Here is a 144,179-nt window from a genome sequence, read left to right as displayed (position 1 = left end):
AAGAGTCACTTAGAGCAGGTCCTTGCCTTACTGTCCCACAAAGTTCCTGCCCAGGGACACCCTGCAGACTCCAGCCACCTCTGTCAAGTCCTTGGCCAGTGCTCAGGATGAAGCAGTAACAAAAGAAGGGATGAAGAGTCATTATTTTGTGGGGGCTCGCACCTTGGGTGGGGGCAGATAATGCCACATGGTGGTGAGACCTAGGACTAAAGCAAGAGGCCCCTGGCTCTTGTCACCTCTGTCCTGTGAGTCCTTTCTGCCTCCCCAGGAAAGGCCTCTCCCACCCTGAGCAGGACTCTGCTCACACCTGCTGTGCTCTGAATGAGGGTGGCTCCATGCATGGACCAGGGAAATCTTGGAAGGAAGGCTTCCTCAGTTCTCCTGAACCCCTGAGCCTAGCAGCCCCTCTCTCCTGTTCTCCAGCCACCTGCTCACCCCTCACAAGCCCTGCCTTCTGCAGCCTGTCTCCTTCCCTCTCAGGCTGCCGGGCCCTTTCCTCTCTGAGGCAGGGCCTAACATCCTGTCTCTTTCTTGATTTCTCTACCTGGCCCCACTTCTTTTTTCTGCTTTCTCCCCGTTTCCTTGGAAAGTTTTCAAATTAGAGCAAAGTCACACTACTAAGGCAATGAGTACTTTGATGTCTTTCATCTGAACTCCCCAGCTGCCAGTGCTTTGCCATTTTCCGTATCCCAGTGTGTCTGCCCTTTGATGGACTTTATTTGTGGAGTCATTGGAGATTAGGTTTAAAGCCTTGTGAGTCATCACCTCTCATTCCAGCTGTGTTTTCTAAGAACAGGACATCTCTTACAAAGCTACAATTTAGATGTCAATGACAGAAATTCATTAACACGCTATTCTTATATAAAATACAGTCCTATTTAAATACCACAGTTGCCCCTATAATGTCCCCTTTTGCATTCTTCTTTTCTGACCCAGGATTCAGCCTAGGAATACACATAGCTATGAATCAGCATGCCCAGCTTCCTCCAGAGCCACTGCCCCCAGGCTGTCACTTAGTGAGATCCTGTCCCTGTTTTAATCACCAATCCGCTAGAGACAACTCCTGGCCCTTCCAGCCTTCTTTTGGCTCCTTCTCTCCTTTTTCTCCTTCCTGTGTTGGTATCAGTCCAGGACAGAGCCTCTGGTTTATGTCCTTCCCCAGATCCATGCCTGCCAGAGTCTGGGGGAAGCACCCTTGCCTGAAATCAGCCAGACCTGGATCTCAACTGTGACTCCTCCCAATCCCTGCCCAGTTTCTGCTTTAGAGACCATTGTGTTACAAGATGCCCTCAAGGCTTCACTGTCATCCAGGAGGATGCTGGGTGCTGTCAGAATGCCTGGCTCAGTGTATACCTGGTAGAAGGAAGCGAGTGTGTATGGTACCCAGCAGAGTTCATAGAGCAGGGTGATATGGGACACTCAGCTCCTGGATGTCCCTTCCCCCAGTCTGACCCTTCCAGGGCTGACAGAGACGAGGCCTCAGATTAAGAACACAAGGTGCCAGGCTGGCTGGGACTGCTGGACATACCTATGATGCCCGCAATTTGCCTGATATCCTACCCACCTTGTCCAGTCATTCCGCGAACCTGATCGTCACCCCTAAGTTTGGCCAGCTAATAACACTTCTCCCCAACTTGCTGCACTAGAAGTGTCCCCCAAAGCTCTGCTGGGTTTGGGTGTCTGAGGCTTCTGTCAACCCACAGCAGGAAGGACCAACTGCCTGTAGAGCACTGTTGACATCAGATTCCTAAGTAACTTCTGGGTCCCATTTAGCAGCAGAATATTGAAAAGCAGGGCTGGCTATCAGCCAGCACCCAGCAGGAGGGGCAGGGCCTGCACTCCCTTTCCAGGGTGATAGAATTGCCTAGGCCTCTGGAGGCCCACCCAGTTTCCACAAGAAATCCCAAGGAAGTGGGGGAGGGGGAGTCGCTTCAGCTGGCAGGACAATACTGAGATCCCTGAAGACCCATCCCTGCCTGCCTTTCAGTTTTCCCAAAACAATAGAATGAGTGCGTCCCAGACAGGATGGCAGACGGCTAGGGGGCGCTCTTCCTGCATGGACTTAGAGATGAGCTTAGAGCCTCCACCTAGCACAAAAGGCCAGGCAAACACAGCTGTCTGTCACTCACCAGCACACTGTGCACAGGTGCACCTACCATTTGCCTACCAGAAGGATGTATGGAAAGACAAGAAAAAACAGTCTTTGTCTGGGAAGCAGAGCCTGGCAACTGAAGGTAAACAAAGCAAGCTCTACCTGGGCATTGGCTGTCTGCCTGCTACTGATGCAGTGACTGCCAGGCCAACCCAGCAGTGATGCTGCTGGGACTACAGGTTCATGCACAAGGAATCAAAAGAGCAGGGATCAAGTAGCTCTCAAGGACCAGACAGGCCACTTTTTCCTCTACTATTGGGCAAACTGAGGTCCCAACGCACTGGGACACATGACAAGATGATTTCCTGAGCCATGTATGTTGGGAATTCCACCACACATTGTTCATCTCCAGGCTGCAGAGATCAGACCTGTGAGCTCCTTTAAGGCCAGGGGAAGTTGAGTGACTTCTTCAGACAGAAGTCCTCAGAGAGGTGCTGTCTCTTAGCTTGGCACCCATTGGTAGGACTGCACTGAGCAGAGAGCTAGGAGAAGGTAGACCCAGCACAAGGAGCCAGCTCCAGAAAGATGTGAAGATCTGGAACACCCTAGCCTAGCATGTGAAGGCAGCTAACCTGTATATGGCATGGGGCGAGGTGTTCTGTCTTTGATAGCCTGTACAGTACCGCTGTGACCCACAGATACTGTCTTCTTGTGACCTCCCTAGTCTAATCAGGAATCCTACCAGGATACCTTTGCTGGAAGGTAGGGCCATATAAAGGGGGTGTGGGTGGCAAGGCCATGGTATCCTTGAATACCCCTGGCTGTCCTGGAATAGCTTCCTCTGCCTCCCCAGGGCTGGGATTAAAGGCATGCACCACTAACACCTGGCACAAAAACATTCTTAACAAAATATGACAGAAATACTCATGCTAATAATAATCCTCATTTCTGCAACTGGTCACATGGCCTTAGCTGATATAAGTAGCTTACTATCCTACCCATTCTGTATTTCCTCCACCATAAATAAGAATTTAGGTAGGTCTTGGTTCTTCTCCTGGAGGAGTGACCCATACCTTCATTCCTGAAGGGTCTGTGCCCTTTGTCATCCTGCTTGGATTAGGTTGTGGTCGTTTCCCATTGACTTTAATCACAGGACATGGTAGCACCGAGAGATGTCCTAGGGATCTCCTGCACTCCAGACATAATCTTCCTTTTCTCCATTGTGAAGAAGCAATCCAGTTTCTCCTTCATAATCTGTCATCCCTCCCAATGCTGTCTTCCCTTTCTTAGCACTTTGGCTAAGAATGTCAAAGGCACCAGAAACCCAAAATAATGAGGGGGAAGTCTGAGCTCCCAAAACTTCTAAGCTAGCAGAACTTAAGACCTCAGGAACAGGAAGCAAATAATTTCCTAGTGGGTAGTTAGGAGTGGTCATGAGTGGAACAATTCCCATTTCCACCCCTGGGTTCCTGGACTCATGGATCCTGGCTATGGGAGAAACCATAGGGTAGGAGTACTACCTCATTGGGGCTGCAAGCTCCCAAATAATGACACAGAGACTTATTATCGATATAATAATACTATATTATATCAGCCATAGCTTAGCCTTGTTCCTAAATAGTTCTTATAATTTAAATTAACCTGACAAGGGAGCAATTACTGAGGAAGTATGCCTGAGCCAGAGACATCTGCAGGACCGGGTCCAAACGAGGGACCTCTGCAGGAGGGGGCCCAGGCCAGGGACATATATGGAAACAGGCCTGAGCCAGCTACCTCAGCCTGAGCAGGCCCCAGGCAGCAACTTCCACAGGAACAGGCTTGAGTCAGTGACCCCTGCCAGAGCAGGCCCGAGGCAACAACCTCCACAGGAGCAGGTACAAGGGAGCCACTGTTGCGGGAGCAGCCCCAGGCCAGAGTCCTATGTCAGACTGGGCATGAATGAGCAACCTCTGAGGTAGCAGGCCTGAGCTAGCAATATCTACTGGAGCAGGCCAGAACCAGCCACTTCTTCCAGAGTAGGCTCAAGGCAGGAACCTCTGCAGAAACAGCCCCAAGCAAGCAATCTCCGTGGGAGCAGGCCCAAACAACCCCTGGTACTGCAGAGCCACCACTGAGTGACCTCCAGGAACAGAGTGACCAACGGTTTGACTGGAACCATGGCCCTGACTGTACCATGAGGAGCAACCATCGGAGCCTTGGATTCACTGGCACCTGGAAGATTGATCACCAGAAACACAGACAGCCCCAACTACATGAATCAGAGGAAAAGATGGCTAGACAAGGTAAGAGCACACACCAGACCACACACCCAGCACTCAGCCAGGCTAAACTCCATGTCTTTTTCACTAGCATTACACTGAAACACTTCTATATCATTAAATATTCTTCCACACTGTAATTTTAAATACCCTTCTAGCACTCGGTTATGTGAATATATAATAAATTACTTCACAAATCCACTATGCTCAAGTTCAAACTTTAAATCTTTGACTCTTAAAAATCATACTAGGATTCAGGTGTGAAGACACATACCTGGAATCTCACACTTATGAGGCCTGCCTGAGCAGGATGATTTCAGGTTGTACGGCAGCCTTGATTTGAGAGTGATATTTGTATTCAAAACCATGAACAGCCACAGAGTGTGGAAGTCGTGCTGGAATTATGATCATTTTCACAAAAAATTTTATTAGAAAATTTCCTAGAAGCAGAATAAATCAAAGAGTACAATGTTGCACATCTTTAGATAAATACCACCCAATTATTTTCAGAAAGAAGTGGCTTCTGTATGTCTTTGCACCTTATGACTGTGTTCTCAAACTCTGATTGCTACTAGATTTCATCAGAAAGCTTAAAAAATTATTGTGATAAAGTAGGTGAAATACAACATTTATCAGTTTAAATACATTTCAGCTCATAGCTCTTAGGGGCATTCAATAGAATCTCAATGCTGTGCAACCATTACCAATTCCATTTCTAGAACTGATTCATTGTCCCATGCAGGAAATCCATGTCTGCAAAACAAAGAGAAGGATTAAAATTTTCTTCTAGTTTTCCAAGCTCAACTCACCAGCTCTGTCTCTTTGGATTATTCTTGTTTCAATGTTTTGTTTTAGAATGCTTTTAAAGATTTGTTTTTTTTAATGTTATGTATGAGTGTATTCACGTGTGTGTGTGTGTGTGTGTGTGTGAATGTGTCAACAGGGGCCAGAGGAAGTCTTGCAGGTGGTTAGGAAACCATCTGTGTAAGAGAAGCAAGGGTTCTTAATTGCTGATCCATCTCTCTAGACCCTTGTTTTGGAACTTTTGAGTCAGGGTTTCCTGTAGCTCAGGCTGACCTGATCTTGTTATGTAGCTGAGGCTGGCCTTGAAATCCTTATCCTCCATCCACTCCTGGAGTGCTGTGATTGTAGACACGTGACACTTCGTGTGGTCTTTGTGTTGTTCTTGGGAGTATGTGGTGTTCTCATTGGTTCTCGGAAGGGTGGCCATGCAGAGATGAGTCATGTTTCTGGTCTCTATGTCAAAGTCTATGTTCACTGTGCTGGTGTCCTATCCCACCAGACAAAGGTGTTCTGCCCACTTACACGTCTGCTATGCCACACATGCATGTAGTACTCATGGAGGCCAGAAGAGGGTGTTCGATGCCCTGTGTCTGGAGTTCCAGTTGGTTGTGAGCCATCAAGTGGGTTCTGAGAATCAAACTTTGTTTCTTCTGGAAGAGCAGCCAGGGTTGTTAACAGCTGAGTCATCTCTCCAGTCTGCAAGTTCTTTCAAAATGACCATTATGGTAACATTGATTTAAAATGAGAGTCCCATGGGAAAATGACAAAGAATACTGGTCTAAAGCAGGTCAGGCAGCTCCCGGCAAAGGAGGAATTAAGATCTGGTTGCTGAAAGTAAAGAGATCATGGTGAATGTTAGCTGGAGCCTTGTTTCTACACTATACGCTACAGGTAACGAGGTTCCCCTTCTGCGATGTAGACAGAATGCTGCTGTATTTTACTCTATTTATGGCAAATGGCCAATTGTATATACCCTAGGTTTCTCCCTGTAGGTACTGGCTGTCTGCTAATATACTTTGGTTGCAAGGAAACACACAGATTCTGGCCACTAAAGCAAAAAGACATTTTATTTAGTGAGGTATTAGAGAAGCTGGCAGAATGTGCCTGGAACAAGGCAGGTGGCCTACAAAGAAGCAGGTCTTTCTATTTCCACACGCTTGGCCAGACTACGTGAACTTTGCCTCCCCCATCTGTGTTTTATTAGGTTCAGAAGTCTAAGTCTCAGGGACACAAGGCTGGTTCTTGAAGTTATGTCGTCGTGTGCTTGGACCTTGCCTGTGGCAGGACCCACGGGAAGGCTTACAGCAAAAGTCTCCAGAGAGCTGTTAGATCCTCTAGCTGGAGGACACTCAGGAGTTTTACCGAGAAGGCAGGGACATGGTATCTGAGGAAGTTGATACCAGGTAGAAATCAGGCTGCTGTTGGGAAGTGGAAACAAATTGGAGCCCAGCAAATGCCGGCATCCAGCACCTAAGAGCAAAGAACGGGAATTCAGTGGCATTCAGGCTCCTGAACCTTGTGTGTGTTGGTTAGTTGCTATATGGTGGTTTAATATTTTTCAAATGTTAAAATTGTAGCAGCCCCTTCCTCCTGTCTTCCCCCTCCCTCTTCTGCCCTCTTTATTTCTCCCACCAAATATACACACCAAAATAATATTGCTTTGCAGAGATTGCATGTCTGAAGCGAATGATCCTTTGTATAGACAAAGGATCAGAGTACACGAGCTCCTAACTTTTCACATTCTATTGACTGAGGTGCCAACACACTCTGTGAGCATGCCTCAGCTGCTGTTGGTTGACTTTCCAGTGGCCGGATCTTGGCCCAGCTGAAGGTCACACTGTAGAAACTTCTCTAGGCCATACTGTGGGTGATCCAGGTGCGGGGGAAAAAGCATTCTTTGCAGGTGCTTTCTTTGTGTTGACATGGGTATGTATATATTGTTACATATACATATGACTATCTGGACGAAACAAATTCCAAGGTCACTTATTAAGCTAGTTCATTCACATGTCACAGGAAAGAGGGCAGCATTTGCCCGGGGGTGGTCTGTGGGCATTGGGGAATACGGATTTATTTGGACAGACATTTTCATGACCTGCCTAGTGAGTGCCCTCTCCTACCTGCCAACTCTTTCTGGCTGGGGATGGGTGGAGCAGCAATAACTATACTAATGATAGAGTGCTCCGCCTGGGGAAGGGACTCGTGGGTGCCACGACCTACCTCTCCTTAGCCAGGTTCTAATCTGATAGGACAGAGTACCAGACTGTTTCAGAGGCTGTGGATTTAAATGTGGGTGGGGTGAAAATCTGGCTCCCTTCACACTCGTTTCTCCACGTGTTCCCTGGCTTCATTAGAAGCGCTCACTTTGTAGCCAGGCTGCTGGGCTGGTAGAGCAAGCATCAGTGTGCTGCGTACCACTTGTCAGCTTGCTCCTTCTGGCTCAAAGGGACCAGATGGCATCTCCACACTGGGGACTTTGCAGTGCTAATATAAAGCCTTGCCTATGTCCTTAGCATCTGCTGGCCTAGTGTCACCAGATATGTGCTATAGAAGTTTCTCAGGGTCTCCAGCTCTTGTAAGCTGTGATGTAGGAGTCCTGGAAAAGGCACTCTCTCGCTAGAGGCCCATGCTCCACATTCCCAGGGAAAGCGACAAGCTTGATGCAAAGCCATGGGATGGACCATTCCCTCTTTGTCCCCCCTGAGTCCTCCGTGCTCCAGCCACACGGCCCTTTCCAAAGCTGATCCCCCTCAGTGAGTGTTTCTCTCCACATAACATCTGCATCTCTGTCCGCTAACCCTAACACTTACGTCTCCTGAGACTCGTCTGCCACATCCTGACAGCTCAGTAGAGTCTAAGTCCCCTTGGCAGCCACGTGCTGAGTCCCAGCCATGCTCAGAGGTTTCTCTTCACATTTGTGGTCATGCGCACTCTTTGTGTCATGGAGGTGACAGGCATGCTTGTTTGGCTCACTGCTGTCACAGAGAACCCCCTCAGGATCTGCCAGGGACTGGGTTCTCAGTAACTTCTAGCAGCAAGAGTGGCAGAGCTGCCATCCCGGAAGGCACAGAGTTGTAGGAGGGACTGGCAATAGCACTGACCCAGCACAGTGCTCCCAGCACAATCTTTCTCAAACTGAGGCCTCACGTTCTAAGACTTCTAGAGGAAAGAACGATGCAACGGGGGTATCAGACGTGTGGAGAGTTACTCAGTGAGAAATTGTTTCTAAGGAAAGGCACATGACGGATTGCTATTGGTCGTTATGAGTGGGGAAGAGGGAGGGGTCTCTCAGCCCCTTCACTGTGCTCTTCTCTATGGTGATGAGATACACATAATAAAGCGGACCACTCCGATGGTTTTAGGTCTGCACTTGAGCATACTGACATCCCTGTGGGAGCATCACCATTGTACTTCTCATTGGATACTCTTAACAATTCACTGACCCACCGGGAAGCTGCTTTCCATGTGTCTGGGTTAAGCTGTCCTTTGGTCATGAAATGGCCTCTGAGTGATCTGGGATGCTTGACATTACCCACCTGTTTCCATAGTAATTGAATGAAGGGTAACCGTGTTCAGTGTAAGGGTGCGCTGTCCCCCAAACTGGTTTGATTAGAAATTGAATGAGTTGTAGCAGGATCATCCTTCTGGCTTAGGAATTGTATGGCTCATGGCTGTCTGGAAGTGATGAAGCCATTTTGGTTCTGTGGAGGCAGCTGTCTGGAGGCTGAAGTCAGCACAGCTGCTGGGTGGTGGTGAGAGCCACAGGAGGAGGAAGCTGGGTAGCAACACTGGCTTAGAGGCTGCGTGCTCAGCAGTGTGGTCCACTCGCTCGCTCATGAAGCCATTTGGGCATTTTCTTCATTGTCATCGTTTGCTTTGTGAGAAGCAAACCTCAGCTAGTTTGAAAGATGCCCGATGACCACTCCTTCTTTTCTTCTCATTCTGTCACTTACTTTTGGCAGATTTGTAATGAATACATGCCACTCCTTTGATCTTCCTGCAGATGTCACAGTCTTGTCTGCATGCAGGGACAGATGCAGGTCAGGTTCTAGGCTTTAGAGCAGAGATCAGGAGACATAATCAGTTAGACCAAATGTAAGACAACAACAGAAGAATCTATACAAACCCTGGATTTAGGAGGAGGGAATAGTTTCCTCTCCATGGAACTGAGTCGCCCCCTCCCTGTCTTCTTCCTTCTGGAGCTTGCCTTGCACTGGAACTTTCAGTCTCTGCAGCTGTAACTTGTGATTCTCCCCTTCCTTAAAATTCCTACATTTCTAGGGTTTTATACGCACCCATATATATATATATATATATATATATATATATATATATAATATATATATGTTATATATATATACATGTACACACATATATGTTTGTATATATGTGTATAATAAATGGGGATTTATTATGTGGGTTTCTGTGTGTGTGTTTGCTTATGTGTGTGTATATATATACAGAGAGATATTCATTCTATAAGTTCTGTAACTGTGGAGAACCCTGACTAAAGCAGATTTTAGCACCAGAAGTGGTTCCAGAGCAGCAGAAAGATAAGGGTGACTCTTTCAAGTATCAGGCATAGGCTTTCCCACTTGCCAACAGCTACAGCTAATGAAGCCTCTCCTGGGAGCTCAGAGAGAACACTTGACAAACTAAGGAGAAGAATGCCATCCATTATCCCGATTCACCAATTGTGAGCAGGACTGCGTCTGGTGACTCTGTACAGGAAACTCTGGACGGTTTGTGGAAGACAAGGAAAGTGGCGGTGCTGGTCAGTTGCTCTCAGCATCTTGGGTAAATTAACAAAGGATAGGAAGAGCTTTGTGTTAACCAGGTTCGAGCTTCTCAGCACGTGCTGAGAACAACAATGAGTTTAGTGATAAGATTGACAGGCTCCAGTATAAGAGGAAACCGTATAAAAGTTTCTAAGTGTGCCCCGGAAGAGAATCTTTCCAGCAGCCATAGACCTCGAGCTACAGAAAATCAAAGAGAAGCCCACACGATAAGGTCGGCTGAACTACAGCAAATACTCCAGTCCCAGCCTCAGAGAATGTCTGCAGTTAAGGCAAGGGTGTTAATTGGTAAAGTATGGGATCCTGGGACTTGAGATGGGGATGTGTGGGAGGACTCTATTAGGGCTGAGAACTGTGAGCTCTCAGGCTCTCAAGGGTTAATCTCACCTGGGGGGTAATCACTCCACCCTCATTCCCCTTGAAATGTTATCATTGTCACCTGTGATTGAGGAAGTTCATTCTTCATTGTCTTCTAAACCAGCTGTGAAGGAAATGTCAGGCAACACAATACTGATGTCCCTCAGGGCCACAGATAGTTGCCTCTAGACCTATAACCAGACTTAAGGCACAGTAGGCTGGTAAGGAGAGGTAGAAAGTGTAGTTCATGACAGTGGGCCCATGATCATGGAATCCACTGGTCTCACCCTGTTCTCCACTATCCCGAGGGAGCTGACCTGATGAAAGATGGGAAGGTCTTTTGAAGACACAGATCCAGGCTCAATTAGATAGCAGCAGCATGGAGGGCTGGGGCAGGGTTCTCTAGAAGGTGCTATATGCTTTGAATCAGCATCCAGTATATGGTACAGTTTCTCCCATAGCCAAGATCCATGAGTCCAGGAGTCAAGGCAGGATGGAAAAGGCAATATGTACTCATTACACCCTAGTGACACCCTAGTGACTAGCCACAAGCTGTCACCACCAGGAACAGAGCATCCAAAGGAAATTCCTAACATCCCAACCATTGCAGATAGGATCACCTGCTAGCACACACCTATCACTTTTCACCAGGACACCCCTAGACAAATGTCAGCCAATCAGGGGTTCTGCACCTTAGAAGTCCCTCACCCCTATCTTTGCTACTCTAAAACCCAACTGAGCTTGGGGCTCTCAGATCACTCAGATACTTTGGACACATGGGGAGTCCGAGTCTGCAAGCTTATGTAAGAATAAAGGCTCTTTGCTTTTACACACAGTACTCAGTCTCCTGGCTGGTTTTGGGGGGACTCCATCATCTGAGCATAACAGAAACTTCCTTCTGTTATCTCCCACATTTATTTCATTAGATCCCAGGCATGTAGTATTTCCTTTTTCTGTCTCAGACTTAATTTTATTATGTGTGTCTGTATGTCTGTGTGTGTGTGTGTGCACATGTGTGTTTGGTGCCATCAAAGGTCAGAAGATGATGTCAGATCCCCTAGGAATGGAGTTATTTACAACCATGTGGGTTCTGGGAGTCAAACTCCTGCCCTCTAGGAAGAGCAGGGAGAGCTCTTGGCTGCTGAGTCATCTCTCCAGCCTCCCCAGCTTGTTTACTGAGAGTCTCTCATTGGCCGAGAACTTACCAAGTTGGCTAAACTGCCTGTTCAGAAAGCCCCAGGCACCCACCTGCCACAGCCCCCCACTCCATCCCACTCCAGCGCTTTGGGGCTGGCTTTTTGTGCAAGTTCTGGGGGACTGAGCTCAGGCCTCGTGTTTGCACAACAAGCGCTCTAAAGCCTGACCCCTCTCCTCTGCCCATCAGCACCGTCTTTGACAGCCCACTGGCCAAAGTGAGTCACATGGACCTTGAAAACGTAGAGGAGGATAAAGGTTTATTCTCACTCTGAACATGCCAGATGTCTTCTGATTTTGTAAATGTGGAGAATTCGGGAAAATGTGAAATGAACACCAAGGCACTCATTGTCTGAACCGGAGAACAGGAAGAGAGAGACACTGGGCCTGTCTTCAGCATTTGAAATCTCAAAGCCCTCCCCCAGTGACACACTTCTCCCAACAAGGCCACACCCCTAAATCTTCTAAGTAGTGTCACTCACTGATGACAAAACACTCAAATATATGAGCCTCTGGGAGCCAGTCCTGTTCAAACTACCACATCCTGCAAATAAGAAACTACAATCATTGCCTTATTTACAATGTGCAGGAGGATTTCATCATACAAACAGGAGATCCTACAGAGACTGGCTATAGTGGAGAGTCTATATTTGGACAAACGCCTGGTGATCAAGCAACCTGTTGTAAGGCCAACATAAAAAGTATCAAGGATTAAAAAACAGAAGGGTACCATGTTCACATCTACATGGATCTCAATTTCTTATTACAACAGATGGATATGTAGATTATCCTGATGGTGTACATGCTGTGTTTGAAAGGTGACAGAGGCTTGGACACAGTTTTAAAAAAACTGAGAGTTTTGATGACAGGGATTTTGTACCATATCAGAATAACTCATACAATTATTTTAGATCATCAATTTCATGGAACTCCTCATTTACTAATTCATGATCAGTTGTCATAGACCTCAAGTTACAGAAAATCAAAGAGAAGCCCACATGATAAGGCCAGTTGAACTACCGCAAATACTCAAGTCCCAGCCTCAGAGAGTGTCTGCAGTTAAGGCAAGGGTGTTAACTGGTAAAGTATGGGATCCTGGGACTTGAGATGGGGATGTGTGGGAGGACTCTATTAGGGCTGAGAACTGTGAGCTCTCAGACTCTCAAGGGTTAATCTCACCTGGGGGGGGGGGTAATCACTCCACCCTCATTCCCCCTTGAAATGTTATCATTGTCACCTGTGACTGAAGAAGTTCGTTCTTCATTGTTTTCTAAACCAGCTGTGACTTTCTCTGAAGGAAATGTCAGGCAACACAATACTGATGTCCCTCAGGGCCACCGATAGTTGCCTCTAGACCTATAACCAGACTTAAGGCACAGTAGGCTAGTAAGGGGAGGTAGAAAGTGTAGTTCATGACAGTGGGCTCATGATCATGGAATCCACTGGTCTCACCCTGTTCTCCGCTATCCCGAGGGAGCTGGCCTGATGAAAGATAGAATGGTCTTTTGAAGACAAGTTGCAGTGTCAATTAGATGGCATCAGCATGGAGGTCTGGGGCAGGGTTCTCTAGAAGGTGCTATATGCTTTGAATCAGCATCCAGTATATGGTACAGTTCCTCCCATAGCCAGGATTCATGGGTCCAGGAGTCAAGATGGAATTTCCAGGATGGAATAAGAAATATGTACTCATTACACCCTAGTGACTCCCTAGGAAAACTTTTCCTTCCTGTTCCCACAACCTTAAGTTTTGCTGGCCTGGAAGTGTTGGCATCATATTGGGGAGCACTCCTGCCAGGAGCCACAGCAAAATTACAATTGAGCTGGAAGATCAGGATTCTCCCGGCCAATATGGACTTCTACTGACCTTAAAACAACAAGCTGTAACTGGTTTTCTGCCCAGAAAGGTGAGAATGGATGTCATTAATAGCCTGGTGACCTTTGGGCTACCTATGTGGCAGAGAATACACCAGCTCCTCACCCAGACCCTCATCTCACTTGTTTTCTCAGTTAATCTGTAGAACCCATCTTTATAGAAGACTGCATTTGTACCTAACACAGAGTTTTGATGTGCTCATGTCTTTAGCTTTGCTGTGCACATGAGACTGAGTGAATTATCACCAGGAAACGTCACCAAATTGTGCCGTGCTTTAAAATGCCTCAAATAAACTACTTGGCATCAGACTAGAAGTTTGAACCACCATCGGGCTGTCACCCTGCTGCCCGTGGTGTTTGCAGAGACCCACACAACATGGCTGCATTTAAATCATATCAGGTAGATCAGGCCCAAGGACATACCAGACACTCCAGGTTGAGGAAAGGGCACAACTCCCTCACATGGGCTTCATAAAATGCTGTCCCCTCACACTGTAGTGGCAGGAGGGGGGCACAGCTTAGTGGTAGAGCCCTAGCCTGGCATGTGTGAGAACTTGGGTTCGAATCCTCATGATCCAAAACAGTAAAACCCTTTGACAACAAACAAAAACACTGCAATGCATGACTGCACACCACCCTACCATCTGATGCTGTGTGTGCAAGAACTGAGGACCCCCTGTTCTGCTCTTTCCCTCACTCCTGATAGAGCTTACTTGATGGACCTGGACCTGACCCACTACTGTTCCATGCTCCTGACCCATTTCTTGCTGTGGACTTGGTTCAGACTTTTCATCTCACAAATGAATTCTGCATCTTCATTCTCAAACCTGATTCTCGGAGCAGTTCCGCCATAGCTCCTTCCTGACATAGGCCTCTTTCCTTATCTCTGTGGATCCACGTTCCCAGCACACTCTTGAAACCCTTGCACTCTGCAGTGGCTTTCTTTCCTTAACCTGCCTGTATGTGGAGAGATATGCAGTCACATTTACAGTGTGATGTCTGATGAGAATTAATATTAGCAATTCAAATGGAAATGAAGCCAGGTAGTGGGGTGCTAAACTTTAATCCCAGGATTTGGGTGCCAGTGGCAGGCAGAACTCTGTGAGTTTGAGTCCAGCCTGGTCCACATAGCTAGTTCCACAATAGCCAGGGCTGCATAGAGAGACTCTGTCTCAAAGTAAATCAATAAAAAGAAAAAAGAAGGATTGGAATCAAGAACTGAAATTTGCCTTGTTCAAACTGCTAAGGTAGGCAGACTTATACAAACCGCCATCATTAAAACTGCTCAGCCTTACAGCTTTAGTGTTATTCAGTACATTCTGACATGGAGGAAAGATGTGAGCACATTCTTCTGTGAGAGGTTACAGGCCAGCGACTGACGGATCTCAGTGGATTCTCCTCTTGGCCAGCACAAAGCCAAAATGAAGACGCCCAGAGGGAAGCAAGGGAAGAAGGACCTATCAGCTGCAGCAGGAAAAAGAAGCAGGGCATCGTCTCTACAGCCGGCCTCTCTACAGCCGGCCTCTCCCAAACCAAAGAACAGGTGTGAATTTATAGGGAGGCCACACTTGTTCCTATGGGGAGGATGCATTCCTGCACATGCCCAGTGTGTGCTGCACAGCTTTATCTAGAAATAAAAGGTCACCTGTCATTGACACAGCGAATACCCTTGAAGGTGCAGGCTCTGTGTGGCTACTAACAGTGTGAAGCCAGTGAAGTCACATGAGACCTTGTTTCCAAACCAAAATATAGGAGTTGGGGCTAAAGCTCCATCTGGAGAGGCTCTCTGCTTCCTGACTGTGGATGCCATGTGAGAGGCCGCCTTCAGCTCCCACTGCCACGGCAGACTCTACCCTCCAACCTCCTCAAGTCACTGCTGTCTCAGCAACAGGAAAAAGCAATGCATCACATCACTGTGTTGAACACGGGTTTCCGATGTTTCTGAACATCTGGTGGCTGAGGACAACGCCTCGTGTTATCCATCTCTCAGGTGTAAAGAAACACCAACGTTAACACCTCAGCTCTCATCCTAAAGGAAATAAGAGATGGTTTATTCTGGAGTCATTTAGAGTGAGCACGGCCCAGGAACACAAATTTAGGTTACCCAAAATTCCATGTTCCAATGTGGAAGCCTTTTCACAGGATTTGCACAATTTTACACATCAAAGACAAACGTAAGTCAAGTCAGCTTTACAATACATTTGTGGGCACACCAGAGAGGCAGGTACATCGAGAAGTGGGGAGTGGTATTCTACAGGCGAACAGGCAATCTGATGACATTCTTAGAGCTCTCGGTTTGGAGAAGCTAATGTTCTGCTAAGTTAATAGCTTCAAGGAGGTTTTTATTTATTATCATGTGGTGCTAGTTTCGGTAGAGCGATAGCTGGGTGGTGGTGGCATACACCTTTAATCCAAGCATTCAGGAAGCAGAGGAAGGTGGATCTACAGAGTTCCAGGCCAGCCTGCTCTATAGACTGAATTCCAGGACAGCCCAGGATAGACAACCAAACCCTGTGTGTTTTGAAAAGTCAAAAAAAAAAAAAAAAAAAGACGGAAGGAAGACAGGAAGAAACTCAGATACTGAGTGCTACAAGGTGCTAGAACCAGCACAAAGTAAAGTAATTAGTCTCTGGACCTATCAAATTCAAACCTCTGCACAGGTTTGCAGAAATTCTGCCTAGTCTGCCTGTCTCTTCAGCCACAACACAGACTCCTGCCAGGAGCTTTGTTGTTGTTGTTGTTGTTGCTGTTCACAGCCAGACAGCATCTTTTCAGACATTTTTGTTCACATAAACCAAGTGAACTATTTTTTTCATAATGCAAAGTAAATTAAACCAGGTATAGGGAAGTACACCTGGAATTCCAGCAGCACACAGGAGGTAGAGGCAGGAGGATTCCTATAAATTCAGTGCCAGCTTTGGATATATAGCAAGTACTTCTGATAGCCACATGCTGAGAACACATACACACATAGGAACTCACACACGCATACACATAAGGACACACACACATACTCATAGGAACAAACACACATGCACATGGGAACACACATACACATCGAAACACACACAAAGTGTACTAAAAATAATAATTAAGAGAATTTAGAAGGCAATGCCAAGCATGGAATCGTGCCTGCTGTCAAGGAGTTGGGAGACAAAGGCAGGAGGATCAAAGGTTCCAGGCTATTTTTGTCTACATAGTAAATCTGACGCCAGCCTGGGCTACATTTTGTGGGGAGGAGAGTCGATGTTGATCTTTTTCCATGACTCAGAGTTGCAACAAGGGGTCTATCTTCCACCTTCTGAGTTTTTGGACATAAGCTGCTCTTCCTCCCCTGTGAGCACCCAGGTCTGTCTGTTCCGGGTTCTCCCTTAACAGCCTTCTCTCACCTGGTGTGTGCCTATGCTGCTGGGATAAGAAAAGATTGCTGAATCCAAAGTTGTGAAAATGTATTAAGATGTTTTCATTTCCTTTTGTAGGAAGGGTCTCATGGAGCTCAGGTTGTTCTTAACATATGCCTAGGGATGACCTTGAACTTCTGATCCTCCTGCCTTCACCCCCATATGCTAAGATTACGTGTGCCAACATGCCTGGCGTCCCCTCCAAGTGCTAAGCGGGACCAACCCTGCTTAGCTGATGGGATGAGGCTGTATGGTCATAGTCCAGGATACCTGGAGTGTGACACAGGTAGAGAGTAAAGCTCCCAGCTTGTAGAAAAGATAAGTACCATGAAGTCACGTGATCTGCTTATTATATATTTCTCATTCTATATAGAAATAGGGCAGAAGGTAAACCTAGGCCACCAGGCAACACAGCCAGCTCTCTGCCCTGCTTATTTGGCATAAGCCCCCAGAATTGTCAGTCACTGACGTGACAGAGACCTAACTTTGAACTGTCACCCTCAGCAGTTTGAGCTTTTAGGGATCTTGACTCAGGAGACACCGGGATTTGTGGTTTTGACACTGAAAAGAATTTCAGGAGTGCCCTAGAAGGATATTTCAGTAGGTTCAAGGGTGAGATGTCTATGTAGTGAAAACAGTCGCCCAAGGCCCTGCTGCCAGTGACACCAGCTGAGCCCACCACCATGCTGGGTTGATCCTCTGCAAGCCTGAGCCAAATAACCTCTACCTCCCTTACACTGAGTCTTGGCACCTACGTGGGAGGAGCCATGAGCAAAGAACTCCAAAGCTATGCTGGCTTCTGGTCAACTGTGATTGGTGCATGGCTCCATGACCTCACAAGAAACCATTGTGATGAATGAGAGAGGCCCACCCATATAAGGCACCAACTGGGCCTAGATCTTGTTCTTTGGCGACAGTGAAACTGTTGGTTGGTTGCAGAGGACTTGACTCAAGACTTAGATTTTTATTGATTTTTATTTTTAGTGTGCGTCTGAACATCTGTGATCACCACTGACTTGAACATCGTGAGTGTGCTTCCCAGTGGGGTCGGGTTTGTGCCTGAATTTTGACTGACTTGGCTTAGATTTAGTTCATGCCTGCTTCAGTTTATTTCATCATCAACCATTTTCTCTTATTCTCTACACATTCATCTTTGACATTTCATACATTGGTTTATTTCTTTACCGTAACTTTTGTTAAGTTAGCTGTAAAACATAAGGGATTTGATTTGGTCGTGCACTTGAAGCATACCCACGTGCCTTGTTACTTCCCCCGGCATTTCCCTGTGGTTATAAATCCCCTTACCACGTTAAGACTCTTCTCCTGCCCACCATGCCACTCACTAAACAGAACACTCTCTGGAAAGTCTTGAGGGACGACAGTTTCCTCGTGGCCTCGCAGTGTCACAGACAGGCCATCATCTACGAGTTTAAGGGAAAGGAACTGAGTGTTATGAGGGTGGAGAGGAAGAGGGCTGCAGTAGTTGGAGTCATCAGAGAATTTGAGGGTCTGAGTGAAAAGGATCTTGAAGAAGCCTATGTGTTCACTATCTAGTCCATAGCCTGTCTCTAACCCAGGCTAGCCCAAAGCCGGCTGAGTCCACTCTTGTTGTTACTGTTGCTGTTATTTAAGTCCAAATGTCCTCAAGGTTTGTGTGGGAGAGCTTTCACACCACCTCAATTCTCTGGATTTCCGGTCTCTAACAGAGGGTGCTGTTCAGGACATTGTAATCATTGTAATGCCCCATGGCGGTGGAACCCAGCAGGGGGAATTGAGTCATTGGAGGCAACAGGACATGACAAAGCCATGTAAGCAGCTGCCTCAGACCCATCTTCCCAAGTCCCCAGACATGGATTCCCTGTCCTCTGAGAGTCTGAGCCATAGCACAACCCATGAAACAAATGTTGCTGCTTCTCAGGGAATTGGTCATGGCTATGAGAAAACCAATGCAGTCCTGGGAGACAGAAGGTGAAGTGGGTTTTTAAATTTTTTTAAAATTTTTTTTGGCTGTGAATAGCTGTGATTTGTTCATTTCCTCCTCACTAGAGCCATTGTGAGGAGTTGCAGGCTCCACCCACATGAGGCCCTGGCTGGGGCTGGGGCTTCTCACTCTGCAGAGAAGCTGTAGCTTGGTTGGCTGCAGAGTTGTTGAGCTCAGACTTTGATTTACTTAAACCTTGATATTATTGATCTACGAAAACAGACGCTGTTCACTGGCTTTGACGTCCAAACAGTGAGTTTGCTTCCCAGGTTGTTGGTTTTGATTTCTGTCTCTTAGGTGGTTCTTGACTTAATTTGTGCTTTTCATTCAGTTTCTTCTGACTAGTCCCACATTTCTATTCTTAAGCATGATTCCTTGACATTCTTTAAATTTAATTTTTCTGGTTCTCAAAGTTTTATTAGTATGGACAAGCTGTAAGCCAGCTATTTCATCACCATGTGAATGTTTATCATATCTACCTGTGCCATCTATTATCTCATAGATACTCTGAAGCACTTAAATGCTCATCTACCCTGGTAACTATCTTCCACACTTGCTATGTTGCACCCCAACGCCCTGCAAAAAAGACCAAAAACATGTCATGTGTACCATGAGGTACAGTCCATTTCATTACAGCATCCCAGTGTCGGGGAGGACTAGCATCCTTTAGATGACCATCTATATGAGTTTTAGATAAAGGAATTGAATATGTGAAGTATGGAGACAATGTCTGTAGTTGTCAGAATACTTAGAGAACTTTAGCATCCTAGTGCAGAGGGCATTGGGGCAGACTATGGGTTCATTCTCTAACTAGTCCATACCCGTGTCCCTAGCAAAGGTCAGCACAGAGTTGCTGAGTCTGTCCACCCTGTTACTATGGCGCTTGTTACCTTGTTACCATGTTACCTGCTTACTATGTTCTTAAAGTCAAAGTGTCCTACTCAGGTTTGATAGAGAGGGACTCACACTTTCTCGTATGTCTGAATGCCTGGGTTCTCGCAGGAGGTGCAGTTTGATGCAGTTTGGGGAAGTCATAAAAGCCCAGAGCCTCAGGAGGAATTGGGTGACTGGGTGCACCAGGGACCTGCCAAGTCATGTACCCAACTGTTTCAGACTTATCTTCCCAAGTCCCCAGCTCCTCCTCTGCCATCTCTCCCTGTCCCCCCGAGAGCCTGAGAAGAGAGTTACCCGTTGTCATTTAAGCTGTATTTTGTTGGGGATTTGCTCACAGCCTTGACAAAAGTTATGCAGTCCCTGGAGGTGGGTAGAGAATCATCTTTTAGTCTCTTTGCTGTTACTGGTCCATTCCTTACTGTGACATCACAAAAAGCCTTTGTGAGAAGTTAGTGAAATCTCTTCCTATAAGTCCCTGCAGCAGACTGCGGTTTGTCTTGATGCTGCAGAGAAACTCTTGTTGGATAGAGAGCACCAGGACTTCTACACTTGACCTGATAAACTGGAATCTCCTAATCTCTTGGACCTTGACATTAGATTTCCTCATTGTTGGCTGAATTTTGTGTCCGGTTGTTCTTTTTGATACATACACTCAATGCTTTTTGTTGAGGCACAGATTTCTGCTTATGTGTTCATTTTGCTTAATTGTTGCATTTAAATATTTTTGCCATGTTTTACGTTGGTTTCATTTTTCTTATTTTAAACCTTATCTGTGTGAAACAAGGAATCGTCTGTAACACTTCTATAGATGTAAACAGAACCTGGGATCATTTTCCTCTGCTCTGTGACATTCCAGCTGCCCCTGGTGTGTGCCGCAAAGACCCCCATTTCAGTTAAGGTTGGAGCTACTGATCCACAGCTCCAGTCACCATTTCTCTGGAACTGGGAGGGGGGGTGCAGTACGAACCTCATGTCTATTTCTTCTTCAGAGAATGACAAAAGTTGATGTTTTTGTGACCAAGTGTGGACCTCTTCACTTGATTTCCTTACATGCTTGTTAGTTTCCCCATAGAATTGTCCTAGGATTCCCTGTTGAACTCTCTGTGAACAGGAAACATCCTAGCTGTCATGTATTGTTTGAACTTGTGTAAAGAAGCAAGGAATCTGATAACAGATGTACAAGTGGATGTTTGTCAAGGACATTGGAGTACACTTAATCCTGTATGTGTGTGTGTGTGTGTGTATGTGTGTGTGTTGTGGTTGTTGTTATTATGGGTTCAGCCCCAGGGTTATACTGGCTTTCAAGACTTTGTTTGCAATGATCTTTTTTCATGTCTTCTGGATGCTTCCAGAGGATCTTTCCTCGTATCTTTTAGAAGCTTCCTGAGGAACACTGGTCTCCGTTATACAGAAAGACCCATCATGCACTCTGTTGGTCCTGGGATGTCCTTGCTAGCAGAAGTTGTGTTTCTCTTTCCATCTCATTCCTAAATTGATCACTTTGAATGTTCTGTAACATCTGGAATTGATCCTCACGCCCAGGGTGGAGTAGCTGGAAGGCAGCAAGTGCTATTTAGGTTTAATAACATCTTATCAATGTTAGTGTCTCTTTTATGACTCAAGAAATCTCTTGCTTACAGGGGTATCAACCCTCTAGAGTCAGTTCACATCACACACACGCAGGGTTCCCTAGGTCCTACTTGTCCTTCTTTCATACTCATGTCTTGTCTCACATTTCAAGAATTTGAATCTTCTCTCTGGGTGACGCAGGTCAAGGGTTTGTCAGACTTCATCCTTTCAAATCACCAGATCTTTGTTTCTTTGGTTTTTGATTCAAACTCCAAGAATCCACTTATTTAATCTCTAATATTTCTTATGCTTTCTCATAATTGCTTTGGGGTTTGGGTTGGCATTTATTTTCTTTTCAACCTCTGACCCCAAGATGTATCATTAGGAGGTTTGAGATAGCTAAATTTTTTTGATGATTTTCATGATGTAGACATTGAGAGCCATAAACTTCTCTTCTAGATCTGCTTTTGTCTTTTTCCTTCTAGAATCTTGTGGTGGTCCCACCCCCCCCACCTGCCAGGGTGGGGGCCATGGAGGAGGAATGGGAAAAACTTTGGGACAAGAACTGGCCAGATTTTTCGGCCCCACAGATTTATTACGATGAGATGGAGACAGCTTCATCATATGAAACTGTCCTTGACAGTGAGACAGAGGAGGAGTACTTCTCCTGTCTGGAGGATTTAGATATGGATGATGACAGCGGAGAGGATGAGATCCAGGAGAAGGGCAGCATCACCATCCAGTCAGGCCTCCATCTGCTGTGTGCCCTGAGAGAGAGGGAAGATGATGAAGAAACTATGGACCTTTGCCCAAGCCAAAGCACAGGTGTTGAAGACACCATTTGTGTTCCCCTGATTCGGAGTAGATTCCCAAATGTCACCACGGGCACTGGTCCCAGCAGGGATACTGAGGACAACCTAGACCATGGCCCAAGCCAGGACATAGACACTGATGTAACTTATCATGCTCCCCTTAGCCAGGGAGCACTCCCTGAGGTTACCACCGGCCCCAGCAGGGATACCGAGTACAACATAGACCATGGCTCAACCCAGGACATAGACACTGATGTAACTTATGCTCCCCTTAGCCAGGGAGCACTCCCTGAGGTTACCACCGGCCCCAGCAGGGATACCGAGTACAACATAGACCATGGCTCAACCCAGGACATAGAAATTGATGTAACTTATCATGCTCCCCTTAGCCAGGGAGCACTCCCTGAGGTTACCACCGGCCCCAGCAGGGATACCGAGTACAACATAGACCATGGCTCAACCCAGGACATAGAAATTGATGTAACTTATCATGCTCCCCTTAGCCAGGGAGCACTCCCTGAGGTTACCACCGGCCCCAGCAGGGATACCGAGTACAACATAGACCATGGCTCAACCCAGGACATAGAAATTGATGTAACTTATCATGCTCCCCTTAGCCAGGGAGCACTCCCTGAGGTTACCACCGGCCCCAGCAGGGATACCGAGTACAACATAGACCATGGCTCAACCCAGGACATAGACACTGATGTAACTTATCATGCTCCCCTTAGCCAGGGAGCACTCCCTGAGGTTACCACCGGCCCCAGCAGGGATACCGAGTACAACATAGACCATGGCTCAACCCAGGACATAGAAATTGATGTAACTTATCATGCTCCCCTTAGCCAGGGAGCACTCCCTGAGGTTACCACCGGCCCCAGCAGGGATACCGAGTACAACATAGACCATGGCTCAACCCAGGACATAGAAATTGATGTAACTTATCATGCTCCCCTTAGCCAGGGAGCACTCCCTGAGGTTACCACCGGCCCCAGCAGGGATACCGAGTACAACATAGACCATGGCTCAACCCAGGACATAGACACTGATGTAACTTATCATGCTCCCCTTAGCCAGGGAGCACTCCCTGAGGTTACCACCGGCCCCAGCAGGGATACCGAGTACAACATAGACCATGGCTCAACCCAGGACATAGACACTGATGTAACTTATCATGCTCCCCTTAGCCAGGGAGCACTCCCTGAGGTTACCACCGGCCCCAGCAGGGATACCGAGTACAACATAGACCATGGCTCAACCCAGGACATAGAAATTGATGTAACTTATCATGCTCCCCTTAGCCAGGGAGCACTCCCTGAGGTTACCACCGGCCCCAGCAGGGATACCGAGTACAACATAGACCATGGCTCAACCCAGGACATAGAAATTGATGTAACTTATCATGCTCCCCTTAGCCAGGGAGCACTCCCTGAGGTTACCACCGGCCCCAGCAGGGATACCGAGTACAACATAGACCATGGCTCAACCCAGGACATAGAAATTGATGTAACTTATCATGCTCCCCTTAGCCAGGGAGCACTCCCTGAGGTTACCACCGGCCCCAGCAGGGATACCAAGTACAACGTAGACCATGGCTCAACCCAGGACATAGAAATTGATGTAACTTATCATGCTCCCCTTAGCCAGAGAGCACTCCCTGAGGTCACCACCAGCCCCAGCAGGGATATTGATGACAATATAGGCCATGGCCCAAGCCAAGGCACAAAAGTTGATGTGACCTTTGATGGTCCCCTGAGCCACAATACAGTCCCTGAGATGATCACGGACACTGGCCACAGCAGGGAGAGTGACGGAACCATAGGTGATGGCCCAACCCAGGACACAGAAGATTATACAAGCTTTGGTGGTCCTGCGCCTCCCTGTCTCTACCCGAAAGTTATCGTTATCCCTGGCCCCCCCTGGGATAGTGAGGAGTCCCTGAATGCTCTCCCGATCCAAAGGGAAGAATATGAAAATACCGAGGGCATTCTGCCCAGTCCAAGTGTGGACCGTGAAGACAGCTTGCATGGCGACCAAAACCAGAGCCCTCACAACAACAGGAAGAGATGGAGCCTTAAAGGGGTGAGGAGGCAAATCCATCGTCTCTGCTGCTGTTTCTGCTGTTGCCTCCTCACCCCAAATGAAGAAGACCCAACCCCCAGGTGAGGGACAGGGAGAGGTGGGAAATGGAGTCCCAGTGAGACCGTGTAGACCAGCCCAGTGACTTCTTGTGTATTTCATCTTTGCTTTTGCCATGGATATGCAGCACCATTTAGAGGACACGAACCCTAATGTCTGTGACCCTAGAAGGAGCTTTCCCATTCTGCCCCTTTATATGGATTCTGGGGAAGTTGAGCCTGAAGCAGACAAGCAGAGGAAGCAACAAGGGGCAGTGGAGGGAAGGAGAGGGGTTTGGGCTTGGGGAAGGAAGATCAGGGAGGGCTGTGGGACAACAGTCTAGCCCAGTGGTGAGTCCTGCCTATGTCAGAGTCATTAACAGAGTCCTTTGCTTATGTCTCCTTTCAAGGTCTGAAGAACAGGCCTGGGGCCATGGTTATTAAACCATGGGTCTCGTTCGGCCTGGTGTGGCCTACGAGCCACAAGAGGGGGCCAGGCCAGAACGTTTTAGAGCTATGTACCCGAAATCATCACGCCCTGTGACACACCCCGTGACACATGAGGACAAGCTCTGTACCCCTCCTCTCCCTGCAGTGGGAGCTGTTAGCTCCAGCAAGGTAAGCTCATACTTGTTCCAGCACTATGGCTGGGCAGAGAAGTCGGACACACGGCCACCCCATTTTAAAGAGCCAGCCGTCCAACGTCTGCAATCCACGTTCTGCAACTTTGTGTTCCACATGACACGGGGTCTTCACCAAGTCGTCTCCTAATTTTTGAAGATCCTTATCGATGACCAGCTGTAAAGAAGTCCATGTAAAGGGTAGAGAGGAGGAGAGGGGTGTGTGGGACAAGGCAAGAGAGAAGAAAATCAGTAAGACAGTGAGGGGACAGGGCATGACACTGGGGAAGGGGAGGAGTCTGCCCATGGGAAATTCCAGTTCCAGCCAGGCAGCTGAGAAGAAAGAGATGAGCATGTAGGGCAGGGACAGGGACCTTGGGTGGGCTGATCTGATCGGGAGAAACTCCCTGAAGAGATATATGGAGTGCCCAGGAGCAGAAGACCATGCCTCCGTAGGGGGTTCAAGCCAACCCCTTCCCAGGAGCCTCCTCCTCTTTCTGCTCTATCCAACCTCAGGCTGATCTGGTAACATCTGCGTCCTTTTCTTCACAGCCTCCTGCCACCAGGGTCCATGCTGCCCTTCCCATGTTCCACAAGTTTAGAAACTTTCACTTTGACTAAAATTACAGGACTTTTCTGCCCACTGTGAAAAGGTAACTAGGACTTGAGGGGGCTGTGGAACATCACCGCTGGACAAGGCCAGCATCCTTGGATGGCTTTGTGTCCAGTGATGATGTCGGGGTCTAGATTGGGGGAACAGTCACTGTCATGGAGCTACAAGGAATCAGCCAGTGCTATTGTGTACATTCCTGTTGAGTGAGGTGTCTGCAGAATCCTCATGGGAACCATGCAGGTTGTGAACAGCTCTGTGTCAGCGAGAGCTTCCCAGCTGACAGGGAATCCAGGGTTCTTGTCTGAGGGGATTATTTGGACCAGTAGTTCTCAATATTCCTAATGCTGCAACCTTTTAATACAGTTCCTCATGTTGTAAAGACCCCCCAAAACCAGTTACTTTTGCTCCTGTTTCTGATCTTAGGTGAGCCTGTGAAAGGCTCATTAGATCCCCAAAGAGGTTGAGACCCACAGGTTGAGAAGCGCTGAAGGGATGAATTAGTTTGAGTTCTCTTAGTGTCTCTTTGTGGAAGATGAGTTTCTGAAGCCTGGTCTTGATGGTATCCACCAATGAATCAGGCTTTCTTATGTCTGCTGAGAATGCTGGCATTGGTCTTTCTGTATCTGGGTGTTGTGTCAGCTTAGCAAATAGCAATCTACTTCCTCGGCCACCGCTGAGCACAGCTTGCACACACAAGTCTCTGTGGCAGCCTATAGTGCCGAACTCTACTGGTATTGATGGTGCAGTGGATCAGCAGGTCATCCTGAGCAGGGCTTGACACTTGTCTCCTTGTGTCATGAATCATTTGCCAGGTGCCCTAGGGCCTTTGAGATAGGAACTTGTTGCAGACAGAAACCTATTCTAGCATTCACTTACTGAATTTGCCCATTCCTGCGGTTTCTACTCTATCGCCTTGACAAAGCACTGTGGCCAAGGCCATTTATGGGAGAAAGCATGTGACTTAGGGGTCCACAGTTGCAGAGGGGGACAGCACATGACCATCCTGATGGGAATCTAGCAATAGGCAGACAGTCATGGCATTGGAGCTGGAGGTGATAGCTGACACTGATTCTCAAGCAACACACACACACACACACACACACACACACACACACACACACACACACACACGGGGGGTGGGGGGAGACTTGGAATGGGTTTGGCTCTAGAATCCTTAAAGCTCTGTGACCCCTACTGACACTTCCTTCTTCCAGGCCATAACTCCTGATGTTCCATATCTAAACATGTTCATCCATGGGAGCCATTCTCATTCAAACAAAGCCAAATACTAACCAGGATGGGGAGAGGAAACTCTTGAGTAGCATCGCCCTGAGCTCTGACTGTCGCTGTCCCCACCCTTCCGCTCTCCTTGCACTCTCAGAGAGCAGATGACACCACTGTCTCTCTTGAAACTTGCAAACCTGCACTTCCATAAAGATGTCTGGAAGACAGAAGAGACCCTTGCACTCAGTTTTATCCACAACGAAGTTTCTTTTGTGGAACCCCTCACCTAGAGGAGCCCTGTTTGCCTCTCTGCACCCAATTGGATGTTTGTGACCACCTCACACGGTCAGAATGGGCTAGATAGTCTCAGAAAAAGAACAAATACCAGGCACACCCCTCAATCCTCATTGGAAGACACAACATACAAAACCATCAGTGGTCTGCCTTATGTGACAATGGAAGTCTGACCACAGTGGCAGCCCGTCAACCAACCCATGCCACAGCCTCTCTGCCAACTTGCTGGGGCATTCAGTGTTAGTGTCTTCCTGCTGCTGACTATCAGACACAGTAGTCAATGTGAGCATAAGTCCTGGACCAGCGCAGGGCACCATGGAGTTTAGGGAGAGGCCTGCCAATCAGCTCCTTGTGTTGGGAAAGCCATCTAAGAGAGCAAAGAGTGATTTTCTCAGCTTTCTCATGAGCCTTTGGAAAGCAGGGGGATTAGCAAAATCTGTGTGACTCTGACATTATGATCTGTCTCCTGTCATGGTAAAGTTGAATGGGAGGCAGGTGGACAGGTGGCCAGAGAATTCAGGCTGAGCACCATGGAAGGTTAGAATGGGACACACATGTCTGGTCAGCTCTCCCCAAGCAAAGGCTGTCTAGCTAGGGACAATGTGAAAGAAATCTTTCCCTGACAGACAAGGTTACAGAATCCATTAGGGACACCATCCAGTAAAGCCAGGCCACTTCCTTTCCAGGTCTCAAAGGCACCAGCCTCATCTGCCCTTTGGTCTTACCTCAGGAAAGCATGTGGTCGCTTCTCTGCCCCTTTCAGACAGCAAATCCACACTGCTCATCTTCACACAAGTCAAGAAACCATGTGGTTTGTTTTGTTTTGTTTTTTGGCCAAACTTCCTAATTCCCCAGGCTGCTCACCATGGCAGGAAATGGTTAATATCCTTTGGTCTTCCTTAGCTTGCAGGTACTTGTGAACACATTCAACCACAAGCTTTTCTTGTTTCCCATCCAGAGCTCCAACAGGGGATTGACTACCACACAGGGTCAATTATTCATTTGTTCTGTTGACAACACTTGGCTCCTGAGAGAAATCATAAGATGAGAATGTAGCCATGAAACTGCCCTCCTAGTGACAGGAATAACTCACTCCACCAAGTGCTTGGTCTTCAAACGTGAGGGCGTGGGCTCAGAACCAGATGCCACATAAAAGCTTTGAAGGCCAGTGTGAGCGTATCATCCTACCTCTATGGAGGTGGAAGGGAGAAGTCCCTTTTTCATCCTTGTACAGGGGTCTAGAGTTACTGACAAGTCACAGGTTCCTTTGCTTGTGTCTCCTTTCAAGGTCTGAAGAACAGGCCTGGGGCCATGGTTATTAAACCATGGATCTCGTTCGGCCTGGTGTGGCCTACGAGCCACAGAGGGGGCCAGGCCAGAACGTTTTAGAGCTATGTACCCGAAATCATCACGCCCTGTGACACACCCCGTGACACATGAGGACAAGCTCTGTACCCCTCCTCTCCCTGCAGTGGGAGCTGTTAGCTCCGGCAAGGTAAGCTCATACTTGTTCCAGCACTATGGCTGGGCAGAGAAGTCGGACACATGGCCACCCCATTTTAAAGAGCCAGCCATCCAACTTCTGCAATCCACGTTATGCAACTTTGTGTTCCACATGACACGGGGTCTTCACCAAGTCGTCCCCTAATTTTTGAAGATCCTTATCGATGACCAGCTGTAAAGAAGTCCATGTAAAGGGTAGAGAGGAGGAGAGGGGTGTGTGGGACAAGGCAAGAGAGAAGAAAATCAGTAAGACAGTGAGGGGGACAGGGCATGACACTGGGGAAGGGGAGGAGTCTGCCCATAGGAAATTCCAGTTCCAGCCAGGCAGCTGAGAAGAAAGAGATGAGCATGTAGGGCAGGGACAGGGACCTTGGGCGGGCTGATCTGGTCGGGAGAAACTCCCTGAAGAGATATATGGAGTGCCCAGGAGCAGAAGACCATGCCTCCCTAGGGGGTTCAAGCCAACCCCTTCCCAGCAGCCTCCTCCTCTTTCTGCTCTATCCAACCTCAGGCTGATCTGGTAACGTCTGCGTCCTTTTCTTCACAGCCTCCTGCCACCAGGGTCCATGCTGCCCTTCCCATGTTCCACAAGTTTAGAAACTTTCACTTTGACTAAAATTACAGGACTTTTCTGCCCACTGTGAAAAGGTAACTAGGACTTGAGGGGGCTGTGGAACATCACCGCTGGACAAGGCTAGCATCCTTGGATGGCTTTGTGTCCAGTGATGATGTCCGGGGTCTAGATTGGGGGAACAGTCACTGTCATGGAGCTACAAGGAATCAGCCAGTGCTATTGTGTACATTCTTGCTGAGTGAGGTGTCTGCAGAATCCTCATGGGAACCATGCAGGTTGTGAACAGCTCTGTGTCAGCGAGAGCTTCCCAGCTGACAGGGAATCCAGGGTTCTTGTCTGAGGGGATTATTTGGACCAGTAGTTCTCAATATTCCTAATGCTGCAACCTTTTAATACAGTTCCTCATGTTGTAAAGACCTCCCAAAAACAGTTACTTTTGCTCCTGTTTCTGATCTTAGGTGAGCCTGTGAAAGGCTCATTAGATCCCCAAAGAGGTTGAGACCCACAGGTTGAGAAGCGCTGAAGGGATGAATTAGTTTGAGTTCTCTTAGTGTCTCTTTGTGGAAGATGAGTTTCTGAAGCCTGGTCTTGATGGTATCCACCAATGAATCAGGCTTTCTTATGTCTGCTGAGAATGCTGGCATTGGTCTTTCTGAATCTGGGTGTTGTGTCAGCTTAGCAAATAGCAATCTACTTCCTCGGCCACCGCTGAGCACAGCTTGCACACATAAGTCTCTGTGGCAGCCTATAGTGCCGAACTCTACTGGTATTGATGGTGCAGTGGATCAGCAGGTCATCCTGAGCAGGGCTTGACACTTGTCTCCTTGTGTCATGAATCATTTGCCAGGTGCCCTAGGGCCTTTGAGATAGGAACTTGTTGCAGACAGAAACCTATTCTAGCATTCACTTACTGAATTTGCCCATTCCTGCGGTTTCTACTCTATCGCCTTGACAAAGCACTGTGGCCAAGGCCATTTATGGGAGAAAGCATGTGACTTAGGGGTCCACAGTTGCAGAGGGGGACAGCACATGACCATCCTGATGGGAATCTAGCAATAGGCAGACAGTCATGGCATTGGAGCTGGAGGTGATAGCTGACACTGATTCTCAAGCAACACACACACACACACACACACACAGACACACACACACACACATACACACACAGAGACACACACACGGGGGGTGGGGGGAGACTTGGAATGGGTTTGGCTCTAGAATCCTTAAAGCTCTGTGACCCCTACTGACACTTCCTTCTTCCAGGCCATAACTCCTGATGTTCCATATCTAAACATGTTCATCCATGGGAGCCATTCTCATTCAAACAAAGCCAAATACTAACCAGGATGGGGAGAGGAAACTCTTGAGTAGCATTGCCCTGAGCTCTGACTGTCGCTGTCCCCACCCTTCCGCTCTCCTTGCACTCTCAGAGAGCAGATGACACCACTGTCTCTCTTGAAACTTGCAAACCTGCACTTCCATAAAGATGTCTGGAAGACAGAAGAGACCCTTGCACTCAGTTTTATCCACAACGAAGTTTCTTTTGTGGAACCCCTCACCTAGAGGAGCCCTGTTTGCCTCTCTGCACCCAATTGGATGTTTGTGACCACCTCACACGGTCAGAATGGGCTAGATAGTCTCAGAAAAAGAACAAATACCAGGCACACCCCTCAATCCTCATTGGAAGACACAACATACAAAACCATCAGTGGTCTGCCTTATGTGACAATGGAAGTCTGACCACAGTGGCAGCCCGTCAACCAACCCATGCCACAGCCTCTCTGCCAACTTGCTGGGGCATTCAGTGTTAGTGTCTTCCTGCTGCTGACTATCAGACACAGTAGTCAATGTGAGCATAAGTCCTGGACCAGCGCAGGGCACCATGGAGTTTAGGGAGAGGCCTGCCAATCAGCTCCTTGTGTTGGGAAAGCCATCTAAGAGAGCAAAGAGTGATTTTCTCAGCTTTCTCATGAGCCTTTGGAAAGCAGGGGGATTAGCAAAATCTGTGTGACTCTGACATTATGATCTGTCTCCTGTCATGGTAAAGTTGAATGGGAGGCAGGTGGACAGGTGGCCAGAGAATTCAGGCTGAGCACCATGGAAGGTTAGAATGGGACACACATGTCTGGTCAGCTCTCCCCAAGCAAAGGCTGTCTAGCTAGGGACAATGTGAAAGAAATCTTTCCCTGACAGACAAGGTTACAGAATCCATTAGGGACACCATCCAGTAAAGCCAGGCCACTTCCTTTCCAGGTCTCAAAGGCACCAGCCTCATCTGCCCTTTGGTCTTACCTCAGGAAAGCATGTGGTCGCTTCTCTGCCCCTTTCAGACAGCAAATCCACACTGCTCATCTTCACACAAGTCAAGAAACCATGTGGTTTGTTTTGTTTTGTTTTTTGGCCAAACTTCCTAATTCCCCAGGCTGCTCACCATGGCAGGAAATGGTTAATATCCTTTGGTCTTCCTTAGCTTGCAGGTACTTGTGAACACATTCAACCACAAGCTTTTCTTGTTTCCCATCCAGAGCTCCAACAGGGGATTGACTACCACACAGGGTCAATTATTCATTTGTTCTGTTGACAACACTTGGCTCCTGAGAGAAATCATAAGATGAGAATGTAGCCATGAAACTGCCCTCCTAGTGACAGGAATAACTCACTCCACCAAGTGCTTGGTCTTCAAACGTGAGGGCGTGGGCTCAGAATCAGATGCCACATAAAAGCTTTGAAGGCCAGTGTGAGCGTATCATCCTACCTCTATGGAGGTGGAAGGGAGAAGTCCCTTTTTCATCCTTGTACAGGGGTCTAGAGTTACTGACAAGTCACAGGTTCCTTTGCTTGTGTCTCCTTTCAAGGTCTGAAGAACAGGCCTGGGGCCATGGTTATTAAACCATGGATCTCGTTCGGCCTGGTGTGGCCTACGAGCCACAGAGGGGGCCAGGCCAGAACGTTTTAGAGCTATGTACCCGAAATCATCACGCCCTGTGACACACCCCGTGACACATGAGGACAAGCTCTGTACCCCTCCTCTCCCTGCAGTGGGAGCTGTTAGCTCCGGCAAGGTAAGCTCATACTTGTTCCAGCACTATGGCTGGGCAGAGAAGTCGGACACATGGCCACCCCATTTTAAAGAGCCAGCCATCCAACTTCTGCAATCCACGTTATGCAACTTTGTGTTCCACATGACACGGGGTCTTCACCAAGTCGTCCCCTAATTTTTGAAGATCCTTATCGATGACCAGCTGTAAAGAAGTCCATGTAAAGGGTAGAGAGGAGGAGAGGGGTGTGTGGGACAAGGCAAGAGAGAAGAAAATCAGTAAGACAGTGAGGGGGACAGGGCATGACACTGGGGAAGGGGAGGAGTCTGCCCATAGGAAATTCCAGTTCCAGCCAGGCAGCTGAGAAGAAAGAGATGAGCATGTAGGGCAGGGACAGGGACCTTGGGCGGGCTGATCTGGTCGGGAGAAACTCCCTGAAGAGATATATGGAGTGCCCAGGAGCAGAAGACCATGCCTCCCTAGGGGGTTCAAGCCAACCCCTTCCCAGCAGCCTCCTCCTCTTTCTGCTCTATCCAACCTCAGGCTGATCTGGTAACATCTGCGTCCTTTTCTTCACAGCCTCCTGCCACCAGGGTCCATGCTGCCCTTCCCATGTTCCACAAGTTTAGAAACTTTCACTTTGACTAAAATTACAGGACTTTTCTGCCCACTGTGAAAAGGTAACTAGGACTTGAGGGGGCTGTGGAACATCACCGCTGGACAAGGCTAGCATCCTTGGATGGCTTTGTGTCCAGTGATGATGTCCGGGGTCTAGATTGGGGGAACAGTCACTGTCATGGAGCTACAAGGAATCAGCCAGTGCTATTGTGTACATTCTTGCTGAGTGAGGTGTCTGCAGAATCCTCATGGGAACCATGCAGGTTGTGAACAGCTCTGTGTCAGCGAGAGCTTCCCAGCTGACAGGGAATCCAGGGTTCTTGTCTGAGGGGATTATTTGGACCAGTAGTTCTCAATATTCCTAATGCTGCAACCTTTTAATACAGTTCCTCATGTTGTAAAGACCTCCCAAAAACAGTTACTTTTGCTCCTGTTTCTGATCTTAGGTGAGCCTGTGAAAGGCTCATTAGATCCCCAAAGAGGTTGAGACCCACAGGTTGAGAAGCGCTGAAGGGATGAATTAGTTTGAGTTCTCTTAGTGTCTCTTTGTGGAAGATGAGTTTCTGAAGCCTGGTCTTGATGGTATCCACCAATGAATCAGGCTTTCTTATGTCTGCTGAGAATGCTGGCATTGGTCTTTCTGTATCTGGGTGTTGTGTCAGCTTAGCAAATAGCAATCTACTTCCTCGGCCACCGCTGAGCACAGCTTGCACACATAAGTCTCTGTGGCAGCCTATAGTGCCGAACTCTACTGGTATTGATGGTGCAGTGGATCAGCAGGTCATCCTGAGCAGGGCTTGACACTTGTCTCCTTGTGTCATGAATCATTTGCCAGGTGCCCTAGGGCCTTTGAGATAGGAACTTGTTGCAGACAGAAACCTATTCTAGCATTCACTTACTGAATTTGCCCATTCCTGCGGTTTCTACTCTATCGCCTTGACAAAGCACTGTGGCCAAGGCCATTTATGGGAGAAAGCATGTGACTTAGGGGTCCACAGTTGCAGAGGGGGACAGCACATGACCATCCTGATGGGAATCTAGCAATAGGCAGACAGTCATGGCATTGGAGCTGGAGGTGATAGCTGACACTGATTCTCAAGCAACACACACACACACACACACACACACAGACACACACACACACATACACACACAGAGACACACACACGGGGGGTGGGGGGAGACTTGGAATGGGTTTGGCTCTAGAATCCTTAAAGCTCTGTGACCCCTACTGACACTTCCTTCTTCCAGGCCATAACTCCTGATGTTCCATATCTAAACATGTTCATCCATGGGAGCCATTCTCATTCAAACAAAGCCAAATACTAACCAGGATGGGGAGAGGAAACTCTTGAGTAGCATTGCCCTGAGCTCTGACTGTCGCTGTCCCCACCCTTCCGCTCTCCTTGCACTCTCAGAGAGCAGATGACACCACTGTCTCTCTTGAAACTTGCAAACCTGCACTTCCATAAAGATGTCTGGAAGACAGAAGAGACCCTTGCACTCAGTTTTATCCACAACGAAGTTTCTTTTGTGGAACCCCTCACCTAGAGGAGCCCTGTTTGCCTCTCTGCACCCAATTGGATGTTTGTGACCACCTCACACGGTCAGAATGGGCTAGATAGTCTCAGAAAAAGAACAAATACCAGGCACACCCCTCAATCCTCATTGGAAGACACAACATACAAAACCATCAGTGGTCTGCCTTATGTGACAATGGAAGTCTGACCACAGTGGCAGCCCGTCAACCAACCCATGCCACAGCCTCTCTGCCAACTTGCTGGGGCATTCAGTGTTAGTGTCTTCCTGCTGCTGACTATCAGACACAGTAGTCAATGTGAGCATAAGTCCTGGACCAGCGCAGGGCACCATGGAGTTTAGGGAGAGGCCTGCCAATCAGCTCCTTGTGTTGGGAAAGCCATCTAAGAGAGCAAAGAGTGATTTTCTCAGCTTTCTCATGAGCCTTTGGAAAGCAGGGGGATTAGCAAAATCTGTGTGACTCTGACATTATGATCTGTCTCCTGTCATGGTAAAGTTGAATGGGAGGCAGGTGGACAGGTGGCCAGAGAATTCAGGCTGAGCACCATGGAAGGTTAGAATGGGACACACATGTCTGGTCAGCTCTCCCCAAGCAAAGGCTGTCTAGCTAGGGACAATGTGAAAGAAATCTTTCCCTGACAGACAAGGTTACAGAATCCATTAGGGACACCATCCAGTAAAGCCAGGCCACTTCCTTTCCAGGTCTCAAAGGCACCAGCCTCATCTGCCCTTTGGTCTTACCTCAGGAAAGCATGTGGTCGCTTCTCTGCCCCTTTCAGACAGCAAATCCACACTGCTCATCTTCACACAAGTCAAGAAACCATGTGGTTTGTTTTGTTTTGTTTTTTGGCCAAACTTCCTAATTCCCCAGGCTGCTCACCATGGCAGGAAATGGTTAATATCCTTTGGTCTTCCTTAGCTTGCAGGTACTTGTGAACACATTCAACCACAAGCTTTTCTTGTTTCCCATCCAGAGCTCCAACAGGGGATTGACTACCACACAGGGTCAATTATTCATTTGTTCTGTTGACAACACTTGGCTCCTGAGAGAAATCATAAGATGAGAATGTAGCCATGAAACTGCCCTCCTAGTGACAGGAATAACTCACTCCACCAAGTGCTTGGTCTTCAAACGTGAGGGCGTGGGCTCAGAACCAGATGCCACATAAAAGCTTTGAAGGCCAGTGTGAGCGTATCATCCTACCTCTATGGAGGTGGAAGGGAGAAGTCCCTTTTTCATCCTTGTACAGGGGTCTAGAGTTACTGACAAGTCACAGGTTCAAGGAGAGTGTCTCAGGAAGCAAGGTAAGTGTGACACTTGACCTCTCCTACTCACACAGGAGTGGACAGGCGGTGCTCCAGAAGACACATATGAACCAGACACACACCCAAGTTGGGAGGCATGAAGAAAAGGGAATAGAAAGAAACATGGGTGAAGGCTTCATCTTCCATTAATCATTGTTCTTAAGTGCGGGATCTATTTCTCAACCTGCGATAACTGTGATTTTGTTCACAGCATTCTAGGCTCCTGCATAACTGTGGATTCAACTTCATTTTTCTCTCCTCAGATGACTTTGCTGAAAATCACGGGTCGCTTGAACCTATGAAGAACAGCTTTGCAACCTGTTGTAAGCTGCCTCTGTGGGACAACAGAATGGCAGCTCATAGCTTTGTGTAGAAGCCTTTCCCACAATGTCACGGTCGTAGGGAGCCCACTGCTGCTTTCCACCGTATGGAACCACTGCTACTTTCCACCGTATTGTGCCCACTTCTAATTTTCACTTGATGTTGGTGCAACAGAACTATGTTCCACCCTCAGAACATTTCCCAGGCCTGACACAGAAATTTGTTTATTTTAGTATTCAATAAATAAATTCCTCTGTTTATTATTTACTTTATTAAATGTTGCCTTGATTTTTATCCTGACCCATGGGGCAATATTATACAGGCCCTACATTGTATGGCAGCCAAACTTACAGGCCAGCTCATACCTGGCCACACGGAAGGTGGTCACATGACTTCCAGACAGGATGTCGCCATCCTACAAAGTTTAGGATATGCTAATATTGTTCCGATTCTTTCTTTGCCATTATGGAGATCACCTGGGAAGTGTTAATCCAGGATACCTGACAGAGCAACCATACTTGTGGAAGTGACTTTAGTCCTGATACCTTGAAACAGAATGCTAATGAACTTCCCCCTCAGTTTACCTTTTGACATAAAAGCTGTTAGGAAAATAAACACGGGTGATCTTTAGGATTTGAATGAATCCTGGGACTCCCTCCTGATATTGCCCTGTGAACTGTGTCTCAACTATTCCTACCCCTCTACACTGGCCCAGGGAGATAATTTATGTTGGGGCTGGACCCCGACACTGACCTATCTCTTCACATTGATATAGACCTATGATATCTAATCCTAAGTTAATTGAAATATTGCAGCACAATTTCTCAGTCAGGATTTGCTAATCCTGTTTGATTTCACTGTGGCTGGTATTTTTCAGAACTATTTCCCACAAAAGCTTTGGCATTGACTCTTGTAGCAGCCCATGCTTCAGGGCACCTATGTCTTATTGGGAGCTGTGTCTGAAGCACACAAACATATCACGTCTGCAGCATGGCCACACCCGATGCTTCTTGACTGCATTGACAGGAGCAGTCCAGGAAGTAGCTAGGAAGGTCTTCTGTGCTCAGGGTCACATGGTCCCAGAGCTCTCACTGGAGGGAAGAAACCAGTTCCTGGGATGGCCAAATGAAAAGAAGGCCTTAAGGGATGTAAAGCTACAACCATATTGAAAAACCTTTATAGCTCAAGAAAACCAAAAACAAACAACAGCAGCAACAAACAAAGAGGCCTGGGAAGGAGCCTTCAGCTTAGATGTGCCTGCCTCAGCTGTCCAGCCATCAGCACAGACCTGCCTCGGGAAATTCAGAGACACAAAAAGACATCAGAGCAACTAGGGAAAACATAAAAACCAAAGCAAAGGAAGCACACTCAGGAGACAGAGGCAGGAGGATCTTTGTGAGTTCAAGATCAGCCGTGTTCAAAGGGAGTTCCAGGATAGCAAGGGCTGTTTACAGAGAAACCCTCTCCTGAAAAAGCAAAGGAAGCTTGAGAGAGAGGTGTCCGTTCACTGCTTGCTAGGCAAGCATGAATTCTGACTTCCTGTCTTCCTTCTCTCCGTTGGCAAACAGGAATGGTGACATATGCTTGGAATCCCACCACTGGCATGGCAGCCATCTGCTGATTACCGGGTCTCACTGTCAATGCCACCAGCCTAGCAGAATCACCGAGACCTGGTATAGATGAGTGACCTGTGTCAATAAACAAGGTGAATGTGTTTTAGGAGCAAACACTGAGGTTTTCCTGTGGCTTCCGCATGCATATACACTAAAGGAATGTATGTGTACACACAGACACAAGTGTATGCATGTGCATGTAAGAAGAATCACAGATACACACAGGCACACATACGGGGTGGGGGTGGGAAGAGAGAGGAAGACAGGAGAGAGAATGGAGAAAGAATCATAAAGAATGAATTGAACTTTTGTGCACTGGTGTGTGTGTCTCGAAGTATTTTGATTTTTGATTCTGAGACAGGGCTAGTGACCCATTCCGAAGCTCAATGAGGGCCCCATGTCTCTAATGGTGACCTCAAACATCTCGTTCTGCTCTACTGCCAAGTGCTGACATCATAGGCATTGGCCTTCCTCTTCACCTGTCCAGTGCTACAAATCTGGACCAGATACTGAAGCATGCTGGGGCAACACTCCCTGACTAAGGTGATCCTGAAACCATTTTACAAATTTCACAGAGGGGTTGGAAACAGAGGTTTCTCTGGACTGCACCATGCAGTAGCAGCTTTGAAATAATCCCTAGGCTGGGAGCTGGTGGTGCAAGACTTTAATCCCAGCACTCAGGAGGCAGAGGGAGGATGATCTCTGTGAGTTAGAGGCCAGCCTGTTCTACAAGAGTTACTTCCAGGACAGTCAGGACTGACGGTTACACAGAGAATCCCTGTCTTGAAATACATTCGATAATAATAACAATCACTCAGGTTATATTGATTACAAATTTTGGCCTGTTGTTGAGGCTTATTACTAAATATCTCTTACAGTTAAATTAACCCATTTCGTTTAATCTATGTGTTGCCCTGTGGCCGTGGCTTTACGTCTTGTGTCTTGTGTCTTGGTTTCTGACTCCTGTCTCACATGATTCTGCCCTTCTTTCTCCCTGTTTGGCTTTCCCACCTAGATTTATTCTGCCTTGTTAAAGGCCAACAGCATACAGAAGGGTTATCGCACAGCACAGCAAGACCTGGTGTCAGGAAGTGAAAGAAGGATCTCCTCTGGACTGAAAATTACTGTGGATGCTTGCCACTTATGTTGTGTAGCTTGGGTCCCTCTTAGCAGATATTCGCACTGAGAGAGGTGTCAGAAACTGGAGAAACGGTGTCACAGGAGGAGAAGTGTCAATACACACCATGGTCATCTTCAATTCCCAAAGCTCAGAAAGACTAGCGACAGAGGCCCCGAGGGCCTCAGAAGAAACAATCCCTGGCAGAAATGAGAAGGCTAGGAGACGGGCTGACTCCATGCAGCCAAACCTCTAGCATTTTGGTGACAGTTCTGACCAACAGGCAGAAAACTACTTTGTTCTTCATGTTGGGTCATCATCGTTTTCAGAGCACAGACCAAAGTCACATCAACATGGATAGACAGACACCACAGGGAATGGGATATGGACTTCCATATTCTGCGCAACACCCAGGTCATGAGAGCCAGAGAGTGACAATCATGGTGAACATGGGGACTAAGAAACCGGAACTAGGGATTGTGTTGGGGGGAGTCCTCAGTTGGCAGAGTACTTCTCAGACAACAGTGGGACCTATGTTTGTGTCCCAGCACCCGCATATAATGTCAGCAGCACTAGCACACAGTGGTGATCCCTACTCTCGAGAGTCTCAGGATGGAGTCAGGAGAACCGGTGAGCTCCAGAACTGGTGGGTGACTGTTTCTCTAAATTCACACTGGAAGGCCAACGAGAAGAGAATCATGAAGTTGAATTCTGGATCCAAGAAGTACACCCAGAAAGGAAGACACGGGCAACTAGGGAAAGGTATCCTAACTTGTTGGGAAGTCAGGCTCTACCTGAAGCTGGGGTATGGGGAGGGGTGGTCTCTCCGCCAGATGCACCAATCCTGGGGCTCTCTCAGCACCGGTACAGCTGAGCTCTGCTCTACCCTCCCAAGGGAGCTTCCCAGCAGAGGTATATAGCACAAATTCCAATTATTCTTTTTTTTTTAAAGATTTATTTATTTATTATGTATACAACATTCCTTCCATGTATGCTTGCATGCCAGAAGAGGGCACCAGATCTCATTATAGATGGCTGTGAGCCACCAAGTGGTTGCTGGGAATTGAACTCAGGACCTCTGGAAGAGCAGTCAGTGCTCTTAACCACTGAGCCATCTCTCCAGCCCCTCTAATTATTCTTAAAACAAACGAACAAACAAACAAACAAACACCCAAAGTCAGATACTAGGGGGTGAAGGCTGAAGGATCAGAGCAGTGTGCCAGCCACTAAAGAGACCTTTTACCTTGATCAATGTTCAAACCTAAGGGGCGAGCCTGTCCTCAGACTGTCTCTTCCCATCTTATATTCCTCTCTCCTCCCAGCCACACCCCTCCTGTCTCCACCTCCCTGTGCTGGGATTAAAGGCGTGGGATCACAAAGTACTAGGATCACATTTGTGTGAGCTGTTTCTCTTTTAGACAGATTCACTCTCCTGTAGCCCAGGGTGGCCTTGAACTAACAGAGCTCCCTCTACCTTTGTCCCTCCCAGTTCTGGGATTAAAGGTGTGTGCCACCACTGCCTGACCTCTAGTAGCTTAGCTCTGCACTTTGATTTTCAGGCGAGCTTTATTAGTTCAAACACAAACTAAGTATCACTACAGAGGTATCCATTTCTTCTGTTCTGCTCCCCTAAGGGAATATCTCAGCAGAGGTATCCATTTCTTCTCAGCCCTGTCCCAGGATGTTACTTCTGCTTCTCTGTGAAATGGGAAAGGCCTGCAGGAAGGCGGCAGTCTCCTCTCCTCGGACTCCAGTGAAAAGTTGGCACTCACCTGCCCTGAGAACTATTTCTGCTCAGCGTACTCTTCTGCTTACTGCAGAACAGGGTCACCATGAGATGGTAGATGGGCAGATGGGCAGTGCTGGCTGAGCCTGGGGAGGGCAGCGAGCCTTCCACACACGGCAGCATCATGCTATCCCCTACAGATGTTAGCACCAAGCCTTCCAGAGGCTGGGTTTCCTTTCTCCGGGCCACACAGCACTGGGTGTGTCACAGCAGGGCCCACACACACACCTGAGGGTCATTCTGACCGCCTCCTTCCTTCCTCCAGGACCGCCCCCGTGTTTTCTTTTGGGTATAAGGGTCTCGGGACAGATAAAGCATAGGTATCCATGGTTGGGGGGGGGGGTAGTGAGGTTGTTTTCTGTGGGTGTCCAACCCTTTTCAGAGGGTCCAAGTGACTTGCTGGTATAGCCCCTATAGATGGGGAAGCAGTGAACACAACCTTTTCAGCTCCTGCGGGCCACTCAGAAAGACCCTTCTTCCTGCTGCCTGTTTGGGAGGTTGCAACTTGGGCCTGATCCAGGGGCCAGACATGCGGCAGAGCAGTACAGGTCTGGTTCCTCTGCTGGGAGCAGTGACAGAGGAGGGGTCTCACCCAGGTCTGGGTTCCAGATTGTGCAGATGAGCGGGGCTAGCTGGGGATCTGGAGAGAGATGGCAAGCAAAACCCTAGAAGCTACAGTCTGCAGCAGAGAGCCCTGTGATTTGCAGCAAAAGCCACCAAACAGGAGGAGGCAGGAGGGGCAAGTCCAGCCCTTGGGATACATCTCCGCACTGGCAGAAGGACTCTGGCTCAGCTGCTTCCCCAGAAGTCACCCCTGGTCTTGACAGCACCATGTGTCTGGAGAATGGAAAGCTGAGTTGCTTTTGGTTCTCAAAACCAGTGGAGCAAAGCATGACGGGTCTCACCTGCAACTCTACCACTTGGAAGGCTGAGGCAGGAGGACTGCTGTGAATTCAAGGACAGCCTGGACTACAGGATAGAGTGTACAAAAACAAACCACCAAATGTGCTTCCTCTCTCCTCCCACAGCAACAGTACTGGGCGCATCCCTCAGCACAGAACAGTGGAGGCCGCCTCCTTCCCTGGGGTGGAAGAGGGGTAGGGTAGCAGGAAACTGGGAGGGGTGGCTCTTGAGCAGGACAGAGTGACACCCAGACTAGGTGCTCATCCTGGTGGGCTATTGGCACACGTCTTTGGGACCTTCCTAAACATCAAGCTGGACGCCTGCTCTCCAATCTGCCAGGCTCTGCTAAGGACAGTGAGGCACTTCACTCTGCGTAGACACCCGATCTCACGGGATGAACTAACATGAAACTGCTTCAGCATCTGGGCGCACTTGGACAATACTGGGCCTCCTGACACCTGAGGAAGGTTTCCTTGACAAAAAGTGAGCTCAGGACTCAGGGTCGGTCTCTTGCTCATGTTTCTTCCCCATGGCAGAAAATGGTGCTAATGGTTGTGGGTGCATCCCACATGGCTCCCAGCACAACGGGCAAAATCTCTGAGAGGACTGGCGGGTGAGGTCTAAGCAACTGTCTGCTTTGGACGGTCTGTCTGGTCAGGATTCCAGGTCTGGGCAAGTTGACCAGGATGGCATGTGCTGAAGGCCCTGGGGAAGGGGGACAGAGTGAAGCAGGCAAGCTAAGCCTCCCCTACACCTGACAGAGGTCTGTCCCATCTCTGAAACACGATCACCAAAGTTCCTCCAGTCAAGAAGGCACCATCCTCCAGTTCACTTGAACAGACATTTATTGAGCACCTACCAAGTGCAAGGCACTGTTAGGTGCCACAAGAGATACAGAGTGACCATATGGTCCCTGCCCGCGAGGAGCTCACAGTCTAGAGGGAGGCAACACAGTACACAGTTGGCTGCAGCTATACCTTCCGGAGAGGCAAGAGCCAGAAGCGAGACACCAAGTGCTGTGGGGGTGGGGGTCACAGAATACCACAGGGCTGCTTCTGTTCAGGGCACAAAGAAGACTCAGGGCTGGGCCTTTGAGGAGGGCTGTAGGGCAGAGGGCCATTTCTAGAAGAGAAATAAGCACGGATAGGACCCCTGGAAACCCACATCTGGGTGGCAGGTGAGCATCGTGGCAGGGATAGACAATCCAATATGGCCATGGGGCAACAGCCACGGGCGCTCGGCTCAGAGGACAGGAACTCGATGATGTGGTGGCAGCTGTAGATCACTGAAGAGGAGGAGGAGACACAAAACGGTCTTCTAGATGAACTTGAATGAGCTCCCTGGAGTCTGGGAGAGGGGAGATGTAAAGTGGCCTAGTGTTGAGGGACCCGTGAGAGAACAGTGTCACGGCGGATTGTGGGAAGTGGGGGGCAGTAGCAAGCCAAGGGTCAAGAAAGATACGAGGGACCTTTCCGGGAACAGGTGAGAGAAGATGACAGAACGGAGGCCGAGCTTCTGAGGTTCTGGGAGTCACGATTCTATAGGCTTAGTGACAGGATTAGTGTCACCACCATTGAAGGTGACATTAGGAAAGAGTGGTGACCTGCTACAATAAGTGTAGCTTCTCAAAGTGCAGTTCCAGGCCACCAACTGGGAGCCACTCGGGGTGTGCCCGATAACCTGCATTTTAGCAAGGGCTGCCCTTTTCACTGGCGGCCTAAGGGTGGCCCAGTTTTAGAACCACCTGTGGAGAAACTGCATTAAGGATTGGCCTTCAAGGAGAAGAAAGGAAAGCAGAGCATCTAGAAGGAAAATAGAAGAAATAAGGCCAATGGCCTGTCTGTAGCTATTACATTAACAATGAAACGGCAACCAGTGATTTCCCAGGCTCCTCCCATGTGGTGGGCAGAAGCTAAGTTTGCAAACTGGGGAGTGAAAGCGTGGGAAGGTGGAGTAAAGCATCAGCAACAAAATGCAGGGTGTTTTAACCTCAGGGATCAAAGGTAACAGGAAGGTGGTAATGCCAGTGAACAGTGCAACTAATGGACCCAGCTGACATGGCTCAGAAAGCTGAGGATGGGCGGCATTGGAAGAGATGCGAGAGGCAGGCTAGGACCTGGGTGAGCATGGTGCAGAGGGCACAGGGTCTGCAGCCATTGCCCCTACCAGGGGGACAGACTCGATACTTGACAGTGGCAACAAAGGGTGGAGTCTTCTTTCTTGCTTTACACATTTGCAAGCCTGCGTAAACACAACTCCATCCTGTCTCACAGCTGAGCCTGCCAACCATGGTGCCACCACACTGAACCAGGACAGCTACTGCTACACATGCACGCACACATGCACGCACGCGCACAGCGGCTGGAAATCCATCAGCTACACTAGTCACTTATCCTTTCAATCTCTGTAAGCATCAGATACCTTGACCAATGACCAAAATGATCAGCCTCAGCCACGCTGACCACCTCACCCAAATGTCAGGATACGTAGGAGGCAGAGGCACTCGACATAGGGAGGAATGCCACGACACTCCAAAGTTCACTGTGGAGGCACTGAGGGATGGAGGTTGAGCATCTACAAGCACCTAACAGCAACAGAGCTTGGGATGAGGCAGAGAAGCAGGTCGTGAGCTTCCTTCGGTGGCTGTTTAAGTGGGATTTGGATGCTACCCCTAAAGGTGATGAATTTCACAGAGAGTCTAGAATTATATTTCACATTATAATATACACAGTAATTAATGCCTCTCGATTTCCTCCAACTTTTCTTCCCTCCTATATGGGGAAGGGGACACGGGCAGGTATCTCAGAAACAATACTAAGAACACAGAGGCTACACAACAAAAGTCAATCTGCCTGTAGAGTCTGGGAAAGCTTGTGCTCCTTCCTGCAAGCATCAGGATGGCACCCTGACTCTCCTGGCTCCCGGGAATGCTGGACTGGGACTGAGTAGACCAGGAGGTCCTAGGGACGGCTCCACCTTGGCACCTTTACTGTGCTCAGAAGCTGGGGCACAAGGCTGTAGTGAGTCTACTGTACCTTGCAAAGTCTGTTTTCTGCTTTCACTGCCTGCAGGTCTCAAAAGCACAAGTGACAGATGACAAACGACTCCCCAGCAGGTTACATCATCAATGAATTCAGGAGAACATGACTGAAGTACAACCATGGCTACCCAGAAAGCTCTGTATTCATCTCCTGAGGGATGCAGGGATCAAATGAAACCAAGGTATACGCATGGTGACAGCATCCTGGGATCTACAGTCCCTGCACCACAGAGAACCAACCAGCGCCACATCCTCAGTTACTAACTGTGGGACCAGGAGAAAGACACAATCCACAGAGCAGTGGAATTGACCGTGAGAGCTGGGACACGGCACGGATGGAAAACACAGAGCCCTTAAAAAGTCTAGGTGAGAGTCAAGATGCTAAGAATGACCAGGAAATGTTTCACAGACACAGAACTCAAGCTACACTGAGAAGAGACGATACCAAGATAACTGGTTCTGAAAGGCTCAGGAATCAGGAAGATCAGCTAAGAGACCTCTAAAAGACAGAAGAGGGAGACAGCAGGGCTGAGACCCCTCTGAAACTACTAATGCTATTTATTGGCTTGGGTCATCCTTGAGAATAGAAAACTTTTTGGCAAAGCTGTACAAACTCCACATGGGGTTCTTCCCCATACTTGTGGGCTGTGGACTCATGCTGGCCACAGAAGGGAGTTCCTTAGCAGACTCTCCAATCCTACCTCACCTTCTGAGGTGACAGTAGCTGTGGAATCAGATAGGGAACATGGTGGCCTCAGCTGGGGAGGGCATTTGGGAGCTGGGCCAATCTGGGAGTATTCTGGGACTCAGTTCCCTTCTCTGTCCAGCGGAGAGGAAGAAGGATGGGGCTGAATGGATTGAAACTTGTCATCCTGCTCTTCTGAGTCTGACTTTGTCTTGTCACTGACTACAGCCAGGCACCAAGTGCCATCTAGTGGCTCCACTTCTCCGCTCTCATAGATGGCCTGCTGAGAAGACCCAGAAGAGTGGAACAGGCCAGCTCCAAGAGGAAGGCAGGGGAGCACACACCAAGTGAGTGGATACAACAGATCACCTCAAGAAAATATACTTTAAGAGAGCTTGCTTTCCTTAAGGAAGCAATTCCTTTTTTTTTATTTTTTAATTTTATTTAGAAAGGCTAACCATATTCATTTGTCAATTTTTCTTCAGCTTTAAGGAAAATAGTTTAAAAAACATAAAGTTGTAAATACACTCAAGAGTAACTGCTATTAAACAGTTCTGAACAGGCAGAAAATGTACTTTTCTTTTACAGAAAATGTTCAATCTGTAATAGCAGCATAATTTATACATAGAAAAAAGCTGGCTTTGAAAATCCAGACTTTTGTATACATAAAACACATCCCTTCCTTTTCCTACCGAGAGCAGCACTGTGCACTCTGGAAAGCTGCTCCCCACTACGGGACTCCACAGTTGGCAGCTCCCTCTGGTCCCCATCAGCAGTGGGCTCTCAGCCCAGCCTTCAGTCCAATACCAGGGCAGAAAGGGCATTCAGGTCTTTCATGTATGGATGAGCTACCAGGATCTGGTCAATCTTCAGTTTTTGCTCAGAGTCAGGGAAGATCTTCAGCAGGGCCGCCCTCAGCTCACTGGTCTCTGCGGAAGATCTCTGTGCTGGTACGAGAAGGTTCTGCTGTATACTGGGAATGGTGGCCAGGGGTGTGAAGTGGGGCTGCTGAGGAAGCCAAGGGCTTGAAGAGGCTCCCTGGTTCCGGGATGGAGGCTGGTGGCTGGTGTTGGCTACTTGGGTGTTGGGGCTCCTCAAGCCAGGATCAAACATGTCCACATTTGGCAAGGCATTGAGTAGCGGCTGCATGTCTCTGTGGATAAAGTGACCATGGTGAGAGCGGCAGTGAGAAACCCTGTAAAGCACATATGGCTACCACAGAGGATCTAGATGCTAGCTAGTTCCATGTTTTCTGAAGGCCAGAGAGCCAAGGGGTTGTGAAATCAGCCCCCAGAGTGGCTCACAGGGCACGAGCACCATTTCCAGACCAATGAGGGAACAAGCACCTCTGAGACGGATAGCCCCTCCCAGTCTGCTGTCTGAGGGTGGGCCATGGTTGTTGCTTCTGCAAGGTTCCTGCTCATCTGGAGGGTTTTACTCTAGACAACGTCAGCTGACTGGGGAGAGGAATCCCTCTGGGTAGAGGCAACTCCAAGAGGCTCCTGGAATCCCTGTCTCCAGTGAGGTCTGGGTGGAGCAAGTGTGCTCTGAATGTGTGTGCACATGGTGTTGTCTAGGCACCCAGGGACACCTGTCCTGCTTAAAAACTCCCACCAATTTCAGCTGTAGCTGAGAACTGGGGCTACCGGTGCCATCAACATCAGAAGCTTGATAGCCTGCAAAAGCTCCATTAACATTAGCGGCATCCCCTCATGAAGGAGTGACAGCTAGTGGTCACCAAGCACTTTGAAGATGACACTAGGTGAGGGAAAAGGACCAGCAGGGCTGATCCTGCCACCAGGCTACTGAAGGAGTGGAACAGGTAGCAAAGAATTTACCTCTAGTTTGACCTGGGCCTCAGCTCAGCATGGGGCCCACACACAGCCTCAAACACAGGCCTTGAGGCCTAAAACCCTATGAGGATTTCCCATAGAAGATGTGCGGTTGAGGGGTTGGACTGGAAAAACCTACAGCAGGCTGCCATTCCTTGGCCAGAGTCAACGCCTTAACAGTGTGATAAAACCCAATGGCTCCCAGAGAAATGATAACAAGGCCACGACTTTCCAAGTTTGTCAGTCTCCACTGAAGAAGATCCCCGGGTGAAAATCAACCCATTGCAGTGCACCACCAAGTTCAAACTGATGATCCCCAAAGGCTCAGGCTATAAATGACCAACTAGCAGCCTTGAAAGATGGGACAGAGTCTATGTTCTCCTTTTAGGTACCTAGACCAACCCCATGCAAAAACCTGCCAGGAGATCCACAGAAATATAGCTCACTTTTGTTTTAAAACAAAGAAGGTCTGCCACTAGGTTAGCATGAAGGAGGCTGTGGTTAACAAGGTCACCTGAGAATTCTTAGTGTAGAAATAACCTCTACTTCTCAGTGACAGACAATAAAGCAAGCAGGCTTTCACATGCAGAGATGGTAAGCAGTAGCTGCCAGCCTTCACCCCACCCCCACAGTGGTTCCTGAGCAGGACACAAGTTCACAGCAGCACTGGACACTCAAAAGAAATGGCTGCACAAAGTGCATGGGAAAGCATCCCACACAGAGATTCCAGGGAGCAGTGACCTACAAGTTAGCACCAGCTTGAAAACCTGCTTCTTCTGAGACCCTCATGAATGTCTGTGTGCTCTTAGATTAAAATGAAAAGGAGCCCCACACAGGGCAGGCCTAGACCCTGGCACATGAGGCAGAGGATCAGAGTTTGAGCTGAGCCTGCTGACTCAGAGGAAACAGTCTAAGGCAAGCAGCAGGCAGGACAACACTGAAAAAGAACACACTGAAGAGTAGCCCTGGGCTGCTTCCGTGCCTGGCTTCTATACCGGTCACATATCGCTAAGTCTAATTAAGGCCTAGAAGACATTCAAGTGCCATTTCTAGTTTTCAAGGACAGCATTTGTTGCAAAGCACAATATTTGGTTAAAATAAAAAAACTTTCACATACAAGGGAATACACAGAAATACCTAAGAAAGCCCTCCTTTCGAAGAAATTCTTCTAGCCGAGGTCCGTTTCTTCCCAGAGGGTCATCGGGAACCATAAATATGTCCCCCACGAACGTGTACTGAAGCAGCCTACAACAGAGAAAGTCACAGTGCTGACCATCAGTCCCCTTCACTGCTGAGGAAATGGAACATTCCTCACAGGAGACACTCCGTTTTGGGACAATGGTCAGTCTGAACATTCCCAGTGCTAACTGCCTGGAGGGAAGCAACCCCCACGCAAGTGAAAGCGTTCTAACTTCTGCTGTGGACACAGTCTTGCGAGAAGCTCCTCTCAGCTGCCCCCAAAGTCTCATCCAGTCGCCAGCCAGGTATTCTATTTTCTACCAGATGAGAAAACACGATTAGAGACATTCAGCTTGGGACTCAGCAGGTGTGCCACAAAGTAAAACTAAGAAAACAAAAACATGTTCATAGGCACACCTCTGATTTAAAAGAAAAAACATCGTCCTCGGCAGAGAAAGCCAAGGCTGACCTAGTATTACTCATCCAGGACAGGGGCCTGGGCCTGCTCAGCAGGAAAGTCTTGCCGGGAACACGGAACACCGTGGGGTCTAGAAATAAAGAACTGACTGGGCATGGTGATACATGCTTTTAATCCCGGCACTCCAGGGGCAGGAGAGATGGAGCCTGTGACAGCTATATAGTAAGCTCCTCTCTCGAATAAATGAATAAATAAAATTAAACTTAAAAAATCCTAGCATCTATGTTTATGATGTACATTTTGGTATCCAAGTTGCTTCTGTGAGGTCTAAAAGCAGTGGGCTGGTGTGCGCCTCCTTGTGTGCAGACTGGTGTCTAGCGCGCATCAGCGCCTGAGAAGTTCAGCAACTCATCAACTGTGCCCACCAGGTCAAACTTTCCTCCACCCATTACCAAGACCTTCTTAGCAACACAGAGCTCAAAATGTCTCAAGTAATTTACTTTCATCCAAGAGTCTGCAGCCAAGGTTTGTCTTTCTTCTAAAATTTTAAAGTTACATTGTTTCCTTATTTGTGTGCCCACAACTTTGGTTCTCTCTTTCCTGTGTGGTTCTGGAGACTTCCAGGTCCTCAGGCTTGCACATCTCATCAGCCCAAGCTTTCAGAAACCCTGTTAGGATGTAGCTAGCTGTAAGTCTGACACAAGGGCCTACTGAAATCCGAGAGACACACGTGTCTAGATGTGTTGCTTACCCGCAATGCCCTACATGTTCCCTATACGCTTCAGATCCACCGCTGGTCAGCAGTCCACGACTGACACGTTGACAGCAGCAGCAGCATGGAAAGCTGCACACTAAACTCATGGAAAACACCAGCCATGGAAACTAGACTTGCCCGAGCCCGCAGTTAGGTGCCCCCTACCTGGGCATATTGCTTTTGTGCTACGCTCCTGCTGGAGTCACAGCACCCAGAGCTGACACTTGAGATAGCTGAGGTCCCGTCTTACAGGTGCTCCTAGGAGCCCCCTTCACCCTCACCTGGAAAGCAGCACATCAGACAAAACGCAAACAAGAAGCAAACACCAAAATGCCGATCAAAGCAAAGTAAAAAAGATTACCTTTTTGTAATAATTTCTCTCCAGGACACCGACTCAGTCACGAACTCTCTGAAGTTATCATTTGTTACAATTATGCCCCCAGTTTTGTCCGCTAAGTGTAGCAGGAACCTATGGTTACAAGAGAGTTCAACATGAGCAAACAGCACGCCTCGCTGAGAGAAGCTGGGCTATAGTGAAGTAAGACAACAAGGTTGGATACACACAAGTTAGGTCCCGTCAACTGAAGATGGATAAAACAATAAGCATCTCTGGAATTATCAGTGGGATTATAAAACAACTCTTTTCATGCAGTCTAGTTCTACAAAAAATAGTTTCAACTGATTCCTACATTTTCTAGCACAAATCCACCAATAAACCATGGGAACAATGCATGAAGACGTGAGCCGGGGACAAGCTAAAGGTAAGAGGCCTGTGAAATACTTCAGCTTTCAGTTGCTCAGCCAGCTGCGTTCACCTCAGTGTTAGCTGACAGTCAGCTCTGCAAATTTTAAAAGAACAATCAATTTTCTGCTTTGCTTTAAGACATCATCATTTTGGCCTAAAGATAGATAGATTCGCTCAATTACAAAAGAACACGTGGTGATGAAGTGCCTTTTGTGATTTTAAAAAAGTTGTAGTGCTGCTGGGATCAAACTAGGGGCCTGACACGTGAGGCAAGCACAAGTGGGGGCACAGTAAAGAAACCAAGATGGCTGCTCCATGGCTGGATGGCTGGGGGAAGTTTTTACAATGTGGATAGGAGAGAGAGAACAGCCAGAGGCATCTGGAAGAGTCCAGAGCAGAGAAAGAAAGCAGACTGGCTGTGGATACTTCTCAGGTGTGTTGAGGGGCTGGGGTCAGTGGAGACATGACCATAAAGAGAAGCTGCAAAGAATGAATATCGAGAAGGGCTTGTTTGCCATTCCAAAGAGAGTGGTCCCCAGTCTGGAAGCATACTGCTGGGGAGGGGGATAGTGAGATTAGCAGGGCCTCGGATATTCATAGCATATACAAGTTACTAGGGGCTGGAGGAGCCTGGAGGTTAGTTTTGGGCTTGCTATGTAACCACAGGCATAGCCGAAGGAAGCGGCCCTTTCTGCTAGGCAGGAATGCGGCACATGGGAGCCTTCATCCCTGACAGCACTCCTTCTACTGTCCAGCTTAAGCAGACTATATGACCATGACTGTCATTTTGGGGTCACCCACAACCTTCTGGAGAACTGGGGATCCCTTTGGACTCTATCACTAAACTCCTAGCCCTATATGTGAGAGGGTATTAACTCTCCTAGGTCGGCCTTGAACTAAAGATGACCCTGACCTTTCAGTGCTGGGATTCCAGGTGTGTTCCAGCACACAGGGTCTCATGTACACACAGTGATGAAAGAGAGTAAGAATAAAGGATTTGTTTTGTTGCTGAAGACAACCCCTGTCTAAACCCTCTTAAAATATCTGAGTAGCCAGTCACAGCGGTGCACATCTTTAATCCCGGCACTTGGGAGGCAGAGGCTGGCAGCTATCTGTGAGCTTGAGCACAGCCTGGTCTACACAGTGAGTTCCAAGAACAGTCAGGGCTACCTAGTGAGAAACTATCTAAAATACAAGACAAAACACAACAAAAACCTGAAAGGAATGGACATATTATTTCTTGAGCATGAACAAAGACAGTTAAACAAAAGCCCCAATCACTGGACTCTAAGGTGCAGGTGGCCGCTCGTCTTCACGGTGGCAGCGACTCCCAGGCGGGACTGAAAACAACTTAACAGTTTGCTACCTAACTCTTAGGAACTTGGGGAAGTTGGATTTATTTTTATTTTCACCACCATCCTCACTCCCCAACAGGTACTCACAAATTCCAGACTAGCTTAGAATTCACTATGTTACTGAGCATGATTTCGAATCCCTGATCCTCCTGCTTCTACCTCTAAAATGCTGGGATTACAGGTTGGAGCCACCATACTTGGCTAAGGTCTGTTGCGGGAGCTCCTTCTGCTCCTTCAGCCAATAGCTGCTGAGATACCAGCCCACTGGGGCGTGGTCTCTCTTTTTAAAAATGTGGTCACTTCCCTCCGCTAGCTCTCTCCGGATCCACTTCTGGCGACTAGGCTCCCTTCCTGATTGCACAGAGGGCTATTGTCTGGGATGGTGATCTGTAAGTTTTTCCCCTTTAAATAAATAACCATTTTATTAATCATAATTCCAAACTGGTGTGGGATTGTTTGTGATTTACACCTTCATCTGGCGCCCAACGTTTGGTTTTAGGACCCTCCTTTCCCGTTAGGCTGCCTGCCCTCAGCCAGCGCATTGGCGCGAGCCCTCCCTCCCTCAGCCGCAGCCTGTGCCTTGTGCATGGAGACAGCGTTTAATATAAATTATCACACAGTGGCTTTTCTTGCTGAAATTCTTTATATTTTCCCTTTACACGCCTCAGATTGACTCCAAGTCCCCACGCACGCTATCATTTGCCTCCCCACGTGGATTTAAACTCCACAGGCCCGCACAGTCTCTGCCCGCCTGGCCTACTCTTTTCTGAGATGCTTTTAAATCTCCCTTCCAAGCGCAGCGCTTGGGTGGCGCAAACCAGTGTGCAGGCGGTTGCCGGAAAAAACTGCAACCCTCAGGGCGACTCTGTCACGTGGAGGCCATACGCGGGCTGCAGCTTCTGGGTTGCTCTTCTTTACCCTTCATTCTGGGTTTCTAGTTCTGTGTATGGAATTATTTAATTACATTTTCTTTGTTGAGCAACTCACATTTCCCAGTTTTTAACAAATACTAAGGCGGACACTGAAACAGGACCCCGTTTTAGTCAACTTTGCAGAGGTTCTAGTCGCGACTCTGCAACAGCGCCACCGGCTGGATAATAGGTAATATGGCAGTTTTCGTTTCCAACGCAAATTTTACTGCTTTGTTTATTAATATAATGGATTATATCATGCAAGGTTTATATGATTATGGGGATGCCTTAATTTGCTTGTTACTAGGTTTCAGTTTTATTTTCCATATTCTATCATTAAGGAAGAATATGGCACTCGTAGGAATGATACAATCTCTATGGACTAATAATGAACAATTAGTTGAAAGGATTAAAAGTATTGAAAATCAGAGGTTATCTGAACAAGTGGATACTATGATAGAAAAAATTGACTCCATATCCAAGGGTACTAGGAAGTTACCTGAAAGGGCTCAGGCTGTTGAATTTGATGTTCAGACGTTATCACAAAGTTTTGATAAGGTAACAGACAGAATGTACCTCCAAGATGGGAATCTACGTGATATACAAGAAAAATTTAAGGAGGACATGTTATCTTTGAAGGAAAAAATTAAAACTTTGGAAACACAGGTACAGAACAGGGACCACAAAATTGATACCTTAGTGAAATCACTAGAAACACATACAGGTCAGGAGATTAAGGATTTAAGAGAGACGATGATAAAAGATTTGAAAAGATTGAAGAAATTATTGCAGCTGGTGAACAGAGTAAGGAGGCACAAGGACAGGATACAATGACACCACCAGCTATTAGAACTGGCTTACCCAGGGTTTTAGTGACATACCCTGTAATTTATTCTGACAAAGCATCAACTTCTAAAGGCTCAAAGGGAGCCAAAGAAGCTATATGGAAGCTGACAGAACTGAATGATCTAAAAGAAATTAAGCAAGCTGTTGTTAATTATGGCTTGCACTCTGCATTTGTTAAGGAAATGATAAAGACTTGGGCTTCTAATGTCAGAGCTACCTCACATGATTTCTCTCAGTTAGTGTCTGCAGTTTTAGATGATGGACCTTCCTTGATGTTTGGAATTTATTTCAGAGAAGAATCCAAACATATGGAACAGCAAGGAAGAGCAAAAGGTATGGAGGTTTCCCAAGATCAAATTCTTGGTGTAGGAGCGTATGCTGATCCACAGGTCCAAGCTCTTTACGAAAAAGAAGTATTATGTCTATGTCACCAAGCAGCCTTAAATGCTTGGAATAGGATACAAGATCCAGCGAGAAGGGTAGAATCATATACCAGGATTAGGCAGGGACAGAGAGAACCCTTTATTGACTTTTTGCGAAGATTAATTAAGGCTCTGGACATAGGGGTAACAGACCCAGAAGCTAGACGAATACTTCTTGAATCTCTAGCTTTTGAAAATGCAAATATAGATTGCAAAAAGATAATTGGGCCTTTAAAGTCTAGATCAGCACCTATGGATGAATGGATTCAGCATACTATGAATGTTGAGACGTTTAGCTATAATGATGAATCTTGGGTAGGAGAAGCAATTTCCAAAGCAGTGAGGAGACATCAAACTGCCAGGTGTTTTAATTGTGGTAAATTAGGACATCTGCAAAGGGATTGCAGACAAAGAACTTCTAGGAATAATATCTCCTCTGGGAATGACAAAAATAGGAGACCTCGGCCTTCAGGTACATGTAGGAGATGCGGTAAAGGCCGACATTGGTCCAACGAATGCAGGTCAACAACAGACAGACAAGGAAACCCGATACCATCGGGAAACCCCTTGAGGGGCCTCTCGCAGGCCCCCAAGCCAACAGTGGCCCAGTCATTCCCAGTCACAGTGGAGAACGTGCCTCACCAAGAAAACTAAAAGCTCCAATTTCTGCTGTAAAAAGTAATACTGGTCTAAATGATGAATTACATGTGGAGGACGAGTCAAAAAATCCAGTAGGACAGAGTAAACGTATATTTTGGCAGACTTCTATTAATGATCAAAGACCAAAGCTAAGAGTCTATATAAATGGCATTTTTACTGAAGGCTTATTAGACACAGGTGAGGATGTAAGTATCATTACTCCAGAATCTTGGCATCCGAATTGGCCTCTTCAAGAGGTAGATGTTCAGTTCCTGGGAATTGGAACCCTATCTCGTGTAAAACAAAGCACAAGATGGGTCGAATGCATAGGGCCTGAAGGGCAAACAGGAAGACTAAGGCCATATATAGCCAATATTGCAATAAATTTATGGGGCCGTGACCTGCTACAACAATGGAATACCCAGATTAACATTCCTGCAGTCTCAGGAACTCATAATTTTGGGAAGGATGTAATAAAGTACTATGCACAAAGGTCACCAGCCATTCAGGCTGTGGAAGAACATAAAGCAACTAACAAACCTTTAGAGGTACAAACAGTCCTACCTTTAAAATGGCTAACTGAGAAGCCAATATGGGTTAAACAATGGCCTTTAGCTGAAGGTAAATTACAGGCATTGGAACAGCTGGTACAAGAGCAACTAGATGCTCACCATATTGAGGAATCAACCAGCCCTTGGAATTCTCCTGTGTTTGTTGTAAAAAAGAAATCTGGTAAATGGAGAATGGTGACAGATCAAAGAGCTGTCAACAAGGTAATTCAACCTATGGGCCCACTACAATCTGGAATTCCTTTGCCTTCTCTATTACCAAAAGGATGGCCTCTTATAGTTATTGATTTGAAAGATTGTTTTTTCACTATACCTTTACAAGAAAAGGATAGAGAAAAATTTGCCTTCACAGTGCCTACTTATAATAATTCTCAGCCTACTAGGAGATATCAATGGACTGTCCTCCCACAGGAGACGCTCAATAGTCCCACGTTGTGCCAATATTTTGTAAGTAAGCCATTGGAAATAATTCGTAAACAATTTCCCAAGTCAATAATTTATCATTACATGGATGACATTTTGCTATCTGATTCAAATAAAGATACTTTAGAAAGGATGTTTGAAGAAGTAAAGAAAGTCTTGCCTAAATGGGGATTACTAATTGCCCCTGAAAAAATTCAAAGAGGAAATTCTATTAATTACCTAGGTTACAGAATAGGGTTAGAGAAAATTAAAACGCAAAGAGGCACAAATTAGGAGAGACTGGTTACAGACTCTTAATGACTTCCAAAGATTGTTAGGAGACATTTCCAGTCTATGATCAGCTGTTGGGATAACACCTGATCTAATAGTTCATTTAAACAAAACCTTAGATGGTGATAAAGATTTGAATAGTCCAAGAAAACTGACAGCTGAAGCAGAAAAGGAACTAACAATGATTGAGGAAAAATTACAGGAGGCACATGTGGATAGGGTGAACCCAAATCTTAGCTGCATTCTAGTCATATTGCCTTCCAGAATTTCTCCTACAGGGATTTTAATGCAGAGGGAAGATACTATTTTAGAGTGGATATTTATGCCTAATAAACCAAGTAAAAAATTAAAAACTTATGTGGAAAAAGTCTCTGAATTAATTATAAAAGGTAAACTGAGACTTCGCCAACTAGCAGGTATAGACCCAGCAGAAATTATAGTGCCTTTTACTACTGAGGAAATAAAAAAGTTATGGGAAGACAATGAACCATGGCAAAGAGCTTGTGCTAATTTTTTGGGAGAAATTAATAGCAACTATCCCAAAAGTGATAGACTTAACCTCATAAAGAGAACTTCTTGGATTCTTCCTAGAATTGTACGAGATGCTCCAATAACTGGAGCCCGTACGTTTTATACTGATACAAATAAATCAGGGAAAGCAGGTTACAAGTCAGATGAATTGAGTAAGGTGGAACAAAGCCCTTATAATTCTGTCCAGAAGGCAGAATTATATGCCATTCTTATGGTGCTAAGGGACTTTAAAGAACCTCTTAATATAGTTACAGATTCACAATATGCAGAGTTATCTTGCATATTGAAACTGCTGAATTTATTCCAGATGACACAGAGCTGACTTCATTGTTTATCCAGGTACAAGATGTAATTAGGAATAGGCTTTGTCCAATGTACATAATACACATCCGGTCCCATACAGGTCTGCCTGGTCTTCTAGCACAAGGTAATGCTGAGATTGATCAATTATTGATTGGAAGTGTGTTGAAGGCCTCAGAATTTCATAAAAAGCATCACATCAATAGTAAAGGCCTAAAGAAAGAGTTTTCCATTACATGGCAACAAGCTAAGGACATTATAAAGAGATGTCCTACTTGTTCTTTCTATAATCCAACACCGTTGCCTGCAGGGAGTAACCCAAAGGGTACTCAAAGGAATGAAATCTGGCAGATGGATGTGTTTCACTTTATGGAATTTGGTAAATTAAAATATGTACACCACACCATAGACACATACTCAGGTTTTCAATGGGCTACTGCCCTGAGCTCAGAAAAGGCTGATTCCGTAATCACACATTTATTGGAAGTTATGGCCATCATGGGTATACCTGCACAAATAAAGACAGACAATGGTCCAGCATATGTATCTAAGAAAATGAAACGCTTTTTTGATTATTATAATGTAAAACACATTACAGGTATACCAAATAATCCTACAGGTCAGGCAGTTATAGAAAGATCAAATCGTACAATAAAGGATATGCTGAACAAACAAAAAGGGGTGGAAAATACCCCCAGAAATAGATTGCATAATGCTTTATTAACCTTGAATTTTCTTAACGCTAACGAGAAAGGAACAACAGCGGCAGAAAGACATTGGATCATGGAAAAGTCTGCTGAACTAAATCAACCGATTTATTTCAAAGATGTGCTGACCTCTCAATGGAAGCCAGGAGATGTGCTACGTTGGGGAAGGGGTTTTGCTCTTGTTTCCACAGGAGAAGAAAAATTGTGGATACCATCAAAATTAATAAAGGTTCGATTTGAAGAGGAGAAACCTCTTGGAAAGGTGAAATGACAGCTCATCCACAATGATGATATTCATACAGGTGGTAAGAAAAACATAGAATGGGGGCAGGGTTCCGTTCTTATCTCCACAGGTAAACATTCATCTTTGAAAAATTCAAGGGACCCTGGATGTTTGAATACTGACAGATGGAAAAATAACTGCCCAATAGGGATTATCAAGAAAACTGAATAGATTCCGTAAGTAGAATATACTAAATCCTATTTCTAAATTTATAGAGCTGGTTTTGGAGTTGGACTCTGGCTCAGTCCCTCTCTAATTCCAAACCTGTTGTTAAGAGAAAAACCCAGAGTTTCTGGAGTTTCTGTCTCATGTCAAGAGCCATGATATGGGACAGAAAGAAATATGAGTTTAGAAAACATCTTTGCTTTTCTTCATATGTCTCATACTTTTCATTGAATATGTCTATCGTGCCTTTCATTGAATATATGTATGTCTGTATATGTCTATATGATTAATATTTAAGTCTTCCACAATAAACAATGAGTTTTTCCTGCAGTGACATTTGAAGTTTCCAGGAAGAAGATGGGCCCCATAACAACAACTCCACCTGGTTGATATGACATCATGATACTGATAGTGCTACTACAAGACCCGTTTTGGGTACCAGCTGCACAAGACGGTTCCAACTTGGTTAGCTGAAATGGTGCACATCTTGTACAACATTCTGGCCAGACCTGCACAAAATACTCAGAGACTATTTGCAATTTTAAAAGACATTGATCTTGAAATTTAACCATTATTTTACTTTCACAGGATCCCCCAGAAAGAACGTCACCCCCATGACAGCTGGAAGTAATTCTAGAGGACGACGTCCCCTCTCCCTGTAAAGTTTGTCCTTGGGTTTAGGGACATTATTTAAGGGTTGATTATAATTAGTATACGGTTGAGGGTTGGGAGAGAAATTTTATAAGCTCAGGGATTAAAAAAAAAAGAGGGATAATTGGATGATGGGGTAATAGATTTGTAATTGTTAGTTACAGTTTTTAGACAAATATATTGGTATCGATTCTTGTATATTGATACAATGTTAAATTATATTGACTATTGTATGCATGCATGTTTCTACCTGTTTAAAACATTTTTATGTATTGATATATTGTATTGATATATATTGTATATATTTACCATATTGCAGTGTACATTTCTACCTCTGATTAAGATACTTATATATTTATGTACTGATATGAATTAACCATATTGCATTGTATATTTGTACATTGTTTATATTTGGAGGTCATATTGTCCTCATTTATTGCATAGTTGTTTATTGTCTTAGTCTTTAAGTTAGATAGGCATTGAGAATTATATAGATCAATAGTCATCTATGTTTGTCATTTATAATTAGACTAATCAGGTTCGTTAGATACATAGAGATTAAACTCAGAATAGATAGATAATTTTCAACCTCTTCAAAGAGCTGTAGAAAATGGCCTTTAATTTAATGCAGATTTCCATGGTAGACAAATAATTTGGTAGTGAGACACAATTGCTCCTAGCAACACCGATCTATTCCCAAGAGAATGTTGAGCACCAAAGACACTCCACGTGGAGCCTTTCTTCTTGGCAGAACTGGCCTTTGGGCAAAGAAATGCCCATACCTCAACCACTGACAGATACAGAGCATCCATAAATGGATAAAACAGGACTGTCATATCCTGCCAAGACAGGGTAAGATAGTTTTGAAAAGTTTCTTGCCTTTGAAAATGGTATGTCAGTTACGTTGGGCCTTAACCAAAGTTGGTTGCTTCAACGCTGCAAACGTGACTTTGGGTGATTGTCCAGGTAGCTAGTTGTCTCTGTGATTTGTTGCATGTTTTAGAAGTTGTTTGAATGCACTTCCTAATTACTCAGGTAACATTATTTTCCTTCTCAGATCTTCAATGGGGTTGAAGACTATATAAATGTAGTTACTTTCCTCTCATGACTTGGCCAAGTTATTTATTATACAAGACTTAAGCTAGTTGGAATAGGATATTTGTGCTTATTGTATATAATTTCATAGTAGGTTTAGAACTCTCTTAACTTAAACAAAAGGGGAAGGTGTTGCGGGAGCTCCTTCAGCCAATAGCCGCTGAGATACCAGCCCATTGGGGCGTGGTCTCTCTTTTTAAAAATGCAGCCACTTCCCTCCGCTTGCTCTCTGGCTTCCGGATCCGCTTCTGGCGACTAGGCTCCCTTCCTGATTGCGCAGAGGGCTGTTGTCTGGGACAGTGATCTGTAAGTTTTCCCCCTTCAAATAAATAACCATTCTATTATGATTAATAATTATGATTAATTCCAAACTGGTGTGGGATTGTTTGTGATTTACACCTTCAAAGGTCCTTGTTAATAAACATTTCAGTTTACTTCTAAAGGGCATGACTTGTCAACGGTGCTATGTGCTGTCAATAAAAGCAGATAGTGAGGTTTCCCACCAGGACACACAACTATGCTCTCTGAAACCCACAGAGCAATGTAAACCAAGAGGAAGCTTCATCTGCACGCCTGTTCCTGGGTTCAAATCCCTTGGCTGTGAGAAAAAAGCTGTGGTGCTACAGGCCTGAAGGCTTTTCCTGTGCCTACTGGCCTACTTGCTTTTCCACCCGAGCACATTGGGGTTCCTGAGCCTGTGAAGATGCGGACAAGAACTGCCCTTCCAGGACAGATTCCCAGGAAAGCTCCCTCCCCTCCCTCAGCTCTTCTCACTGCTCTCTGACAGCACCGTGAATGCACCCATCTGAGGCCATCTCTTTCCTATGGGTGAGGGAATGTCTGCAGCGCTCCTAGATCACCTCTTTCCCATTCCAGCACATGGCAGTGTGGGTAACAGGTGAAGCCCTGTCTTCACTGGAAGGGGTGGAACACACAGAACAATGCAGAGAAGGGGCAGACAGCCCAAGGGCAACAGACACCACGCTTGTCACTACTTAAATGACAATACCAGAATAGAGTTGCAAAAACTACATATCACCGGGGAAGCTTGGAATACAAATTCCTCCTTTTGGGATGTGGGGATCTCACCAGGTAACCCTGGCTGGCCTGAAATGCAGAGATTCACTCAGATCTGTGATTTACATAGTGAGTTATAGGACAGGGCGGCATGGTGAAACTCTGTCTCAGGGAGGAAAAAAAAGGAATAAAAGGGAAAACCAACTACATAGATCTGCCTTTTCTCACTTCAGACATACTTTACTAAATTAAACAAAATTAAACAAAATCAAACTTAATACAATGGTGTCTTCTGTGCCATTCCTAACCTCATAGAGTATATAAGCTTAGTAGTGACTTTGATCACGAGTTTTAAAACTGAGCAAGCAGGTTCCTTCAGAGTGCACACCAGTCTGGGGGCAGGCAGCTGGCTCCTCACCACCCCACTCCCACCTTGGGAAGGAAAACAGCCCTTCATACCTGTCATCATGAGAAGCGATTCGTTCTCCAAAGACCATCCGGGCAGGAGTTAAAGATAATATTCCAAGCTCCTGGAGCTGGGTTAAGAAGTGCTGTTCTGTTTGTGGAAGAAGTTGATGTGTGTTCAGTAAAGGCCATCTTTCCCAGATGTGTAAACAAATAGGTGCAAACCCAAATACTTCACTTGGGGACTTGCAGAAAACCTCCTTTTCCTACTGCCTCAATTTTACTAACTACCAGATCAAGTAGAAAAAAGAAACTCAATTAAGACTCATACTAAGACAAACCCTGCATAGGAACTGACTGGGTAGTTTTTAAACAAACAAACTAACAAACATTACATTCATTTCCTCTTGAGACTAAACCATAAGCCTGTAATTAATCAATGCTGCCCTCAAGAACTCTTCCAAAGGTATACATGACAAGTAGAATACAGAAAGAGTCCCCCAAAAGTGGGAGTGGGGAGGGGAAGAGCCCCCTGGATGCAGAGGCAGCAGCAGGAACAACCCGCTTTGCTCCAGTCTGAGTGTAGCCTCCTCTCCCATTAGTCTCAGCTGTCTGTACAAGCCTGACTGGCCCAGGCACACTGTAACAAGAGGGAGGGCTGATGCTCTTCTGTGGGAAAGCAGTCACAGGCAAGAGCAGCTGAGACCTTAGATTCCTGGGTTTGCATTTCCTACCCAGCAGCTGCTAGTGACCTGAGCTGGCCTGCCCACACTGGGTTCCCTACCGTGCAGCTGCCCAGTGCGCATGCAGTAAGACTCTGCTAGGCAATGAGTGGATCCACCTAGCTCCTCCAGGACCTTCTGTTCTGACATCTCCCAGATAAAGGAAGCTGGGAACACTCCAAAGTGGAATGGACTGGACTGGCTTCAGCATTAGACGTCACTTCCTCGTGTGCTGTGCCTGCCACAGCCTTTCCCCCTGTTTGTCTATGATGACCCACCCAGGACAAAAACAACCTTGCATTTCTCTGGAGTATTTTACAAAACAGTAAGTCCAAACTTCCTGTGTGGGGCCTGTAGGTTATGCACAAAGTACTACATGGCAAGCAGAAAATGATTCCTAATAAACCCTCAGACTACTGGAAAGACGTTATCTGAGGACAGAAAACTGGCCAAGTAACTATTTAAAAAAAAAAAAAAAACTATTTAAATATTCCAAAGCCCAACCTAGTGGAGACACTTAACTTCTAACAGCAATGCTAGCCTTCTACCCTTCCTAACCACACCCTTTTATACTACAACACTCCTCAATTGAGAGGCATGTCTATCCCAGGCCAGCCTCAAAAACCCTACTGTGTAGCCAAGGATGGCTCTGGTCCTCTACTCCTTCCTGAGTGCATTACACATGTGTACCACCACACCGAGTTTTCAACTGATATTTTATCAGACAGAAACTATTCAGAATTTCATCATTCAATCTGTTGCCCACATGTGTGATTCTATTCTAAGTACCTTGTGTTGCAATTTGAAGCCAGTTCATTGAATACCTAACCAGAAATATGGAAAAGTCACTGGGCCTTACCTGTGACATTAGGATCGCGCCTTGTTCTCCACTGTGGGACAAACACAGTGATGTTTCTGTTGCCAAGCTTCCAAAAATATTCAACTGCAATTGCTATCCCACGGCAACTAAAGAACTTTTTCAGACCATGGCTGGAAGAAAGCAAAAACGATTTCATTAGGTTAAGGCATATGTAAAGCCTACGTTTACCACAGAGAAGAACAATCATACAACAGAAACAAGACACGTTTTTACTTTTCCAATGTGTTGTGTACTTTGCTGCTTTGCAGAGCTAAGTTAGACCTGCTGACTGAGTCCTTCCTGTATCTTGGAGTCTTGGGTCTTTTCCTTGTATTTGACGAACTGGGTACGTCAAATTTGGTGGAGGGCAGCAGGCTTGCTGTAGTATCTGTTTAGTATCATAGGGGTTTCCAGTACAGTCTACTGGGAAACTACTACTGTTTCTAACATCTGTCTAATCATTGGCCTCTAAGAACCCTATCTTCTCTTTGTGAGATGTGGTCTCTGTAAGTCAATGAACTGACTTAAAGCATGTGATCCTCCTGCCTCAGCCTCCTGAAGTCTGAAACTCTGGAGTCATGTCCTGGTGGGGCTCTGCTGCTGTGTGGGGTGCTGCTTGTTTACTGTGTTAGGGATGAGACCCAGGTCCTCACACGAGCCAGGCTAGCACTCTACCGCTGTGTTTCACTGACAGCGTACGTCTAAGAACTTGTGAATTTTGTCACAGAATTTGTGGCTCAGTAGCTGTGACAGCGCCTGTGCTATGTGCTGCTATGGCTGAGGACAAGAATTAAACATGTGACCCTGCTGTACTACCACAGTGCCCCATGTCACTGCTACCTCTGGAGGGTGGGTAAGTGCACCACCCACTTTCCAGGGAACTGAAAAGCTCCCGAGTTTATAACTTAAAAAGAACAATTTGAAAACAAGATTCAAATGAAACTAACTAGAACCATGGGGACCGTACTGAATGAATCAGAAAGCAGGGAAAAGGAAAACATGTAAGAAATGGGCCAGAACCGGTCAATCTGCAAAGGTCACCATGGTCACTGTCACACCACTCGATTCTGCCACAGCAATGTGACAACAGTCACACACAGCTGTAGATGGCAAATATGGCTGAGTTCCTACTCACTTGAGACAGAAATGGGGCTGTACTTAGCACCCACATGGCAGCTCAAACCATCCGTAACTCAAGGGGATCAGAAGCCCTTTTCTGACCAGGCATGTATATGGCACACAACACACACACACAGGCAAAACACTCATACACATTAAAAAAAAATCAGCTGGCTATACCGCTCCATAGGCAAAAGTGCCACATGTGGACCATGGTGTGTGCACTCCCAACACAAACACACAGAAACAAGTAATTAAGCAAATATGATTAAAAAAAACAAATAACCCTTTATTTTTGTCTCAGGCAGTTAAATAGAGGTGGGGGAGAGATTCCTTCCCACACACATCCTCTGCCAGGATTGGCTTCCAGGTCCCCTCCACATTTGACAGACTAAACAGAGCAGGCCAAGGCAAACTTCCCATAATACACACGTCAGCCAGCTCTTGCTCTTGGGTGGTCTTATCCCTATCCATCCTGGTTGCTAAGTTTCCTTGTGTATCTTCCCTACCAGCCCCTCTGAGGGCTCAGCCTAGTCTCCTGTGAAGTCAGCCCTTCCTGTCTTCTCACCTCCTACCTTCTACTGTGCAATGTATCAGAGTGGCCTGTCGTGAGTGGGTGTGCTGGGGTAGACTCATTGCCCACACCTGGCCAAGGCCCTTCTACTATCCCATAATATGATGCCTACCCTCTTTGCATTCCTGACCCTCGAGTGCAGGAAGGCTTGGCTACACAAAGCTAAGCTGTCAGGAGATTGCAAAGAGTAGCCTACAAGTTCTCTTTGCTAGAGGATAAAGCCAATGCTTTTTCAGAGACCAATAAAGAAGAAACTATCAGATGGGCAGTGGTAGCACATGTTTTAATCCCAGCACTCAAGAGGCAGAGGCAGGCCTAGGTCTCTGTGAATTCAAGGCCCGCCTGGTCTACAAAGCAAGTTCCAGAATAGCCAGGGCTACACAAAGAAACCCTGTGTTGACAAACCAAAAAGAAAAAAAAAGAAAAGAAACTATCCCAGAAAACACATGCAAGCAAACAAACCTGGTGCAGGAGAACTGTCTGTATTCTGTCAATCATGTTTTAAATAAACACTGATTGGCCAGGCAGGAAGTAGACCCTATAGGAAGTTGACCCTATAGGTGGGTCAACCAGACAGGAAGTAGAGGCAGGGCGATGAGAACAGGAGAATGCTAGGAAGGAGGAAGCCCAGACCACCCAGAAGCAGGATGTAACCTGCCCGGCTGGAAGGTATCGAGCCATGTGGCTAACATAGATAAGAATAATGGGTTAATTAATTAATATAAGCTACAAGAGCTAATAAGAAGACTGAGCTAATGGGCCAATCAGTTTATAATTAATGCAGACTCTCTGTGTGATTTTCTTTGGGGCTTGCCGGCTGTGGGGTACCGTGCGGGACGGAAACCCCAACAAGCCAGCCCTCATGTTACATAAACCCATGGCTGACATAGTAAAGATGAACCATACCAGTATGACTTGTTACTGATGAAAAAGAGGGAGTAACTGGCTTCTTGTTCTTAAAGAATAAGTACTCAAATTGTTTAATACTAAGGACAGGTCTGGAGTTAAGGCAGCTGGTTTTTGTTTGGTTACTTTTTGCCCCTGCCTCTCAAGACAGGGTTTCTCTGTGGAGCTTTGGAGCCTGTCCTGGAACTCACTCTGTAGACCAGGCTGACCTTTGAACTCACAGAGATCCCCTGCCAGTTCTAACATGAAGATCCTAAATCAAGAGCACCTCCGCACACAGGATCCAGTGAACCTGCTTGTCCTCCTCTCCTTAAATCTTCAGCTGACCACACAGCAGGAATGGATGGGAATAGACCTCCACTTGCAGTCAATAAAGAAAAGGAAGCCAAAGCAGACGGCAGAAATTCTGCTGCCCTGGGTATCTAAGTTTAGAGCAACAGTAGAACAAATAGTTCGCTGTCAGAAGCACCAAGGCTGCACCAGTTCTCAGTGCTCTCTACAGAAGATCACAGCATTTTCACTCTCAAGACTCCACAGTTAAACAACAGTGCTTCCAGGTTCGGCCTAGACAATATATAGATTTATCTAGAAAATAAAACTACAGAAAAAGGAAATGAGGGCTGGGGTGTGACCAATATAGCATATGTGTGTGATCTGAGTTGAAGTCTCAGCCCCAAGAAGGGGGGGAAAAGAAGAACCAAACTGCTGTTATGTTAGACAGTGCAGTAAGAACTCTTTTTTTAAGCCTGATGAAGTGTGTTAATCCTTGCTGCTTCTGGTCTCTATAATCGAGACAGGGTGGTGGACAGGGAAGTGCCAACTAGTGGTCTACCCTAACCTAGAGAACATATATTCACAGTGCACAGACTAATACCTTCTATTTTAGGGACTCCAAATAGACCCCAGCCTCACATGTAGGAAAACACTGAGCCTGGAGGGTAGGTGTGTCAGGTCTTCAGGGAGATCTGAACTCCTGCTCCAGGCCTCTGGAGACAAGTTAAATGACCTGGCAATTTTTCACATTCTAGCAGTCAGCCCACACGTTTCAAACAAAAGAGAGCTGGGTGACAACAGCTAGCTAGCAGTGGCTGTCAAGCCAGACAGGGCAGTGCAGGGAAATACTGTGGGAAGCCCTTTCTGAGTTAACCAGAAAAGCACAATTTCCTTCTAACTTCCACCTCATAAGATAGCCGTGGAACCTGCTACAGAGACGAGCAAGCACAGTGGACACATGCACAGTTCTGACAGCCAATGGGCAAACCCCATCGACACAGACAGTCCCCGAAGGAGACTAGTCAGGTGCTCGCATGCTGGAGTTTCAGCCACCACTGTGATGTCGGGCCAGACACTGCACACATTTCCACTGACTCATCACCTGACTCACAGTGACGACGGGAAACGACTGAAAACACACCCCCAGCAGCAGCAGGAGGGGTTTCGAAACTGTTCGTGGTGTATATGAGCTTCAGACCTCATGCTGGACCAAATAAACAGCAATCCGGGTGGGGGGGGGGTGCTGCTTCAGGGTAGTTCACACCAATAGACCCAATTCTTGCAGGCCTTGGATTTCCTTCTAAACTGCTGTAAGCTGTGCCAAATGGGTGAGGGTTACTCAGCAGCTCTAATGCGTCCAGTAACAAAAAGGTCTGAGCAGTCCAACCTCAACTCCTGTGGGAGACGCAGGCAGTCCTGGCGCTGAGGAGGAAGACATGGCCCCAAGTCTAGGTGTGACCCTGGACAAGGCTCATGTCATTTCATGCCATGCAAGCTATACCTAATTCTTGCTCCAAGAAACGAGTATGAAGATTGCATTACATAATAATAATAATAACAACGATAATAATAATAACATGCCAGGCTGAGAATGAAGCTCACACAGAGCCTTTGCCTAGTGTGTCTAAGAACCAAAGTTCAATTCTTACTGCCAAAAAACTTAGGAAATCCTTGGTCTCAGTTAAAACGCAGTCTACACTGGTGACGCAAATGGCAAGCAGGCCATGAAGTCACAAGTGGTGACAAGAAGCCAGTAAGAAAGTCCTAGTCTTCTACTCAGCAGCTTTCTCTTCCGGGAAGACCACCATGTCCAGAGCCTGCAGCTGAGGGGTTCAGAGGAACAGTCTACCTGCACTCACTGTGGAAGCAGATGGGCTGTGCCAGAGCCAACCATCTCCACCTTTGGGACTTTCTTTCTGAGGGAAGTCCTCCGGGCACTCAGTCTCCAGCAGCATGCAGCACACAGGCATCTGATCTGAAGATGTCCCAACTCAGAGTCAAGTCCTAACCTTACTGGCAATTTCTTCTCTCAGAAAAAGGGTTAACTTTGATTGCTAACTGTGGTGGTTTGAATATAAATGACCCCCAAGGGTCTATAGGGAGGAGCACCACTTAGGAGGTGTGGCCTGGGAGTAGGTGTGGCTTTGCTGGAGGTGTGTGACTAGGGGATGGGCTTTGGGGTATCAGAAGCTCCAGCTAATTTCTCTGCCTGCTTCCTGTAGATCAAGATATACAACTCTCAGCTCCTCTAGCATGTCTGTCTGCACGTCACGATGATAATGTACTGAACCTCTGAACTGTAAGCCAGCCCCAATGAAATGTTTTCCTTTAGAAGAGTCACTGTGATCAGAATGTCTCTTCACAGCAACAGAAACCCTAAGACACTAACATTCCAGGTGGGCCTACATCCAATTAAGAGCAACTGTGTCTTAGGGTAACAACCCTTTTCAAAGTGTTGTTCTTAAACCCAAACATCAGTAAATCCAAAGGAATGTTAAATCCTTTTCAAAACTAGTGAGGGGCTGGAGAGCTGGCTCAGTGGCTGCCAGCACGAGCTGCTCTTCCAGAAGCTGCAGTCGTTCCGCTTCCAGCACCATGGCCAAGCAATTCACGGCCACCTGCAACCCCAGCGCCAGGGATCCAACACCCTCTTCTGACCTCCACACCTCCACAGGCACCAGAATGCATGTGCACAACCTCCCTGTACCCCTACCCCATATACATTAATAAAACTAATGCCTAAAGTAATAAGGATCATAATTAGTCTCAGCAGTTAAGAGTACTTGCTGTTCTTAACTGAGTTCAGATCCTAGCACCCATGTCAGGTGGTTCACAGCTGTCATTCCAGGTAGTATATATACACAGACACAAACACACCCCCACAATCAATCAATAAAAAACAATTTAATATATATATATATATATATATATATATATATATATATATACTAATAAAAGCTTGCATGCTCGCTTTAAGTGATAATCACTGCTTTTCAAAAGCAACAGCACTATATCCAAGAATATAGTGGGAAATACGTGGTAGTATTTTGGGTTGTCATGTGTCTGGGAAGTACACTATGGGCAGATTGGAAGGGATCAGATATGTAACACAAGCTGGCATGGTCAAACAGTACTATACATTCTAATAGTGAGTGATACTAGTTACTACTCTAAAAAGTTGACGGATCAGCTAGCAAAGTGTGTGTTGAACAAGCATGAGGACTTGAGTTCAGATCACCAGCACCCATGTAAAAAGTGAAGGTGGTGGCACACACTTGTAATCCTAGTACTGCTGACGAGAAATAGACAGGAGGAATCTTGGAGGTCCCTAGCCAGCCAATCTAGCCAAACTGGTAAGCTCCAGCTTCAGGGAAAGAACCTAACTCAAAGACAACAACAAAAACAAAACAAAAAACCAAGGTGGAAAGCAATCGAGGCCGACGCCCAATATTAACCTCTGCTATCCATACGCGTGCACACATACTCATGAACATACAGCATGCACACACAGATATCGTTAACATGCTCAGCCTTAGCTCATCTGTGGTCTTACTGCTTGAACATCACTGAGAAATCTTTGCACATATAGAAAGGTTTTTGCAAAAGAATTAGCATTCCTCAAAATCACGACTTAAACTCTGTGTCCTCACTCAGCTTAAGAACTAACAAGGAGGACTTGGAGCCGGTCTTGTACTATAGGTACCCAAATGGCTCTTACAGTTTTACTTAGATCAATCTATGTAGCTGTGGGACATTTGCTGGGTTTCCCCCAACAGAGCTGCCAAAACCCAAAGTAGATGACAAGAGGCAGTACTGCTTGGAAATGAGGATACAGGTACAATAATAGTTTTACTCCCTGCCTTGACATTTTTCAACTTCTGATCCCCTAGCCTTGACCTTCCCAGGGCTGAGATTCAGGAAGGGGCCACCAAGTCCAGTTTATAAGGTGCATGGGATAAAACCCAGGGCTTCATGAATGCTAGGCAAGCATTCTACCAACAGAGCTATAGGTAGCCCCAGTGCAAACTGCCAAACTTCTAATATCTAAAATGGTGGCACTATTTTTTAAATTTTGACAGCAAAATGTAAACATACAATTTATTATTAAAAAAAAGAAAAGAAAACCAAAACAATGCTCACGCTCGCAAAATCCACACTGCTAGGCACAGTAGCACACACCTTTAAAGCCTAGCACTGGGAAGGCACAGGGAGGAGGATCTTCCTGACTTAGGGGCCTGCCTAACTTAGGGTTGACACAGCAGGCCAGCAAGGGCTACATAGTAAGACTTTGCCTCAAAACAAACACGGCAGGTGCGGAGGCCCATGCCTATAATCCCAGTACTTAGGAGGCAGATTGGATCTTTTTTGAGTTTAAGGGCAGCCTGGTCTTCACAGCAAGTACCAGACTAGGGCTACATGGCAAGACCCTGTTCCAAAACAAAAGATACACACCAAAAGCTGTCAGGGCAGACTTCAAAGGTGGGTTGGAGGATGGCAAGCAAGCGGAAGATACCAGAGAAGACCAAACAGCCTGGCTTCCAGTCCTGCAGCTTACTGCTGTCAGCATCCATGGTTCCGTGCTACCCTATGGCTGTGGACTTTAACATGGGCAAGCCAGGCACAGTGGCTGCTGGAGGCACCTCACCACACACACCAAGTTCATATGGGAGGTGTGTGACTTTGCTCCCCATCAGCAGTGAGCTCTGGAGCTGTTCAGTGTAGCCAAGGATAAGCAGGTCCCAGAATTCATCAAGAAAAGGACAGACGAACATACAGCCACACCAAAAGAAAGGGAGGGAGAGGAAATGAGCAAGAGTCCTCACCACCATGAGGAAGGCAACTGCCAAGATATAAAGTCCCTTCTTCCTCTGAGTAGGAAATACTTTCAGAAAACATGGTATGTATCTTAGACACATCCTGAAGTACTTCCGGATGACACATGCACTGAGATCTCTTTTAAAGTACACAAAGGCTAGTGAGGGAACTCAGCAGATGGGCCTTTGCCTAAAGCTCAGAAGAACCTGGCCTCCACCCTCAGCACCACAGGGACAATAAACAGAATAAAATAAAATTCCACAAAAGTGGGTTTCAAGTTTCAGATGGAACAAGATTGGTCATGAACTAGTAATTGTTGGGGCTGAGTGAGAAAAGCCACGGAGAGTTGCCATACCTTTTTGTTATATTTCTTTGTAACTATTAATAAAAAAAAAACTAGCAAAATAAATAAATCATTAAGTAAAGCCGACTCCAGTTCCCACTTCAACAGAGGGAGGCTCACAACTGCCTGCAAATCTTGCTCCAGAGGATTCAATGCATTTGTCTGGCCTCTTCGAAGGGACACCTGCAAACCTGTGGAATGCGTTCACACAAATGCACAGCATATACATTTAAAAGAAAGAAGAAAGACAAGAAATAGAGGTGGCTGGAAAGATGGCTCAGCAGTTAAGAGAGTTTGCTACATTGTAGAGGACTTGGGTTCACTTCCCAGCACCCTCACCGTGGCTCACAGCTGTAACTCTAGTTCCGGGGATCCACTTTCCTCTTCTGGCCTACCTTGGACAGCAGACATGCATGTGGTGGGCATATAAACATGCAGACAAAACTCTCATGCACATAAAATGAAGATATGTGCCAATAATTTATTTTTCATGCCCATAACTAGGAGCACTAGGAGGCTAGGATAGGAGGATCGTGAGTCAGAATGTCGCCTCTCCAGCATCTTGAGATGAGAAGCCTACAGGGAGACAACACAGTGCTGGAGTACGCGCCCTCCTCACATAAGGACCCTGTCCAAACGTTAGGACCAGAAAGGAAAAGCCAAACGCATTCCTAAAACTTCAGGACATGAGTTGACCTTTTCAAATTCCTAGAAAGTGGTCATACAGGTGTTCAACAGAGAATATTATTCTCAGAATTTAGCATCTGTAGGAGCTGGGAGCAATGGCTCAGCAGTTAAGAAAGGCTTGAATTCAGTTTCTAGCACCCACATCAGGTGACTCAAATTCATCTACTCCAACTCCAGGGGATCTGACATGTTTTTGTGGCCCCCATGGGTACTACATTCATGTTTACAAACTGACTTTCAGACACGCACATACACTTAATGAAAAATAAAAATAGGCCAGGTGGTCAAGAGGCAGAGACAGGCAGATCTCTGTGAGTTCAAGGCCAGCCTGGTCTACACAGCTAGTTCTAGAACACCCAAGGATACACAGAGAAATCCTATCTTGGAAAATCCAACACACACACACACACACACACACACACACACACACACACACACTTTTAAATTAATTATGTTTTTTAAAACATTTTTTCGAGGAAGCTGAGGCAAGAAGTACTAAAAATTAGTAGCAAGCCTGGGCTATAAGAGACTGTCTCCATTCTTGTACTGGGAATCTCACACAGATTTCAAAGTCTAGTTCATTTACAGTTGCACCCTATGTGCCAGAGTGACATGCAACGTGAAAATATAGTCTTTAGCATCTCCTACCCACAGCAACAGGGTCAAGCAAAAGCTTAGAACTCCAGAAAAAAAAAAAAGCAAAACCCTTCCAACCAGCCAGGCGGTGGGGACACACACCTTTAACCCCAGCACTCAGGAGGCAGAGGCAGGCAGATCTCTGTGCATTCCAGACCAGCCTGGTCTATGGATTAAGTTCACAGAGAAACACCGTCTTGAAAAAACAAAAAGAAAAAAAATCCAAAACAATGACACAACAATAATAAAAACCCTTTCCAAGCAGCTGGTCCTTCCCTGGCTCCCCGAAGGCTACAGATCCACTAGAACACAAAGCAGTCCTGCATGCACACACACATACTCGCACACAGTTCTCAGACACTTCTGAGAGAACTAGGTAAGAACAGAGTAGACTTACGTAATTGCAACATTACTCCCATCTATAACAATATGCTTCAAATCAGCTTTCCCTGGTTCATTTTTTAATTCCAGCTTGTACGGTGTTTTCAGGGTATCTCGAAATCTCTGAACCCCCGTAACTGAGGAATCCATATGCTCAGAGGCTCCTGCCAATCGTGCATCGGTAGCCGAAGGTAACAGCTGGGGCAGCGGTGGTGGGGAATAGTGTGGCTTAGGCTGAGGAGAGCTACAGCAGCCAGAACGTTTCTCACAGGCAGCCTTTGCATTATTGGGAAGCAGGGGTTCTGCTTGCTGTTGAAATCCACTTTCAGGGACAGCTGGGCTTCTCTGGTGGTGGCCTGTAGCTCCCCTCGAAATAAAGCTGACTTCTTGAGGACGGGAAGAGGCAACAGAGGGTGAGAGGCCATCGGTCTCAAGGTCTACATCACCACTGTAGTTCTGGTTTGAGCCCCACACTTCATGTTTCTGTCCTACTGGCCCTGTTCTCAAAGAATTAACTCTGCAATTTGAGGTACATGGTTTAGGGTCTTTGAACGGTAGCTGGGAAAATTTTTCCACCAAGTTTTGCTCTGCGTGACCCTGTGTGTTCTTTGGAGTCGAATCTGCTGTGAGCTCATTTGTGCTGCTCCCGACACCTGCACTTCTGCTCTGGGTGGCATCTGGACACACAGTGCAAGGTGCAAACACTCTGTCTCCTTGGAGCCTTTTATTCTCTTTTTCAATCTCCTCCAAGAGCAATAAGGGCTCTGTAGAAGGCCCGTACTCCTTGATGACCTTCTCGACAATCTCTTGGGAGTAGCCCATGGTTCTGAAGAAGTTTACAAGGATGCTGTACTCCATTTCTTCCGTGGTGTCTTTCCCATCGGGGCTTAGATTTGTAGAGTTGGAAGCAGCAGTGTCACACAGGTCAAGGACTTCATTTCCATCTGAGGCCTTGCCATCTTGCAGAAGCTCCCCTTCTACAACATTCTCCAAGGAAAACTGCTTCTTGGTGTGCCTTTCTTCTGTATCAGAAGACCTCCTCTTGTGACAAACTCTGTCTGTGGAAAGTGCATCTTCATCTGGATTTAGACCATTTACTGGAACAAAGAGCACATCTGCAGAGCTAGAAAAGACTGCATCCATTTGTTTTGTGAGCTCAGAAACAGGGGTCCTAGCTTTATTTCTGGACTCTTCTTGTAAAACACTTTCCTCTCTAGCAATACTCGGTCCTGGGGCAGCATTCTGCATCAACTCTGGAGGCTGAATATCTCCAATTTTAATGACATCATCATCTTCTGCTTCAAACAGATTCTCTTCACCTTGTGTGAGACTCAGTAGTTCTTTTTTCAAGGAAGTGGGCAAAATCAACAAATCCATTGTATAATTGTCAGCATGGGCTTCAACAAACTGTCGGAATTCCCGTTTGATTTCTGACTCCTTCTGACTGCTAGGCAGGTTCTCATTATTCTCGAAGAGCTTTACAAACTGCTGAATATGACTCCTGGCCATGACCACAGCCTCAGCGCTTCCTCTGATGCCAAGAAGCCCGAAGTCTAAAACGCAGAGGTCAGCACAAGTATCCTGAATTAGGCTCTTCAAAAACAGACTCTGTGCCCCTACAAAAATGCAGTGCATGGCTGTGGGGTAGCATTCTCTCTCCTCCAGTTCAGGCTCACAAATTCCTTTGATATACTCCTGTAAAGACAAGACAAAATTAGACCAGTTTACCAGATTCCTTAGCACACGGACCCACAATAGCAAGGCTGACTTTAAAAAAAAAAATTAAGCATATTTATAATTTGGAGTAAAATTCCTTGACTTCAATAAAAATAAAAAATTACAGCTTGGACCGTGTGTGTGTGTGTGTGTGTGTGTGTGTTTCATTCTAAACTATTTAATCATCTCTAGGGGAACTGAAACCTTGTATACCTACAGAGTGGGAGTGCATAACCTTTCACTGTGTCTTCCACCGTGATCTTAGGGGCTTGCCTAGCTGCACAGTGGATAATCCCAAGGCTGGATTCATTTACATCTAAAGAAACCTCCTGCTACCCAGTCATTTCTCACAAAGGGACATATCTGATGAGATCATCAGATCAGTGGGCTACAAGAGAGCAAAGCCTGCACCACTACTGCCTTTGGTTTGCAGATTCAACAAAAATGATCACCCCGCCTCCAGGCTTCTTGAAGACATTTAGAAACAGTAAGATTCAAGTATAACCAGAGAATAGTAACAGGACTTCTACTGGCTGCCACTGGGAACTAGTAAGATGATCAGCAGTGAAAGAGCTTGCTGCCCAGCCTGCTGATGACCCGAGGGATCCACATGGGAGGAGAAGATCAACTTTCTGGCCTCTACACACATGCTGTGGCAATATACACCCACACACATACAATAAATAAATGCATTAAAAAATGTTAAGGGAATTAGTTTCTTTAGCAAGTGGGATGCTAATTGGAACAAAAAAAATGAGTCAAGCAATTAAGTGTATGCAACACACACACACACACACACACACACACACACACACACACCCCTCCCAGTGAAACATATTTGTTAATATACCCACCAACTTTAGCTCTGGAATATGTTAGTCTCAGATTCCATAAATACTACTGGTACAGTCTTGTTCAAGTTACACAAGCGAAGTCCAGTTTCTTCAACAGCAAAGGCAAGAAGAGTTCAGTCACAGGGGGTTAGGGAGTTAAAGTCTTACAGGGCACCTCGGTACATGGTGAGACTGTTACTCAACGGGCAGTGTACTTCTGCATAGTCACTGTGAAGGGAGATCTGCCCATACTTTCAACTCAGGTGTTGCCCAAACCAGCGCTATTTAAAAGCTCTGCCTGTGCAGCATCAGTCAGGAGCTCTTCCAGCTTGAACTTAGTATGCACTTGTTGTTGATAACCACGCCCCTTCAGTTAGAATCCATTCAAATATTTATACCTAACCTTTGTGCATTTAGTTATACTTTAGAATCAGAAAATCTCCACGAAGATGAAATAGCAGACTTTCACTGCTCCTATGAGTCTTGACTGCACTGGGCTTTGTTGTCTTGAGGATGAAGCACAGGAGTCTTGTCTTTTGAATAAGTGTAATTTTCTACTGTTGATAACATGACAACTTGGTTAAACCAAATAACCGATTGTCTTACCTTCTTGACTATCCAAGCAGTGTTAAATACAGATGCCAGCAGTCTTAGAGCTCCAAGTGGGATCTGGGGATGTGGCTAAGCTAGTAGAATGCTTGCCTAGCACGCACCAGGGCCTGAGTTCAAACTTGTTACCCTATAAATTAGGCAAGGTGGTGCAGGTCTATAATTCCAGTACTTAGGAGGTTGGGGAAAGAGGACCAGAAGTTCAAAATCATCCTCAGGTGCACAGGGTAAGGGCCAGCCTTGGCTACATGACACCCTAACACAAACACTTCTCTCTCCAATTACTAATACTTGTTTGAAGTTATGTTATCTTTACATACGGCTTTAAAAATATTTTTATAGGGGCTGGAGAGATGGTTCAGCAGTTAAGAGCATTTCCTGCCCTTCTAGAAGACCCAAGTTTGGTTCACAGCATTCAGGTCAGGCAGCTCAAAACAGTCTGTAATTCCAACTGCAAAGGATGCAGCACCTTCTTCTGGCCTCTGTGGACACCTGTACACACATTTGCATATACCCACCTCTCTACCACATATACATAGATTAAAAAAATAAGTTCTTTAAAATGAGAAAATGTTTTTTATAAAGTGTTTTACCTTGAGCTAATAGCTTCACAAGAACTAACCTTTTAAAGGTACAATACAGACTGCACTCCATCTATTTTCCCCTAACCACTACATCTGGATGGTGGTACCCTAAGAATCAGAACATTTGCATTGCACATGAGCCCAAAGATCTAGACTAGTTCATCTCATGGTTTTATAAAACCATCATCTTGTGCCAATGTTTAGAATTATTCTACTACCACAAAGACTGCTCTTGTCTTTTTATGGCCACATCTACCACTTTACCCTCAATCGCTTGGTACTCAATTGTTTGTTTTTAAAATTCATAGTTTTGTGACATTATTAAACCAATAAAAGTGGAATTATACAATATTTGACTTTAAACATTTTAGCACACAGAAAGTGCACAGGCCTCGCTGCACTTGACTTGTATCTACCCATCACCTTTCTTACTGTACCTCTCCACCTCCTACCGGTCCCCAACCCTCACACACACACACACACACACACACACACACACACACACACACACACACACATCCAGGTTCTACATGAGAATACATGGTGTTTGTCTCTCCCCCACCCCATCCTCCTCTCCTACCCAGCTCCCTTAGGCTGACTAAAACTCCACTGTGGCGATGCACCACGTCTCCTCTGCCCATTCACCTGCAGGTGGGCATCTAGGCTGGCTCCACGACTCAGTTACTGTGAATGGTGCTGCCATAAGCATGGATGTGAGTGTAGTGAGGTTGACTTTTGTCATATGATGCCCTTAAAACTTAAGATGCTGTAGTTGGAAGTGGTGGCTCATGCTAGAGACCGCAAAGAAGGGAGCTCAAAGCAAGAGTTTGAGGCCAGCCTCGGCTATAGAGCGAGGCCTGCCTCAAACAAAACAACACACCCTAAAGGAAAATAAAGCTGCTATGAAGATCCATGTTCAGGTTTTTATGTGAATTTTCATGTCTCTAGGATCAATGCTGAGGGGCACGGCTGCTGGTTCACAGGGTAAACGCGTATTTAGTTTTCTAAGAAGCTGCCCAACTCTGTTTCAGTTGGCTACACATTTTACAGTACCACCCAAATGTATGAAATCCAGTTTCTCCAAAACTCTGCCAGTTTTTAAGAGCACTAGTTCCTATTCTTGACATTTCAGTAGGAGTGTGGCAGACCTTATCTCAGTCCCCACTGTCCTGGCTAGTGACCCTGACCACATACCACTTGTCCTCGCCAGGGAAACATCTTATTCCTTTGTCTCTAACGGGACTGCTTTTTGTCACTGCGCTTTGAGACGTCTTTGTCTTTTCTCGTCTTCTGTAAGGAATGTGGCTCCCATCTGTCTTATACACATCAGCAGTCGTCTTCCCACACTTCCCCACTTTGAGACGGATTTTATGTAGCCTAAGCCGGTCTCCACCATACTTGGTCTACGTGGCACTGGAAATTGAACCTATGGATTTAGGCACGCTAGGCAGGAACTCTATTAACTGAGCTATAGCAACAGACCCTTCTTTCGGTTATCTATGAATTAATAGGATGTTTTGTGGTGGCAAAAAAAATCTTAAATTTTAAAAAAGCTCTGTTTGTTTTTTTTTTCCTTCATTAAGCTCCAACTTCTTACACCTCTCCTATGTCATCTTATACAGGTTTTATATTTAAGAGCGGAGGCTTTAGCTCAGCAACAGCATGCTTGCTAAGGCAAGCACAGGCCCCTGACTTTGGTTCTCAACACTGGATGAGAGAGGAAGGGGAAAAAAAAAAAAAAAAAAAAAAAAAAAACCAAAAAGGGGGGGGGGGGTGCTGGTGCTGGTGGTGACGGAGAGCTGGCTCAGAAGTCAAAAATTTAAAAGCACTAGCTGCTCTTCCAGAGGACCCAGCACCTACAAGGTGGTCACAGCCACCACCAAACAGCCATGCAGGTCTACATAGTACACTTAACAGCCAAAGCATGCTCTTCTCTGGAACCCACAAAACTATCAAGATAAACCTTATGCTGACTATGAAACAAATCTCAACAAATGTAAAAAGAACTGAGATTATGTAGCACAATCTGACCGCAAAATGATCAAACAAATCAGTTACAGATCAGAAAAATTCCCAAATGGTTGGGAATTAGAAACTAAAGAACCCTTCTAAGTAACTCTGAGCAGGGGATTTCCTTTTTCTGTTCCTTTCTTTGGAAAGGTAGGGATCTTCAGACGAGTTCTCTGTTACAGTGCTGGGATGAACCCAGGGCCTTAGGCATGCTGGGTAAGTGCTCTATGGCTCCCATAGGGGGTTTTTTTTGGGAACACACTGAACTAAATGAAAATAATATGAACTATCAAGGCACAACTGAAGCAGTGCTGAAAGGGATGTTTATTTATTTATTTTATTGGCTGTCCCAATAGTCTCAACAGAACCAGGACTAGATCATCAAGTGAGCCTTGAACTCCGTGGTTCTTTCACCTTTGCCTTCCCTACACTGTGATTATGGCCATGGGCAGCCATGCCTGGCTTGAAAAGGAAATTTATAAGACATAAATGCCATATTAGAAAACAATAAAAAACAGGCACAGGAACTCACACTTGTAAGGCCACCTTAGTCCCAGAATTTAGGAGGTAGCGGTGGGGGACAGCTGGGCTATCGCATGAAATCCTGTCTCTGCCTCCATGCCTGCTGACCTTTTACACGGTTCCCAAACTTAGATAACTAGTGCTTTATTCTCTGACCCACCTTCCCACCCCCACACGTGTAATTAAATACGCCAGGATAAAGGCTCTTGTTTTGTTTTCTTCCTGTGCTGTGAACCAAAGTCTGAGACGTGTATACATTAGACAAGTGCTCTACCACTGACCTACATTCTCAGACTTAAGTTCATTTATTCTTGGATCCTGTCTTCTCCCACTTTTTACAATAGCTACCTCATATTCCATGTACACACATTAAAAACCAAGCACACAATGTATACTTTTTGTTTTTAGCAATCAAACTCGAGTTGAAGAACTTAGGAATAACAGGTGTGGTAGTATAATCCTATCTATAATCCCACCACTAAAGAGGCTGCAACAGGAGAATTTTGAGTTAAAGGCCACTCTACTAGACTACACCATGACACTTTCCATAAAAACAAGCAAAACATCACAAAAGGAGAAAGTAGCCAATTACATTTACTCAGGCATTTACTACTTTCATGTAAACTTTAGCAATTTAGTACTTCAGCAACTTTTTTTAAAAATTATTTTTGTCATTTTTAATTATGTGGTCGGGAGGATGCAGACCTGAGTATAGATGTCTGCAGAGGTAAGGGGTATCTGATCCCCTGGAGCTAGAGTTATGGGTAGTTGTGAGCCCCTGACAGAGGTGCTGGCAACTGGACTCAGGTCCTTGGGTCTATACATGTTCTTAACAGCCATCACTCCAGCCCTCAACTTGAGCAACTCTTATGCAGGTGACTGTCAACAACGGTTTCTTTTTATTTTTTTAACTGAGAATGCTTCATTTTTCCCTTAAATGATAATTTCCTTTGATAGGAAATTCCCCAATAAAGGTTCTGGTGCACATGATGGCACCAACTTTTAATCCTAACTCCAGGAGTCTGAGGCAGAAGCACTCTGTGAGCTCCAGGTTAGCCAGACTTACATACACAGTGAGACACAGCCTTGAAGAACAGTAAGTTTACGTTGCTGGTGCACAATTGTTGATTTCAGCAACAAGCTCCTAAAACATTCATTTCTCCTTCAGAAGGTTAGCTGAACAGGGCATACTACTTTATATTCTTTGTGACCATGACCCATAATCCACACTTGAAAAAGGTCTAAAGCTGCATTTTGCTTTGTCAAACAGGTCCCACATGGTATAAGCTAGCCTTGAACTAACTCCTGACCCTTAAGGGTTCACCTTTCAAATACTGTTATTAAGGTTTGTGCTCTCATAGCTAGTTTCATATACTGCTTTTAAAAATGTTTGGGGCTGGAGAGACACTTCAGTGGTTAAGAACATGGGTTGCTTTTCCAGATGACCCAGATCAATTCCCAGCATCCACATGGAGGCTCACAACCCTCTGTAACTCTAGCTTCAGAACATCCAATCTGCTTTTCTGGCCTTCACGAGGGCACTGCATGCATATGCTACACAGATATACAGGTAGGCAAAATACTAATATACATTTAAAAAGGGAATAAATCTCAAATAAATGGGGAAATGTCATTCTGACAGATTGGAGGCAAAAAATCATTTTAAAAGGTCTATTTTCATTGACATATAACCAAATATTATTTATAAGTGCAAGAATTGTACAACTTTCTTCAAATTGGTAAGCAACTATACGATGCTTTGACAAAGAGAATCTAAGTGTCCTCTCTTCCATGAGCAGTATGCATGGTACAAGCTCACATCCCTACAAAGAACTAAATACTCTGTGACTTAATGAAGATTAAGATTCAGCATGAGTGTGCCTGCCTATGGCCATTCAGTTATTTTTAGAATGGTCTGCCTAATTTAACATATATTGTACGTAGCAGAGAACAGAAAGCAATATTTACATGAGGCTATGGAAAAAGAACCTTGACTTTTAAGATATTACTTATTGCAGCAATTAATATGAAGTTCTTGTATTGAATTCAGTTGTTCATTTTATTTTTTTAATTAGTTTATTTATTTATTTATTTATTTATTTATTTAGTGTGTGTGTGTGTGTGTGTGTGTGTGTATTTGTGTTTTATTTTTTTCTTTGGATCTAGGAATTGAACCAAAGCCTTGTACATCCCCCCAGACTAGTATTCTACTGTGTTACCTCCCAGCCTCATTTGTTCATTTTATAAAATGCAGCTTTTAGTCCTGGCAAGATGCCTCAGCAGATAAACATGCTTGCTGCCAAAGCCTGATAACCTAAATTTAGTCTTTAGGGCCTACATGATGGAAAGAGAGAACAAACTCCTGCAAGAGGTGAGGCTGAGGCAGGAGGATAGCTAGTCCCAGGGCTACTCAGTGAGTCCAGTCAGCCTGGGCTAATGGGCTAGAGATCTTGGTTCCAACAGCAATGTGGGAGGCTGAGCCTTAAGTTCTAAGAATGTTGGCATGTCTAACAGGTAACTGGTGTAGGAGGGTCTTCTGTGTATGTGTTACTTTCATTGGCTAAATAAAGAGACTGCCTTGGCCTTTTGATATGGCAGAAAATTAGGGGGGCAGAGTAGACAGAACAGAATTCTGGGAGGAAGAAGGCAGGCAGAGAGCCACCCGCCATGAAGCTGCCAGGTCAGACATGCTGAATCTTTCCCAATAAGCCACGGCCTCGTGGTGACATACAGATTATTAGAAATGGGTTGAATCAAGATGTGAGAGTTAGCCAATAAGAGGCTAAAGCTAATGGGCCAGGCAGCAATTTAATTAATACAGAACTCTGTGTGATTATTTCAGGCATAAGCTAGCCGGGTGGCAGGGATGACAAGCAGCCCACCAGCCTGGGTGTAAGCCAGTCGGGTGGTGGGACACAGCCCGCAGCTCCTCAATAGTACAGGTAACAGATCTGTCATGAGTTGTGGTTCCAATGTCCTGCGATTTTGGAATGTCCGTGCAACAAGATGATTGCTTTAAAAGCCTCTTATTTTTGTTTTTTGTTTGTTTGTTTGACACAGGATCTCTCTCTTATGTAGCCCTGGCTGTCCTGGAACTTGCTATGTGGCCTCGAACTCATAGAGATCCATCTGCCTACCTCTGTCCCCCCCAGTGCTGGGATTAAAGGTATGTGCCACCAAGCCCAGTCTCACTTAAAAGTATTTCTTAGGGTATTTGGGAGCAGGTGTGGATATGGCAGATTGGGGCTGAGTCTACAACTATTGTCACCACACATGACTGATGCTGTCTGCGTATAGAGAAAGAAAAAGGACAGTGATTTGGCAAATGTCAAGTACCGGATACCCCCTTCCTGATCCTCCAGTCAGAACCATAAGTTCCTCTCAGTGGTCTTTGTGTGCCCTACAGTCCCACTTCCAGGCTGAGCTCTGTTGTACATGGGCTAGATGATAATAAACAATTAAAGACAGCAGAGATAGGTGGTAACTTACCTGTAAACGCAGGATTTGGGAGGCTAAAACAGAACGGTCTTGAGTTCAACACCAATCTGGGCTAAAGAATGAGACTTTGTCTCCAACCAGCAACACAACAAACAGAACGGGGAGGGCAGCAAGATGGCTCAGAGAATAAAATTTCCTCCTGCCCAAACTGATGATGTAAGTTCAATATCTAGGACCACATGGTAGAACAAGACTAGACTCCTGCAAATTTTCCTTTGACCTTCACAACTTCCTGCAGTGCACATGCTTCCGAACCCTGATAAATAAAGGAATAAATAAACCAATAAATGTAACACCAAGGCAACCAAATTGGGGGAGGGGACAGTAAACTCACTACCAATGGTTTGTTAATCTTCTAAATTTGAGACTCTTACAATTCATCTGTTCCTATTTGCTTTTCCAAGTTTACCAAGTCTTTTCCAAGAAGCTACCCCAGGCATGCTGTCCAGGCTTGACAGCTGTAATATAGTATTAGCAGGGCACTTAACCTGCAGTCCTAGAACTGGGAATCACCTTATACCTGTTAGTGTAAGGGAAGCTGCCAGTCTAGGTGAGGTGTGTGGCTGAGTTCACCTGCACCAGATCAAGTATATAAGGAAACCCTACAGTTACTTGAATAAGGAAAAGTTGATCAGATTTCTTTAGCAGGCTGCCAGCAGGAATTGGTCAAGCTGGAGGGGAGGAATGTCTTTTCTAGATAAAGGACTTCCAAAATCCTCTCTTTAAAGGGCTATTTGTCTTGTTAACCCACAATAGAGATCATCTATGAACAGATTCTACCCAGACCCAGAACTCAAAATTGGACACCCTCCCCCCAAAAAAGATTTTCCATTCAGGAAGTGGTGGTACATGCCTTTAATCCTAGCACTTGGAGGCAGATGCAGGCAGATTTCAGTGAGTTCGATGTCACCCTGGTCTACAGAGTGAGTTCCAGGATAGCTAGGATACAGAGAAACCCTGTCTCAACACCCCCCCCCCAAAAAAAAAGAAGAAAAAAATTTCATCAAACACATAAAGATACCTGTGTATGAACAGGGCTTGGCTATGAGACCAAGACAATAAAACAGAATTCTTATGACAGCTTCAGGGCTGCAAACAGTGTTCTGGGGCAGAGCCCTTGGCAGCATGAGGCCCTAGTTCAATCCTGGTTTAGCTTTAGCTTTGTAGCTATGATGAAATACCCTTACAGAAAGCAACCCTTGGGAGAAAGGGCTTATTTTATTTTAGCTCACAATTATAGGTGACAGTCTATCACAGCAGAATAGTCAAGGCGGCAGGGGCTTTGTAGCTGGTCACATCAGGTCCATCAGAAATGGATGCATGCATACTTACCAGGCTCAGCGCACATTCTCTTTTTTTATCATTCAGGACCCAAACCCAGGAAACGGTAACACACGTCTTTAGGCTAGATTCTTCTTACATCAACAAATGAAATCAAGACAATCCCCCACAGGCCATCCTGATACACATAGTCCCTATACTGTGGCTAGTTGACAATCAAGACAATCCCCCACAGGCCATCCTGATACACATAGTCCCTACACACTTTCTAAGAAATACAAAATGATACTGAATTCACGAAATAGGAATCAGGATGTCAAAAGGAGAAGGGAAGAAATCAGAGTTAAGAGTACTAGTAAATATAAAGTCAAGCATGGTGCCTCTCTCACCACTGGAGGCTGGGACAGGAGGATTATCCCAATTTTATTGTAGCCTGAGATAGAGTAAGACCTAGTCTCAAAACACTAAATCAAATTAAAAAAAAATGAGGAAGAGGAAGAAGGCTCAGTAGTTAAGAACATGTACTGTGAGGACCCAAGTTTGGTTCCTTACACACATGCTGAGTGACTGACTCACAACCACAACCTATAATTCCAGCTCCAGGAAACCCAATGTTAGGGAAAATGGCAAGAAGTCAACATGCCCAGCCTCTCTCCTAAGTAAGTTTCAAATATACGTTTTTCACATAAATCAAAGTATTACAAACTCACTACAAGAAGAACTTATAAATTTTATACTTTCATTTCTAATACAAGTTTTAAAAGCTAGACTAGATGAAGTTGCAGGCATAGTGATGCATGCCTTTAGTCCCAGTGCCCTGGAGGCTGATGCAGAAGGAACTCTAAGTTCAAGGCCCACCTGGTCTACATAGTGAGTTTCAGTTCAGCTGGAGCGACACAGTACACAACGAACAAACAAAAATGAGTAAAACAAAGATAAAGATGGGTAGATTCCCTCACCATGACCAGCAAACAAATTTAACAGACTCCAGAAAAAGAGAATTTGGAGGAAAATGAAGAAAAGGTAAAGACTGTATTAAATGTAATTCTGTTCAAAGCATAGAAGAACTTGGTTTACGCATTCGCTCATTCACCCACTCACTCACCACAGCTATTAACGCATCTAGCGTTATGTCAGGGACTAGCTGCGCAAAATGTGACACACACTTGCTTCATGAGAGAAAGCAAAAAGGGTATTCATTTGGGAGGATCTAGGAGGAGTTGGTAGAGGGGAAACAGCAATAAGAATATAGTGTATGGCCGGGTGGTGGTGGCGCACGCCTTTAATCCCAGCACTCGGGAGGCAGAGGCAGGCGGATCTCTGAGTTCGAGGCCAGCCTGGTCTACAAGAGCTAATTCCAGGACAGGCTCTAGAAACTACAGGGAAACCCTGTCTCGAAAAACCAAAAAAAAAAAAAAAAAAAGAATATAGTGTATGAAAAACTCTTTTCAATTAAAAAAAGAAAAAACCTTCTGTATCTTAAGCTTATTACACTTCAATGCTTTTGTGTGTTTTCCATGTCATGCAAGCAACAGAAAATGTAAAGTTGACCTTGATGTTGAGACCAGTGAGTAACCATGATTTATTTCCCTCCTCCTTCCCCTTTCTCCTGGGGTACGAAGGGTTAAACTCAAGGTCTCAGGCATGTTAGGCAAGTGTTACCAGGGAGCTGACATTCCCACCTTTAAGCAGAGAACTTCCCAAGTTGATGGGGCTGGCCTCGCCCCTGCAGTCCCCCTCAGTCTCTGGAATGCTGGATCACAAGCATATGCCACCACAATCACTTCCAGCCACTTCTCACGCACTCACAAGTGTTCCTGGCAACGTGTGCTACTCAGAAAGGAGCTCAAACCAGAAGTGGGTAAAGCAACTACCACGCTGCCGGCACTGGGGAAGTCTTCCTCGAGCGCGGCTCACCATTCTATCTCCTTCTGGAAGCACACAGCTAGGGGCTCTGAAGACAAAGAGAGGACAGCCTACAAAGCACAGGAAACTGAATGTGACCACCGGTGTGTGGAACCCAACAGCTCTGCTAGCTACCGGAAGCATCCCCACACAGTCGGCAGATGCTCAGATCCACTAACCATCGCTGAGATAGGGCAAACTATGAGGGCAAGGAAGTTCTTAAGATGCCAGCGTCGGGCACTGTGGCAAACTGTCACCCAAATCTCCTTGGGCTACAAGATACCCTGACTCAAAAACAAAATGTTCTACAGTATCTCTAGGAAATAAGTAAGATTTTTACTTATAGGCACTAATATGCATCCAATATCATATATACAAATTAAAAATATCCTGTATAGCCTTAGAAAACAAATTCTTCAGCACTAATAAGCTACATATTTCCAATAGGTTTACATTAGGTCTCCATTTCTTGTCTATGTTAGTAATAGACAAGTTAGGAATGCATTTTCCATATTCACTTTTTCCCCCAACTCTCTCCACTGTCTATCAAATACTCCTAGGAAAAAACAAAACACCAAAGTCATACTCAGGACCCACCCAAGACATGTTCCTGTGCAGAAAACCTGTCAGTCTCTGTATTTTGACAACCTCTAAAACTTTAAGCTTCCCAAGACAATTTATCCTTTATTCTTATCATCCCCCAAGAGTGTTTTCAAGACCCCAATTATTTTTACACTCATCCCCTTTACTCTTAGTGGAAATGCACAAATGATATCAGAGACTACAGGTCAGTGTGTGTGAAGCCCTGCATGGCTGTGTCTCCGCTACACAACAGCCTGAAGCAAGAGCACTAGATTCAGGACTAGCCTGAACAATTTAGCAAGAACCCATCTCAAAAAGGAGAGATAGGCACACCAGATATGGTGGCTTTTAAATATAAGCACAGCTGAGGTTGGAGTACAGCCATGAATTCGACACTAGCCTAGGCTACAGAATGAAATCTTGCCTCAAAAAAGTAATATAATAAATAAACGTTAAAAAACAAAATAAAACAAAAAATTCTTCCTCCCCAGTTTTAAAGTCATGCCCTAATATGTCACCTTTCCCCAGGGACCAGACTCTTATTAGAGAGAGCGAGAGAGCGAGAGAGCGAGAGAGCGAGAGAGAGAGAGAGAGAGAGGTGTATGGTAGCACATATCTTCAATCCCAACGCTCAGGAGGCAGAAGTAGGCATATCTCTGTGATATGAGACCAGCCAGGTCTACACAGTGAGTTTCAAGGACAGCCATGGCCAGATAGACTATCTAAAAACAAGTGCATGTGTGTGTGTGTGTGTGTGTGTGTGTGTGTGTGTGAGCGCACACGCGCATACACACAGACTTCTCTATAAGTTCACAGTGAGTATGTAGGTGCCTATGGAGAAAAGGGCTGATGATCTGATGATCCCCTGGCCCCCGTCAAGGAATCAAGACGGGAGTTATAGAAAGCTATGAGCCACCTAACCTGGATGCTGGGAACCAAACTTATCCACTACAAGAAAAGCAAGTGCTCTTAACTTCAGTCCACATCAGGTCCTCTTCACTCTTCCTATCATGGTGTCTATGCAGATGCCTTGGGTTCCCAGTTCTATGCGATGGTTCCCTTCAGCCTTACTACCAGGTTTGAATGTATAGGGTAACCCAATCTTGGTCCTTCTTCCACCTCCACAGTCTATGAAAACAGTAGCTTATGACCCCATTTTACAGCCAACCACTTAAAAGCTGGGCTCTGTTCCTATTCAAATGGTATCACTTGAATGCAGACAGGAACAACTACACCAAAGTGTTCCAGCTTGGGTTAAGAACAAGACACTTTCCAGCAACCTGTCCTTTGGTAGGTAAGCACGTCGCTTTTCACAGGTGTGCATACATGCTATCAATGGATACAGTCTGACACATGCAGTTTCTTTCACTTTCCCAGCAAACAATAAATGAGCAAATCACTAGTCACATGCTGGGCTTTAGTCAGACTCTGGCTCCGGGGTGTGCCCGGCGCATAGACGTTATTTTCAGATAAACTAGGTACACTCCAGCAAAGTGGAAGTCACATTGTTTTAATCCGTAAATATGCCGCTTCCTGACCCAGACTGAGGAATACAACTAGTCTTGTTGCCCCAACCTCATCAGCGCAAGATCTATCTGCCTCTCTAGTCTCCCAGGACCCGAGTGCTGCTCCTCATCTAGGAAAGCTGGGTTGTCCAGGAGGTACTACTGAGTGCCTCTCCCTCTCCTGACTATGTCTCAAATCCTTTGCTATCACTTTCTATGACTCTCAGAGGAGGGCAGTTCTCAAAATTATCTCTAGGTAGCTTTCTCTCAATTACACTCCTAGCCTCTCCAAGCTTCACTGGAATCAACTATAAATCAAACTTCTTTCTACGCATCATTTTTGTTGTGCCCTCAATACAATAACTTGTCTACCCCTTGTTACAATATAAGAGGTGTTTCTGAAAGTATCTGAAAGTACTCTAGAAAGCTTCCTGCTGGGCAAGACCATTGTGAGCTATTTTGTACACGTGTGAAGGTGTACTGCTGATTGTTGTAATAAAAGGTGAATGGCCAACAGCTGGAAAGGCCCCATAGGGGGTTTCCTGGGGAGAGAAGGGAAAAAGAGGTGGAATCTAGGTGGAGAGGTGCAAGATGGCAAGACGTAAGTTAATAGACATGGGTTCATTTAAGTTACAAGAGCTAGTTAGGAACAAGCCTAAGCTATAGGCTGTGCTTTCATAATTAGTAATAAGTGTCATTATTTGTGAGCTGGTGGCCCAAAGGAAAGTTTAACTCCACATAACTAATGTTCACATTCCAAGGGGTTGTTCAAGACCTCTGGTTTGAATTAGCATGTCCACTTATTTGTGCTATGTCCTTTAACCTTTCCTTCCTCTACTCTTGTCCAAAAACATAATGTGAAGAATCAGAGTGTGTATATTAATCTCTGCCTTTTATATACAGGAGTGTCTTATTAAATTGTAATGTTTATCACAAGTGCAGTAGACTGCACATTTCTAGGGAATGAGAACTGCTCTTAGCCATCAGATTCGGTGACCTTCAAACAGGCATAATTCTCTGGGGCATCTACAACATCAAGGGATACACCTGACTGTTACAGCTTGAGGAGATATTTCTGGCATCTCTGGCACCTAGAGGATGGAAGACAGATGCTGCTAATCATCCTACAGACATAGTACACTCCTCCACACACACCCAAACTTTATGACCCACAGCATCACTGCTAAGAAACCCTAAACAAATCACTTCATGTCTAACCAATACCTATAGATGATTTGGAAACATGGACCAACATCTTGTAACAATGATGTGGCTAAACATTAAGAAAGTGTGCCAAAATGACAGAAAGTCATGTGTGTGTGTCCCCCAACAGGAGAAAACTGAGTATAGTGACGCATGCCTGTAATCCCAATACCTGGGAGTGGAGCTCAAAGCTATCCCGGACAATACGATGCGTGAGTGCAATACCTACCTCAAAATACAAAGTTTACATAGCAAAATATTAAATAAATACTTCTAAGTGAGACAAAAATATGGCTTTTCTATTTCTTTGGCCTATTCCCAAATTATTTAATTTTCTAGAAACTGTATCTTTTGCTTGACATACCACTTGTTACTAATCTTGCTACTAACTATAGTCTGGACTGGGAAGCAGTTTTAGAAGCAATGCTTCTAGCCAGTTTACACACACATAGTTTACCTAGTACATGCATCTTAGTACTGTATCAAAAAATGACAATACATGCATGTAACCTCAGCACTCAGAAAGTGGAGGCAGGAGGATCAAGGTCAGGGGCTGAAGAGATAGCTCAGCAGCTAAAGAGCACTTACTTGCAAAAGACCTACAAGATCTATAACTCCAGTTATAAGAAATTCAGTATCCTCTTCTGCCCTCCAAAGACACCAGGCATGCACACAGTGCACGCGCGCACACACACACACACACACACACAGACAAAATGTTCATACTATATACATAAAAAATGCATCTTTAAAAAAAAGTTCAAGGTCATCCTTAGCTACATAGAATTCCAGGTTGGCCTTGGATACATGACACATTGTTTAGAAAATTAACCAATTAATTGAAATTTGTAACTTTGTCAGTCAAGATGATAACTCTGTAAGTTGGTAGAAGAGAGAGCCCCACTGAGTACAATTTCTTTGCTCTGTAAGACGTTAGGTACCCAATTTATTCTCCCACTCAGCAAATTCATTCCAGCATTCTTTTTGTTGTTGTTTTGTTTGAGACAGGGTCTCATTATGTAGACCTGGAATACACTATGTAGACTAGGTTTGACCTTGAACAAGAGCTCTGCCAGTCTTTGCTTCCTGAGAGCTGATATTCAAGCAGTGGTTCTTAACTTTCCTTAACGCTGCAACCCTTTAATACAGTTCCTCACGTTGTGGTGACCCCCAACCATAAAATTATTTTTGGTGCCACTTCATAAATGCAATTTTGCTACTGTTATGAATCTTAATGTAAGTATCTGTGTTTTCTGATGGATGATCTTAGGTGACCCTGTGAAAGGGTCATTTGATCCCCAAATTCAGAGCCACTGGATTAAATGCCTGGTTTCAGTATTTTTTCTTCATCCAGGCCCTTCAAGTTCTCTGAACTATATCTGCGGTCTTGCTAGCTAGTTCTGGGCCATGAGCTCCCTGCCTGGCTGAGTCTGCTTGTAACTTAAAAGGTGTTTTACCCTCTGGGAGCTTGTAGGATCCATTAAGACACCCGAGTGCACTCGCCTGTTAGAGAAACTAGCCATTGTGACCCCCCAAAAGGCATCTGGTAACCTGTTTAAATACAAGCTTGTCTCATTTTTGGTCCTAGAATGAGTCCTCCGCAGCAGGAAGTCTTCCCTTCTCTGCTTCTCTGCTGCTTTCTTTGTGTCTTGTCACTCCTGGCCCTTTCCTTGAGATGGCTCCCTGATCTCAAATGCTTGGCCATCTGTAGACTTCTCAAGTGAAAAAAAAATACTAAGTCCCTGTCTGTATAGGCATCTATTACTGCAAGAATTTTACTAATAGAGATATATCAATATGCATTAATCTACCTATAGCAACAAGACAGTAATATTATTCTCTTAATTAAAAAAAAACACCAGAAATGCTGGATGTAGTGGTATATGCCAGCCTAAGGTGGCAGAGGCAGGTAGAGCTTTGTCAGTTCCAGGCCAGTCAGGGATACATGGTGATGCTTTATATTAAAAACAGAAACAAAAACCAGGGTTAAGAGTCTTTAATGCCCCATGAGGTGTGTGTGTTGGGGGGTGAATAGCACAGACAGATCTCGGCCAGCCTGGTCTACACAGTGACACTCTGTCTCATGAATAACTATAACAATAGGGCTAGAGAGATGCCCTAGTGGGTAAAGGTACTTGTAGTACAAGCACGACCTAAATTAATTCCCAGAATTTAGGTGAAGGAGAAAATCCATTTCACAAAGTTGTACTCTGACTTCCATATGCACACTGTGGCATGTGTACACACACACACACACACACACACCCCATACCCACCCTCACAATTATAATTTTTATAGGAGTTTAAAATTATAATTTTTATAGGACTTTAACAAGAATAACAACAAAGCAGTTCCTTAATTACTATAGAGATTTTCCCCCATAGCTTCATTTTAAATTTAAGAAAGCTAACTTTATACAATAATATTAACTTAGCAAAATGCTAGCAAAAAAAAAATAGTGAACCTTGATTTACCTACATGGCAGCTTACAATTACCAGTAACACCAATTCCAGGGAATTTGATAACCTCTGACCTCTATCAGTGCCAGGCATGCACATGGCACACTGGCATACACAATGGCAAAATATTCGTACACATAACATCTTTGAAAGATAAATACATCTTTAAAAAAAACCTACAATAGAGTCTACAAAATGCCTCAGCAAGTAAAGTTACCTACCACCAAGCCTGATGACCCAAGTTAAATCCCCGGGACCTATATGGTAGAGGGAGAGAACCAGCTTTGACAAGTTGACCCCTGACCCCCATGCAGGCTACGGTATAAAGAGCTCTGACAAAACTAGCAAGTAAATGCAATTTTAAAGCAAATCCTACAACACTGGCTGGGAAGAGAACTGGGAAGGGGAAGCTACAGTGACAGCAATGAGTAGCTCCCGTTTCAACACTCTGGAATAACCCCAAGTGTTACCCATAAAAGACACTGAGCCAACCACTGTTTCTTAAGATGATTTTCACAACTATATGGGGGTGGGGGGGTGGAGTATCATTCTAGGAAATGCAAAAAAGCTATCACATTTCTTTCTGGTAACATCAACACAATACTACCCGACTGTACATTTCTAAATTACTTCCTCCATGAACAAGTCTACTGTTCACTCATGAACCAGGTATCACTCTCTAAGCAAACAAGGACCTGGTACAAGGAGGCCAGCTGGCATGACAGTCTAGCCTGGTCCTCTTTTCCCTTCTGCTTTCATTCAGCCTTTCTACTCCTTGTGTGCACTCAAACACGGGGACTCTTCAGATACAATTCCTGGGCCCTGCTCTGCCTTACTTTTAACTGTGGTAACTGGATGGAACTCACTCCTCCACCAGGGAAACATCTGCCAATTCCAAGGTCCAGTGATACTCTAAGTTCACTGTTCCTGACTCCGTCTGGTCCCTACTTCTGTCCCATAGAAGTAAGTCCCTTCTGGTTTCTTCTGAAAGCAGCCTCAAATGCTCCCCCCCCCTCACACACACACATATACACACACACACACACACACCAGGAAGAACCACCTGATGTTTCTCTGAGACAGTGCTCTAGGCCACCAGGCCTTCTGCTGCTCTCTTCTCCAAGGGGAGGAGTGTGTTAATTTACTACTAACCCTGTAGTGTTAGACTTTCTAAAGCAGAGGTTAGAAGGGCACTTCAAAGGCTCCACCTGAATCACTGAAATATTTTCTTCAATATGTGGGGTTGGATTTTACTACAATACATATCTTGTAAACTGAAGTTGTCGTCCCTCTTGGGAGGTGGCTATGCTGAAGATGTGAGCCCGATTTTAGAAAGCTGACACTGTAGAGCTAAGGCTCTCTTTAGTCCCTTCAGTGGCCATTCACTGTCCACCTGCATCCTTTTAACTACAGGTAAAGCTTTGGGGATGTACTAATTTAGCAGGACACTAGCTTCCATCACTTCCAAAGGCTAAGACCACTATCAAACAAACAACACTTGAGACCTACAGATTTCCCCGCCTTAAGTTCCCAACAACATACCTGAAAACTTCCTTGACAACTGACCCCCCCCTTTTTGTTCTGTTTGTTTGGTTTAGACAGTGACCAGACAGCCCAGACTGGCTATGAATCTGTGGTGATCCTCCTTGCCTCTGCCTCAGAGTGCTGGGATTTCAGTGTGTGCTACCAGAGTCAGATGATTTATGACTGTCTTTTGTTCTGACAATGAAAGTTTTTGTAACTGTTTCCATGTTAAGACATGTTCTTCAGCCTAGTGGTGGTGGCACACCCCTTTAATCCCAGCACTTGGGAGGCAGATACAGACAAATCACTGAGTTCAAGGCCAGCCTGGTCCAGAATGGCTAGGGCTACACAGAGAAACCCTGTCTTGAAAAACAAACAAACAAACAAACAAACAAACAAAAAGAGACAAGTTGTTCAGGGCAACCAGGATGTGTGTTCCTAGGCCATTGTCACTCATATTTGGCTCAGGGTAAACAATCTCTTATTTCCACTGGCAGCTGTGTTTTGTGTGGAGGACTTTACGAAGAGAATCAATGTGGCCAGATGTTGTTATCCCATGGGAGAGACTGAGGCAGGAAAACTGAGGGCTCCAAGCTATTTTGGGTTACATAATCTTAAGACTAAAAAAAGAAAAGAATACAATAACACAAAGTTTGTGTTGATACTTCTACATGGAATTAAAAATATAAGTTTGTTCCTCCTTACCACACCCAATGAGTAAGTCCTCTCCAGGTTTTCTGTCTTCTCATACTATCTTCGTTAGGGTCACTACTACTGGGATGAACCACTACGACCAAAAGCAGAGTGGGGAGAACAGGGCTTCTTTGGCTTACATAGAATGGATCACAGTCCACTGGGGGAAGCCAGGGCAGGAACTCAAACAAGGTGGGAAAATGGAGGCAGGAGCTGATGCAGAGGTCATGGAGTAGTGCTGCTTACTGACTTGCTTCCCAAGGCTTGCTCAGTCTGCTTTCTTATAGAACCCAGGACCACCAGCCCAGAGATGACCCAACCCACAATGGTCTGAGCCCTCCCCCATCAATAACTAAGAAAATGCTCTACAGGCTTGCCCACAGCCTGATCTTATGGACACATTTTCTCAAATAAGATTCCCTCCTCTCCGATGACTCTACCTTGCATCAAATTGACATAAAACTAGCCAGGACATACCTTACCTCTTAAGTCCCCAGAGTAATGTCAAATTAGTATGGAAGTTGCTGGACTTCACTCACCACATTTGTCCCTGCAAAGCATCCAGTCCAGAGGGAAACGCTGTGGCGTTTTGTAGCTACATCATTCACAGTCAAGAAAGACTTTCCACACCTGTCAGCTGGCCCCAGACATTCTTGCTACCTTGGAAAATTTCCTCCTTGCTCTCTTTACTCAAGGAACTGAGTAAAACTGCACCTTTCAAATACCTGTGACTTTGCCCATGTTCCCCTCCTTTACCCAAGTGGACCCTCAGTGATCATAGAAGCCTTTCCTTTCTCTTGTTACTGCAACACTTTAAACACACGGCAAGTGTATGTGAATCACCCCGTCCTCTCTCCGCATATCTCTCTTACTGGGCTACAGGATCCTTGAGGGTAAAGGGCAACCACACATTGACTCCCTCACGGGTGAGCTTTTCCCCAAATGCTACCGCCAGTTAGTCGTTGGGGTACATGCCCATACTCCCAGTGTTGAGGAACAGAGGCAGGAGGATCTCCAGTTGGAAGTCAGCCAGAACTACACAAGACTTTGTCTTTAAGAAATAAGTAAATAAAAATTATAAAAATTGACTACCCGGGCAGCCTCATCACCAAGAGGTCAAAGAATATAAACCACTCCTTCCAGCTACCAAGGTTTAAATACCCTAAATCCCTACTTCCACTCGGGTCCCAAGTCCCTTACCATCCCACCCAAATTCAGCTCAACCATAAAACAGTATTCCTTTCACTATTGTTTCTCCTCTGGCCTTCAAATTATCATTCAGGAATTTCAGGCAAACTCTTTCCCTGCCAAAACCCTTACTAACTCCCTCCTGAATATCCAAGGTCTTGAGCTGAGCAAACATGTTGCCCAGCATAGCTCACAAAGGACCTTGACATGTTGTCATGACATGCCACCTCATATGCCGTTTTCTGGCTTTTCAAAGTCCACCTAAAGTGCTGCCTCCTCCAACACACAGACTAGGGTAGCCGGTGCCTGTCTTGAGCCTCCAGGGCATTATCACTCCAAAGAGTAGATCCCACTTGCCTCCCTGACTGCTGGAGGCCTAATTCACAGGCCATTCTCACAGTTATATTATAACAAACCCAATCTGGAGCAGGTGGCCTACCAGGCCTCCCATTTTCTTTCCTGGCCCCAGGGATTGAAGCAACAAAGCACTCTACCACTGAGCTAAGCCCCTTGACCCCTTATTTTATGGAGGTAACAGGAGCTTTTTAAAACTCTTCTTGGGCTGGGGGTGTAGCTCCATGGAAAAGTGCTTATCTAGATAGTGCATACAAGGCCCTGAGTCTGAGCCCCAGCAGTATCAAAAATAAACACTTTTGTCTGTGAGACTGGGTTTCTCTGTGGCGCTCAGGCTGGCTGCAAACCGCCCCCTCACACCTCAGCCTCCAGAGTTCAGGGGCTACAGTGTGTTTCACCACAGCCGCCTGGCTGAACATTTCTTTGCTGTTTTACCCTCAACGCCATTTCTCTGCGTAACAAGTTAATGGTTCCCCCCCCCCCCAAAAAAAGTTACAAAGTAAAACAAACTGCCCTTGAGTGTGCCAGTCAACTCTTCCTATGAATCTCAAGGGAGCGGAAGAAGGGTTCTTGTAAGAGGTTAGGTTACGGTATGAGTAACACATGTTGAAAAGATAACAGGGCAGGTGACATTACCATTACCAAAATATCGGGTACCACACCTTTCCCGCTGGCTGTGCTAAACTGTGTGGCACCAGCAGACACACTAGAGAACTGGGGTTGGATGGGTTTGGCAGGATAGGCAAGGTGGAAGGGAAGCACCTCTGGGATGGCCTCAAAAAGAGCAGAAACAGGATCAGTCCAACACACAGCAAAGAGAGAAGAGACCAGACTGTTGTGGAAGTCTAAGAGAGCGCCGCTACCACATACGGCAGAAAACAAGATGGCACAGGATTAGTAAGTGCCCTGTGGTGGCACACGCCTGTAATCTCAGCGCTCAGAGGCAAGGCTAGGACTGCTAACTCAAGCCCAGCCAGTCACCAGAGCAAGACTGTCTTACAAACAGTGTTCTTAGTGACAGGACGCCTTACCAGGCTCCAGCACACAAGAAGGACTTTCTGAAGAACAACAGTCTAATATAAAGTAAACTAGGAGGCAGGGAGCATTGCCACCAAAGCAATGAAGCTAGAAGGGACACCGGGAACAAAAGTCCTAACCGAAGTAAAGGCCAGGGGAAGGAGAAGAATGGGTGCATGGTGGAATATTTAGAACTGACAGGCCTCAGGCATGTTTTTTAGGCCTGAATAGTAGAAAGAGTGGATGCTGAGGACGAAGGAGGAAAACAGCAATTTGTTCGGAAATCAGATGGCCCATTTAAGGAACTACATGGGAAAACCAACTTGACCCAACATCAATGACTCCAGCCCACACTGCCTTATAGACTACTCACGTTACACATATGCATCTTTAAAAAAAAATAAATTAAATCTAACTACATCAGGAGCTACAATCACTCAAGGGTGATGTGAAATTTATGATGTCGGATGTAAAAAGGGCGTCCCTAGAGCCAAGTTGTTTGACAAGCATCATCCACTTGGGTTCTAAAAAACAAATACCTTACTCATAAATTCTGGGGCCTACAGATGGGAAAGTCTGGAGGAGAAACGTGGGCACCTGAAGGTGTTCAGGAAATAAAGCTCATGATACCAGGCTTTGAAAAGCTGGTGACTTCACACCGGGAGGTGCAGCGTGGGGCTTTCTCCTAAGTTCCCAGATCTGACTCTCCAAATACCACAGGAGAGGAAGCACCACCTTATCCCTCAACTTCCTACTCCTCCCCTGCAGCTTAGGATGCTATACACTACAGCTTCGGTCATCTGGCCTTCTCCCACACAGGTCTTGTAGGACTCTCCTGCATAGAAACATAACTAAGATGCCCTTTCCCCAGGCAAGCTGTCGACTACCTGGCTATTTCACTGGCTCAAAGAGATTTTGTAGGCATCTAAAGCTTCCCGGGAACATTCTGCTACTGTTTTCTGACGAAAGGGAGGGGCTGATGGCGGTGTTGAGCTGGTATAAGGTCTGAAACACTGCTTAGACACAAGGTGAGTCACCGCTTAGTTTCAGTTTCTCCAGCTGTTCGTCTAATAGAAGGAAAGAGTCCTAGCACACCGTCCTCGCTGGATTTTTAAACACTGCGTTATTCCTTTCAGATGTGCTACAAGCATCATACAATCGTAGACCATCAACAATACAGGAATAATGCTATTCTGAACGCAGCTACAAAACATCCTACTTCCGAAGGGTCTGGTCATGACTTACGGTTATGCTTTCCCCCTCCTGATTTCCAAAAGGGCCTAAGATCTCCAAAGGATTCAGAAACCATGCCGTGGCGGCCTGGACGGTGCAAAGCAACCAGGAGCGTCGAGCCCTGCGCACATCCAAGGGACTGGAGGAGCAGCGCGGCCGCGCAGCGCGCGTGCCCCGGGCCCGATGGCTGGGCGTTCTGCGCACCTCGCCCACTCCGCTCTTGGCGAGGGACTAGGAAGAGAGACGCTTTCGGGGCGCCCCTCACAAACGGGGACACTGAGGCTCCCGGGATAAAACCCCTAAGCCCCGCGCGCGCGGCCCGGCGAGCCAGGCCGGACTCACCTTGGCGCTGTGCACCGCCTCCTGCGCGCCGCGGAGCTGCAGCCAGATGCGCGCGGGCAGCGGCTCCTCCGCCCCGAGGGCGCCCAGCACCGCCAGGCCCACGCCGAACAGAGCCTCGATGCGGCCGCGGCTCCGCTCCAGCAGCGCCGCCTTCTCGGCGGGCGCCGTGAACTCGTCCAGCACCACCCGGGCCGCCATGGCGGGCGCGGCCTCCCGTGGCGCCGGGGGCCGGCGGCGGCGACGCCCCCTCAGCGTGCCGCCGCTGCACAGAGCCGCTCGGGAGGCGTGGGCCGCGCCGGCCGCCTCGCCCGTCCGCAGGCCCCGCTACACCATCCCGACACGGCCGCCGCAGCTTAGCAACTGCGGGCAGTGACTCCCCGCCGCCACAGCCACTGCCACCGCCGCCGCCACGGCCGCCACAGCCACCACGCATGCGCTCAGCCCGCCGCCGTCATTGAAGCTCGCCGCCCCGTCGCCGGGGGTGGGTTGGTAGGCTGCGGGCGACGGAAGTCGACGACACACGCGGTCGCCATGTTGGTTAAGGGCAAGCGTCGGCAGGCAAGGCCTGGGTGGCCATATTTGATGAGGGCCTGATGCCTTTGGTCTTTAGCAGACGGAAGTTTTGGGTTTTACATTGGTAGGCAAACGATTCCTCTTTTCCTCTCTTCTTTTCGTTCCCCTTTACTTCCTTCCCTTATTTACTTCTTTCAGAAAAAAAATGGTAACAGGAAAAGAAAATGGAACCTCTGGCGGAGAACTGAAAGGCTAAATAAATTGCTGACATAGTGTCAAGGACGCGTAATCCCAGTGAAACAGGAAATGAGGTTGGCAGGTCTGCAGAGGGCAAGCCTGAGTCCCAGACCAGCTTGGGCTACCAAGAGAAACCTTGTTTCAAAAACTAAACGAGAGATGGCTCAGTGATTAAGAGTGCTTTGTGGGTACTCAGAAAGACAGAGTTTGGATATCAGCATCTGCACATCAAGCCAGGCACAGAAACAGACCTATAACCTCAACTCTGAGGGAGACATGAGGGCTTGCTTGTTTAGCTGAGACTGGGCCGAAGGGGAGCCGCTGGTTCAGGCAGAGACTCTAAAGGAGTAGATGAGAAGTGGTAGAGGAGCCGGCCCAAGGCCCCTTCTGTCTTCTGCCTGGAGAGACATGTCTACCATCACACTCTTGTGCCCATACGCTCACACACAAATACATACATAAAACCATTCTAAAATAAGTCTGTAGGGGGAGTTTTCCATCTAGACCGTGGGTCAGCTCTTTTATTAAAACATTCAGAAGGTGCCTTGGCAAAGACGTCTTCAGTGTACAAAAGATTATATAACACATCTTCTTTGCTTAATTAAAAAAGATTCTGACTTTAACATAGTATAACTATATATAACATTACAGTTACAATATTTGTGTTTGGCAAAATTAGAGAAAATACTCTAATATCTATCTTTGTGAATCTAAAGTTTTATACCTAATTGACATTTTATCATCATCAAGAAAAACTAAGTTTAATTATTTAATCTTTAATTCCATCAAAGACACCAGAAGGGTGAAATGTTACTTACTGATAGGAATATCTGGCTTCCTGGACAGTCAGATGTTCTGTAATGTTGGGCATCCAACTTTGGCCTATAGGCCTAGTATAGCTGATAGACAATTTGAGAAGAATGGAATTTTGATGGACTGTCCTACCTTGTCTTCAGAAAGTTTGGCACTTTCTTCTGCTTCCTGCTGGTCTAGTTTGGACAGTATACTATCAGCAGTTGAGGCAAGGGCAGTTTTTTTTTTTTTTGCCAAAATAGTTAGCTTTTTCCATAAAGAAAGTAAACTCCATATGGAGTTTCTTTGATGCCCATCATCTTCTTTTGAAGCAAATTAGTGCTGACAAGAGCAGACATGTCTTACTATCATGAAAAGCCTTAGGTTATTAAATATTAAATGCCTTATTCTATAGGTCTCTGAAGTGTTTGAAGATCAACTATCTAAGATATATCTCTGTAAGACCTTGAAAACATACCTAACATGACTATAAATTGGATTATTATAGTTGACAAACTACTAATCTGTATTTTTATACATTATATTTTAAATGAGCTGCATAAGCACCAAATCCCAAATGAGCAGAAACATACATATAGTATAGCAAAAATAACTTTAAATTTGTATCAGTAAACCAAAATCCATACCAATATAAAATATGTGATTAATAGTTGTTTTTAGATTAAAGTTGATTCAAAAGTTTATCCTTTTTAAAAACCATTCCTATATCATATCCTCTTCCTTTATAAAGAGAACTTTGAATTTAACTCTTTTGTTTAACTTATTTTTTTTACAATGAATGATAATAACTTGTAATCAAACCCCATTAAATGATGACAAATGTCCATAATCCATCTTTTGGGAATATAGGCTTCGTTTTCTGTAGACTGCTTCCTGTTGTCTGGGGATGCTGGCATCTTTGGATGAACCTTAAGAAAATTCAGGGTAGTGGTTATGTCTTGGCTGGAGTATTCTGTGAGGCTGGATCATCTCTGACAGAAGCCTTGAAGCTGTTCTGGATGCAGAACTCACAAATTGTAACAGAGGCATTCTGAAATGTTGGATCACCTGGGCCATCTATTTTCATTGGTGTTTGGTGCCCTTATTCTGAAAATACACAAGCTTTTAAAGGTAATGTACATTACAAGTATGGAATATGTGGTGTACATAAGTCCATTAAAGATTAATTTTTTTTGTTTTATAATTGAGCAGGTCAAAGCTGGACATGGTGTCACAAGCCTGCAACCCTGGCAGCACTCAGGAAGTTGAGCCTAGAGTATCAAGACTATCAAGACTACAAGGCCAGCTTTGGCAAGAGTCAGACCCAACCTCAGAAAGGTTTGGAGCTCTCTTCCTACACTCTGTCACTTGCTACCTCCCCTATTCTTTCCCACTGTCTCACTTTCCTAGCCCTGGCCTTGTTCAAACTCCTTTCTTTTCTCTCTACTCTAGACTCTTCAGATGTCTCTCTCTCTCTCTCTCTCTCTCTCTCTCTCTCTCTCTCTCTCTCTCTCTCTCTCTCTCTCTCTCTCTCTCCCCCACACCCAAACAACAACAACAAAAACAAAAAACAATTTCCCCCCAGATGGAGTGTTCAGGTGGGCTGTTTCTTTACTGTACTCCCTTACATACAAGAAAGTTGAAAGGCAATTTCAGCAAGGTTATTTGTGTTGAGACACAGATAACAGGGATTGGTAGGCTCACTCATGATCATACTGTGGGACTAGGTCTGTTTTTCCATTTGTAAAGTCAAGGTATCACTCACTTGATTCAAACTCCTTCCCAGAACATATGCTTTCTTGAGTCCTCAAAAACAAACAGTGAAAAATAAAGCATTGGTTTCTGTCCATAGTAAGTAGGACTAGTGGGAATATTGCTTAGTTTCTCTGTATTCTAACTCTTCACTGGTATAATGTGGTAAACAGTTGTCCCGTTGTGAGAGGTTAATACCAACCCAAAAATACCCATTAAATACTAGCTATTGTGTAAGGGTCTCATTCATTATCAAAATTAACCAGAAAAGTCACTCTGCCAAGAACAGCCATGTAACACCCCCCCCCCCCACCCGCCCACCCGCCGTGTAATGGAGTGGGTAATCAATCCTGCCTGAGATTTCCGAGCTGCAGGTTGTACCCTGATTGTGCTCCGGTCAGTTCCCTAAAGTTTCAGCTTTGCAAGCATGCTCCCTGGTCCCTCACCCCCAAAGACTGATTTCCTGGAAGCTGCCCAGAGCCTCCAGCTTCCTCTTTTTATCCCTATGTAGACCAGGCTGGTCTGAGTGCTGAGATTAAAGGCATGTACCACCCTGCCTGACTCAGTTTCCATTTTTGACTAGTGAAAACACACTTGGTGGGCAGGCAGGAGGGATGCACACTAGCTATTACTGCTCAGTCAGGAAACTTGTTTTGTGTTCGTTGTTGTTCGATTTTTGAGAAAGGGGTTTCTCTGTGTAACAGTCATGGCTGCCCAGGAATTAGAGAACTTTTAAGGCCTCTGTTTTCATGGCAACCCCGCATAGGTTTATTTCAGCCACATTGAAGTTGGGCCTGTACCATCTGTGTGCCTCCTCCCAGCAGGAGAAAGGAAAGGATCTCAACATATTCGAGTTAGAAATGACAATGACAGGGGATTGCTGGGGAGAGGAATTACCCCAGATAAAATCTATCAGGGGTCCAGGCTGCTGGGGTTTTCCATGTTTCAGAAACTTGGGCAGGTGTTCTCCTGGTGCCTTACCAGAAGATGAGTCAGTACAGAGAAGAGAAACACTGGGCTCACAGTCCAGCGGCTTCCTCTTCCCTCTGGGCTTTTCCTCTGGTGTCCATACAGTCTGCTGTCTTGCTCCATCAAGGCAATTATCTGGGATTGACTGTGGCAGACCAGTTGGTAAGTGTGACCTTGCTGGTATATGGCACCCAGAACACAGTGTTATCAGCACAATCTGTTACTTCCTTGGTTGTACTGAGTGGAATTGCTATTGTTCATCAATTGGGCAGGGCTTTCCCCAATACTGTTCCTGTGTGTTTCCAGTAACTTCCCTGCCAATGACTCTGTAATTGCTTAAATGTAAGGGGTGGAGAGAGAGAGAGACTGTCTTTAAAAGCTCAAAACAGCACCCTACTGGACTCTAAAGCAGCAAAAGTAGTTCAGCCGAGCATGCTAGTACACACCTGTAATCCCAGTCTTTGTGAGGCTTGAGGTCAAAGTTCAAAGTTACGGTGTTCAGAGTTACAGAGCTGGTACATCACCGAATATATACAATTTTGGGGTGTTTTTCTCCTAATTAGAAATTCTTTGCAGTTTGTATTTGTTCAGCATTCCCCTTAGAGGATCCCTCTTGCTTTTCTGAGTGTAAAGAACAAGTGGGGGAGGGAGGGAGGGGAGGGTCACACTAAAGCAACTCCCTTGCTTTATTGCTTCATGCAGCCTCCAAACCACAACTTCCTCGGTTGACTAGCCTTGCCCTACTGACTGGCCTTGATGGTAGGGATGAGATCTTTCTGGAGTCTGCATTCCACACTCCACTGTGTTTTCCCCTATCCTCTATCACAGCCACATGTGATGGCACTGAAGAAAATCACGTCTTCAGCTTCTCTGTCAAGAAGCTGGCAAGTATTTTCCCTGTGCCCTCAGGCAGGTAGCATCAGGAGGAACATAGATGTCTCGGTTTCTTCCGCTTCCAGAGCAGGGGGAGGAAAGGTCAGTGCAGTGTCAGACATGGCACCCCTAGAAGAGTAAGGATTACCATTAGTAGCGGCCCGTGGTGGCTTAGCGTGCCGATGACTGGTTAGAGGGTTTTCACTTCAGTCCTACTCTCCGGTATCACTTTTATCAAGAATCAATGTGAAATCTTAAAAGAACATAACGGTCTTAGAGCCTGAAGAGCTGGCTCAGAGGTTAATAGCGTTTGTTCTTGCAAATGACATACTTTGACTCCTAGCATCTACACGGCAGCTCACATGTTTGAGTCATGATTCCAGTTCCAGGGGATCGACTGATGTCTTCCTTGGGCACTAGCCACATAGAAATACACTCAGGCAAAACACCCATGCACATGAAAACATCTAGATTAAAGCTATGTTTTAAATCACGTGTCTATGTGTGGTGTTAAGTGCAGATGCTCTTGGAGGCCAGAAATGACAGATCTCCTGGAACTGGAATTATAGGCAGTTAGGAACTTTTGGACATGGGTGTTGGAAACCAAACTCAGATCCTAAGAAGTACACACTCCTAACTACTGAACCATCTCTCCAGGCCCAAAGGTAACATTTTGTAGCCCTGGCTGTCCCAGAACTTTCTCTGTAGACCAGGCTGGCCTCGAACTCACAGAGATCTACCTTCCTCTGCCTCCTGAGTACTGGGACTAAAGGTGTGTGCCACACTGCCCAGTCAAAGATAATATCTTTCTTATTTATTTATTTTACATACCAATCCCAGTTCCTGCTCCCCTCATCTTCCTCCCACACACCCCCCATCTGCTCCTCAGAGAGGGTAAGGCCTCCCCTGGGAAGTCACCTAAGTCTGTCCCATCATCTTGTTGGGACACCCCATGCCTATGCTGAGCAAGGTATCTTTCCATAGAGAATGGGTTCCACAAAATCAGTTCATGCTCTAGGGTTAGATCCTGGTCCTACTCTCACATACAGCCCAAGCTCCATCAATGTCACCTGTCTTTATGGGACCTAGTTTGGTCCTATGCAGGTTCCACAGTTGTCAGTTGGGAGTCAGTGAGCTCCTAATAGTTTGGGTCAGCTCATTCTGTGGGTTTCCCCCATCACGATCTTGACCCCTTTCAAAGATAATATCTTATCTCTACCAAACTATCAAGCCCTTCTGCTGGTGGTAGCAGTGTGGGTAAGCAAACCTGGGGACTCAGCCCATGCTCTCACCCTCACTAGGTAAGTATTTCACACGTCTCTGGTCTCTGCCTATTGGCTTTTGTTTCTCAGCTTCTAACTCAGAAGGGTCAGAATGAATGTTCACTGACCCACAGAACTTTCAATAGTGGATCCTTTAGAGATGCAGATAGAGAGATCTAGAGCGTTCTTTGGAGTGGATAAGTAGGACAGTAGGAATAGGCATTTGCTCAGTGTTTGGTCAGTGTGTTTTCCAGGACTCTCTGTTTCCCGTGTAATCATAGGAATACAGTTGTGCTTCATCTATGCACTGTGTTGACCGTCCTGCTTGGTGCTCAGATAACTGTATCCCAAGCTATAGCATAGGGTATGCTGAAGTCTTTAGATCAGTGATTCTCAACACGTGGGTCACGATCCCTTTGGGTGATGAGTGGCCCTTTCACAGGGCTCACCTTAGACCACCAGAAAACACAGATAGGATTCATAACAGGAGCAAAACTACAGTCATCGTCTCAGTTAGGATTTTCATATTGCTGTGTAGGGACACCACCATGGCAACTGTTAGAAAGGAAGCATTTGATTAGGGTAGCTGCTTACAGTTTCAGAGGTTCAGTCAGTTACAGTCGTGAAGGGAGCATGGTGGTTTGCGGGCAGGTGTGGTGCTGGAGCTGAGTGCTGTATCCTGCAGGCAACAGGAAGTCGACTGACAGTCACACTGAGGGAAGCTTGAGCAAAAGAGACCTCAGAGCCCACCCCCACAGTGACACACTTTCTCCAGCAAGGTCACACTTCCCAATAGTGCCCCTCCCTTTGGGGGCCGTTTTCTTTCAAACCACCTCAGTTATGAAGTAGCAACGAAATAATTGTATGATTGGGGGTCACCGCAGCATGAGAAACTGTATTAAAGGAGTCACAGCATTAGGAAGCCTGAGAACCACTGGTGTAGACCAAGGTCTCATTCCCCTCCCATCTTAGAGAAGCACTTGTCTGCCTTAAGTTAAACTGCAAATGAAAGACTCAGTTGTCATGTTTCTTGTCCCCCAAGAAAACTCATCAGCTAAGGAAGGTGAGCTCTCTGGAAAGGTGAAAGGTACCGGATTTTGTCACAGATTTTGTTCTGCGCGCGGGCTGCTCTGTGGCAAATTTTATTACCCAGGAAACTGTCAGCTGTAGGAGACAATGTGGCTCCAGGGATATACCTCACCCGCAGAACTGTTTACCTGGCTTGCACCTGCCTCTTACCAGTAATTGAGGAACTCGACTCAGGGCGCAGTCCCTTTCTGGTCAGCATCTGTAGTGGTTTGATAGACACTTTCACTTCAGAGAAGCCTTGGCCTCAAAACCCTTTAAAGGACTGTAGCTCAGGAGTAGAGTTCTTGCCTAACAGTCACCAGACCTTGGGTTAAATCCCAGCACCACCGCAAAGTGAAAAATAAATTGGGGTTTGTCTAACATTCTGGTCAGCCAAGTCCCCTTGCCACAGGTTCTCGCAGCCCCGCTGTGCTCCCGTTCCTGAAATTTGTAAGGCTCTGAGTCAGGCCTGGGCAGCCTCAGCAAGCGAGGCTCAGCCCTGGATTCACTAGGCCAGAGAAACAAGTAAGAGCCAGAAGTGGTGAAGAGTTACCACAGTGACTTTCCTGCCCCCAGCACACACACACACACACACACACCCCTTCCAAGTCCTTCTTTGGGGTTTCGGTAGGGTGTTTGTTTGTTTGGTTGGTTGGTTGGTCGGTTGGTTGGTTGCTTGATTTGTATGTTATAAGCCTGTGAAGACTGGGGGAAGCCGTAAGTGAATGTGTATTGCTGACATCAGCACAGCCATGTCGAGGACCCCACTCCTATGGGGGGGGGGCATAGGAGTGGCAAAAAATTCCCCAGGGTGAGGCTCAGAGCTGTGATGGCAAAACCTTCTGGTCTGAGTGAGAATGTTGACAGTGTGTGTAGGAACTGGCAACCACAGCTTCCTCCTCTGGGATGACTGCAGCCTGAGACTGTCTCCTATAGAGACCTCCTACTGAGGCTGGCTAAGCCTCCCTGCTTGTTCAGCTGTGTGCCTACCATCAACCAGTCTCCTTGTTCAGCTAGGTACCATCAACCTGCCTCCTTGTTCAGCTGGGTACCATCAACCTGCCTCCTTGTTCAGCCGGGTACCACCAACCCGCCTCCTTGACAGGCGTATAAAATAAACACCTTGAGTTTCTGGGTGGCTGCTGTTGAGACTCTGTCACAGAGCATGGCCCACACGATCCCAGCTTTTCAATACATGTGTCTGCGTGTCTGTCCTTTCTTCCTCACTTCCTTACTGTCCCGATTGTGTACGCCCACCCAGGCCTCCCCTCTTCCCCACTGCAGGGGTTACAGTTGGCCCACCCACGCCTCTTGCCAGCACAGCAGATCTTCTCAACCACTGCTATCTCTCCATCCCCATCCCTCGAGATTTAGGTTTAAAAAGAAAGCAAGGGGCTGGAAAGATGGCTCAGTGGTCAAGAACTCTATTCTTGAGAGGACCTGGGTTTTACTGCCAGAAGGCACATGGCAGCTCCCAACTCTCACTCCAGTTTCAGAGGATCTGACCCTTTTCAGTGTACTAGGCGCACAGGGTGCACAGACATGCGTGCAAGCAAAAACCCCACACGAGAAAAATAGAATAAAAAAATCCTTAAAACAGCAAACATAAACAAACAGTCCTAGTTAAGGTGTGGTCCCACGCATTAGTACAGTCTCAGCTCTAGGCTCTCCTGTAAGGGTTGACAATTTCCTGGGGAAATTCCAATGTCTTGGTGTCCATTGTCTCAGGGGTCTGATAGACAACGAGGGCAGACACAAGTGTCTCCGTGTTAAAACACCGAAGACTCGTTTTTCTTTAGCTCAAGAAAAATCTTGATGTGTTTGCTTCTCTCTCTCGTCTCAGTTTCTTTTTTACCTTTTCACTGCTATGTGTTGAGAGCAGGGGCTAGAAGGCAGTTAGGAGGACCTGGGAAAGGGTCTCAATAGATGCCAATTCGGCTCACAGACTTTGGGAAGGGCCCTTGAGAGCAGCAGTCCTGCAGTTATCTCCAGCCAGGCTGGCCAGGGAGCGCCCTCTTCAGTGAGCAGCCCTGCCCAGGGTACGTGACAGCAGGCCTGAAGCTCCAGCCAGACACTAGTCCTTCCTGGAGAACAGCTTGAAAGAGACCTCTCTATTTTCACGGTGAAATGGTTCTATCCATTGCCCAGTTTCAGCCCATGCCCTAAGGGATTTTAGAGTTGTCTTCAGAAGGGAGAAGGAACATTGCAAAAGCATTGGAGGTCCGTTAAAGATATTCCTGTCAGACCCAGAGTAGAGTCTGGCTGTCCTAGGTGGAGTTCTATGATGTAGAACATTGTTTTACGATGTGTTACATTTGTTCATGCTGTGGAACATTTGTTTTAATGATGCAAAGATGAGTTGCATTCTTTTATATTAGATCTGTTTAACTGTGAAGCTGTGTTACTGTGCCTGTCTAAAACACTTGATTGGTCTAATAAAGAACTAAATAGCCAATAGCTAGGCAGGAGAAAGGATTGGCGGGGCTGGCAGGCAGAAAGTATAAATAGAAGGAGAAAAAGAGGGATTGGGGAGGAAGAGAGATCAAGGAACGAGAAAAGAAGGGGCCAGCCACCCAGCTACACAACCAGCAATGGAGTAAGAAAGAAAGAAAAGTTATAAAGAAATAGAGAAAGGTAAAAGCCCAGAGGCAAAAGATAGATAATTAAGAAAAACTGGTTAGAAACAAGGCAAGCTAAGGCCGGGCATTTATAAGTAATGATTAGCTTTTGTGTGTGTGATTTATTTGGGAATTGGGTGCCCCCCCCCCAAAAAAGCCAAAAGAGTAAAGGAGAAAAAAACATCAGTATTAATATTGCAAGCAACCCAAAACCCCAAAACACAAGAGTCCATCTGGGCCGGGCAATTGCCTGGCTAAGAGACCACCCTGTAGGAAGAAATTCACCAATGCCATGCTGAAGAGAAGGACAGAGTAATTACGTCTTTAGGTAATTAGGTAATTTAGTGGTCCCTTCAATGAGGATAATCTACTCCCCCCCCTCCCCAGAAGCCCCCAGCGCAGTCACTTAGAGAGCAGAAAGCAATGGTTGGGCTCAGCCCACCTGCTCTCCTAATGACTCGATAAAGCACGACTTTCCCCCCTTTCCTTCTCTTTCCTTTTCTTGAATGCTCGCCAAAGTGTGGTCATACTCTTCCCACCACGCTGACCTACTCTTTTTCTAGGAAGTCATCCCTGCCCCTTCACGTGTCCCGTGGCTACCATGTTTTTACTCCTTCCCCCTCTCCTCCTCCCTCTTCTGGGAAACTGCCAAGATTTACAGCTCACCCCCCCCCCCAAGGTTTTGATTTGGTTTCTGTTTTGTTTTTTGTTTTAAACTCTAATAAAGTCATTCCTATGTTTTCTTGGGAGTCTGTTCTTAAATTCTTTTACTAACAAGACTAAGAACCCCCCCCCCCAAAGAGTCAGGCGGTGGTGGCACACACCTTTCCAGCACTTGGAAGGCAGAGGCAGGTGGATCGCTGTGAGTTTGAGGCCAGCCTGGTCTACAGAGTGAGTTCCAGGACAGCCAGGGCTGTTAAACAGAGAAACCCTGTCTCAAAAAAATACCCCCAAAGAGACCCCCTTTTCCCCCAATAACTGCAGGACCCCAGGTGAGATTCTCCCAGACTTCTGGGCCTTGCTGTGTAGGCACTGCTCTGTTCTATACCTCTGGCCCTCTTTGGCATTTTTTATTAACCGTATTGTTGAAGCTATAACTGTTCATGATTGGCCCATTGAACATAAGCAGGGGAAACAGGTGTCCCACAGGGCTTGCCTGCGAGTTCCTGGATGCCTCCAACTGACAACACTTTCCTAGCATTCTCTCCAGTAAGCTCTCAACTGTAGCACTGTTGTTGATTTGAGCCTGCCAACACTCCGCTGTGAGAGTGCCCTCCCTGTGAATTGTCCGATGTATTTGCAGCAGCCTTGCTCAGCTCCCCCGGATGTAAGCCACAGCCGTCCCCCTAGTGTGACAACAATAGAAAGGACCCCCAGACAATGCCTGTTGGATAGTCATCCTCCAAGCTAAGCCATTGCTATCTTCAGGAGTCCAGTGAAGAATGTCCACCAAGGATCATCACCACTTGGTGTGTTGACTGTTAGACCTTCCCTTTTAGAAGGGGTGAGCAGGGAAGTTGATGGGATCCTCACCAGAGTATCCGTATCCTCGTTATTATTGCGGTAAGTAATATGCAGTTCTGCCCAAACTGGACATGGCCTCAGATAGGGAGCGAACGAGGAGAGGGCTTCCCTCTATGGAGCTATGGGGAAGCCATCGTTTCTGCTGGGTGCAGACCTGCCAGTGTGGCTGTGTTGAGATCATCTATGCTCCTGCCTGTAAACCTCCACCCACTCACTACTCTTGTAAATAAGCCCAATAAACTATCTGGTTTCCCTGCGTAAACTCTGGTGGTATTGTTCCCTGGTTTGTTGTTGGGACCATAGGAAGAGGGGTTGGTGTGTTTATATCTACCCCAGAAAGGAATTTTAACAGTGTTTCCTGATGTCAAAATTGTCCCCAGTTGAGTTGAGTTTCTGGTCTATATAAAGAAAGAGATGTTCCTGGGAACTAAGCTTGTGGTAACTTAGAATCTGCTTTTCAGCATTCATAGACACACACACACACACACACACACACACACATACACACACACACACACTCGAATGAAACTGTAACCAGCCTGGCAGAAATGAATATTTGCTAAAGAGAAACTTTGTCCCTCAATCTGACTATCAGATTAAAACAATGGACCCCCCAAAACTGGACTTCTGTGATAGCCTGAATAAGACTGGCCTCCATAGCTGGGCCATGATGGCGCACACCTTTAATCCCAGCACTGGGGGGTGGGGTGGGGCAGAGGCAGGCGGATCTCTGTGAGTTAGAGGCCAGCCTGTTCTCCAAAGCTAGTTCCAGGACAACCAGGGCTACACAGAAAAAACCATGTCTCAGAATAAGCCAGTCCAGTTAAATACTTCCTTTTATAAGAGTTGCCTTCGTCACTGTGTTTCTTCTAAGACGACTCCCCCTTGGTTTCAAAGAATTACACTTTCAAAGATGAAACTCTGTACTTTCATCGAGCAAAGAAATTCAGTAAGGTAACGGTATAAGAGACAGAGACAGAGCCGGGCGGTGGTGGCGCACGCCTTTAATCCCAGCACTCGGGAGGCAGAGGCAGGCGGATCTCTGAGTTCGAGGCCAGCCTGGTCTACAAGAGCTAGTTCCAGGACAGGCTCTAGAAACTACAGGGAAACCCTGTCTCGAAAAACCAAAAAAAAGAGAGAGATAGAGACAGAAAGACTCATTCCATTGGCAGAAGACATGTCAAGACAGCCTAGTATAGACTCTGTCATGTGGTTACTAGCGTTCATGCTTATAGAGAGGCTAAACTGAGGAATTTTGAGTTAGTTGTGTTGGCAGAGGAAATTTCAAAACAACCTAGTGTTGACTCTGTCATGTAGTTGTTAGCGTTCACTCTCATGAAGATCTGTAATGAAAAGGAGCAAGTGAGCCAGGACAGATACAAATACAGTTAAGGAGAAGAGGGGCACTAGGAGGTGGAATGGAGCTAGATCCTGTGTTCAAGGTGATAAACAGAGTAAAGAGAAACCTAACGTTAAATGGAATAAAAGGAGTGGTGACCTTAGAGCAACATCCAACCCAACTAAGCTTCCAATACGTGAAAAGGGATGAGAGAAAAATTTAGAGCCAGGTGTGATTAAAGGTGCACGCTTTTAATCCCAGCACTCTGGAGGCAGAGACAGGTGGATTTCTGAGTTTGAGGCCAGCCTGGTCTGCAGATCAAGTTTCAGGACAGCCAAGCTTAGGCAGTGAAGGAACCATTGGAAACAGAAATCTGGTGATGTAATTGAGCGAGGTGGTCCTGTCCCAGTCCCAGCAAGCAGCAGGACTTGGCAGCGTCAGCCATGTGGTTCTGGCTTTAGAGTCAAGGGCAGAAGAAAGGAATTATGGAATCTTCCTCTGAGACTAAGGAAAGCTGATAAGGGCAGGTATGTGTCAGGCGTGTCCCTGCATTGAGGCCTGGAGAGGCCACTGTGTGAAGCTATAAAGGTGAAGCCTGGATTGCGTTGGAGACCCAAAAATGTTGGAGACGTTAGAACTATAGGATATCTGCCAAGGAGAGCTGCTCACAGGGAGTGTGTTGTGAGCAAGAAGGTAGATACTCATAGTTCATATAACAAGAGTTTGATTTTTACTATACAAGGTTCACCCTCTAAATTCCTAACTACGGTCCTAAGCTATCTCCTCAGGGCTGCTTGCCTGTGTGCCTATCTTAGCTGAAGGGCAGGTCCAGTCTCTAACAGAAGTCTCTAATCCTCGGGGAAACTCTCCAGCCACAGGGCAGATCACCTAGGCGGTGTCCCTCCGGATGCGCAGAGCAGAGCCTTGTTCTTGGTCTCTGCTTATAGACTGTCCAGTGGGCATCATCTAAGACTGTCTGGCTGTCTTGAGTGAGTGATGTCACTGGGTTCTGGTTATCAGGTGCAGCATTTGGGTGCAGTGGGGTTCCTGACTAAGCTATTCTTGCATGTGGAAGAGGCCTTGTTTTTACTATGCTCTTTACAGAGCCATCCCAAGAGAGAGAAGTGTGATGCAGTCACCAAAGCTGAAAGGAGTTGGGGATCTAAAGAGTTGCTGACTTCAGACATGGAGAGGCAGAGTTTGGAGTCTGCCAAGCTTGTTTTTAGTCTTGCTTTGGTCCAGTATTCCCTCCCTATGCTCCCTTCAGGAATGGTAATGTATATCCCGCGCCATTGTATGTTGGAAGTATGTGATCTGCTTTTTCATTTTGATTTTACAGGGGATTACAGTGAAGAGTTTGCATGAGTCTCAGAAGAGACTCTGAGCTTTAGACTTTTAAATAAGTTTGTAAACGGAGGCTGCACCTTCGTTTCCCAGCCTCCCAGACCTGAATACTCTCACAGAAACTGTATTCGTTACAACACTGAGACTGTTAGAGACCGTGGGGGACTTTTGAATTTGGACTGAATGCATTTATGCATTTTGATACGGCTACAAGCCTGTGGGGGCCAGGGAGTGGAATGTGGTAGTTTGAAAGAAAATGGCCCACATGTGTCATAGGGCCTGGCACTATTAGGAAGTGTGGCATTGTTGGAGTGTGACCTTGTAAGGGGAAGTGTCACTAGGGGGTAGGCGTTGAGGTCTCAGAAACCCAAGACTAGCCGGAGTGTCATTGTTACTTCCTGGCCTGGGGATCCATATATAAACTTCTCAGCCACCTCTCCAGCATCATGTCTGCCTGTACACTGCCATACGTCCCACCATGATAATAAAGAACTAAACCTCCGAAACCGTAGGCCAGCCCTAGTTAAATGTTTTCCTTTATAAGGGTTGCCGTGGTCATTGTGTCTCTTCACAGCAGTAGAAACCCTAACTAAGACAGGGGTTCAGTGGGGGCTGTCACCTGGGGGGTCTTGAGCCCCTTCAACATGGTTGCTTCGGCTTTCTCTTTGAATGGTAGTATAATTTATTACCCCTCCCATCATCTTGAAGTAGAGAGTACTTTGACCAAGTATCCATGGCAACTAGTTGAGTGAAAAGGCGGTGCTCGCGAGGTTTGAGGTAATAACTGAGTTGCTCACACTCCCTCGTAGTATAACTGGCAGAAGCAGCGTATTCTAAAGAGACCCTTGTGTGCCATCAAGTCAGGCCTCTAAGCCACCATTAATGTGATTTCCCCCTCCCTCCTATGTAAGACCTCCTGTTCCTCTGCCATCCAGCACCAGAGACAGTTTAGCTGAAAGCAGTTCTAAGGACCCATTGCCTCTTCTGTGACATGTAATGTCAGAGGGGACCCCACTCTGCCTCTTGGGCCTTCTCCTCATTCCCCTCAGGGTCTCCGCTATGCTGCCTCCTTTTGGTGTTAGTACATCTTCTTAAATTTCTTACCCAAGCCGGGCGGTGGTGACGCAGGCCTTTAATCCCAGCACTCGGGAGGCAGAGGCAGGCGGATCTCTGTGAGTTCGAGGCCAGCCTGGTCTACAAGAGCTAGTTCCAGGACAGGCTCTAGAAACTACAGGGAAACCCTGTCTCAAAAATCCAAAAATAAATAAATAAATAAAAAATAAAAAATTTCTTACCCAAAAGGACAACCTGTGTCATTGTCCTACTTGAGTCTCAAACTGAGACCTTTCAGGGAACAGCCCAACCACCCTGTCAATCAAGGTTCAGCGTAGTTTGACTGTGGTCACACATTGATAGCCCTGCTCCCCTACCAAGCATTCCTTTATGAATGCCAGGTAGCCCAGGTCACTCGGGAGCTAAGCCTGCTCCCTTATGGTATAGGACATCTCCTGCCCCTTTCCTTGGAGAACTTGAAGAGTGGGACTCCTTTGTTTGGAGGGCCTGAAACCCTCTGCATTCGGATCCTTGCTGTGGCCAGCATTATTAAAGATCTTTTGTTTGAAAATCACACACACACACACGCACACACACACACACACACACGCACACACACACACAAAACTTAAACCAACCTTATAACACATTGATACTGATGCGCAGTGCAGACAGGTACAGCTAACTGGTAAAGGTGTAGGACATGGCTAAAGCAGCTTTGTAAATCAGAGAAATGACCGGCACTTGTGGATTCTCTCAGCCATCTTCTTTCCCATTGCCCTCCCGGACAAATGGGAAACCCCTTCTCTGAACAGAATGCAGAAGAAACTATTAATGTGTGGGCAGGCTGGTTTCCCAGAGGGAGGAGACTAAGTCTGTCATCCTAAATGACTTCATAGCTTTTTTTTGGAACCCATCCATTAGATTTTTCAGTTTTCTCAGGAGGGTGTGTGTGTCAAGAGACACCCTCCTCTCGAGGGGCCACTAGAGGCATGCTAGCTTCTGTTCTGCCCACCAAATGTGGGGGACTGGAGAGAAATGTTACTCCTCCCAGTATTAAGTACCACCAACAGACGAAGGTACCACCGAGACCAGGCTGTGCCCCGCCCCTGGTACTCTGTGTACTCACCGTATACTGTATTCAAACAGTGTGTTTTCCGGCTGTGCCTTGCCCAGTTTCACAGGTAACTTTTGACTCTGTTTTGAGGGTGGACCCACAAACAACATCATCTGGCACCACCCACACATTATAAAGTAATAAATAGCGTATGAGTGGAAAGGGTGCCGCATGTACATATGTCAGGCTGGACTAAGATTGCAGGGGCACATGGACATACTAAAACCACATCAGGGAAAACAAGCCCAAGAACTTACGAGACACTTCGGCTGAAGGAGAGGGCATAACTCTCGCCTGGAGACCACGTACAATGCCTAACACTGGGCAGACAGCAGCCGAGCAGATCTGTCACCTGATGATGGGTGTGTACCAAGGACTGTCAGGACAGAACTGTTCCTGGGCTTTATCTCAGCTTGGTCCCTGCTGTTGTCGAGGCCTACTCAGCTGTCATCTTGCTCAACTACCTGCTTGACCATCTGGACCCAGACCTGGGGTTCCTGACTGCAGTTTAGGTATGCCCTTTGGTTCCTGGGGCTGAGGATATCTTTACTGTCAAGCCAGCCTCTCCATCAGCTTAAATCCACAGCAACAGTTTCTTCCTGCTGGCTCGTTTGGATTTGCTGTCCAAACAATACAGACTATTTGCACTTCCATCAGCCGACTTCTGAACCTTCTTGAACTCTGCAGCCAGCTTTTAAATTTGCATTTCTTCTGCAAGCCACATTTACACCTAGAAAGTATTTACACATAGGTGTATTTACTGCGTACTGTGTGATATTAAAGTAAATATTAGGAATTAAGCATTCACTGAGCCAGATTACCAAAGTAGGGGGATTATCTGGCAAATTGCTAATAAGCCCACTGTGCCTCATAAAGTCATTGTTCTTCATTGGCTTCTGACTCCGTGGGAAGACACACACTGCTCATCTGTTTCAGGAGAGGGACATCCATGGCTCTGCTGGGGGACAGGCTGGTCGTCTGGGGAGGAGCAGTGAGGCCGAGGGTGCAGGAGCATCATGTTGGCCCAAGTGAGCTTGAAGAGTGGCAGGGGACCTGTTCCTGCAACCGCGTGAGACAGGAAGGAGAGCAAGGGGTATTGAGAGGTAGGCAGAGACCAGAGCTGTGGGCCTTGGACAGCATCCTGGGATAGACAGACTCACTGTCCTAGCTAGGGGTTTTATTGCTGTGAAGAGACGCCTTGACCGTGGCAACTCTTACAAGGGAAACATTTAATTCACGTGGCTTGTTTACAGTTTCACAGGTTCAGCCCATTATTGCGATGGGAGCAGGGACATGGACGTGGCAGGGTGCAGACAGACATATTTCTGGCTCCATCTTGATATGTAGACCACAGGAAGTTGACTGACACAGTGGGCAGTGTCCTGAGCATAGGAAAATTCAAAGCCCACCCCCAGAGTGACACTCTTCCTCCAACAAAGCCACACCTCCTAATAGTGCTGCTTCCTTTGAGATTATGGGGGCCAATTCTATTCAAACTACCTGAGTTCTCCAAATCATGGATTTGTAAGGGCCCTGTGTCCTTATAGACAAGCTTCTTGTTTGCAGTGCTAACAGTGAAAAACTTTTTTCCTTTTTTCCTTCCTTCTTTCTTTCTTTCTTTCTCTCTTTCTCTCTCTCCCTCTCTCCCTCCCTTCCTCCCTCCCTCCCTCTCTCTCTCTCTCTCTCTTTCTTTCTTTCTTTCTTTCTTTCCTTCTTCCTTCCTTCCTTCCTTCCTTCCTTCCTTCCTTCCTTCCTTCCTTCCTTTCTCTCTTCCTTCCCTCCTTTCTTTCTCTTTCTTTCTTTCTTTCTTTCTTTCTTTCTTTCTTTCTTTCTTTCTTTTTCTCTATCGAAGGTAGTTAGCATCTTCCCTCTCTCTTTGTACCAGTCACATCAGATTGTGATGTCTGACTCCCATCAGTCATTTTGGTGAGAGAGTTCACTAACCCAGTTTGAGTTCTAGTGTATGCTTTTTGCTAAAAGTGAAACAGCCTTGTTAATGTTGCTTTCACTCTGTTCCTGTGCCCTTTGTGTGACACCACGACGATTTGTTTTCAGCACAGTACACAAAGTTCTAACAATGTAGTTTAAAAATATTTGTATTTTCTTTCCTTTCCTTTTTTTGTTTTTTTTTGAGACAAGATTTAAATATTTGCTTAACCAAAGTGTTTTTTTTTGTTTGTTTGCTTGCTTTAAATTTTTTATTTTGTTATGTTTTTTGTGTGTTTGAATTGTTTGCTTTTGAGACAGGATCTTACTATGTGGCTCTAGCTGGTTTGGAATTTGATTATGTAGACCAGGCTGAATTTGAACCCACAGACATCCACCTGCCTCTGGCCCAGGCTGGTCTGGAACTCACTACATAACTCCGGTTAGCGTTAAATTCACAACAATCATCCTCCTGCCTTAGCTTCCTGAGTACTGGCATTGCATGCTATCGAGACCATTCGATAAATTTTGCTTAGCAGAAGAAGTCATGTCTGAGCTGAGGGTGAAGGGCTGCTGTTTCCTGGCAGAGACTCCTAGAGTGTCACACTATGACCTGGTCGGTCATAAATGCTTTTAGAACCCAATAGCCAACTGAGAGATACTTACATGTGGGACTTTAGTCTAGGCTACTGTATTAGTCAGGATTCTCTAGAGGAATGGAAGTGATAGAGTGGATCTCTCTATATAAAAAGATGGTTTATTAGAATGGCTTATAGGCTGTGGTCCTGTGTTGAGGGAGGCTGCCAGCTCATTTCCCGACTGCCCTGATTCTAAATAATCATATAGAAACTATATTATTAAAAATTACTGCTTGGCCAATCACTTAAGCATAGTGCTAGCTTATACCTTAAATTAACCCATTTCTATTACTTTATATTTTACCATGAGGCTCATGGCCTACCAGCAAGGTTCCAGCTGGCAGCTTGCGTCTTTCTCCTCTGGTGGCTACGTGGCGTCTCTCTGACTGCACCTTCTTTCTCCCAGCATTCAGTTTAGTTTCCCCACTTAGCTCTATTCGGCTAAGCCACTGGCCGAAAGAGCTTTATTCATTAACCAGTGAAAGCAACACATTTGTCGAAGGACTCCCACACCAGTCCAGCTAACCCAACAATGGCTGTCCACCAACAGAAAGTCCAAGAATCCAGCAGTTGTTCAGTCCATGAGGCTGGATGTCTCAATCGATCTTCAGTATCCACTGGGATCCCAAAGAAGTAGGCTCTATGCCAGTGAAGGAACAGACCTGCTGGCAGGGTAAGGGCAAGCAGGCAGAGAGCAAAAGCTTCCTTCTTCCATGTCTTTATTATAGGCTTCCTGCAGAAGGTATGGCCCAGATTTAAAGTGGATCTTCCTAACCTCAAAACATCTGTATTTAGGGTGAGTCTTCCCACTGAAAATGATTTAATTAAAAAAAAATTTCCCAACAGGTGTGCCTAGTCACACACATTTTAGTTAATTCAGATGTGGTCAAGCTGATAACCAAGGATAGCCATCACAGCCACCTTGGAATTTCAAACGGCAAGCTTCTTATGTGGCCCATGTGCTAACACTGTTTGGGCCTGTCTTCCTGGAAGGCGAGCAGAAAGAAAACAGTGTCCATAAAATAGAAGGTAGAAAGCTCCATATGGTGTTGGAAGATGCAGCGAGCTTGTCTGATGTGTGGCAAAGCTTTTCCTGAGCAGACGCTATACATGTCTACTCACTCATGCCAGATAGAGAGAGCACCACAGGCTAGTTTTTTGTTTGTTTTTCTCTCTAACTCAACACAGGTCAGGGTCATCGGAGAAAGGAACTTCAACTGAGAAAATGCCTCCACAAGACTGGCCTATAGGCAAGTCCGTGGGTTATTTTCTTGATTAGTGATTGACAGGGGAGGGCCCAGACCACTGTGGGCAGTGTCACCATTGGGCAGTTGATCCTGGGATATTTAAGATGTGTGTATGTATGTATGTAAAGCGGGCTGAGCAAACCAGAGGAGCAAGATAATAAGCAGTATTTCTCCATGGTCTCTGACTCAGTTCCTGCTCCAGGTTCCTGCCCTGACTCTCCTCAGCGATGGAGTGTGACCTGGGAGGTTTAGGATTAAATAAACCCTTTCCTTCCCCAACTTGCTTTAGTCGTGATGTTTATCACAGTAATAAAAAAAAAACCAAACTGGAAAAGAAGGTGCATAAAAGGCATACATTTAGGTTTTTACTTTTTTTTTCTGGACACTTCTGAATAGGAGGCGCTGTCCAGGGGAAGGGCTGGAGTATATGCCAGCAGTCATAACTCTATCTGAGTGAGCTCATATGGCCCCACCAACTCAGAAAGTAGAATTGTACCCATTTTACAGACAGAGAAATTGATGCTTAGAGAGATCAAGAGCCTCACCCGGAACCTTCACCACTAGGAACTGATAGTCTAAACTGATGCACCACGTCACTATACTCAGGACTTCCCTGCAGAACTGGAGAGGCAGTGGTTCCTTGGTTCCCTAGGGCCCCAAGACCTTTGTCCTGTTGGATAAGGGGCCACATAGCCCTTCCACACCCCTGGGTCACAGGACACAGACAGCAGAACCCAGCTGATGCTTGAAGAGGCTGTAGGTCTCCCTGCAGCAGCCCCAAGTCTGGGACTGTGGAGGAGCTTGCATTAGGACTGACTGCAGAATGTCATCTGACCCCTCCTCAGCTGAGAAACTAAGGCTAGAGTGAGTGCACTTCCCATAGCCCGATGGTCCCTTCCCTATACCTGGCCTTCCTTGGCCAGGGTTCCCCAAGCACACCCAGTTTCGTGAGGTTTAGTGAAGGGTCACTAACATCTCCTCCCTTCCCAAGACACTGTTTTTTCCTGTTGTCCTGGTTCCGCTCCACCCACAGGCCACTTCCTCAACAGCAAACAAGAGGTGGGAGGATGTGGAAGAAGCAGTCAGCCATCAGACAGGGGTGGTGGTGGTGGTGACGGTGGTGGTGGTGGTAAGGTTCATGCCTCCTGCAGATGCTGGAACACTTGGCATAAGATTCCAGGGTTAGGGAGGCTCACAGGAAGCTGGGACTCCGCCCTTCTCCTCTGGCTTCCTAGTAAAAATAACTAATGCTTCTGGAAGCATTCACAAGCCACAGGAAGGCTAAGCGAGGAGCTGCCAGGTTTCCTCCGAGATTGTTTTGCAATGGATAGGGTTGAGTGTTCCCATCTCTCTCTCTCTGCCTCCCCTCCTCCTCTCCCTCTTCATCACCCCTGGCCTTTTTTTATTCAGAATTCCTGAGAGAAAGTTTCCTGGATTCTACTTAGCCCTACAGTGTGGAAAATATATCACTGATAATATGTCAGATAATTCAATGGCAAACAGACTGAAAAAAAATCATAACTACTGTGCATTTAGTTTTTGCTCTTTTCTGTTTTGAGTTTTTATAGCAGTAAGTTCAGTCCCTTTAATTATATTTAACTTTTTTAAAAGCAAGTTTAAGAACACCCTTTAGTGTTCAGGGGGCCCGTGGATGCATCCAGAGTTATGAAGAGGGATGTAAATTCCTTAATGTGGGAACAAGCATCATAGTTGGTGTTCGTGTTCCTTGTGCATTACAAGGGCTAATAGTGCAATCTTTGAAAAAGTTACACTTAGGTCAAGTACCCTGCACAGTGGAAGCCTTGGCGTGGTAAGAGACTTGGCTCTGCATGCTTGTGCTGTGGTTGGTTGGGCCAGATCAAGACAAGCAGAAGTTTTCTTCTGTAGTCCAGGTTGGCCTGGAACTCACTAGGTAGCTCAGGTTGGTACTGAATTTACAGAAATCCTCCTGTTTCAAGTGATGGGATTATAGGCATGTGCTACTACGTTTGTCTGACAGTTTCTTCAAGGAGGCTATCCCAGCCCCCTTCCTCTTTCTCCCTCCTGCCAATGTGGTACTCAGACTCGGGGCTAGAGGACAAAGAGAACCTTCTCAGGTTTTTTTTTTTTTTTTTTTTTTTTTTTTTTTTTTTTTTTTTTTTTTTTTTGGTTTTTCGAGACAGGGTTTCTCTGCCTCTTTGCACAGGGAGGCTCACTTGGTGCAGTTACTGAACGGCCACAGAGCTAGACGCTAGACTGATAATCACCTTCGCCTTTGGCGCCACCTGCTGCTCCCACCGCGCCAATGCAGCTCTGATCCGGTGAGAACCCAGTCTGGTGTTTCTAAACTCAGCGGGCCATGCCTTCTTTACTCCAGCGTCTTCACACCTGAGCTGGTCTCCGCTGCTCTCTTGGGTATGAAGAGAGTTGCTGACCCGGTAAAGGGCTAGAGAAATGGCTCAGAGGCTAAGGGTACTTGCTGTCCTTGCAGAGGAACCGAGTTCGATTCCCAGCACTCACGCCAGGCCCCTTAAAACAGCTGCCATAGATATTCTGCTGCCTCAAGTGAAGAGGCAGCAGAAGTTGAACAGCGATTTCCCGTTGCGGGTGGGGTGAGTGAAGGGTAGGGAGTGCCCTCCGAGTCAATGTTGAACAGCGATTTCCCGTTGCGGGCGGGGTGGGGGCTAGGGAGTGCCCTCTGAGTCAGTGTTGAACAGCGATTCCCGTTGCGGGCAGGGTGGGGGTTAGGGAGTGGGGAGGTGAGGACGATGACATTTTGAGGACACATCCCTAGGAGTCCGTGATAGAGGACTTGGTGGAATTGTGGACCAGGATATCAGAGGTGATTTCTGTTTTGAGGAAGCCCTGAGTTCGGGGTTCGGGTTTTGAACTGGAGCCCATAGGACGTGGGCCAGGCTTAGATGCACCTCTCCTCCAATTCTTCCAAGCTCCTGGGAAGCAGCCTGAACTGGTCTAGGGTCTGAAACTCGCCAGTGCTCCTTTCAGGTCCTTGAGGTAGGGGTGTGTGTGTGTGTGTGTGTGTGTGTGTGTGTGTGTGTGTGTGTGTGCATTTTAAAGAAAGGGGAGGCTAAAGCTTAGAGAAGTTTTTTGACTTTTCTAAAGACAAGAGGAGGATTTAATCCGTGCCAGTCTGATTTAAAAATTGCTCCTCTCATCCTCCTCCCCTATCCTCCTGCCCCTCCCTGTATTCCTCCCCTTCCCCTCCCTCTTCTCCCTTCACCAATCCTTCCCTCCCCTTCCCTTATCCCCGCAATCCTCTTTCCCAGTGTCTCCTTTTTCACTCAACTGAGATAGAAACCAACGAATCAATGAATTTAATGTTATTTCTATTTTATTTATTGTTAGTGTGCATGTGTGTGTACGAAATGTGTGTGTGAGTGCCACAGCTCACATGTGGAGGTCAGAGGACAACTTTCTGTAGTAGATTGTCTCTACCCACTGTGGTTTCAGGGGTCTCGAACTCAGGTCACCAGGTGTGCTCAGCGAGTACTTTCCCGGTGATAGTCAATGCAAGGCCCGTGAGATAGCTCATGGGAAAAGAGCTTGCTGCTCAGGCATGACAACCTCAGTTCAACCCCTGTAACCTACATAAAGAAGGAAGGAGAGAACCACTTCATAAAGTTGACCTCTGACCTCCAATTATATACAATCCTCTCCAATGATAAACAAATAAAAAAAATAAGTTAAACAAGCAATGCAGATGGGCATGGTGGCACGTGTCTGGAACACCAGAATTGCAGAAGCTAAAGCAGGAGGATAGGAGTTCAAGGGCAGTCTGGGCGACATATGCAGCCCCTGTCTCAAAAAGCCAAAAACAAAACAAAAACAAACAAAAAACATTTTTTTCGATTGTGTGGGAGTGTATGTCTATATGTATGTACGTTCACCATGTGCAGGCCTGGTTCCCTCATAGATCAGAAGAGGGTGTTGGATCCCCTGGAACTGGAGTTACAGAGGGATGTGTGTGCTGGGAACCAAACCCAGGCCCTTAGCAACAGTAGCCAGTGTCCTTAACCACTTACAGAGCCATTTCTCCGCCCCCTTTATTTGCACAGATACTTTAAAAAAAATGATTTCATTTATGTTAGGCAGGGTCTCACCATGCAGACCAGACTGGCCTCAGACCTTCTCACAATCTTAAAGCACACAGGACTTCAGCTATTATACATCCCCTCTCTCTTTTCACACCGAGTAACAAAGTATCCTGCTGTCTGCCTTGTGGGCAGTGTCTTGGAGCTCTCTGTGTACCAGTCGTCAGGATCCCGGACCATTCTCTCCTTGACTGATACGGGAACTCTGTAAGAACCAATGCAAAGGCTGGCGAGATGGCTCAGTGGGAAAAGGCGTGTGCTGCCAAATCCGATGAGTTCAACCCAGTGATGGAAGGTGAGAGCAGGCTCTGGAAGGTTGTCTCCTGACCCCCAGACATGCACCCTGGCTCACGCACCCCCCCTCCCAACAAAGAAGTAAATGCCAAACCAAAGAAAGACCTCTTTCTTTCTTCAGTCCTTCCTTCCGGATGAACCTTGGGATGCTTTAGTCGGGGGCAGACATGTTCCACACAGTGGGAAGGAGCAGGCTCAGCAACCCAGGGATTAAAATGCACCCATCATTCATCCCTGAAAACGGGCAAGCCCCACAGTTTAGCCTGGCCATCCTCTGTCAGAAACTATTGCTGTTTCCTCAGCGTTGTATCCCTGCTGAGGAAGTAGCAGATATGCTTGTAGGCCTTACATTCGGAATCAAGAGTCGCTACACGGGGCAGTAGTCCGTTGTCCGCGTGTGGTCAGCGCGTAACTGGAGGAGTCCCAGCCGTCACCCGTCTCCTGGCTGGGATCCTTGCGTGGGGGGTTGGGAGGGGGGCGGTCCTGACAGAGTCAACAGCGTGGGGACAGGGGAGAAGTGGGCACCCTGCTCTGCTACAGGTGGAGATCTCCCCACGGGTATGCTAGGGACTGTCCGTTAGTTTCTTTTTTTTTCCTCCCTGCTCACTGGGTCAGGAAATCCCTAAAGTGGAGGTCGTTTGTCTCAGGTTTTCACAGCCTTAGGTTCATGCTCTCAACATAGACAGTGTCTGAACACTCATCATGTGCCAGATGCCCCACTAAGTGCTTCATTGTACTCCATCCTCCTAACATCCTGCAGTGGATGCTGTTAGGCTCCTCGGGGCTTAGTTTTAGTTTGATTGATTTTTGTCTGCCCCCACCCCCACTGTCCAATCAACCTCCCACGTGAACACTGTTGCATGGTGGGACTTTGTGACGCCCCTTGGCTCCAAGCCCGCCAAGGTTACCTTCTTCCGGTAAACCATTACAGTGTGTTTACTCTATAGTTGAGGTTGGCTTTGAACTCTCAACTCCCTTGCCTCAGCTTTCTGCAGGTTGAGATTACAGGTGCGAATCACGCCTGACTTCTTAGAGAAGAGAATGATTACATAACTCATTTGGGTCACACAGCAACTATGTGGCCTTCCCCTTTGCCAGTCTCCCAGGTCACTTCAGTGGCCTTCTTTCTTTGCCGAGAAAGTGAGAGGGTGGAGTTCTATCCAGCTTCCTCCATTGTAAAGCAACAACCTGCATGTCAATAAAACCCTATGTTGTGTTTGAGATCTGGCTTCCTAAACAAGTAGTTGTTACAAGACAGTTACTTAATGTATTTGTTTCTCAACAAAAATAAAAACTGGCAATTTCCTGGGGGTTATTGTGAAGACAAAATAATGGGTTTATAGAGTAAACACAGGGTCTTGGGCACTAGCATTTGCTAGGCAATGAGTCTCTCTCTCTCTCTCTCTCTCTCTCTCTCTCTCTCTCTCTCTCTCTCTCTCTCTCTCTCTCTCTCTCTCTCTCCAGGCTTGGTGCCTGTGCAAACCAGAATGAACACTGGAATCCCTGGGACTATAGTTACAGAAGGCTATGAGCAGCCACGTGGGTGCTGGGAAGCAAATCTGGGTCCTCTGCAGGAGTGGCCAGTGCTCTTAACTACTGAGCTCTCTCCAGCCCCGTTCACAGTTATTTCTGAGTCAGAGTCTCTCTGCGTACCCTAGGCTGGCCTCTGACTCATGATCCTCTTGCCTAATCCTCCCAAGTGCTGGGGTTCTGAGCATGCACCCCCACACCTGGCTCCAGTTCCAGCACTTTAAATGATTATTTTATTTTATTTATTATTATATTATTGTGTGTATGTATGCTGTGTGTGTGTGTGTGTGTGTATGCACATGCGCCTTTGCCCTGACATGTATGTGGAAGGCAGAGGATAACTGTGGAGTTGGTTCTCTCTTTTCCTACCTTTGTGGGTTCCAGAGGCTGAATTCGGGCTGTCAGCTCATGAGACAAGCGTTTTTATGAGGTGAGCCATCTTGCTCGTCCGAGTTTCAGTACTTCCAAGGTGATGAGGAGGGTCTGTACTACCCAGACTGTCGCTTTGTTTTCCGACTCTCCCTATCCTTGCCCATCTTGTAATTTTGAGAAAAGAAACTTTAGTGAATCAGAAAGGTGGACAGGGGCAACAGTGCCACCTTGTGGCAAGAGCTCAACATTACCACCCCGGAAGGAAGGACGCTGGACAGCATTAACCAATTCTTTTATGCCAGACGCTAGCTGAACGTTTCTCATGCATGGCTTAGTTTACGGAAGTCTCTGAGCACAAAGTAGGTGTTGCGATATGCCCTTTGTAGGGCTCTTGAGAGCGCCGAGGCTGAGAGATTTCCTCACAGTCGAGGAACTCAGAATTGAACCCACAGCAGCTTGCCCCAGCGCTCACGACTGTAATCCTTTTTATGTTACCTCTGTTGCAAGTGGAGCACCACTCCCAGTTTCAGATTCTTCTTAGACTTATCTAATTTTAGTTTTTAGTAGGCAACGTGCTCCAGGTGGGAGGCAGAGAGTCCAGTCTTGGTGTCAGCTCCTCTTTGTGAGCCAGGGGACCTGAGCACTTCCCTTTTCTGAGATTCCAGGTGAGAAGAACGACCTCTTTGCCTCCTAACCTTCTAGGCTCCAAGGAAGAGCTTGGAAAACTCAAAATTGGACTTACATAAAATAGTCCATTTCTGAGGCCACCACTGAATCCACGGCCTGAATGGAGAAGCCACAAAGCAGGGTGCTCCGTCTCATCTCACGGCAGAGGGTATGGGCAGGGAGGAGAAGTGATCCTATTAGATAGATCCTGTCCTTCTGCCTCTTCTTAGAAAGCATTAATGCCCCACTATGCCCCGCCCTCCAGACTTCATTCACACGAATGGGGCCCCGCCTGCGATCATTAACGTGCATTTGGGAATTAAGTTTCCAAAACCGTCTGAGAGGAATGTGTCCTCCAGATAGGGAGCATTGTTCTGAGCGTGTGAGGCGTTCTGCCCCTCACGTCGCAGCCACAACGAGGAAGGGAGACCCCCTGGTGCTGGGCTAGCTTTCTCCTGTTGCCAGCAGTCTGCTCCTCTTTATTTCATCTAGACGTGGGATGGCGTCCTCCACGGTCAGGGTGGGTCTTCTTCCCTCAGTAAACCTCTTTGGAAACACCTCACAACTACACCCAAAGGCATGCCTCCTCGGTGATCTTAAGTCCTGTCAAATTGATGGATCGTCGCGCAATCAACCACTGAGAGTCAACCAGCTCAACAGAAGGCAGGCAGCTCAGCACAGGAAACGTGGAGCTGACGTGGCTGGCTGGACTCTGATCACTGACAGGCAGCTGTTGGGTTGTTGTTGTTTTTTCCCCCCTTCTCCCAGCAGGACACGCCTGAGGAAATCCCTCTTTTGAGAGGTCCATTGCTTCAGTAGTCTGAGACTTGGAGGGAAGGACAAGGTAACTCTGTAGAGGTCTTCATTCTTGTCAGGACGGGTGCGCCGAGGGCAAGCAGAGTAGGGGCTGTTGAATGGGACTCCTGAAATAGCCCCGGAGCAGACCTCTGTCCCAGAAGTCCCTCTCTGGTGGCACTAAAGCCTCTTTTCTGTGTAAATGAGCAAAAGTGAATCATTGGGGGTTTGAAGTCAAACTTTGGAGTTATTTCAGCAACCAGAAACTTATCCTCCTAAGCCGTTAGACCTGGCGGCATGGGGTCTCAGGTCGCTGGTAGCGGTGGCTCTTTTAGTCAGGATAGTGTCTCAGTTAACCCTGCAACAGACTGTATGCCTTACATGCCCTATCAGGTTACTGAGACTCTCAACTCGGGCGTCTTCCACGGGGTCTCAGGTAGCAAAACCAACGAGTAGCTGACCCTGCCAACTCCAGAGCTCCTTGTGAAACCTTGCCAGACTCTAACCCAGCTGCCTAGCTGCCAGATCCTAATTGTTCAGGCTCTTTACAGAGCTTCTGCATAGAAGCACTCCATTTCACCTGCTTCCCCATGTTCCTATCCTGAGGTGACTTAGCTCACTTATAAGAGGAGGACCACACCCACTCTACCTCATGTTGCTGCACTCTCCTCAGAGCCTCTCCAAACGCCTGTGTGGGGTGTTGGGGCCTGGACTCTCCTCAGAGCCTCTACCAAACGCCTGTGTGGGGTGTTGGGGCCTGGACTCTTCTCAGAGCCTCTACCAAACGCCTGTCTGTGGTGCTGGGGCCTGGACTCTCCTCAGGGCCTCTACCAGGCCATCTTTCTGTGGCATCAATAAAACTCTTCTAACAAACCTCTTTTTTTTATAGACATAAAGCTTTATTAAAGGAGAGAGGGAGAGAGGGAGAGAGAGAAAGAGAGAGAGAGAGGGAGAGAGAGAGAGAGAGGGAGAGAGAGGGGGGGAACAAACCTCTTAAAAAGGGAAAAAAACTCAATGTTCCCTTTCAGCCCCAAGTGCCATTTGGTCCCTTCTCTGAATTAAGTTGTTTCCTATTTAAGCAGAAAGGGCCTCAGGGGTAATTCCTGTCCTCATAGAACAAATTGTTCTCTTCTTGGATCTCCTGTTCCCTACAGCTGGCAATGGTTCACTTTCATTTCTAATGTCACTCTGGAGTGAGTAAAACTCTCCAAATGAAGTATATCTCCATGCTGTTTGGCACTGTCAATCTTCTGGGAAGGCTGAAAGGGTTAATATAACTCAAGTTGATTGTTCTCCAAGCTCATACTGGGGACTCAGCAGTCTTGGCAATGCAAAGATACTGCATCAACTCCTCCACATTCCCACTCACTTAGCCCTTCCTCCAGGACGAACTTTTAAAAACAAGTTCATGCTGGGCTTTTGGGGGCTTGTATTTATTTTTTTATTTATTGTGCATACCAGTGGGAGGTCAGAGGACAACTGACAGGAGTCATTTCTTTCATCCTACTGTGTGGGTCCTGGGGATTAAACCCAGACTTGGCAGCAAGAGCCAGAATATGCTGAGCCTTCTCACCAGTCCCAGGCTGCCCTTTTGTTGGATACAGGGGCTTATACATTGTATCTTTGTGAAAGCCAGATGATCAGCCATCATTACCATTAGCACTAGGGAGGCAGAGGCAGGCAAGTCTCTTGAGTTCGAGACAGCCTGGTCTATAGAGCAAGTTTCAGTACAGTCAAAGCAACACAGAGAAACCCTGTCTCAAAAAAAGTGGCTCCAAACTGCTAATCCCAGTGTAAGACTGTGTTACATAGGCCTTCACTTATCCCAGGAAAGGGACAGGCAGGGGAAAGGACTTGGACACAGGCATCAGAAGGTAGTGAGTTCCAGGACAGTCAGGGCTACACAGAGAAGCCCTGTCTTGAAAAACCAAACTAAACCAAAGCAAAGCAAAACAACCTCCCTGTTCCACCCCTTATCTCTCCTAGTTCTAGGAATGTCAGGGAGCAAAGAGCCCCTGATAGTATTGTATGCACTAATGTGTTAGTTATACGTGAAAAAAAAAAACATTTAAAAAGGGGAGAAAAACATAGTGAGGCCGGAGATCAATAGCGGGGGAGGATAGGACTTGTTTCTGCTTCCAGGTTATAGCCCATCATCAAGGCAAGCCCAGGCAAGATCTCAAGGCAGAACCTGCAGCAGAGACCATAGAGGAATGATGCACACTGCCTCACTTTCTGCTTCTACTCAGCCTGCATCCTTATGCAACCCAGACCACCTGCCCAGGGGTGGCACCACCCTCTGTGGGCGGGGCCCACCCACATCAATCATTAACCAAGAAAATGCTTCACAAACATGTTCCGAAGCCAATCTGATGGAGGCAGTTCTTCAACTGGGGTTTCCTCTTCTTAGGTGACTCCAGTTTGTGTCAAGTTGTGGCCCAAATCAGCCAACACAGTTGGGTATCAACATGATGATTCGAGCTTGTTTCCGGGTCCATTTGCTTGGAAAACCTTTGCCTGTCGTTTTACCCTGTGGTGGTGGTGGTGTCTCCTGTGAGTGGGAACACATGTTGCTTGGAGTCAACATGAAAGAGGGGTCCTGTGATCTCATGTGTTAGTCCTTGCCTTTTGAGTGGTGAGTTGGAGCCACGGTATTCAGAATTATTACTGAAAAATGTATGTTGAGGCCAGAGATTTTTGTGGTGTTTGGCATTTTCTTAATCTTCATTTGCTTAATAAATACGTCAGCATATTTTTCTCTGCAGCTTCTAGGGTTTATCATTCTTTTCCATTCCAAGCATTTTTTCTAGTATTTTCTTTAGAGCTGGCTTCATGTTCATAATTGCTTTAACCTGCTTTTTATCATGAAAAGCTTTTCTTTTCCTCCTCTTCCATTATGAGAGATAGTTTTGCTGGATATAGCAGTCTGACCTGTTGAAATCTTTCAGAATTTGAAGTACATTTCTCATATCTATTTGGATTTTAGGGTTTTCCTAAAAAATCTGGCAGTTCTGATGGGCGCATGGTAACAGGTAACTTGGCCCCTCTTTTGTTGTTTTCAGTATGCTTTCTTTTTCCGAATGTTTAGTGTCTTACTATAAAGCCACATGGGAGGTTCCTTTTCTCATCTTGGATGTGTGGTTTTCTGTGAGCCTCTTCTATCTGCACGGGCAGCTCTTCTATAGATTTAGGACACTTTCGATGATTTTATTGAAATTATTTTATATTCCTTTGGCAGAAAATTCTATGCCCATGATTTTTACGAATTTTGGGGGGTTAGTCCATGGCCATCATGGTGGGAAACATGGCGGCAGGCAGGAAGGCATGGTGCTAGAGCAGTAGCTGAGAGCTTACATCTGATCCACATGACAGAAAGGAGAGGAGAGAGAGGGAGAGACAGAGAGAGAGAGAGACAGAGAGAGAGACAGAGAGACAGAGACAGAGAGACAGAGAGACAGAGACAGAGAGAGACACAGAGAGAGACAGAGAGACACACAGAGAGAGACTGCTGTGGGCTTCTCATATACCAAAGCCCATCTCCAGTGACACACTCCCTCCAATAATGCCACAGTTCCTAATGCTTCCTAAACAATCCACCAACTGGGAACCAACATTCACATATACTAGCCTATAGAGGATATTCTTATTCAAACCACCACAAGCTGTACAAAACCTAGACAGCCTTTGCCTAGCTCCAGCATCTCTCCCTCCTCAGGCCCCATTCTGAGCCCTCAGACTTGTGTTGCCCTTTTTGGTTATCCACATGACTGCCAGCATCTTTGGAAGACTTGGGCTGTTCACCTGCAGTTGGTCAGCAAATAGACATCACGGTGTCTGTGGTAGCTTGAATGTAATTGGTCCCCACAAGCTCACAGGGAATGGCGGTCCTGGGAGGTGTGGTTTTGTTGGAGGAGGTGTGGCCTTGTTGGAGGAAGTGTGTCACTGTGGAGGTGGGTTTCGAGGTCTCATATGGGCCCTGTGCTGGGAAATGGGACATTTGTACAGTGCACACTCTTTCTGCACATCTTTAGTTAATCTTAATGCCTCTTTTCACCTTACTTTCTAGCTGCAAGACTATACAGTATAAGCCTCACAGTTATGCCTCACTGTTTTCTCCTGTTTTAATGATTCAGTTTTTGTTTGTTTTGTTTATGCAACAGCCTGTCCTCCACAAGCCCCCTGCCCCTCACTAGGGCCCGTGTAAGTTGCACAGCACTCACAATCTTAGAATAATGTAATTTAATAGATTTAGGTAGCGATAACTTGACACTACTTGGCCTTCCGGAGATTTTACTGGTAGTCAATAAGAACTACGTGTTTGGGGTCAAAGTCACAGTGAAGGGCGCACCTGATGTAGTGTTAGAATGGGCTAAGCCCTGCTTCAGTGGCAACCTGGAACATATTGGTGGATTGGCACAGTAAGGGAGTCTGTCTTTATTATTCTTTATCCTTTTGCTTATGTTAAGAGACGAAAATGGGCTAGAGAAAAGCTCTTCTCTTTGTAGCTTCACAAGGAACCAGAGTCTCCATGTTTTTCTAACTGTGATCCTGGAACTCATGGCTCTCCCCATGCCCAAGGCAGAGGGAAACACTGGTGGAAATCTGTCCTGAGTTCATCTTTCTAACCAAACTGTACATTTCTCAGGGCAGGGACTATGCCTTTTAAAAAAGGTATACTTTTATTATTTTAATTGTGCATGCATGCACATGCATATGTGTGTGTGTGTACATGCATGAATGTAGGTGACCGTGGAAGCCAGAGGTATTGTATCTTCTGTAGTAGTTGGTATTACAGATGCTGTGATCTGCCTAACATGGGTGCTGGGAATTGAACTCAGGTCCTGTGGAAGGGCCGTAAATATTCTTAACTGCTGAGCCATTTCTTCAGCTCCCATGAAACTGCCTTATAGGTTTTATTTGCTTATTCTGTCAGAAATTTGAGTGAAAGATGGTAATAAGGTAAAGTTTGGTCAAGATCCTCGTAAACCCAAGTCTGCCTACTCGGCTTTTGCTAGGATTCCTAGGGAAGGGAAGTGCAAATGAAAATCTGACATTCATTTCCAATTGCAGGTGATTGCTGCAGTCTGGGGCTGGGCAGGGTGGTGCCCTTACATTTAGTTTTCCAGAACAGTGCAAACAAATATGAGTCCTGCTTTGCATATGTGGATCCTTAGTGTCAACGCTTGACTCTCCTCAGCACTTCTAGTGATCAGGGGAACCAGGTTGTGTAGTGATGAGGCGAGCAGGTCTGCTTTTCATCCCTCCTGGCTCCCGCACAGCTAGCTTAGCCCCGGAAATAATAACACAGAAACTGTATTTATTCAAACACTGCCTGCCCCATTAGTTCTAACCTCTTATTGCCTAGCTCTTATATATTGATTCAACCCATTTCTAATAATCTATATCGCCACTTGACTGTGGCTTACAGGCATGAGTCTAACCAGCATCCATCTTGGAGAGGAGAGTCATGGCATCTGCCACACTGCCTTCTTCCTCCCAGCATTCTGTTCTGTCTACTCCGCCTACCTAATTTTCTGCCCTATCACAAAGCCAAGGCAGTTTCTTTATTTAACCAATGAAATCAACACAAAACAGAAGACCCTCCTACATCAAGGTCGAAGTTACAGTAAGGTATCACCTCACCTGGTAAGAAAGGGTGACATCGAGAAGACACACTGTGGAAGACCTGCTGCAAAGGGAACCTTTGCATTACTGGTGGGAACTGAAATTAGTACAGCCTTTATGAGAAGCTACCTGAAGTTCCTCAAAACTTAAAATAGAACTAGTGTGTGAGCCAGTGACTCCATCAAAGGAGAAGAAGCCTCATCCCTATTCACTTGGCACCCTTCGAAATGGCTACGAAATGCAAACAACCCAAATGTCCATCAGCTGGTATGGGGCAAGCACTGTGGCACACACACCATGTCTTGCCGTTTGTGGTGTCATGGGTTGAGATGGAGATCATCACGTTAAGGGAACTAAGCTGTTTTATCAGGGCTACTACTGCTGTGATGAAACACCATTTACCAAAGCAACTTGGGGTGGGGCGGAGAGTTTATTGGGCTTACGCTTCCACATCACAGTTCATGATCAGAGGAAGTCAGGACAGGAACTCAAATCAGACAGGAACCTGGAGACAGGAGCGGATGCAGAGACCATGGAAGGAAGCTGCTTACTGGCTTGTTGAACATGGCTTGCCCAGTCTGCTTTCTTGTAGAACCCAGGACTACTAGCCCCCCTGGGTGGTTCCACCCAGAATGGGTTGACTCTTCCCCATTGATCACTAACTAATTAAGAAAATACCATACAGGCTTGTCTATAGCTCGATTTTTTTTTATTGAGACAGGGTTTCTCTGTGTAGCCCCAAACTCACAGAGATCCACCTGCCTTTGCCTCCCAAGTGTCGGGATTAAAGGCATGCGCCGCCAGTTGCCTGGTTGGTGGCATTGTCTTAATTGAGCTTTCCCCTCTTTCAGATGACTTTAGCCTGTGTCAAGTTGACAGAAAGCTAGTGAGCACACACGTTGTCACAGAAAGAGTGCTGCTGCACAGTCTCACTCATATGAGGACCCTAAGATTGCACAGAAGCTGGGAGTGGAACACTGGGTATCAGATCTAGAGACAGGAGGGCTGGAGCAGGGACAGGAAAGGGCAGACCATGGGGTAAAGTTACAATCAGAGAGGGGCAGGAGGCTCTGGGGCTTACAGTGGGGTAAAGATAACAAAGATGATGCTGGTGTTCATTCCATTATCATCATGGTGGGACACGGCAGGATGCAGGCAGACATGGTGCTGCAGAAGGAACTGAGTTTTACATCTTGAGCCACAGACAACAGGAAGTGAACATAGTCGCTGGGTGTAGCTTGAGCATAAGAGACCTCAAAGCCTTACCCACACACTGGCGCATTTCCTCCAAAAAGACCAAACCTACTCCAACAAATTCACACCTCCTAACAGTGCCATTCCTTATGGGGGGGGGCATTTTCTTTCAGATCATCACTGGATCTCACGATGCAACTTTCATTGTCCTGGAGTTTGATATATAGACCAGCCTGTTTTTGAACTTACAGGGATCTTCCTGCCTTTGTCTGTCAAGTGCAGGGATTAAAGGTGCCCACTACCACACCTGGTTGCAAGGATACTGTATATACCAGGTGGTAGTAGCATAGGCCTTTAATCTCAGCACTCGGGGTGTGGGGGGCAGAGATTAGTGGATCTCTGTTAGTTCAAGGCCAGCCTGGTCCCTGGTCTACAAAGTGAGTTCCAGGACAGTCAGGTGTTACACAGAGAACCCTGTCTCAAAAAACCAAAATCAACCCCCAAGTGTATGTATATGTATATATGTATGTATGTATGTATGTATATATGTATATATATTACACATAAAAATTTACATATCTAAAAAAGATACACATACACATATATTTTAAAATTGTTTTTACTGAGCTATACATTTTTCTCTGCTCCCTTCCCTCCCTTCCTCCCCCTCTCCTTCTACCCTCTCTCGTGACTGCTATGTTCCCAATTTATTCAGGAGATCTTGTCTTTTTCTCCTTTCTATGTAGATCTTAGGGTCCTCTTTGTTGTCTAGGTTCTCTAAGGTTGTGGACTGTAGGCTGGCTTTTTTTTGCTTTATGTCTAAAAGCCACTTATGAGTGAGTAGATATGATATTTGTTTTTCTGGGTCTAGGTTGCCTCACTCAATATGTTTTTTTCTAGATCTTTTCATTTGCCTGCAAATTTCAAGATGTCATTATTATTATTATTATTATTATTATTATTATTATTATTATTAACCACTGACTAGTACTCCATTGTGTAGCTGTACTACATTTTCTTTATCCATTCTTTGGTTGAGGGGCATCTAGGTTGTTTCCAGGTTCTGGCTATAACAAGCAATGCTGCTATAAACGTGGTTGAGCACATGTCCTTGTAGTATGATTGAGTAGCCTTTGGGTATATGCCCAAGAGTGGTATTGCTGGGTCTTGAGGTAGATTGCTTTATAATTTTCTGAGAAATCACCATATTGATTTCCAAAGTGGCTGTACTAGTTTGCACTTCCACCAGCAATGGAGAAGTGTTTTCTTTACCCCATATACTCTCCAGCATAAGCTGTCAAATATATATGTGTACAGTAATGTAGTAGGACACACATATATTTCTGAGATAGGGTTTCTCTGTGAAGCCTTGACTATCCTGGAACTTGCTGGAATAGAACTCACAGAGATTGCCTGCCTACCTCTACTTCCCCCAACTCCTGAATTAAAGGCATGTGCCGCTGCCACCACTCAGTGGTTACTTCATAAAGAAAAGAAGTCTATTTAGGTCATAGCTCCAGAGAGTCAGAGGTATTGTGACATCATTATCTCAGCTCTGATTAGGACTTTATGGTGGAGGGAAAGGAGAGATCACATCCTGAAAAACAGGAAGTGGCTCCAGAGAGGCTGGGGCCCCACAGTCTTTTGAAGGCATGTAGCATGTGGCCTTCTTGAAGACCCACTCCCTCCCACTCCACACGCCCAGGGGGAGTCCCTTCTCCATCCTTTGGTTTCCAGGTCCTTCTATGCCTTCTCAGTAGCAGGAGGGCATCTAGGGAAGGAAAGGCCATTTGGAGAGACTCAGCCTCCCATCAGAGGGAAGAACGCCAAAGGGTAGATTTTTGGTGAGAATCAACAGCGTAATCACCAAAATCCTAGGCCTTTGAGGTCATGGCATCAATCATCCCTGACTGAGATACCAGGACAACTCACCGTAAGGGAGCCTTATGCAACCCAGGGGTTCCCCTAAACCTTCACCCAGAACCCAAAGAGGAGGGCATAGGAGACACCCCAGACAATCTGATTCCTCTCTCCCTTCCCAGCTCAACTTCTCTCCAGTCGTCTTCCTACTCTCAACCCTGGCTCCACAGACTCCGTAACTCAGCTAAGGGCCGGCATAGGGTGCTCAGTTGCTACCTAGCTCTGCGAGTACTTGGACCAGCGTCTTCCCCCATTAGAGACCCGGAGTGTTCCGCACGGGTCTGTCTTTATATCTTCAGCAGCAAAAAAGCAGGCACCTTCCTTTTCTCAGCACTTAAACTTCCCCTTCTCATTAGCAGTGCTCTGGAGGGAGAGGGAGAGGCGGAGGCACTAATTAAGGAGTCTGGATGAGTCTGCCCCCATCTCCAACCTTTCCCAAACATCTGCCCCACTGGCCAGAGGCAGCCAGAGCCTGCTGCTAGACTTCTTGCTCTTTGGAGAAACCATCAGAAAGCATCTGCAAACACCCGTGATTGCCTTAAAACGGAGAGAAGCACATTTTCCAATTACAGTCTGGGTGATTGCTCCGGCTTTTAATTAATGGAGTGTGCATCTGTTTGCGGAGACCCTTTTAAATGTGCTTTTTTGGAGTTCCTTAATTAGGTACAAGAAGCTGCAGGTGTTCTGGCAGGAGCACAGTGGACCCGGGACAGCTTCCAGAAGAGACTTCTTTAATGTAAATATTTAGTCATCTGATGATGAAGCTCGTTTTAGAGTTTTGTTCCCGTTTGGTGTGCAAGCCGTGGTGTCGGAAGATACATCCAGGCTTCGTTCAGACTGTTGACAAAATAAATCGAAACGGAAGAGACCAATTTTCATTATGACAGACACTTATCTGCAGTTAGACCATTACCAGAATGACAACTTATTCTCATGTTGTCACTGTGAGCCTGCTGCCTGGGTTGTTTGTGGGCAGAAATGCTGGGGAGGTGCTGGGATGCAGCATGCTAATTCTGTTGCCGGGGTAGCTGTTATTCAGAGGGATGCTGCGGGCAGTGAGTGAGGTTTTGTCTCTGGGCGAGTGGAGATTGTCCTGACAGCGTGCATGAGTGGGAAAGGCGTCGCTCTCTGCACCAGGTCATGAAAAACTGCCGTTGTTGCTTTGTCCTGAAGTCATTACCACCTCTGGATTTGCGTGCCACCGTTGCCATGTGAGAGATGTCCTAGGCCGAGGTGACAGTGTCTGTGATAATTGGATGTGCGGATGTCGGAGGGTGAGGACAGAGAGGAGCGTGAAAGGAAAAGTATCGGCTCTCAGGACCCCCAAGGCCAAGTTCTCAGCACAAAGGAGATTTCTTTGCCCCAGAAGGACAGAGGGCAGGGAATAAGAGACAAAGACTGGAGACAGAGGAAGAGGGAGAAGGGGAAGCAAACAAGGGAAATGGGCAGAGGTATTTTTTTTTTTTTGAGGACAAAGGACTGTCTCCTTTTGGCACACAAGTAAATAACGAATTTATAAAGGTAAAGGGGGAAACCCCGTGTTAGGGTGAAGTGTTTAATTTTGATTGAGCGTGTAATTAGATGAGCCAAAGGGGGCTTCTGATTGCTGGATTTCAATACTTTGATAGCTGGACTGTGGTAGTCAGCCTCAGGAGGAGGGAGTGGACAAATAGGGGAATAGACCTTACGGGCTAGCTTCAGGAATGTAATCTAGTGGTTTTTTTGTTTTTGTTTTTTTTTGTTTTTTTTTTTTAGCAAGGCAGAGGGAATTGGGGAGAAGGGCAAGGCCCGGCAGAGCCACATGCTCGAGTACGTTGGTGTCCCCTCTGTAGGCAAGAGCTCCACAGCCACTTATGACGGTGAGATGTCATTGGAACCATCTCTCCCATGCATCTACAGGGTGCTTCGTCACAATGGTAGCTATAATCGCAGTTAGCGTCTGGTTCTCCATAAGACGCTCCCTTGCCCTTGATGTAGGGTGGTGTCCTGGACAAAGCTCTGAGAGTGGCTCTGGTATACGCTGCCTTCTTTCTAGGCCTCTCTCCAGTTCTATGGGTTGAAGCAAAGCTTTCTCCCCTCTATGTGTTCAGATGAGACATTGCGGCAGAAAAATTTTCTAATCAATTTTGTGTTCCCGCTAAAAGCACATACTGTGTAATAGGGACAAGGAAGAGAGTTTTATTCTGTCCTTGATGTTTTCTATGCTAAGAGCAAAGACGGAGTCACTGGAAGAGAATGCAGCTCGGCTGAGACACTTCTGTTTCCCATTACTGCTCCACACCAACATGTTTGTCATCGACAGTGCCAAGAGGCCTTTTCTCCTGGGAGAAAAAGAGGGGTTACCTAGGGAGGATGGAGGGTGTGTATGTGGGAGGGCCAGGACAGAGAAGGGACAGTCTAAGGAAGGTGGAGGAGAAGGGAAGGAGCTAGGGAAGGTGGAGGAGCTGGGAAAGGTGGAGGTCTGGGGATGGTGGAGGAGCTGGGAATGGTGGAGGTCTGGGGATGGTAGAAGAGCTGGGGATGGTGGAGGAGCTGGGGATGGTAGAGGAGCTGGGGATGGTGGAGGAGCTGGGGATGGTAGAGGAGCTGGGGATGGTGGAGGGCTGGGGATGGTGGAGGGCTGGGGATGGTGGAGGGCTGGGGATGGTAGAGGAGCTGGGGATGGTGGAGGAGCTGGGGATGGTGGAGGGCTGGGGATGGTGGAGGGCTGGGGATGGTGGAGGGCCGGGGATGGTGGAGGAACTGGGGATGGTGGAGGAGCTGGGAATGGTAGAGGAGCTGGGGATGGTGGAGGGCTAGGGATGGTGAAGGAGCTGGGGATGGTGGAGGGCTGGGGATGGTGGAGGGCTGGGTGGGCAGTTACTGTGTTTGCTGGTCTGACCACATCCTGGTTCTGCCTATAAGCTAAGAGGAGGCTCTCTGTCCCGTAAATAATTTTAAATTTTTATTTATTAGTTTTCCTTTACATTTCATTTTATGTATTACTGTGTGTGCGTGCGTGCAAATGTGTGAGGTTGCAAGCTCACATATGCCTGTGTGGAGGTGTACTTGAAGGTCAGAGGACAAATCACTCCTTCCACAGTGGGTTCTGGCGCCTGAACTCAGATCATTAGCCTTGCACCACATCTCAATTCCCTTTCCTGTTGCTGTGGTAAAATACACCAACAAAATGACTTAGGGGAGAAAGGATTTCTTTGGCCCACAGTTTCTGGCTATAGTCCATTATCGCAGCGAAGTCACGTTGACAGGATCGTGAAGCTCGAGAGATCTGGTCACATTCTATCCACAGGTAAGAGCAGGGAGCAAGGGATGCATCCATGCGGGTCATTCCTCCAGCCTTCTGTAATCTGGATTCCCCTGCTTAGGGAAAGGTGCCACCCACCATGTGCAAGTCTGCAAGTCTTCCTACTTCAGTTAGCATACTCAGGATAATATCCCACAGAGGACCTCAGCTGCCCTTCTTCCAAGTGACTCTAGGTTGTGTCAAATGGACAGTACTAACCAGAATGGGCGGCATGTGCTCTTACCCTCCGAGTTATTTCACCAACTCTCCTCTATTTACTTATTTATTTTTTTGAACCAGGCTCTCACACAGTCCAGGCTGGCCTCGAACTCACTATATAGCCGAGTCTAACTTCAATTATCCTGTCTCCACCTTCTGAGTGCTAGAATGACAGGCATAAGCCACCATGCCCAACATGTCCCATAACATTAGTGTAAGGTTTCATAAGTCAGTATTGTGCTTCTGTGTAGACAGATTTTTTTCTCTGGACTTGTCAGCTCACAAAAGCAATACGGAGGCTTATGATTAATTATGAAAGCTCGGCCCACAGCTTAGGTTTGTCCCACTCGCTCTTATAACTTAGATTAACCCATTTATATTCATCTATATTTTGCCTTGTGGCTTTCTACTTCTCGTCCATCTTGCACTTCCTATTTTCTCTCTGTATCTTCTGGCATCTTTCCTGTGCCTAGATTTCCCTTCTTCTCTCTTTTTCTGCCCAGAGGTCCCACCTAACTTCTTCTGACTAGCTACTGACCATTCTTCTCTTTATTAAACCAATCAGAAGGTGCCTTGGCAAAGACACGAATTTATACTGCACAAAAAGATTAGTCCACAACCCTTCTGGGTTAGGATTAAGGTTTGAAAGGTGTGGTGGTTTGAATAAAAATGTCCCCCACAACTCATATATTTGAATGCTTAGTCATTAGGAGGTGGCACTCCTTGAGGAGGATTAGGTGTGGCCTTATTAGAGGAAGCGTATCACTGCAGGTGGGTTTTGAGGTTTCAAAAGCCCAAGCTAGGCCTCGTGGTTCTCTTTTCCTGCTGCCTGTGGATCCAGATGCAGAACTGTGTTATTTCTCTAGCACCATGTCTGTCTCTGTGTCTCTATGTGCCTCACCATGATGGCAATGGATTAAACCTTTCAAACCGTAAGCCAGTCCCAATGAAATGTTTTCTCTTGTGATAGTTGCTGTGGTCATGGTGTCTGTTTATAGCAATAGAACATTGACTAAGACAGAGGACAATGCTGATTTTATCTAAGCATCCTGTGCATGAACTAAAGTTCATGGCACGGTGCTGTAGGCAATTTCCTTCCTGCCTCGCCATGTTGCCCACAGAAGTAATGCAGTTGAGGAGTTGTGGCTGACATTAAGTCTGTGACAGAAACAATCCTAAGGGAAGAAGGAAGAATTATCACTGACAAGAGTTTTGGAAAGTTAAGCCCTCGGCCACGGGACTTGGGTAGACATCTTGGCTGTGGGAGCTCTGCGTGTCACCAGCATCCAGAAAACTCACAACTGGTTCTATCCTCCCGTTCCTTTTATTCAGTTTGGGCTCTGGGGGATGAGATGGTGCCATCCCCATGTAGTATGGATCTCCATGTCCTAGTTAATTTTGTCTAGAGATTCCCTTACAGATGTTCCTAGCGACATGCTCAGTAGTCTCCTCAGTAATTCTAAATCCAGCCATGTTGACAATGAAGACTAACTATCAGTGGATTTAGAGAAGTTGCGTCAAATAGCTAGGTGACCTTGAACAACTCAGTTGCCTCTCATTTCATCACCAAGCGAGGACATTGTTGTCTGGATGAGATGTGTTTGAACACATGGTCCCCAGCTGCAGTGCTGCTTGGGAGAGTGGAACCTTTGAGAGGTAGAAACTTGCTGAAGGAAGTGGGTCCTGGGGACAGGCCTTGGGGCTTTATAACCTAGACCCGCTTCCTGTTCTCTGCTTCCTGCTTTTGTTGCCATGGCTTCTCTAGCATAACAGACCATGGCTCTCACAAAATTGTAAGCCAAAATACCCCCCCACCCAACACACACATCTCAAATAGCTTCTGTCAGGGTATTTTATCCTAGCATTGGGAAAGTAGCAAAGATGCAGGGTTTGGTAAAGATGATTTTTAACATCCTTACCTCCTAAAATTCAGTATGTAGGGACCAAATATTACTATCTGGATGGCAGAACTAAAGTTTCACTTGGAACAGTGTTTCCTTTAAGATTCTGTAGGAGGAGGCTGCTTGTTTGTCCTGGCTGCCCAAAACCAAAATAATTACACGGAACTGTATTAATTAAATCACTGCTTGGCCCATTAGCTCTAGCTTCTTATTGGCTAACTCTTACATATTAATTTAACCCATTCCTAGTAATCTGTGTATTGCCACATGGCTGTGGCTTACCAGCTAAAGTCTTGGCATCCATCTCCAGTGGGGGCTACATGGCTTCTCTATGACTCCATCTTCTTCCTCCCAGCATTCAGTTTAGTTTTCCCTGCCTAGCTCTGTTCCTCTATAGCTCTGCTATAGGCCCAAAGCATTTCCTTTATTAACCAATGATATTCACAGCATACAGAGGGGAATCCCACATCACCTCCCCTTTTCTGTTTAAATAAAATGAAGGTTTTAACTTTAACATTGTAAAATTACATTTAACAAAACACGTACCAAACAAAAATTACAATTACAGTATTTATATCTACTTTATCTTTTGTCATAACTAAGGAAAACTATAACTATAAATTCTTCAACTCCATCAAAGACTCCAGAAAGATATAATATTACTTAAGCAAGCAATAAGTTCATTGTAAGCAACTTCCAAAACTCTAGAATTGACAGAGACATCTCACTACCTGGACAGTTACCCAAAGTTCTCTGTACCATTGGGGCATCCATCTTCAGCCTACAGGCCCATTAGTATCCAGCAGACTTTTCCACAAAGTAGGAAATTTTAAAGACAAGATCTACCTTTATTGGCAGCTTGTCAGTCACTTTTTTTCTGTGTCCTACAGAATGTCTGGCAGACTTTTTTACGAAGCAGGAACCCCATAGGACCACCTCACCCTTAGGCAAGTTCAACAGTCATTTCTCTGTGGGTCCTGCATGTTCAGTTCATCAAGCAGTCCAGGCAAGAGCAGTTTCTTGCCAAACTCCATAAGGAGCCTCTTCGATGCCCATCTTCCTCTTGAAGTAATTGGTGATGCCAGGAGCAGATGTGTCTCATTGTCATGAAATGTCCTAAGTTTTTAAAACATTTTAAATGCCACATTCTGAAAGTCTCTGAAAGATTTGAAGAATATTTATCTAACTGAAATATATCTCTATATACCTAGAAAACCTAACATGACTACAAACCTGACTATTATAGATGATTATCTATTAACCTGCATTTCTTAGTTATATATTACATTTTTAAATGAGCTGCACAAACACAATACCTTAATCAAGAGCAGAAATGTAATATAACAAAATTGACCTCAAGTTTGTATCAATAAACCAAGATCCATACCAATGCAAATCTCTATAGCATATCCCCCTTTAAATATAAAGAACATTTATAAACAATATTTGGGATTATGGGCATAATTATTCTCCAAACTACTTCCTGCTGTTTATTGGGCAAAGTAATTTTTTGAGGGGTCTTCAAAGTGACCTTAAAGGGGGTCTTGGTCCATCAAACCATATTAGTCTAGAAGCAATCCACAGGTTCTCATCTTCTGTGGAAACAAAAGAAAAACCTCTTTTCCAAAGCAACATATCCTTAGACTCAAATTTTGAATTCAAGATACCTTTGCAGTAAAAAAAATTCAAAGATAACCCAGTAACATACATAATCCAGACTCTCTGTGAATTTTCCATCTTTACATAGCTTGTTTTTACTCTATTATTTTTTAAAAGGTTAATATTTATTTTATTGTCTTTACTCCTTTAATCTATGACTGTGTGCTTTGTCTCTTTAAAGACTTTTTTTTATAAACCATTTACTTCTTTATGACTCCACCTCCTTCCTCCCAGCATTCAGTTTAGTTCTCCCCCATCTAGCTTTGTTCCCCTATAGTTCTGCTATTGGTCCAAAGCAGTCCTTTATTAACCAATGATATTCACAACATACAGAGGGGAGTTCCACATCATGATTCTGTCCAACCTATTAGGTCTAACTTTGCTGCTGGCCGTTAAGTGGCAGAGCAAGGTTGAGGCTTTTCAGGGTAGCTTTTCACATAGCCAAGGGACCTCTGTAAACTACAGAAGGTTGATATGCTGACAGCGCAATGAGGAGCTCCTGGCTGTTGACATGAATGCTGGGGATTAGGGACCTACAGCCTCTGTAGCCAAGAACATAGTCAGCGTTCTGGTCCTGAAATAGATGTTTAATGGTTGCCTCAATGCCCCACCTGAGCCCCAGCCCAGATCACTGCTATTCATTATGTGCATCAGAGGGACATCCATTTTGCAGCCATGCTTGGGGTATGATTGTGGCCAGCAGTGAGCACTGGATTCTGCCCCCTCTACTGAGGCACCCTGAGACAGTGGAAAAGAGCAGCTATGCCCTACCTAACCACTGGTGACTGCCAATCATTACTGCTTTTGTGTCTCACTTGATGTCCCTTAGTGCCAGATTCATGGAGCAGGGAAGAGGAACATACGTCCCCTTTGTCTTCTGTGATGGGAGTTGGCTTCTTGACTTTTCTTTGGCTTGGTTTCTCCTCAAACTGAAGACTTATCTTCCTGCTGTGCAGCTCAACAAAATACAACACAGTACAGGTGTACCAAGGGGTGTATAGGCTGCTCACTGCACAGCTATAGGGGATGTTATTCACACTGGGGACCACAGGGGTTGTCAGCACAGCAGCCACCTCTGGGGTTATGAACCCTCCCATGCACCTGCCCTTTCTCTTTAGCACTCAACAGCCCCCTGTGCTCTGCATCCTCAGAGTCTACTGGACCACATGCAGAATCACACCAGCATTCTGGACACAGCAAAGGATGTAGCCGGTGCCTTCTTGATGTGACCTCGATGGAGAGCATGCCAATTTTCACTGTAGTGTTTTCACAAAAGCTGAGTGGTGAACTGATCATCTGCTCATTTTAGCGTTTGCATCCCTCTGTGTTGGTTCTTTCTTCCATTCAAACCTTCACAGAACCCTCTCTCCTCTGCTCAGAAAGCACGGTGTGGATCTTATGCAAGAAGTTAATACTAAACTTGTAGACATGCTTTTATTTAATGTTCAGTGCCAAAAGAGAGCGATTGCCAGCGATGTTTTAATCAACAAAAGTGTCTCCAGCAGTTGTTAAGGGCTTGAAAATAGAGTTTAAAAGGAGATCCTTTTTCTTCCAATCACCTCACAAAATCCTATACTCGGCTCTGCTTGGTTGAGCTGTTTATGTTCATTTCCGCAGGTTTAGTAACGGGACATTCTTTTTCCATTATTTTATCTAGAATCCTGTATTTTGACATAAAACCGAGAAGCATTTCCACCTTTTACATTTTAGTTTCCTCGCGTCTCAAGGCAAAAGTAGTTCAATTAAATATCATTTGAGGGCTCCTTCGAGGCAGAGACCTTTGGAAATTGCTCTAACCCTTTAACATTTAGAAAGGCATATTTCTAGAAGCAGGGTGTCTTGGCAGCATGCGCTGGCTGCTCAGAGAGGGAAAGACTCCCTCTGAAGAGGGGAGTCATTCCGTTTCAAGGCTGGCTCTTAGGTGTAATGGAGAAGCTGCCTAGACTGGGCCTCCAGTGTCACAGGCTCATCAGACTGGAGCCATGTGGAGGCTGGAAATGAACTTCTAGGAGAGAGGCTGCGTCTGGGTTCACAGGGGAAGGAGGGCCACATGCATCCTCGTATTCACCTAATATCCATCCGTCCATCTGTTCGTCCATCTGCCGATCTGTCCACCTATCCAATCACCCACTCACCCACCTGTCTATCCACCCATCCACCCACCCATCCATCCATCTACCCACCCATCCATCCATCCACCCAACCATCCATCTATCCACCCACCCATGCACCCACCCACCCACTCATCCATTCACAGATCCACCACCCATGCATCCATCCCAGAATTTATTGAATAAGATATAGCATGCCGGTACTGCATTAGCCAGCTTTCTTCTCATCTCAACGCAACGCTTGAGAGAAACAATTTGAGGGAGGATCGTGATGCAGATTGTGATTGCAGGCATGTTAGTTTATCAAGTGTGTGTGGTAAATGAGAGCAGGTGAAAGCATGGCGTCTGGGTGGGCAGGAAGAGGAGAAAGGGGGATAACCAGCGTAGTGCTGGCTTTCTTTTTCCCTCCTTTTATTCTGTCTGGGGCCTTCACATGGGTGGTATGTGCCACATTCAAGGTGAGTCTTTCCCTGTCAGTTAATTCTTTCTGAAAACACCTTCACAAACAAGCCCAGAAGTAGGCCTCACCCATCTCTCCTGGGTGATGCTAAATCTACTCAAGTTAACAATGAAGACGAAGGCTGGGTGGTGGTGGTGGTGGTGGCTCTTGCCTTTAATCCCAGCACTTAGGAGGCAGCCTTCACTCTAGGCACAGGGGAATGGCAGTACGATGTCTGTGAGGGCACAGCTCTAGGTGAAAACCCAAAGAGAAATATCACAGGTTTTGGATATCTTTATTTGTGCCCGATGGACCTTTTCACGGTGTCCCAGCTGGTCATGACGTAACCCTCAACATAGTGGGTTTTGCAGATTAGAGCTCCATTGTTATCTTGAAATTCTTAATATGAAAAATGTGTATTGAATTAAAACAATATGCCCACAATTACAAGTAATTTCAACAATCAAACAGACATTAGATAATTTTCTTCTCCATTTAATGCCTTGTTATACAGCCCAGGTTAACCTCCAGTCATAATCCTGCCTTCCGAGGACTAGATAACCGCTGTGTGCTACAACACTCACTCAATAATGCAGCTTTCTCTCCTGTGTTCTCTCTCTGGTGCTGGTGCTGGGGCTCAGCACTTGCATTCACCGGGTGAATGAGGGTTCTTTAGAGGAACAGAACCCAGGGCATGGGTGATATATGAATCAATCAAGTCAGATCACATTAAAATAGCAACAACAGCTGACTCTTACCCAAGAGGCTGAGAACCTATTAACTGCTTTGTCCTGGAGGCTGGTGCCTCAGTGGTTGGAGTTGTCCCCCAGTGGCTGTCACTCACTGCGGAGGCCGGCAACCACTACTTGCTCAGTCCACAAGGCTGGGTGCCTCTGCAGTCCCAATCTGTTGTAAACCTGGAAGTTTCCTGGAGAGCCACTGGTCCTTAGTCCAATGGTAGAAGCCTGGAAACAGT

The 144,179-nt window shown here is 46.1% G+C and overlaps 1 protein-coding gene and 1 long non-coding RNA gene across 3 annotated transcripts; one reads left to right on the top strand and one right to left on the bottom strand.

Moving 5' to 3' along the window:
- Nucleotides 1-31,920: 31,920 nt before the first annotated feature.
- Nucleotides 31,921-35,901, top strand: LOC119801663. The gene is made up of 3 exons (XR_005283275.1): nt 31,921-32,037; nt 32,593-32,693; nt 35,739-35,901. It is a non-coding gene; the product is annotated as an uncharacterized LOC119801663 (long non-coding RNA).
- A 9,418-nt stretch (nt 35,902-45,319) lies between these two features.
- Nucleotides 45,320-97,203, bottom strand: N4bp1 (NEDD4 binding protein 1). 2 transcript variants are annotated; one of them, XM_038313148.2, is made up of 7 exons: nt 96,833-97,203; nt 71,789-73,467; nt 62,039-62,169; nt 60,512-60,608; nt 49,485-49,592; nt 47,910-48,017; nt 45,320-46,093 (listed from the first exon to the last, which is right to left on the bottom strand). In XM_038313148.2, exons 1-7 carry the CDS (start codon nt 97,028-97,030, stop codon nt 45,736-45,738), a joined length of 2,679 nt encoding a protein of 892 aa, XP_038169076.1. In that variant the 5' UTR covers nt 97,031-97,203; the 3' UTR covers nt 45,320-45,735. The 2 variants fall into 2 exon arrangements, with proteins under 2 accessions (XP_038169076.1, XP_038169077.1); XM_038313149.2 differs by lacking the exon at nt 96,833-97,203 and adding an exon at nt 81,536-81,752.
- Between the last annotated feature and the right edge of the window lie 46,976 nt (nt 97,204-144,179).

Source organism: Arvicola amphibius, chromosome 15, assembly GCF_903992535.2.
Source record: "Arvicola amphibius chromosome 15, mArvAmp1.2, whole genome shotgun sequence".
Taxonomy (NCBI): domain Eukaryota; kingdom Metazoa; phylum Chordata; class Mammalia; order Rodentia; family Cricetidae; genus Arvicola; species Arvicola amphibius.
This window is presented reverse-complemented; position numbering and strand designations above follow the sequence as displayed.

Bases quoted from the DNA above. Each gene is read 5' to 3' on its own strand.
- N4bp1 (XM_038313148.2), bottom strand. From the start codon at position 97,030: ATGGCGGCCCGGGTGGTGCTGGACGAGTTCACGGCGCCCGCCGAGAAG. The intron at 73,468-96,832 runs GTGAGTCCGGCC...TTGTCTTTACAG, and splicing joins AGGCGGTGCACAGCGCCAAG to GAGTATATCAAAGGAATTTG. The intron at 48,018-49,484 runs GTAATCTTTTTT...TCTCTGTTGTAG, and splicing joins AGAGAAATTATTACAAAAAG to GCTGCTTCAGTACACGTTCG.